This window comes from Enhydra lutris, unplaced genomic scaffold, assembly GCF_002288905.1.
Source record: "Enhydra lutris kenyoni isolate GAN:26980312 unplaced genomic scaffold, ASM228890v2 scaffoldscaffold22, whole genome shotgun sequence".
NCBI classification, from domain to species: domain Eukaryota; kingdom Metazoa; phylum Chordata; class Mammalia; order Carnivora; family Mustelidae; genus Enhydra; species Enhydra lutris.
In genome coordinates, this window is record NW_019154106.1 from 26,825,861 (window position 1) to 26,970,039 (window position 144,179).

Consider the following 144,179-nt stretch of genomic DNA (forward strand, 5'->3'; position numbering starts at 1 on the left):
AATCAAAGCCCAAACTACTGTGTCACACTGAACTTGGAAGGAAGCATAAGTAAGATATGCCCTGCATTGAACAAAAGCTGCTGGAATCTGGAAGACTCTTCTCCTAAACAAGGATTGCCTTTGAGGTTCACTCCAAAGACCGAACAACCACTGGGCACAGCCGGTCTCATAATTTTGAGTATGTAAAGCACTGCGATTCCAGTCCATGGGGACTAATGCAATTTGTGAAAACAGTACACCCGCAAGGTTTTCGCAAGGAGCTCAAAACTTAACAAGATCTCTTTTCTACTAGGTGCAGTGTTGGCTAATTGCTCTCAGCCATTACCTGGAAGAGACACACGGGAAGAAGCCTGTGGAGGCACACAGAGAACCAGGTGATTTAATTTTTTCTCACATTTCTCTTTCCTTGGTAGTTAATTAGCCAACACTCCTTTCTCTACCTCATCTCTTTGTTGAGGTCGTATCAGCAAATATCTGGTCCAATTTGTGCAAAACTACCTGATTAATTCATAATGCAGAAGAGCTTATCAGCTTGCTTCTATCTCCCTTTGCCCAAGAATGATTAGCAATGAAGTATTTCAAACATACAGAAGAATAGGTCAATAAAATCACCTAGCTTTAACAGATGTTAATATTCCACTGTACCTGCTTATTGTAATATTTTTAATAAAGCTCTTCAGTCATTGCTGCCCTATTTACAAGAATGTTTGGCCTTTTGCTATAACGTGTCGTATGAACACATCCTTATGTGAAAGTCATTCAGATTTCTCTGAAGTACTTGCCTCGCTGTCAGCCCCGTGGTCTTTGCTGTTCCAGTATGGCTCCCTCTCATCTCAGGGATGAGACCAGGTGGTGTAATGGTTGCAGCGTGGCTTTAGGGCCACACAGATCTGATTCCCAATCCCGGCAACCAGATTTCTAATCTGGTGGGCAGATGTCTGTACTTAGTTTCACATTTATAAGATGGGACTAATAGTACCTATGTTGTAGAGATGCTGTGAGGTGATGTGAGTAAAGCATGGGAAGAGTACCTAGAACAGGGTAAGTGGCTGTTACCAGCTTGTGTATCTGTTGTATGTGCCAAGCAGCCCCATTCTTCTTGGGTCCATCTCTAACTGAGGTGGTATTTACCAGGAACCAGCCAACCACCATCCAGATAATTAACAACTTCTTATTTGTGGACTAATGGACACCAGCTTTCCACATGAGCCTGGATTTAGCCAGTAAGATGGCGGTCCTTTTTTTTCCTTTTCCGTTTTTTTTTTTTTTAGCAGCTGGAGGTGACTTTGCCCCAGTGGTATGATCTCAAAAATATAATGGAATTTTTAAAAAGATTTTATTTATTTATTTGACAGACAGAGATCACAAGTAGGCAGAGAGGCAGGCAGAGAGAGAGGAGGAAGCAGGCTCCCCACAGGGCAGAGAGCTCGACATGGGGCTCGATCTCAGGACCCTGGGATCATGTCCTGAGCTGAAGGCAGAGGTTTTAATCCACTGAGCCACCCAGGTGCCCCAAAAATATAATGGAATTTTATAGAGTTTTATAGCACTTGCCTTTGTCAAAATTAGACCACGTAATAAAGGAGCAATTGGTTATAATCATGAAGCAAGTACCCTCGTGACCATGGGCATTATTTATTTCTGTGAGCATCTTCTCATCTTGTCCTTAGTGCATCTATTATTTGTCATTAAAGCAAAATGGCTTTAGAAGACCATATAGTTTGGGTGCTGGGTGGCTCAGCTGGTTAAGCGACAGCCTTCAGCTCAGGTCAAGATCTTGGAGTCCTAGGATCAAGTCCCGCAACCGGCTCTCTGCTTAGCGGGGAGTCTGCTTCTCCCTCTGACCCTCCCCCCTCTCATGTTCTCTCACTCTCTTTCTCATTCTCTCAAGTAAATAAAGTCTTTAAGAAAATAAAAGACTACATTGTTTAACATAGTGGTTCTCAACCATAGCTGAGCCTCAAAATCATCAGTTTTTTTAATCGTTCTACCTATCTATCCATCCATCTATCTATCTATCCACCCCAAGGCCCCCACCTAAAACATACTGGGAGTCTCTGAGAATGAAATCTTCATCTCCTGGATGAAGTGGAAGGGATTAATGTTCCACCCAGGTGAGGATGTTACAAACCCTGGGTTGAGAATCACACTGGGTTAACTACTTGAAGTGGTACCTACTTAAAGGGTAATTGAAAATTTTGGAATAAATCAGGAATTTTTTTTTAAAAATCTGCAAGCAAGATGCTGCTATTCCAAGTCTTCTGTTGCAAATGACATCTTCCACAGGAACGAAGCATACACATGGTCCATCCAAGAACAATGTAAATCAAAACACATGTCCACAGCTGGAGCAAAAGTCTTAGGGCCATCTAATTGGATTCCATTGGAATGAGTCTGTGTGACACCATGTCAAAGTAATTGTGCACAATTCCCCTAAAGAAAGCTACATGAAGGATAGCCAAAGCACAAAAAAAAGTTGGATTTAACTCAATTAAAAAAAAAAAAAAGATAACACACAATCTTTTGCAAACAAAAGCACATCAAATGTCAGAAAGTGATATAAGACCACATCATTTTCCAGACTTATATTGACCAGTGCTTCCAATAGTCACCTTCCCTCCCTCCTTTCCTTATTCCAAATAGCTGTCTGCTCTCTCAGGTAATTGGGCAGAGAAGTGCATCTAAAGATGGAGGCCATTAGGAAATCATGCTCCCCTTTATTTATTAGTTTCCATGGCAAAAACAAAATAAAAGACAATTGTGTTTCAAAGCAACAACAGTAAAAGAAGCAACATCTCGCTCAGGCGGACAAATGTCAGAGGGAAAGTAAAAGCTACATTACTCTCAATGCCTTTCCCCAAACCATGATTTCTAATGGCACTGGCTGCAGGTAGACACTAAGTCCAGACACTAAGAAACTACTCCTGGAAGCTACTAACTTTTGTATTTTCCTTGGGGATTCTGTTGCTAAGCTTCTCTTTCATTTGACTCCCAGAAATCTCAGGGGCTTTCCAGGCCACCTAATTCAAAGTAATCAGGAACCAGAGTAGGGTCAGGATGCTGGCTAACTTCTTTCAACAAACAGGGACCTAGAATGCGGGCTGAGGTATTTCACAGCTCTATCCCTCAAGACACAGTCAGCAGGTAAAATGGCCCCAGAAGATTGGGTTTTGTAGTACCCGAAGCAGGGAACTCCATGGCTAGATCCCTCTTCCTCTGAGCAGCCAAGGCCACCACATTCATTAGTAACACAGTGGTCTACTCCTGCACTGCAACCTCATTCTTATGGGTCCCCTGTGCCTCAAATTCAAGTGCCTGGTCCAGATCAACTGCAGCAGTTTGCTTTCCTTTTCTAATAAAGTCTCCAGTATCAAATCATTAGTTTCCTCAACCACCCAACACAATGACAGTATTTTCCTTGATTAGCCTCCATGGTCCCGTTAGAAGAGTGTGATACCAGGCACAGGTAGAATGGTGAAAGCAGTAGTTTCTAACACCCCTCCCCTCCTTTTTTTTTTTAAGGGAGGAAATTCCCTCAGTGGATAATCCACTTAGAGCAAAAAATGATTCTCACCCTTGGGCTTGCCCCTACATTCATTCATGTTGGTACTTTTTATTTAAGTTTTTATAGTAGGTAGGTTCCCCTCTGCCTAAAAACCCAAGGGAAAAAACCCAATTCTTTAATTTACTCACACCCCGCTGCTATGCTTTCTCAGGCTACTCATTTCCTTACCCAGCTTCATCTATAGCTTCAAGAAGCTGGAGTTGGAGGAAAGGGGGAGGCAGGTGAATCGGAGGTTGTCCTGACCTCAGAGGGAGAGGACCCTGGTCATCAACACCAGGGCTGCCCTAGGCTATTTCAAAATGTCAGCAGGCTCAATTCCAGAAGAAAACACCATTTGCTTCCCAACAGGCTGGGGTTAGGCTTAGTGGGGCATAAAGAATAAATTAAGTAAATTAACCAACAAAATTTGGCAATTGCCACTTCCTGAGAACTTGAGAAAGAAACGGTAAGAGGTATCCTCAATCTTCAGGGCCATGAGGAGACTGTCTTGATGTAGTAAAAATAAAGGAATGATGTACTCTACTGATTTGGAGAGGTCCTCCTCTCTGGTCCTGGGGTTGCCCATGTCCCTGGCTCTAGGAGACCATCCAACCCACAACACTGACAGCACAGAAAAGGAGTGTTGCTCTTGCCCCACTTACCACTCAGGGCTGTGGACTGCTTTTATTCTAGCGGTGACTTTAAATGCTTCTCTTCCTGCCATGGCTGTTGTACACTGTGCCCCATCTCGATCTGTATATCCAGGTTTGATTACATGGAAATGAATTCTGAGCATCGTCAAGGAGCCACAGATGGGGAAGAGGCAGTAAAGGGGGGCCAGAATGCCTACTTTGGTTGACAAGGATAGTCATGATCTTGGGGTGGGCTGGGGGGATTTTGTGTAGACAATATGTGAGACAGGACCATAAAATAAAGGCACCCATGTCACTGGCTGGCTGGAGAAGCCAACTTCACTACTGGGCCACCACACTGTATATGCTCATGAACTATACTGTATATGCACATGAACCACAGGTCTTTTTTTAAGCTCTTGCTGGCAAATCCACTTCTAGCTCCTCTTAGGCAGGCTTCCTCGGTCACTACTGAGCCATCAGTTATCTCCAAAGCAAAGTTCCCTGGCCCTCGAAGTATGGACCTCTGATCACTTGCTATTTGTAATATTGCCCCCTGAAATCTGTCTCCTTCTGAGCTCACAATGCTTGGATTTTGGCATTATATTCTTAAACTCTTAAGTCCCCCACATTATGGCCATTCAGAAAGTCTAAGCAGGCAAGACTAGTTCTTTTAGTAAATGGCCAATTTAGTCGATGGAAATCTGTTCCTTTCATTGCCTAGGACCTGTGGATAGCAAGTTCTTAGTCTCTCCCTAATAGCCATTTGACTTCGGGGAAAGACTTGCCTTTTCTCTGGATTTTAGTTTTCTCCTCTTAACAAATGAGAACCTGGCTAGATAGTATCAGTCATATTTCCATCAGCTGTATATTCTATGCTTTGTAACCCTGAGATTGAAGATTGGAGAATTCACTCATTCCCAAAGAGCGTAAAAAATAATAGTGCCTAACACACACTTTCCATGTATTAATTCATTTAATTCTCTGTAGAATCCTGTAAGTATTATGACTTCTCTATTTGTTGGGTGAGGAAAAGGCCTAAAGAGGTTGAGCAGCTTAAATTGTGTCATGAAGTAGCAAATTGTGTCATGAAGTAGCAGTACAATGGGGTACGAACTCAGTCTGGCTCTAAGGTATGTTCTAGAAACCACATCAGATACAGGGGAATAGGCAGATTTAAGGACCGTTCTTCCTTGATGTTTCTGTCATTAGGTGGGAATCATAGTTATCTGCCAGTCAGTAGCAGTTACAAGGAGCCAAGAGCAGAGCTAGTCAGCGTCCTCTCTGGCACCTGCTGGATTTTCCTGCATTATTTAGGGCACACATTACCCTAGACAAACACAAGCACTTTGTGGCAGTGGTGTAAGTTAGGATGATTCTGCCAAGCAAAAGCCTAGAATCATGAAGATAAAATGACCAGCTTGGGATCTCTGCCACCTACTGAACTGTCAGTGTACTGATGCCATTTGGGGTAGAAAATATTCAGAAGACCCTGGATGAGGAGGGAACACAAGAGACCAGGCAAAGAGAGCCACTCCAAAGACTAGTTTAGGGAAATAAGTTGTGTGTCCAGGGGTCTGGAAACACAGCCACTCTGAGGTTCTGACTGCCCTATTCTGATGTCGTAGCTGTCCTCCTCAAAAGCAAGGAGCCTTAGTACCTTTCATGGAGGTCAACCCCAGCCAAGGGAGATCTTTGCACAGGAAAGACAACAGGCTCATTCATTTTAAAAATAGGTCCATTAAGAACCCCAAACTCAACAAGACTATCTACCAGGAGAGTTCTTGCCAGTTCACTATAAAAAGGTAGTAATGAAAATTATAAGGCTATCTTGATTCTAAACTCATTGCCAGTAGGGCCCAAGGTCTTGAATTGGGCCTCTTCTCAATGCTTATTTAAACATTGCTGAGTGTTGAGTGTTGAATGTTATTTAGTTCTGTGCCCTTCAGGTCTTTTTCATCTTTAATCCTCTTGGAGCAGGGTGGGGCTGAGCTGGGAACTAGTGTTAAGTCAGCTTGCAACCATCCTTGTGCAATCTAGCACATCCACAAGGTAACAATGCCTTTTGGGGGAAACCAACACAATGGTGCTGTTTGATACAGCTTCTGGCTGCTCATGGTCACTGATAGGTCTATGGCCAACTGGGAAAGAATTCTATACATTTTTTTTTTTTTAAAGATTCTATTTATTTATTTGACAGAGAATGAGCACAAGTAGGCAGAGACACAGGAGGGGGTGGGGGGTGGGAAGCAGGCTCCCTGCTGAGCAGAGAGCTCGATGCAGGGCTCCATCCCAGGCCCCTGAGATCATGACCTGAGCCAAAGGCAGAGGCTTACCCCACTGAGCCACCCAGGCGCCCCAAGAGTTCTATACATTGATACTTTCTTTGACCTTATCTACCAAATGGCTATGTGGCATACGTGCTATCATGAGGAGTGAAATCCCTTTCTTTCCCTGGAGCTAAAATCACACTATTATAAGAAGCTATGTATTCTTGCCGCCATGTCATGATTTACCTACTGTACTTTGTAACCCAGAACTATGAATCATCCTTCCTAACTTTTCAGCTAACAAAACATGTTCCTTTAGATACAATCTCTTCTTTATCTAGATTTATTTGTTCTGAATCCTGATGCATTCTTAGGGCATTATTTCTTACTGAAGGCAGCCCTCCCTCAGTGTTTGTTTAATGATAATTTTTATTTCAAGTTCTTCATGAGTAGTAGGCTTGTCCTTTCTCAAGGCTTTATATTCCTAGGACTCTCTGAGTCAGTTGTCAGATTTCTGGCATCTGTCAAGAACAGGCAAGGGGGCCGTATTTCCTTGCCTCTCTTTCATGGGTCACTGAACAGTGCTAAAATTCTGAATTCCTTGGGAATAGAACTCAGAAGAGTTTCATTTCTTCCCCCCTTCTCTTATTCATTAGTTTTAACTTAATTTCTAAGCAATGGAACAGATCATTTATTCATTCCAACACGAGTTGAAGAATCATCACGTGTCAGGCACTTTGCTGGGGACACAGAGATGGTCCGCTCTCAGGAAGCTCACAATATGGCGAACACGATCAGGTCATGATTAGAAAAGCAGTATGTGCTCCAAGGTCTGCAAGGCATTTATAGGTGTGCAGATCCCAGAAAATCCATCCAAAAGCCAAGAGGTGCTGCTTGACCTGAACTTTGAAGGACAAGTAGCAGTCCTTTTGGAAGAGTCCAAGCGATGGGTAGATTGATATGGATGCAGCAGAGGGACAGAATTAAGGGACTGACTGGAGAGTCACAGCCAGAGCACGAAGGGCTTTGTCCTTTGGGCTAAGAAATTTGAACTTTATCTTAAAAAAGAGAAGGAACCATCAAAGGGGAGAGGCAGCAGAACTGTAACATAGAATGGTATTAGGTATGAAAGAATGAGAGCTCTAAGTTCACAAAAGTTAGTAAGAGTCTGTGTCCCCATGTACTTGATCTGACACTGCTCCTTGGCCCCCGGGATGGCATACAGAGCATGTAGAGACTAGTCCGGGCTCAGTGCCAGTTCATGGTGCCAGTCTGCCTCTCCAGAAGATTTACAACCATGACCTTCTTCCCACTCTGAGAGAGCTGTGCTTGTTCTGTCCTCGGCCCTGTACAGTGATCATCTGGGAAGCCTCACTGGAGCATGGCCTGTTTGCAGAAGGCCACGAAATAAGGAATCCAGACAGTGGACAGCAGTGCTAATGGCACTTGGGGACAGGAAGAGAATGTGTGTGCAGAGGCGGAGACAGTCAGCAAATACAGGGAGGCAGGGGAAGAGGTGGGGAACATGGGGAAAGGGCCAGAAGATCCACTGGTTCCCTTCCAGGAGAGTGCTGCTGCACAGAATATGAACCCATTTCCAAGTAGGAGAAGCTAAAGTACAAAGAGAGAGAGCCTGAACTGTCTCAGCACAAAGGTGAAGCAGGAGCAAATGAATAAAACAAATCACATGGGTTTGCTTGCTTCTTTTGCCAAGCTCTGTTCTCCGGACCCAAAGCAGTCTGCCTGTCACATCAGGTTAAACATTCTCCCTGGGAAATCATGCAGTCGCAGAGCTTAAGGAAGCCCACAAATGCAAATGTCATTACTTAAAAAAAAAAAAAAAAAAAAAAAAAGGCCCAAGTCCTGCCCTAATCACCTCCTGTTGCTGTTTCTGTCTGTAGCAGTCCGTGCGTGCTAATGCACTCCAGGCTCACGAGGGGCCTTGGGAAATGCTCAAGGGAACAACCGGATGCCTAATGATCCCCGGAAAATTCTTCTCACGTTTTTCTCTGGACACTGACTTTTTACATTTTCCTTGAGAAATTCTGGGTACGGCTAATGAACATAAATGTGATGGGTGCGCAGAACTTCGTTTAATCTGGTTTCGTGAACACTGGCTCCCTGTCCACAGCCAGCCATGGTTTTTTTCCTCTCACTTATATGCTTTATGATGGATTTATGATGGATTTAAAAGAAAAGCTTAAAACTTTCACTCAAGCTGAGGTTCCTCAATTTTCATTTGTAAGTTCATTGGCCAGGATGGGACAAGAGCGATTTCAAGATTGCTGGCCCCGTGACTCTCAGCGTAGCAAAGAAGAAAGTGTTTTGTGTTGTTACTGTCCTCAAATATACCCTTTCTGCTTGGACAGCTCCTCTCCTTTGGGCCACATTTCCTATTTCACAGCTATAAAAAGACATGTTCTGGATACTGTCCGATGAAGGTAAGCTTCCTAAGTGTAATACAATAGGCGCACGTCTACAAAACATACGTGAACAAGGGTTTTGTGAGCACATTTAAAACTATGTGAAGGGTATTTTCTAGGGAACTTTCTGTGGATCTTTCCAAAAAAACAAAAAGCCCTATGGAAAAATATCCATCTCTACTTCATGTGAATTTCAGGTTTTCATGAACTAATTTCAAAAAACTGAAGGCCACCCATCTTTCTCCTTTATCAAGCAAGCTCCACATCGACACGAGAGCCAATCATGCTTGGCTGTTAAGCTTTGCTAAACAAAGATATTTGCAATGTGGAGTACTGAAACAGAAAATTTCCCCATGAGTCAGTAGCCAACCCCAGCAAAAGACCTCATGGTTCCAACTAACCAGCCCACAACCTTTCGTATCCAGTTCTGCTTTTTCAGTGGTTTCTACAGTCGAATTTCTAGTTAGGAACTGAAAAACTGGTTTGGTTTCGACTTCCGTAGGATAGATAGTGGTGCTAGCCACGATACACTGGGAGTTCCAGGATCTCAAACACGTGCATACTTCCCCACCTGAGGCCCCTACTCTAACCTCTGCCCCACAGGGTTCCAAAGGGATACCACATATGAGCAGAGAAGAAGGCCAGGCAAGAAAGACATCTTGTTTGTGGGACTCCTGGCTCGAACCCTGGGCAGCTCACTTGGAGAACAAGCACTCTCACCAAAGGAATAGTTTCCAATTCTCCTTAAGCATCTTAATCACCTGGGGAGGTCTGGGTTTTGTGGTTTCAAGTCTCGCCCTGGACTGATCTTCAGGGGTAGGGCCCTGGATTCTGTATTTTAAAAGGCATGTTGGCGTATGTCTCCCCTGTTCCCACCACCACAGGCATGAAGGAAGGACAGGTCAGAGTTGGAAGGTGGAAAGCCAGGGGTGTGGGGAAGCTGCCTTCTACCAGCTTGGGAGAGCTGACTGTTAAAAACAGCAGACTGTTTCAAGAAAATTTGCAAGCCCTTACTAAATGTTAAATTATATAAGCTTAACTATTAAATAATTATCAAAACCAAAAATAATATCCACAGCTCATCACCTCCTATTCATTTCCTATTATCTATGTTCTTGAGGTTTTTCACATCTATTGTATCTGTACTAATGGTGGGAAATGCTACATAATGGTGCACAGCCACATGCCTCTTCCCTGCTCTACGTTAAATGACATAACATTGGTAGCTTGAGATCAGAGCATTTATATAACAGGCTAAAGCTAGATATCAGGGCTTGACTTATTGTTATGTCCAGGCTAAAATGGAAAGTGTAAATAATGCAGATTAAACTTAAAGATATGTCACAGGTAGAGGGTGTCTGGGTAGCACAGTCAAAGTGACTGACTCTTGGTTTTGGCCTAGGTTGTGATCTCAGGGTCGTGATATCGAGCTCCTGTCCCACCCCATACTCAGCAGGGCATCTGAGATTCAGATTCTCTCTTCCCCTCCCTCTGCCCCTCCCACTAGTGTGCACTTCCTCTCTCTCTCTCTAAAATAAATAAATCTTAAAAAACAAATGTCACACACAAACAAACTGAGGGTTGATGGGGGAAGGGGGGCTGGGAGAGGGGGGTGGGGTTATGGACATTGGGGAGGGTATGTGCTATGGTGAGTGCTGTGAAGTGTGTAAACCTGGCGATTCACAGACCTGTACCCCTGGGGATAAAAATATATGTTTATAAAAAATAAAATTAAAAAAAATGTCACATCTATAGCTGGTATATTGTGAATAGCACAAAATTTGAGGAAATGTTCTTCCGGTATCGAAAATGGTCCGATTTCAGTAAAGAAGTGACTCTCTTCACTGATAAACAAGTGAAATTCCAACATATGTCTGTTGTGCTTTCATCTTAGTCTTTCATGTAAAGGAAAATACCAACCAACATTCATGCTGGGAATCATACTTATTCATCAATTGCAACCACAGTTTGGCTACAGATAAAAGAGTTCCATAAAATCAACGAACTCATTCTGTGAGAATCAATGAGCTATATAAGTTTATAATAAAGCGGACTGTGTATTCTATTATTATTTTTGAACTGTGTATTTTATTGCACTGTATTATTAATGTATTTATACACTATTGTATTTAACAGTACTACATATTCTATTCAGTTTGTTAATTGTATATTTAATTATTTGTACCTTAGTAAAATTTATAATAGACTTACACTGGGTTATATGTAACTATACGTTTTCTCCCAGAGAGCCATTGTTAAACATTTCCCAGTATACCACTGCCTAAGCCAAGAACAAAAACAGGTTGAACAGCTTCCTTGGCTTCTATCCTATAGGTCCACACCCTTATCTCAGCCGTTTAGTTTACCACCCTCTCATGTCAAGAAAAACACCAAGAACTGTACAAGAACACAAATCAAAAGGTAAAGAGATTTTCCTGAAGACTCAAAGTAGCTAATTTAATCTGCCTAATCCAACGCTTCCTAGGAAGGCTGCCTTCCAAGGAGGGACAGCTTTGGGCTGGTCTGACTACACTTGCCACTGGAAAAAAACAAGCAAGGAACCTAAGAGATGGAAGTTTGGGCACTATAGCCTAATAAATATCTTCCCCCTTAAAGCCATATCAGATGGTTCCTTGGGAGCAGAAGTAAGGGGACTACAAAGTCATCCAGGTAGGGAACAAGAGGAATTTGAATCTTCCCATCAACTATGGTACACGTTTGGGGTACATAACAAAAGGATCAGTGAGGATTTCCACTTGTCACCAACTGGAGTACACAGGCACACCATAGCTTCTTCCATATTTAAATTGTCATTGCTTGTGATTTAAAAATGTCTTTCTAGGGGCCCCTGGGTGGCTCAGTTGGTTAGGCGGCTGCCTTCGGCTCAGGTCATGATCCTGGAGTCCCGGGATTAGGTACCGCATTGGGCTCCCTGCTCGGCGGGGAGTCTGCTTCTCCCGCTGACCTCTCTCCTCTCATGCTCTCTCTCTCTCTCAAATAAATAAACAAAATCTTTAAAAAAATAAAAAATAAATAAAAATGTCTTTCTAAACATGGAATAAAACCCAATTACCAAACCAAGATGTACAGAAATTTTAAAAGTTCTGTTACTAGGGGGCATCTGGGTGGCTCAGTCAGTTGAGCATCTGACTCCTGATTTCAGCTCAGGTCATGATCTTAGGGTCATGGATTGAGCCTCGTGTCTGGCTCCATGTCAGGCTCTGTGTTGGGCATGGAGTCTGCTTGAGATTCTCTCTTTTCACTCCCCCCCCCCCCCCCCCCCCCCCCCCCCCCCCCTCCCTCCTTCCCAAAAAAAAAAAAAAAAAAAAAAAAGAATTCTGTTACTTGGTAGTTTTACAACTACCAACATATAGTACATCTTCAGTCTCAGATGTAGTGTTTTAACAATTTATCAGTTGCTTCTGAACGTCATGTATATGGTACTGCAGATGTAAATAGAGACCTTTTTCGACCTTCAAACAGAAGAGGACTCTGCTACCAGATACATATCTATCCACCAGAAAGGGAGACTGGTCTCAAAACTCATCCTCTAGAGAGCATAATATTATGGGTGAGTCTTGCAGAATGTTAACATTTTTACTTCATCAGTATTTTCTTGAAACCTAGGCATAGAACTGCTCCAACCAGATTCCCCAGGCCCTTAAAAAAAGGAATGTTTGTTGAAGGTCACACCACACATTTGGGAATTGGGAGGAGGTAAGACGTGAGAAATCCAACCAGTCAAGAATGCTATAACATGTCTGCCTATGTTTTGAACTAACAGCCTTGAAGGCGATAAGTATGAGGGGTGCTGTGATAATACTTCAAACAAAAACATATCCAAGACACTTGCAAAACAATCTGGGAAAAATCAAGAGGTTTCTACTTACCTGGTATCTGGCATCTTATCTGGTATCTGCATTGAAAGAACACGTACTTTCAAGTGCAAAGACATTTATTTATTTATTTAAAAAAAAAAAGATTAAATAGTTCTTTTTCCGTAACTTGTTATCTCAGAGAAAAACTGAAGAACTCTGGTCATCACTCAAAAACTTGCCCTGTAAATAAGAAGGTGGAGGTGTCTTCCTGTTTGACCAATTACTAATCCACATCAGCTACCACCCCTTCATGAATCAGAAGATTAAGGAACACATCACTCATTAATATACAAATCTAGAGGGCACTAAACATCAGAGTACTGTGGCTTTAGCTAGACTCATTTGTATGATATTCCTGTAGGAGATGCTACTGAGTTCAATAAGCTGTCTTCACTATTATCAACACAGAGGCATTTCCGCAACTCGTGTTTTTGTCATGTGCTAAGCTCCAGAATTTCCTAATAGATGGATGTTTTTTTAAAAAAGGACTCTTTTGCAAGGCTCTGGGGCCAGACTGCCCGCCTTGACTCCTATCATCACTTCTTGCTAGCTGTCTGCTCTCAGACATGTTACCTAATGTGTCTTCTGTGAAGTACTGATAGGACCGATTCCTATCTCAGGCGGTTGTGAAGATTTAATGAGTTAATAATACTTAACAAAGCATTTGGGAGAATGTATGGAACACATTAAGTTACCTATTTGAATCATATTATTATATTTTCATGGTCAGCATATGTGTAGTTGGAAGAATGGAAAAAAGGTCTGCACCTACTTAAAGAGTATTAAGTAAATAACTAGAAAAATTATGTTAAAATATCCACCTGGAAAATAAAAGTCCTATAGAGGATTTCCCAAGTAAAAGAATACTCTGGGTTTTACTGATATGTTTATCAGTTTTTCCATTTTTAAAACATTTTACGAAGCTATTCTTCCCAATATTCCAATATTTCTCAAAGTCATGAGGATTCCTTCAGGAAATGAGGACACACACATACCAAAGCCCTATCCCCTAAAGAATACTGAGTTTCCAATTTGCCCAATTCATAGGCTCATATATTTTCTGCATAAAGGAATAATGGCTTCTGAAAAATGGCCAATATTGAAATTTTTAAAAGGAGAGTTTGAGTCTGCTTTCAGGAACAAATATATCCATAAAACTTAACATATTTTCATTCTTCTAAGTTATATCAAAGCACTAAAAGTGTTAAGAGAATACCGGGAAACTTAGTTTTGATTAGCATTTAATTAACAGGTTGAGATAAAATACTCTTATTACTTTGCCACTAATTAACAGATGATTCGCTGCCAAAACAAAAATGCCCACAGACTGCATAGTATTAAGTAATGGAATCAAGTTAACTGGGGGGGAGGGACGGAGGGGGCTTATGGTGGTAGTGGGGAAATGAAGTTGGCTTCAGAACGCACTAATTTGATACTCAGCATCAAAGATACTGAATGGTAGAAATAAAGCTTGATATTCACTTGCACCTATCGTTTTGCTCAGCTAGCTGGAGAGCCCAAAGATGATCATGATTCTCTAAAAATAAATTTAACAGATGGTCCCCTTTGAGATGTGAAACAATGAGCCTGAAGATACCTGAAGAAGTACGTGTCCTGGCTGGTGACTTACTCCGTTATCAGAAGGCATCTGCACATACATCTTCAAAAAAGCAGAGGCCGGGCAAGAGGTAAGGGAACAGAGGTGATATTAAAATATATTTCAATTAAACAGCGCATGAGTGCTTATTCCTAAACTAACCTTTCTTTAGGCATAACAACCTTGGCAAGAACATCTTGTAGATAAAGAGGTGTAAAGCTTTCTCTGCCCACGAACTGCCCCCATGGAGTAGCTTTCCTTCCAACTAACTTTCTAAGCAATGTTGGGAGGTAACATTGCTAGAACAATATGCACAGGCACCTGGGTCAGAGTCATACGAAGATGGACTGCTGACACCCATACATTAGGCATACAAAAGGGGCTAAATATTTAGCTACTGAATTAGAGAAGTCAGAGACAAAAAGGACGTGGGTTAAAACCAGTAAAATCCTGCTTCATATGTTACCTCCTCTACAAAGTCTACCTCTCAACCCAGCCCCTATGCACATACTTTGAATCCAGAAGCGACCAAGTTGCCCATCATTCATCTGGTTTAAGCTGACTGAGCGGAAGGGCCATCAGCTGTAAATCTCGAGTGCTGATGCACAGACGCTCACCGCTACTGAATGAACACTGAATTTCACACTTTATTTCTGTTTCACACTTTAGTAACTATCTTGCCTAGGAAATAGGCGAACTTATTTGAAATGAAGTTCAATATTACCTCTCTTTCAGGTAATTTTTTTCAAAATTTTCAACATTACCTCTCTTCCAGGTAATTTCTACCCACAAAGCAGGTCTTACATAGACTGCTATGCCTGCCTAAGCTGTCTTATTATTCAGTATGATTTCAAGTAATGACATCGCATTTTATTTCCCAGCCTTTCTGGTTGGGATGATTGTGCCAGTTATTAATTCATTGTCTCTCAGCTTCAAACTTACCCTTCAGTGCCTGGTCAAAAACAACAAATGCAATTCTTGTAAGCGTTTCTCCTTTTACAGCAGGAACAATGTTAGGCTTTCTCAGAAGACGCATGAAGGAACGAGTGGGTGTCTTTGCCCCTGACGCATGTCCAGAATGGCCCTCCCAACACCGTGTCCCCATGGCCGTCTCAACATTTACATACCATGTGCTCCAGGCCTCCCACCCACTGTGGTGCTCCGACCCCCTCCGTGGATCAGCCCAGTGGCTGAGGCTTATCTGTGCCCCAGAGGGCCACTTCCTATTTCCCTGGCGCATGTGGACAGATCTGGCCTCGACAACCCTATGGACTCTGCCCGACAGTGAACTGCAACCAGGGGGTCCCTGACTGATAAGGTCAATACACAAGACTGGACCCTGACGGAGATGGCTGTCAACACAGAAGTCTGGAGCCTCCAGAGGAAAAATGGGTAACTACTTTTGCTTTTGAACTTGGACTAGATTCCAAGGTATTTATTAAAAGTGAAATGCTCTATATATCATGTTTCTATCTTCAGAGGAACTAAGTTCCTAGTTTCTTAAGTTTCTATTTTTCTAAGCCTTCCATTCAGAGAGAGGATATAATACTTAAGGTCAGCATTTCAGGTTAACAGGCGTTGTCCATATTAAAACAAAAATCCCTCAGCACTTTGTGCATACAATTATCAGAAAGACACCAGGAGAACTACTATGGAAAAACTGTGAACTGATTTTAGAGCGGTCAGGTAGCAAACACATCAGTGTTAGGGCCGAGGAGCAGGACCTTCAGTTACTCCAGGTGGAAAATGCTATGTGTTAATACGGAACTGTCTCAGCAACAGTACTACACCCTACAAATTCTGTCCTGCGCTGCGGCCAGCTTGAATTTGGGTGCTGCACAGTTCAAATCCCAGTTGTGGCACCTGAGCTGTGTGCCTCTGGCCAAATGACATCCTCTCTGAGTCTGTTGCATTGCGCTGTCTGGCAAGGATGATGCTCAAGTTGGATATATTCACCTTAGAGAATTGAGAAGAGATTACACAAGATCAGCAACCACCACGGTTAATTTTCCCTCCTGTTTTCTCATTGTCTAAGTAAGAATACTGAGGCAATACTGAGGTAGGAAACGAAGTTTCTACCAAGAGCACAGTAATTTATAGATAAAGCTGAAAGCAGGCTAAAATGTTCTTGATTTAAGTGTGCAAACTTGGGCAACAAATTATGTTCTAAAGACCAGTAATTCTGTTGAGGACAGTAATGTATCAAGTGCTATCCTATACCTTCCTTTACCAGACAGACTGTGGATGAGCCACTGAAAAGAAGTATAGAATAAGTGCAATTTATGTGATTAAACATTGAACAACTTACATTTATAGAGTACTCTATGTTTTATGAAGTGCTATGACTAATATTTCACCTGATCACAACAGCCTTCTCTTCAGAAGACTGCTTTTTGGGATCGCCTGGGTGGCTCAGTCGGTTAAACATCTGCCTTTGGCTCAGGTCACGGGTCCCGGGATCGAGTCCTACATCGGGCTCTTTGCTAGCGGGGAGCCTGCTTCTCCCTCTGCCTTCTGTTCCCCCTTCTTGTGCTCACATACTCTCTCTCTCTCTGACAAATAAATAAATAAAACCTTAAAAATAAAATAAAAAAGATTGATTTTTAGTGATAAAAATTCTTTCATAATAAAGAATTTAATAAATCAAGAAATTTCGGAAAGAATAAATTTTATGTGAGTAAAGACAAATCATGACTAATTCATGATTTTATGAATAATTTCTCAACTTTTAAAAAAAGTCCAGGTTTCCTTTAGTTGTATATGTCATATGTAGTAGAGGGTAAGTTAGAGGTTTTTTTGGTTTTTTTTTTTAAGATTTTATTTATTTATTTGACAGACAGATATCACAAGCAGGCAGAGAGGCAGGCAGAGAGAGAGGGGGAAGCAAGCTCCCTGAGGAGCAGAGAGCCTGATGTGGAACTCGATCCCAGGACCCTGGGATCATGACCTGAGCTGAAGGCAGAGGCTTTAACCCACTGAGCCACCCAGGCGCCCAAGTTAAAGGTTTTAAAGTATCTGCTTTCCTGGGAAGAAAAGGCAGCTTGAACTTGTTGCAAAAAATACAGATGAGTGATAAAAAGTGAAAGTAAGTTTTACATACAATCAAAGAAATAAAAGACTGCTACTAACAGAGTCTAATCATCATTTTTCAAAACACATCTTTATGCCTTATAATTCCATTCAATATTACAAGTCTAGACAAACCACACGTTTCCTCCAACACTGTGCCTATCCCCATCTGATGAAACCAATGGAAGCACTAGAAAATACAATGTAAAAGTCCACAAAACTATTTAAAATTATTTTATTGGAAGACCGCTGTTTTTTCCATTTATAAAAAGTTTAAATGGAGATATACCAACTGCTGTAACCTTTGAGACGGGTGATGTGGGCCATGGGGGACTGTGTTCTGGCCTGGGAAATTACATCATTCTTGCTACATCAAACACACCCACCCCATATATTCATAATATACCACAGCAAACTGACATGTACAATATTCTTCATTCTCTCCCTTCTTTAAAGTCCCCTGACCTAGTGCAGAATCTAGTCAACTCACACTCTCATTAATCCAAAAGCTTCCAGATGGTTCCTGCTGCCTACATCCTCGCACTGTTTTGACCTGCCTTGCACATTGTAGCCAGACTAACCTTACAGCAATTCTGCACTTTTACTTCCTTCTTCAAAAATCAACAGAAGTTTCCCATTAATAAGGTCATATTTAAATTAATGGTTAATTCTTACCTGCAACGTACTTGGTTCTTTTACTGACTCTTCATGTCACCTGAGACAAAGTCCATCGTGAGGCAGTGTATAATGAGGACATATTTCCCTTGAGCACGAAGATTTAAATGCCATGTTAATTTTTCTCCCACACTCTAACTACAATCCATTAACTTACAGCACCACCTATCTTTCAATTAAAAGGCTGGAAAACAAAGTTTACTTTTAACACAATTCTCAAATGTCTGGCCTATATAAATTACTGGGAATTAAGTCCAAAATGCAAAAAAAGAAAAAAAAATTCCTAAAAATAAGTTTCATTTGACACCATTTGTAAGGTACCTATTCCAGTCCATATAAAAGACTTATATATGTTTCAAACAAAGAAGTTGAGCAAGCAATATACTGATGCCACAAAATAGTGAACAAACTCTATCTGTTAATGTCAACTAGGAATTTCAATTGGAGAAGCAGAACCATTTGACTTATGTCACCTTTTCCTTAGAAGTCTTCCCAATATTTTACCTTTTCCCTGTTTAAATGAGAAAAAAGATGACCAAATATAAAATTTCATTTTTATATTCTGTGTGATAACTATCAGCAGTACAAATAAATATTATCTATATATACACACTATATTTATTTATAAATAAATAAAAATAAATAAATAAAATGGGGGAGGGAGACTGCCCACGCAGTGCACAGTTTGCTCTCTGCAGCAACCCAAGCCAAGTTTACCATATCTCTTTCTCAAATCAGTGCTATGGCAATTTCCTTACATAATCAGTATAAATATTCGAGAAAATGCTTTTAGTCAGAATCAAAAACCATTTGTACCAAAAGCTGAGAGGTCAACCCATGAAAAATCAAAATGTCTTAAATGTACATGTCATTTCTCCTGTGCAGTATGCAACTTTATAAGGCAGGCTGTGGTGGGTATCAGCGCCCATTTCACTGACAGGAAAACAGAGGCACGACTGTTGATGCACAACACAACTCCAAGCCAAGGCCTGTTTATGGCTAGCCCGCGTTCTGTTCCTCAGATATAAAAATTAGGAAAAAACAATGGGGTGCCTGGGTGGCTCAGTTGGTTAAGTGTCCGACTCTTGATTTTGGCTCAGGTCATGATCTCAGGGTCATGAGATCAAGCCCCATGTCAGGTTCTGTGCTCAGCTTGGAGTCTGCTTGGGATTCTTTCTCTCCTCCCTCTGCCCCTCCTTCCTGCTCATACCCTCTAAAAAATAAACAGAATCTTTTTTAAAAATTAGGAAAACACAAATAATTTCAGTTAAAACCAAAAGCATGTAATGTATAAAAGTTATTTTGAAAATAGCACTTGGTTATAATTTTCAGTGTAACTGTTAACGTAACAAAAGTTCGGAAGACTACTTTGGAAAAACAGCTTGTTGAAACTGAACAAAGTTAAGCATATTCTTAACAGCTGATATACTGGGGCTCTAATTGTTTTAGAAGCTCTTTGTTTCAGGCCTAAGTCATACCACACACTTTATACCACATGGGTCTTTTTTTTCTGGCGATTGCCGGCAGCAGATACCAACACAAGCCTTTCTGGGACTGGTTAATTAAATTACCACCCAATTTCAGTACAGTTAACTTGCCAACTGTAGCAAAGTTGTTAAAAGAGAGAAATAAGCTCTTCTAATTTTTACAATAATTAGTGAAAATTTCATACTGTTGATGGATAAAAAGGAGAGCTCTTGCCTACTTCATAAGTTTTCCCTTCCACTCTCTTTCAAAGTTTCACATTCCTTGCCCATTGTTTTCCTAATGTCATATGAAGTTTAAATTCTTTCTCTCCTCCTGTAGAATTTCTTGTAAGTTGCTCCAAGCAAATTACTAACCTACTTGAAGGTTTCACTAAACTTCTGTGTCCTAACATTTAAAATACAATAGAAATTTTTATATTTTCTCACATTTTATTGCACAATACAAATGATTAAAACGCACTAAAAAACCCCAACATTTTGTGTTTAAAGTAACACAAATTTAAAATGTTTGGTACGAAATAGCATAATTTATTATATTGCAACTTAATATGAAGGTGAATAGTTTATTTCAGAAAATTTAGATATTTTACCTATAGTTTATTACTGAAACAAATTTTTTGGTCTCTCTCTTTCGCTCTTATTTTTGACTTTTTAATTCTCCCTCTTTAGAAGTTCACAGTGTCATAGAAGTGAAAAATAAGACTGACAGAAACCACTCTAAGACCTATGGCTTTATATACATAAAAAATTCCATAATGTTGCCATAACCCCTAATATAATGTGATCCTTACTTACTATTCTAGAATAAACTGTACATATTAAATTGTTCAAGTAACACCAGTGCTTATAAAAAGTGAGGTCCCACTAATTAAATTGATGGGCTTCTCTTTGAAGATCACGTCTAATTTCAACATTAATTAGTTCTAACAATTTTTCAATTTTACAATTTATCATACATTCTCAAACAGTCTAAAATGCTCAAATGAGCCAAACATTTAATTTAATTTACATTGAGTTTAACTCCACTTTAGTACAGCACCGGAGGTTAAAAAGGGATCTAACCAAATGTTCTCTTTCATTAGTTACAGTTTGTTATTTATTTCTACACCATTAAACCCAAACTGAAAATGAAGACAACTCGGGCCAAACTCATTCACCTTGAATAAATAAACAACTCACCCACTTCACGCTTATACAGCTATTCGTTTTCCTACAGTGTAAGTTCTGGTAACAGCTATACGATAAACTAAGCCAAAGACCAACTTCGTATCTTGGAGGACTAGGCCAGTCGGATAGGATTCTCCAGGTTTGCTTTAAAATTTTCAAGAAACCTGGTAGCCAATTCATCATCCACCACTCGGCTGTCACTTGACATGGTGACTGTTAGAAGCTGGTGCTGCTGCAGCCTGGGATTCCCCTCTTCATCCTGCTCCAGCTTGAGCACAGGTCGGAATCTCCCAACAGCCAGAATGCAGGCCTGAGGAGGGTTGATCACCGCAGTAAATTCGTCGATGCCAAACATGCCCAAGTTGGAAATACTAGGGGAAAACAAAAGCTCTGAGAGCGGCATGTCCTCTATCAAAGAACCCTTTCCCAGAAGTGTATGATTTGGCCCTACTGAAAAACTGTGACACAGAACCTTATAGCAAGTTATTCAAAGACCAAAGACAAAGATGCCAGGTACAATGGTATGAAAAAAACAACACACATATAAATAGTGTATCTAATATAAACATTCATTCAACATGGACTGGAAGTCCTTGGCAGTGGATTAGGACAAGAAAAAGAAATAATAAAATATAAGAAGAAAAGGAATAAAGAAATAAAAGTTACTATTCACAGATGAATGGACTGCATACAGGAAATTTAAGACTCTACAGATAAACTGATAGGATTTATAAGTGAATTTAGCTAAGTCACTAGATAAAAAGGTCAATATAAAAATCCATTTTTTATATATACAGGTTGCTGTAGTTAGAAAATGAAATTATAAAACAAATACCATTTATAGTAGTAGCAAAAACCAAGTATGAAGAATTACATCTAATGAAACAAATTTAAGACCTCTGTATAGAAGCCTATAAAATGGAACTCAAAGAAACCAAAGAACTAAATAAACAATGGTTTATACTATGTACACTGCCTGGAAGACTCAATGCTATAAAGACTGAATCATCGAACTCATCAAAAGATTTAATGCAATCCCAATCAAAACTCTGGCAAAGTTTCTTGATTTTGGCTCAGGTCATGATCTCGGGGTTGTGGGATCTGGAGACCTATGTCAGACTCCGGTACTCTGCGCAATGTCTGCCTGAGGTTCTCTCTCTCCCTCTGCCCTTCTCCCCACTCATGCTCCCTGCTCTCTCCATAAATAAATAAATAAAATCTTACACACACACACACACACACACACACACACACACCCAAAAAACTCCAGCAAGGTTTCTGTGTGTCTGTATATGGAAAGTGGTAAGTTGATTCTGAAATTCATTTGGAAAAACAAAGAGCCATAAAAGACAGTCTTGAGTGTGAACTAAACGAGAAGATTTTCCTTACCAGATATTAAAAGTTATAGCTTAGTGGTACTGAGCAAGGGATGGACAAATAGGTCAATTGAAAACAGAACATAAAACAGACCAAACATACATAGTTACTTTCTCAGTGCTATGGAGTAAGCTTTTCAATAAGTGATGCTAGGTCAACGTAATATCCATATGGGGGAAAAAAAGAATCTTGACCTTTATCTTCCCACCACACACAAAATCCAATTTTAGATGGATGGTGATCTACATGTGAAAAGTTATAAAGCTTCTAGAAAATAACACAGAAAAATTACTTCATGATCTGGGACAGGCAATAATTCCACACATAAAACAAATAGTACCAGCTGTTAAAAAAAAATACTAATAAATAGCATTTCATTATGATTCAGAACTTGAGTTCATTAAAAACACCATAAACAAAGTTCCAAAGGCAAGGAACAGAGTGGGAAAAGATATCCGAAGTAATATGTATGCTATAAAGGTCTGTGTGTCTGGAAATAAGAATCCCTACATATCATTTTTAAAAATGGACACAAGACATCAACAGGTACTTTATCTGATAAGTTACCAGATATTCAAAAGGTTATTAAATGAAAACAGTATTCAACATCATTAATTTGCATTTCCCTGACCACAAAGAGTACCACTACACACCCCAACAACTGTTACAATTTAAAACCCAACATTACTAAGTATTGGTGAGAATATGAAGCAATGACAATTCTGATACACTGTTGCTAGAAGTATAAATTTGTATAACCATTATGGAAAACTGACAGTATCCATTAACGCTTTTAATTCAGGTATTTCACTTGCAAGTCTATACAACAAATATATTCTCCATAAGATGCTAATAATAAGAATGTTCACAGTGCCATTATTTGTAACAGCATCAAGCTGTAAACAAAGACAAATGTCCAACAGTAATACGGCATACGTATACAATATACTATAAAATACCATATACTGCAATAATAAACAACTGTTTCATACTGCAACATGGCTAATCTCACCGACATTAATACTGAGTAAAAGAAGTCAGATACTAAGGAATATATATTATTTATATAAAGAAAAAGGTAGCAAAAGAAATCTATGGTGATGATTTTCGGGAGAGTGGTTACCTTGGCAAGGGGGATACTTAGGAAGGGGGAAAGGGAAGCTTCTGGGATGCTGGTAATGGTCTATATCCTGCTTTGGTTGGTTACACAGGTTTTTCCACTTCTTGAAACATTCATACTGTACTCAGTATATTACACCATGTATAAGTGACACTTAAAAACAGAGCTGATGATAAGTAAGGCTCTACGTGTTAATATTTTCCTTCGAGTACCTTTAAATAAGAGATCACAAGTAGAAAAAGTTGAGGTTTATAAATCTATTATATTTATAAATATATTTTTTTAAAGCTTCAGAACCTAGAAGTCATTCTGAGAATACCGGAATGGGTTAACTAGCTAATCCTAGTGGGTTCCTACGAGCCCTGACAGGTCGCTTCAATTAAAAAAAGTGTTTCAAAAATGACACAGACTCCTAGATACCTGTTTGATGCTACTGATAACTAAGAGTTTAAATATTACCTAAAAGATCCTCCTTGGTACTCTTCAGGTAACAGTTTTCCATCTCTTGCTTTCTTCGACAGGACCTGGGAAAGAAAAACACAAATACAGCATGACAACCAACACCACATTACAGGCTGATGTTGTCACTTAAAATATTTGTAGAGGGTATACACTCATCTCTCACGTGCCTTGATTTGACTTCACTTTCTCTAATACAATAAAAAAATGAACAAGTTAGAGAGCAGATAGTCTTTTTTTTTTAATTTTTTTTTTTTTAAGATTTTATTTATTCAGTTGACAGACAGAGATCACAAGTAGGCAGAGAGGCAGGCAGAGAGAGAGGGAGAAGCAGGCTCCCCGCTGAGCAGAGAGCCCGATGCGGGGCCTGATCCCAGGACCCTGAGATCATGACCTAAGCCGAAGGCAGTGGCTTAACCCACTGAGCCACCCAGGCGCCCCAGAGAGCAGATAGTCTTAAGAAGCTAAAGCTGTAAATTGATACTCTACAAAAACTGCTTTCCTTTAAAAATTCTTCCAGTATTAGAATTACTCTGTACATCATTACTATGCAGAATGCTTCAGTGTTTTCTATAGAAACAGTGAAATTTATTGTGTCTATAATGTTTTTTTCTTGTAAGACACAGTATTCACAAGAAGCCATTCTTGTCCACCTGACTGCTTTTAAATAACTGTTCAATGGCAACAATCCCACCACCAATGTATTAGTTTTCATCTTTCAGTGTTTGCTTCTTTTTCACATATAACATATACATAACTACAGACAGTTGTAAACATTCTAAAGATGCTACGTCTGCCACAATTCAGTCACGTCCCCAGTGTTTTAATTTGGTTCGCTGGTTTTTCAATTATTTCATATAAATTTTCAGAAGTGGAATTACAAAGCCCTAGAACATAAACATTTTCTTGGTTCTTAATTTTACAGCTGAGGCATTTCCTGAATGAGCTAGTCCAATTTGCACTGCCACAAGAAATAGAAGAATGTAGTAATTTTTTATCACTTTAGCAAAACTGATTTCTAAAACCGAGAGAAAGACAGACACTCTGAGAGTGACCTTAAGTAGTTAAATTTTCCTTTACTTGCATTTGCAATTAATCACACTTATGTTAACTTTTATTTTTTAATGCTTCAAAAACAAAGGAACGGAGATTGAGTCATTACATATGAAAAATTAATAATGAACTAATTCATGAGTGGAAGAGAAAAATTAAACTATTGTCATTTTGGGAGATGAAATAAATCTGATGCTTAATTTTCTGTACTATACATCTAACATAAATACAATTACAATCACCGTTGAGAACTATTCAATTTAAAACCAGAGAGGACTTAATTTTTGAAAAACGAAAACATTCTTTAAAAGTCTAAAAATGATCTCAACGTATCACTGTGACTTTCTGACAGTTGAGACAGATGTAGTTATCTGGATGCAGTTATTTATAAAACTACTTGGATCCAAAATGAAAACTGAAAAGAAGAATTTAGACTTGTGTGGTCCTTGGACTATCAGAAATAGACAGGACAATCTACAAATGTGTTTTTTCTGCCTTAAGCAATGTGACTGCTCACATGATGTAAACAGACATGTATCATATGAACTATGAAAGGCATTTCTTTAAAGGCACATGATCTCAACAATCCTGCTGAATTACCAGGCTAAAAACAAGTAACACAGACATTCTTTAAAAAATGGGATTGCAAGCCCACATTTAAAAAAAAAAAAAAAGAAAAGAAAAAAAGAAAAGAAAGGAAAAAACAAACAAACAAAACTCTGTAGACCCTAAACACATCAGCAGGATATTCCTACCAATGAATTCTAAAAGCTTGGAATAAGAATAATTCTGAGGAGGATCACTGGTTTTGAAAATTGCTAATTCTCACTGGGATTTCCCAGCAATGCAAACTTAAAATCAAAGCATATGCTATCAGAAGCCTCCAGCTGAAAGGATGTATACAAGATGACCAGCAAATACACATTCTTTATTAATTCGTTTAAAAAATTTACTGTGCAAATAGAGGAAAACTTGGCCTCTGTCTTTTAAGACTGTTATAATTAATGAAGAATTAAGAATAACGGGGGTTCTAAGGCTTGTTACTGTATTACTTTTTATTTAGGGACTAGAAACTTGAACTCAGCTGAGACATGCCTTCGGCACCACACAATGACATCCTTGAGGCTCGTGATGGTCAGGAAGTAAAAACTTAGTGCAAGTATTCTTAACCTGGGTCCACAGATGGAGTTCCAGAGACCACAAACTCCTTAAAAAATTAATCTTAGTAACATTTTTTATTGAAATTTTAAAAAATAAATTCACTGAGCATCTATGATCTTCCTTCCACGCACTCTTGCAGAATTGGTTATATGGCAAGAACAAGGCCCTCAAGGTCAGACAGAAGGGAACAGAGAAGGACCAACAAATAAACAAGGTAACTTCAAAGACTGATCAACTGCATAAAGACAGTAAAAAAACAGGGTAAGGCCAGGAAGCTACTTTAGCTATGGAAGCCACAGAAGACCTCAGAAAGTAGCACCTGAACTGAGAAATACCCAGATTTAAATAAATCCTCCCTTCTACTGTTTTTTAGATGGATTACTTGGGCAAACTTACTAAAGGCTTTACTAAAACTCCACTTTCTCAACTTCAAATGGGGAAATTAAGGTTTCAACTATAACACGGGGCTAACAGAATTAAATGAAGTGTTTAGCCTAATGGTTGGTATATCCCAGGAACAAGAAAGAGTGGAGGGTTAAACACCAGCAGTAGGGTGGGAGAGAGAAGCAGAGAGAATGGGAAGCACAGGGTAGCCAGAGCACAGGATTGCTGGGAATTAGAGGAAAGCCTCAAGGACCACCAGAGGCCCTGGAACATTCCAAAGGGTTAAGACTGCCCTTCCCATCGCTCAGAGGCTGCTCACACTGCCTCCTTACCACCTCAACCTAGGTTCTTCCAGGATATAAGGAACAGACTATGCATTATCATATTAAAATTAATAAATTGGTCAAAATCATCTTGAAATGGTTAATTTAAAAATTTTATATTATGAAATATGCAAATATTAAAAATAAGAAAAATACATAAATATTTAAGAAAATCCTAAATCTATAGTTAAATGTGATCTCATTTGAATTTCACAAAACACTAAAATACATGAATTCTCATTGTTATTGAAAACTTTTGATGAACAAAAGGCATATAACTATCTTATTAACCAATCTAATTACTTGACTTTTGAATCAGTCAAATCAATACCACCACCCAATTAAGAAAAAGTTACATTTTTATCTATAAAAACACACTGAAAATCTTTTCAAAGAGGAGTGAAGATCTAAAAAGGTCTACTCCACTAGTCACCCTTAATTATATCTAACTTGAAAATTCAACAGTATGCTTTTAAAAGTAGATTAATTTGTGTTCATGTATTTTGGGCAAGTTCATTGATATGTGTATATACTGTCAGCTCTCCAAAGAAATCTTATCTTCTACTTTTAATTCCTCCTTATAACTTTTCATCCACTATATATACAACTGGTCTTTGGTAAATGAAAAAGAAAAGAATCACTTATCTAAAGGAATCTGAAATTTTCAGTTCTAACACTGTAAGAGCTGATACTTCTGTCAAAAAAGTACCTTTGGAAATTATAGTGTTTGTCAGAGCTGACCTACTGTCTGGTTCCTGCTGATTCAATGGAATATTTTGGGGGAAATCGGACTCCTCCATATAGGGAGCTATAAAAACTGCTTTTAAAGAAACTCAGGAAAAATTCCGTACTTTTGCTTCTATAATATTAAGTACTTTAGTGGTCTCAATTCTAGAGAGGAAATGAATGAAATCAAATTTGAAGAATAAAAAGCTGTGAACAGTGAGGTCTCTCCATTACCACCTTCATAGGAATATGGTTTCAGCTTTAACTTTAAAACCATCTAAAATATCCTTGTTAGAGTTGAATTCTAGACTTTGGGAAATAAAGCATTCACCTATAACTTGAATACAGTTGATCCTCATTTATCTGTATGTTTTTTTCTGAACTCTTGAAGGTTAAATGTTCTTAAAGTGGGTCATACCTAGGTTAAAACTTAAAAAACCTTCATATATGACTGATTATCATTTGGAAATATATCACAGTGTGACTAGATGATGCCACAACTTAACCAGAAAGTAAATACTAACATTCCAAAAGCATAATATTTCTTAAGACATACCTTTACAGAGTCAGCGATCTCCTGTATACCCTTAGCAGCAGCATCTTTTATGATTGGTGTAATTAAACCTTTATCTGTTGCCACAGCCACTGAAATATCAATAAAGGGCAGTTGCTTTGGGCCCTCTCCATCCCAGCTTACATTAACATCTGGCATTTGCTAGGAAACAAACAGAAAAAACATGTCATTCTAAAGAAGCAGATTTGTTTGTTTGTTTGTTTTAAAAAGCAGCTTTAGACCAAGGTGGTTACAGAGAAATAGCATTATTACACATTTTTGAAAGTGAGCATAGGTAGACAGAAGCAAATAAATGAAGATTTGGTTTGAAACAAGGGTTCGGATCTCTGTGTTAAATGGCTTCTATGTTTGGGAAGAATAGGCATACCATGTTTTTTGAAGCAAGGCTGAGGAAACGCTGATGTACGTGTTTTGATCTCTTTACAATAAATAATGGTTAAAAAAAGGTCTCCCTTTGTTCAACCTGATTGCTAAAAAGCATTCAACATTTGTTATACTTCCTGTCTCGTATGCTGACCGAGATGGCCTTGAGGAGAAGAGGGGAGGGAACAGGGTAACAATTCAACCACATTATTCCATTGGGAAGGTAGAAAGCCCAAGTTTCTAGTATAGCCCTGGGAGATCCATCTGGCCCTTACTAAGTGACTTCCCTCTTGAAGAAAGACTTCCTAGGCTTCATGAACATATGATAAATGTATGAGCATGCTTGTATGGAACACACACAAAACTACACCGAGGATGAAAAGAGCAGAAGAAATCGGTAAATGCCTGGAGACGGTAGGTACTGATACTGTTGCCAAAGATTGTAGAAAAAATGATGGTGAAAAACAGAAAGCACAAACTAATTTCTCTTGTCAAAAATTCTTTGCTTTGATAACAGCCTACCCAACTGTACACTGACACTCCCTGGAGATGCATTCCCCACTGTACTCCGGCTTCTCATCATCCTGCTATGCTCGCTCTCATTGCAGGTTTTTGTTTTGTTTTTGTTTTTTTGGGGAGAGCACACACACGAGTCAGGGGCGGGGGTGAAGGCAGAGGGAGAGACTCTTAAGTGGGCTCCACACCCAGTACAGAGCCCGACATGGGGCTCAATCTCACAACCTGAGGTCATGATTGGAGCCAAAATCAAGTCTTGACACTCAGCCAACTGAGCCACCCAGGCCCTCCTCCACTGCACTGCTTTCTGCTGCTCTGTGCACGGAGCTCTCCAGCTCTCAAGGCTCAGCTGGTTCATTCAAAGTACTCAAAGCTCATTTACGTCAAAATAATAAACACTGAAGTCCCAAACCCCGAGAAGATTTTAAGTTCTTCACGGAGAGCACTAAAGTAAAAGAGGGAAAAAAAACCCTCCCAAGTGAGGAATATCTGGCAAATAAATGTAATTTCAGAGCTATGCAACAAAAACCTATGGAATCTGGCCTCAGCTGTGGTCAGAGGAACATTCATACTCTTAAAACCTCTTTTTCATATTCAAAATTGTAATAATTACACATTCCCATTTCCTAACAAAATATTTTCAACCAAAGTCTAAAATAATTTCAATCTAAAGCTGAAGGAAATAATGGAAGGAATACATAAGGCAACAATACAAATGGACTGAGAACACAAATACGCAATAATAAGAGCAAGACAGAGTTGAGAACAATGTGAGCACTGAGGATTATTATATTAAAATATTATAAGAAGCAAATTTAAATGACTCTGGGCTAGCAAGTTTTTGGGAATCCAGATGAAATGAGTGATTTTTCTGGGAATATATGTTTCCAAAATTGATTCAAGAAAAAGCTGAAAATTAAACGCTCAATAATTATGGGGGAAAAAATGAGACAGTTGTCAAAGATCCCTCCTCAAAACAGAACTAGGCTTCAGATATTTTTACAGGTGGATTCTATGAAGCTTCAAGAAATAAAAACCTTTATAATACTGAAATATGCACAGAGAAAGGGAAGGGAGGAAGTACCCAAATTCACTTTAAGAAGACACTGATTTTAAAAAAGAAAAGCACAAAACGTAAATTATAATTACTTACAGCTCCTGATACAAAATTATGAAATGAAATGTAATAACCACTAGAGATTTACTTAGGGAGGGCAAGAATGATTCATAATTAGAAAATCACTAATATAATTCAAAATAGTATTTGCTCAAAAGACAAAAGCCATATGAACACTTAGATATGAAAGGCTAAGAAAATGCAGGACTTTAAAATTCTCTATTACTGCACTGTCCAAGAAATAATAAATTCCTTATAAATATATATATTAAATATAGCACCTAACACGCAGTGATCCAGAAAAATAGTCTAGTCATAGAGAGAAAGGACAGAAAATGGAGAAGAGCAGGAAGGCAGGAAGCCCCGGTTTCAGATCCAAATCCAACTCTAGACTCCTGCCTAAACCTGTTCCTCTCCCACTTTCCCCACGTCAGCATGCAGGACTCCACCCCTCCCACTGCTTGGGCCAAAGTCCTGGCTGGTCCTTTCTCTCACACCCCACAGCCAACCCATCAGCATATCTTTTTGGCTCTACCTCTGAAATGTATCCTAAATCTTGCCTTCACTCCAGCTTCACCACGAGCTGCTGTCTTAGCCCAAACCACTGTCGCCATCCATGGCCTCCCAGGAGAGCGCACTGCTGCCCCCTGGCCTCCCTGCAAGCTGTGTTCCACAAACCACCAGAACAGTCCCTCCTTTTTCTTTTTCAAGTTTAAGTAGGATGTCAATCCTTTCTCTAAACCCTCCAAAGGCTCCCCTCTCCTTCATAATAAAATCCCTAGTCCTTATCACGGCCGCCAAAGCTTTACCAGCTTCTGGCAGCACAACTCCTCCCTCTTTCTTCTGTTTAATCCCATCAGCTACCTCCTCTCCTCCAGAAACAGCATCCCCTGCTGGCCGCCAGGTCTGAAAGGCAGTGGCCCCTCCCCCCAGCCTTCCGCGGGCACACTCTTCTGACAGCTCTCTCTACCAGGCCTTGACTCAGTTACCACTGTGACAGAGAGGCCTATCTTGCCTAACTGTGTGCACCATGACACCCTGACTTATTCTGCAGCGGGGTCTGCTTTCTCCTCCTCCACAACACTTTCACTATCTGACAAATACTGGTCTCTCCCAACTACAAAAAGCTCCAGGAGAGCAGAGAACATGTCCACTTTTGTTCACTACAGTTTCTCTAAATGCCTATAATGTACTCAGCACGCAACAGGGGATCAGTTAGTATTTGCTGAATAAATGGTCTTTATTCTGCTATAATTAGTTATAACCCCTTTGATTCTCAGTTTAGTGTATAAAACTGAGGGAGTAAGATTAAATGGTATAATATTTTTAGCAATGAAATTACATAATTTTCGTGACTTAAAAATGACAGTTCTATTTATCATATAAAAAGCCCAAGACATGAGACCATTGTAGAAGCCAAAATGATTTAGGGTCTGCTACTTACTTTAAGGGTAATGGCTGCTGCCTTGATGATAAAATCATTCACTGATACTTTAATGTCATCTGAAAGAAAAACAAGCATATCAAAATTAGCATTCATAATGAAACTTTAACAATGGCCACTGTGATTTCCAACTTGTTCATTAACGAATTATAGTGAAAAATATTGTAGGTTTTTGTTTGCTTAGTCCGTTAAGAGCCCCCTCATTAGGGATGCCTGTGTGGCTCAGTTGTTAAGTGTCTGCTTTCCGCTCAGGTCATGATCTCAGGGTCCTGGGATCAAGCCCCACATTGGGATCCCTGTTCAACAGAAAGCCTGCTTTTCCCACTCCCCCAGCTTGTGTTCCCTCTCCTGCTGTATCTCTGTCAAATAAATAAATAGAATCTTTAAAAAAAAGTCCCCTGATTAGAAAAACTTTTACAAGATTCTGCATAAGTAATATTAACCATAAATGTAAAAGATTACTTCTGAATTACAAGTCTTTTAAACTGCTCAGATATACATGAGAATTTGACACATTATAACCAGTTAGAAAGAAAAGAACCACTTCTATGTCTCTAAAAACACAAATGGTCTCTACGGTGATTCAATTGTCTCTCTCACCCTTTCCAAATGTCTTTATTCTGCATATGCTTTATAATACACTGATTATAGTAGAACAGTGGTAACATACAGTCATTTTAAAGATATCTGTATCTATTTATGTATCTACCTATATCTAGAGAGAGATTTTTTACTAATGAAGTGTGTACCAAAAAAATTTAAGACCACCGAGCTGTTTTTTCACTTAACAAAACAGGATCTATAGCAAAAGCCAAAGATGAAGCAATGTTGGCACAGATCCTAGTGCAATGAACGAGACGAAGTTTTCTGTCTAGTTGTATGGTGATTCCATCTGAATCAATTTCCTCCCCGTATACATAATTATTTCAAGATAAAGCTAAGGTACGCTCCCTTCCCACAGAGCTGATCATAATGAAAGCATCTGATATACACTTTTGCTTTTCCCAATGGGTAGGAAAGTGTTGAAAAATGTAAACTACACTTGATTTTCTATTGCAAAAGCTTCTAGAAAAAGAATTTTTAAGATCAAGATCTAGTCAATGGTATGTAGCAAGATACACAAATCCTGTTACTATAGTATCATGGAATTTTACATGAACAATAGCTCATTACAAAGGCATGCTGGGGATTTCAGAAAGACATTAGATGAATTACCATAAACCCAAATACTGCCAAACAGTCATGGTAACCACCACCTGCTCATCTAATTCATAGCTCTTTTAATTCAGATTTCCAGAGATATAAATATTTTTGTTTGCTTGTTTAAAACCCTTTTAGGAGTAGAAATATAAGTAGTTTCCCAGAGCTTACAGAATTTTAATGATAACATAAAAAAGACATGGCCTGCATAAATTCAAATATGTGGACATATTTTATGACCTCATTATGCCTACCTCTTGTGTCTCCCTCAACCTCCCTCATACTTTATCTATATCTATAGGTATCTACAGTGAAGACTTCCCAAACCACCCCCCAGTTAATGATTCCCTATCTACTGCTGGAATCCCCATGCTCACCTAAATTCTCTGCCCTCATCATATCCAACATTTTGTACTTTGGAGCTGATCACTTTCTTTATTGTGAAACACTTTTTCTTACTGTCTTCTATGTCACTCTACCCTCCTGGGTTTTCTTTCACTCTACCACTCACTCATTTTCTGTCCCTTCCTCTTAATGGTGGCATCTTCCCAAGCAAGAACCTTCTGTTCCAAGGTTCTGATACCATCTATATGCTGATTATTCCTCCAAATGCTACCTCTTATCCTGATGCATCAGGAGCTTGACTTATATGTCCAATTTCTCACATGACATTTCTAACAGGCATTGGAAATCAAAAGAGTACAAAGGAGATTTTTTTTCAAGATCTTTTACTTTCAACTCTTTATTATGGAAATTTCCAAATAGTAAGGAGACTGTTGGTGACATGATTGAGAAGAATAGGAAGTAGTTTTTAAGGGAATATTAAATATTTTCATTTGCAAATCATTACAAAACATTGTAAACATACTTATCGAATGTTACATAACTATATAAGAAAGAAGATTGCAGACAAATAACGTGGGCTCTTTGGAGAACCCCTAGAAACTTCCTAGCTGCAAGGACATACCAAACTTGAATCATGAAAAGATACTAAACTAATCCATCTCTCCACTGAAACAGTACTATTTCAGTACTGTTCCCTGCCTCATGAAAGGAAGAAACCAGAAAAATTATTCCCTTAACGATCTCTATATCATGACTAAGCAAGTATGCTTAAAGCCTGTAAGGGGAGCTTCTAGGATTAACATTTTGAATATTGTTAATTTTCTGTGAGGCAAGCTTTCCATTCATTTCCTTTAACTTTTAAAAGCTCTCAGGTTATCTTCATATGACTTCTTCAAAGTCTGTATTTAAATTGAAGTATCAGTCCTGTTGTCACTTAAGATGTAGAAAGCCACAAAAGAATGTTTTTCCCACCCTAATAGGGTAGGGGGAAAAAGCAGGAGAAGTTACAAAATTGTAACTTCTCTTGAGTCTGTTAGGGAGTCGAGGTTACAAGACCAACAAGTGACTGAATATCAAGGGTGATGATTCCCCTCTGAAGAAGGATAAACACATGACAGTGTACAGGAATATGGGACAAAGTATGGAACAAAGCATGGAACAATGCCCATGAACAGATGGGGATATCAGCAGAGAGATGGAAACTCTAAAAAACATTCAAATGGACAGTTAGGGGGAAAAAATACACAATCAAAGATAAATCATTTTTTGTTAGGCTTCACAGACTAAACATAGCTGAGAAAGAGTCAGTGACACTGAAATTAGGTCAACGAAAATTATTCAAACAGAAACACAAAGAAAAAAAAAGGATGAACAAAAAAAGAACAGGGGATCTAAGAGCTTTGGACAATTCAAACAGTTGAACATTTATAATCAAGAGTTCCAAAAAGAAAATACATGGAGCAGAAGATAAAGTAAAAACTAATGGCTCGGAGTTTTCCGAAATTAATGAAAGACAACAAATCACAAATCCAAGAAGCTGAGAGAAACCCAAACAGGATAAACGCTGTTTGTTTGTTTGTTTGTTTTTGAGAGAGAGAAAGAACACATGGAAGCAAGTGCACAAGCCAGTGGGGAAGGGCAGAGGGAGACAGAGAATCCCAAGCAGGCTCCATGCTCAGCATAGAGCTGGACTTGGGGCTTGATCTCAAGACACTGAGATCATGACCTGAGCTGAAATCAAGAGTCAGATGCTCAACCTACTGAGCCACCTAGGCGCCCCTCATTTTTAAAATTCTTTAAAACATAGATAATTTGCTAAAGAAAAAAAAAAATCAAACATATATGCTGGTGCTTACACCATAGGTAGAAATAAAACATGATAATAAGAACACGAAGGACAGAAGGAGGAAAATGTAATGTCCTGTTGTAAAGTTCTTACATTATACATGAAGGGATGTGATAAAAATGTGAAGGTAAATCATGATGAGTTAAAGAATTATATTGTAAACCTTAAGGAAACCACCACAAGAGAAAGAGAGAAAGTAAGATAGAAATAAAGTGGAATCAAAATTAAAAAATAATCAAACTAAAAAAGGCAAGAAAATAGGAAAAAAATGGAAGAGATAGGACAAATAAAAACAAAGGACAAATGGTACAAAGGATAATAGTACAAAGCAAAAGAAAGGATGAAATTATTAAATGTGAATGGTCTAAATATTTAATTAAAAGACAGTACAGGATTAGACAAAAAATAAAGAAAAATTATATGTTATCTGCAAGGAGTCAATTTAAATGTAAAGACACAGATAAGTTAGGAGTAAAAAGATGTAAGATATAAAAACATTAAGCAAAGAAAGTTGGAGTAATTGTAGCAATACCAGATAAGGAAGGCTTTGGGGTAAAAAAGATTACACTAGGAGTGGACAGGGATATTCCATGCCAGATCTATTCATCAGAAACACACCAAAACCCTAACGGTGTGATGTGCCCCAAAAGAGATCTCCCAAATGAGGTAAAAACTGACAACGTTCAAAGGGGAATTAGACAAATCCACTGGGGGTTTCAACACTCTTCTAAGAATTGATAGAACAGATAGGAAGTCAGTAAGGATATAAAAGACATGAACACTACTACCAGCCAACTTCACCTGACATTCAAAGAACACTCCTGGGGGCGCCTGGGTGGCTCAGTGGGTTAAGCCGCTGCCTTCGGCTCAGGTCATGATCCCAGGTCCTGGGTTCAAGCCCCACATCGGGCTTTCTACTCAGCAGGGAGCCTGCTTCCTCCTCTCTCTCTGCCTGCCTCTCTGCCTACTTGTGATTTCTCTCTGTCAAATAAATAAATAAAAAATCTAAAAAAACAAACAAAAAAACAAAACAAAACAAAAAAAAAACCAAAGAACACTCCTGAAAAGTAGAACACACATTCTTTTCAGGGGCACCTGGGTGACTCAGTTGGTTAAGCACGGACTCAATTTCAGTGCCGGTCATGATCTCAGGGTCGTGAGTTCAAACTCCATGTTGGGCTTTGCACTCAGTGCACAGTCTGCTTCAGATTCTTTCTCTTTCTCTCTCTCTCTCTCCCTTTCCCGTCTCCCTGCTTGTCGGTTCTCTCTCTCAAAATAAATAAGATCTTAAAAAAAAAAAAAAAAAGTAGCGGGGCGCCTAGGTGGCTCAGTTGGTTAAGCATCTGCTCTCGGCTCAGGTCATGATCCCAGGGTTCTGGGTTTGAGCCCCAAATAGGGCTCCCTGCTTCAGGAAGCCCGCTTCTCGCTCTCCTTCTGCCCTTCTCCCTGACTCATGTTCTCTCCTGCTTGCTCTGTTTTCTCTCTCTCAAATAAACAAATAAATAATCTTAAAAATAAAAAGTAGAGCACACATTCTTTTCGACTACACGTGAAACATTCATCAAGATAGACCATATTACGATTATAAAATCTCAAAAAATTTAAAAAGATTTCAATCATAAATACAGTGTTCTCTAAGCAAAATGGAGCCAAGCAAGAAATCACATAAAAGAAAGGCTGAAAAGTCCCCAAATATTTGGAAATTATACTTACACCTCTAAATGATTCATGGATCAAAAAAGATATCACAAGGAAAAATGGCAAACATCTTGAACTGAATGAGAAGAAAAATAAAACACATCAAATTTTGTGGCATTCATCTAAAGTACTGCCAAGAGGGACCCTGAAAGCCTTACATGCTTATGTTAGGAATAAGGTTTATTATATCATATTGATCTCTGCTTTCCCCTCAAGAAACCAGAAAACCAAAGAGCAAATTAAACCGAAAGCAAACAGAAAAAAGGAATAAAGGTTAAGAGCAGAAATCAATGAGAAGAAAATTATAAAAACAACAGAGAAAGTTAATGAAATCAAATGCAGATTATTTGAAGAGATCAATAAAACTGAGTAATTTCCAGCCAGATTGATCAAGAAAGTAAGAAGATACAAATTACTAACATTGAAAACGAGGACCTTACTTCAGATGATAGAGACATTAGAAGTATAATAAGGTACTGTTATGAACAGCTTTATGCCAATAATGCAGACCTCCTTATTCATGGTTCTGCTTTCCACAGTTTTAGTCATTCATGGTCAACAGCAGCCCAGAAGCAGATGATCCTCTTGACTTACGACCAGATGGCCAGCAGTAGCCTAATGCTATGTCACAATGCCTACGACATTTACTTCATGTGATCTCATCACATGGGCACGTAATCTCACAGAATCATGAAAACAGTGAGTACAATACAATATTTAGAGACGGAGAGACCACATTCACTTAACTTTTATTACAGCATATCATTAAAATTATTCTATTTTATTATTGTTGTTAATCTCTCACTGTGTCTAACTTTTAAGTATGTAAGCAGAGGAGGAAACAGAGTATATACAGGGTTTTGTACCATCAGGGGTTGCAGGCCTCCACTGGGGGTCCTGGACTGTACTCCTTGCGGATGAGGGGAGACTACTGTAAATTTCATTACTTAGATAACATAAACAAATTCCTTGGAAGACAAAAACTACTAAAGCTCATTCAAGAAGAAACAGATAACTTACACCTCTTTTTAAAAATTCATAGTTAAAAATCTCCCCACAAAGAAAATCACTGGCGTAGAGAGCTTCAATGGTGAAATCTACCGAACAGCTAAAAAGGAAATAAACCAATTCTACCCAAACTCTTTCAGAAAATAAAAGAGAAGGGAACATTTCCAAATTCATTCTGTGAGACCTGGTAACAAATACAGAAAAAAAAAGTCTTCAGAGGGTGCCTGGGTGGTTTAGTCATTAAGCATCTGCCTTCTGCTCAGGTCATGATCCCAGAATCCTGGGATCAAGCCCCACATCAGGCTCCCTGCTCAGCGGGAAGCCAGCTTCTCCCTTTCCCACTCTCCCTGCTTGTGTTCCCTCTCTTGCTGTGTCTCTGTCAAATAAATAAAAAAAAAATCTTAAACAAAATTCTTCAAGAAAAGAAAACTACAGGTTTTCTCATGTACACAGATATAATGATTCTCAGCAAAATTTTATTTTTTTAAAAAGATTTTTATTTATTTATTTGAGAGAGAGAAAGAAAAAGTGAGCACAGGCAGGGGGAGCGGGAGCAGGAGCAGCAGGCTCCCCATTGAGCTGGGAACCAACTGAGCCACCTGGGTGCTCCAATTCTTAGCAAACTTTTAGAAAATGAGATCAAGAAATAGGTGAGAAAAATTAATGATTATTGAGTTTTATATGGGGAATACAAGGTTAATTCAACATCTGGAAATTAACCAATATAACTGACCAAAATAACAGAGTGAAAAAGAAAGATTATTTCAAAAGATGCACAAAAGTGACAAAATTCAACATCCACTTATGCTTAAAATTCTCAGCAAATTAGAATATAAATTTCCTCAACCTAAAATAAGGAATCTACAGAAACCTACAACTGACATTAAAGAATGAATGTTTTTTCTAAGATCAAGAACAAGGCAAAAAGTCTGATTTCACCATTGACATTCATTAATGTACCAGAGGTCTTAGTCAGTACAATAAACCAAGAAAATGAAATAAAAGCCATACCGATTGGAAAGAAAGAAAGAAAACATCAGTTCGTGCTAAAAATTTGTATGTCTCCCAGCAACCTTAGTTTTAACTGACTGCTGGGAGGTACACTGCAAATTTCATAACCTGGAAGTTCACTTGGAAGAAGAAATAAAAAATTAAAACTTGTATAAAGCACAGGAATATCTAAGATCTATGTAAAATCTAAAGCATTCTTCAATCAGTTGGGATTTTATACTTTCTAAAATGTTAATAAGTACTGCTTTGTTCAGATATCATACCAAAAAGCATGATTTACTCAATACTATGGAACCAGTTTGTTTCTCATAGGAAAAGTGAGCCAATTCTTTTCTCTAGCACTAAAATACACCCAGATGATGAAACTGAAATAAAAAGTTATACAATGTACCTTTATAAAGTAAAGAACTTCATGACAGTTAGCACATGTATTGTATTAAGTAAATGTAACTTTACTAACCTCTGACCAGACTTTGTCTAGCTTTTAAAACCGCTCCAAGGTCACAGTCAGCAGTAGCGTATGAATGAGGTACAGTACTCTTAGATTCAGTTAACCTCTTGGCAATAACTCTTCGAATATTGCTAGCAGGGATTTCAGTGAATGTGCCCTGCAAAGAAATTGAAATCTGTCCATTAAACCATAAATATGGAAATGGAAAAAACAAACTCCATAACTAAAATCTAGTCTCAGTGACTTAGCTTTCGGTAATAATTAAAGATTACTATAGGAAAAGTACAAGCAGAAATTCGTAATATAAGAAAGCCAAAGAGTTTTAATTTTATAGTACACGACTGTAGAAAATAGTACAATTCATGTTTTAGTTATAAATGGATCATCTTATGTTACTATGTTTAAGATGATCAAAAAGAAATCTCCCAAGTCGTGAATAATTCTCCCGTGGGTGTCTGTGTGAAACAGAGACAGAGAGATAGACACACACACATACCACCTGTAAGCAGCTTCTGTTACAAATATCACTTCTTAATAAAACTCGAAGCATACAATAATTCAACAAACCAACAACAGACAATTCTTACTTACAAATGGCATGCAGTAGAAAAAGGGAATTCAATATACTGGATAATCTGCCAAACTATTTCTACTTTGGTTTGTTAATTTAAAAAGAAATTACATGAGTATCATATTTCCTAAAAATTCACAAAATAAAGTATAGGTGAGATAATAAAATCTTCCTATAACTCTACTGTAGCTTTTCCTCTCTGTTCCTTGAAGCTTTACCAAAAACAGGATGGACCTTAAACCACATGTGAGTCCTTCCTTGTCCTTCACGCCATTCTGGGACCAGATCAAAATCACTTCAGAATAATAACTACGCAGCTAAAAATACACCTGATTTTCAAAACTAAACATTTTAGGTTGGCAGAGAACTTGTCTAAACAGAATAAATGCTCTCTATATACCATAAAAATTTCAAAGTCAGGTTTATCTTCTTAATTTGAATAATCTACTTCTTAAAAATAGAAGATTTGATTACACATAAATGTTTTGTATGTGCTGTCATGAATCATGAATTTACACTAAAGAATTTTGTTCCCATGAAATTTATACTGTTTGCAACTATTCTGTAATTTACTGGGATATCCTTCTCCAGAAGAAAGAGGAGGATACATTTGTGTGTTTAGTTCCCAAGTGCCCATTCAGTTTTTCACAAACCTGATTATCCTGCATTTCTTCTGACTGGAAGCAAATGACATGAAAGATACTAAGAGAAGGAGGTAAAAAAAGGGTTGTTACACTGCCTGTATCTGAAAAAGGATGTCTAGCAGTGCAGTCTCTAGCAGTGTCTAGCAGTGAGACTATCCATTCTCTCAGTCAGAATCAAACAGCCACAGAAGAGGGCTAGTGGCAGCTACACATTAATAGTGCCACACCCAAGAAAAGCTACATGAAAAGTATCATATATGGCATACATTATATGGCAATGAATTTGGAAGTCAGCACCATACATACAAATCCGGTTTGCGCTAGGAGTGTGCAAAACAAAACATCTGCAGTATTTCCTCTTTATCACTTTCAGGTACTAGTAAAATGGATTGGTAGAATCGCTTGTAAAAGAGATAGTAATGGCTCTTGTTTTCTTTCTCACTGAAATCTGGAAAAAACCAAGTCTACTCAAATGGTATTACCGCTGCATTAGGTTGTCCAGGAGTTGACAGTGGTGGGATCATTGGCCGTGGATACGGTGGCGTGGCTGTGGCCTGTGTGGGTAGAGGCACTGTGGGAGTGGCTGGAGGGGCTGGGGTGGGCCTGGAGTCAGTAATCTTGCCCGTTTCTTTCAACTGGACCAGTTTGAGAGCATCCCTTAAGATAATAGATACAGAACAGGATTAGCAACAAGGAACAGAGTGTTTTGAAAGCAGACATGAGCTGTGGAGAGAAGGTACTGAACTAGAGAGATGTCAAGGCCAAAATAATGCAAAATGAATGGCTTGAGTTAAGCAAACAAATCTTATCTGGTCTACTGATTCATATAATTCACCTACTACAATATTTGGACATTTTCAAAAACCAAACAACCGTTCAAATTTATCAAAGTACTGGGAGTAGGTATCTTTAAGAAGGAAATTAATCTTTTTTTGAGGGGGGCTATCATCTGATAGATGAACAATTCATAAATTAAACCATACTCTGGTTCTTTATAGTTGTCAAATAACTTTCACATGGCATTTAGAAAATGTCAAATTTATCACAACTTTTATTAGGATATTTACTAAATTATTAGATTTCCTAGTGCAGATTACCTTGTTTATAGCCAGGATATCACACCATTTTGTATTGCTCAATATGTTGTCAGCACCATCTAATGAAATAAACCTAACCCAGAGCATCATTCAGAATGAAAGATAACTAAACTAGTAGTAGACTTAACTTGCATTAAAGGTATCTTTGGTTTTTAAAGGGATTTAATTAGATTACTATATATATATATATGTAAATGTATGTGTGTGTGTGTGTGTGTGTGTGTGTGTGTATCAAGCTTTCAATCTATGCTAAGTGGGTATGAAGTAATACATTCTCTTAAACAAAATGGCTTTTATAAAAATTATAATATTTGACAATTCAAAAGAACCCTTTCCAAAAACAAAATTTTACAGATTAAAAACGTTTTTCATCTAAGAAAAATTTTAAAAAGGTTTTACATAATCTAAAAACAACATCATGGTGACACAATTTAAAGGCAAATTACATTCCTTAAACTTCTCAAACACAGTTAACTTATTATTGTTTATCAAAAGAATTATGAGGGGGAAAACCTAGCAAGCTGGGCATATTTGAAATGACAATCAACCTCCCCTAAACAAAACCTTTTACTTAATATCTTATGGCAACATGGTAGGCAGAATTCTGAGATGGACAGCTCCAATATTCTTGTATATATAGAATTTTACCTGGTGTACACAGCCCACATAATCCCTTATGAGTATGGGTGGGCTTGAGTATGATGGATAGGCTCCCGATTAGGTTACATTACAAGACAAAGGTGATGGACTTTGTAGACATAATTAAGGTCCTTAATCAGCTGGCATTAAGTTCATCAAAAAGCAAAAAGTAAAATTACCCTGGCGGGATCAGACATATCAGATAAGCCCTTTAAAAGGAACGAGGAATTCCTGGAAGAAGAGACCTGAATGGAGAAAGATTCTCCCGCTGGCGCTGGAGGAGTGTACGGGCATTTGTGGAGATAAGCACATGGCAAGGACCTGAAGGAGGCCTCTAGGAGCTGGGACCAGTCCTTGGCTAAGACCCAACCAGGGGCCAGAGTGTAAAAGACTGGATTCTGATAGATAGACTGAGTTCTGATAGATAGAACTGAATTCTGCCAACAACCATGTGCCTAAAAGAAGACTCCAATAGATGAGACCCTAGCTCTGGCCAAAACCTTGATTTCAGCCTTGTGACCAGAAGCTGAGAACCCAGCCATCCTGGGCCCCAATTTCTGACCTACAGAATTGTTAGATAATAAACAGGTGCTGTTTTAAGCTGGTACGTGTGTAGTAATTTGTTATGCAGTAATAGAAAATTGACCCAGGCAGGCATGTTTCAACCGGGGGCACATTATTAGAGGAATCCCCCCATGTGTACTCATACCATTTTTAGGAAGGAGAGTCCATGCTTTATACCTGATCCCAAAAGGGGCACATGGAGTTAACACTAAGTACAACTAACTTGTTTCAAAATTAATAGCTGACATTTAACAAGAGAGGTCAGATTGATGAAGAACTCTTAAATGTTTTACCATCCTGGATCCCTAATAAGCATTGAAAAGGGAGTAAAAGTGAGAAAATAAACCTATTATGCTCGTATTGTGCTTATGTATCTTAAACGAGCCCTGTAAGGGAGGTATTGTTACTCCCAATCCACTGGTGACTAAGTAGGCTCAGAGAGGTTAAATTCCAAGTGTAAGTTAGTATTTCTCAAGCACCTACTCTACTCTAGGTGTTGAGGATACAGGGTTTAAACAAGACACTTTATTCTACAGGAGAGTCTATATTAATCAGGCAAACAAACGACAGATAATGACACTCTATGAAGAAAATAAAGCAGAATAACGACATGAGTGACAGGTGAGAGGAAGGGTTCTTTGAAAATAGGATGGATGGTCAGGGAAGACCTGAGGACGTGGTATTTGTGTGGAATGATTTGAAGGAGCAAGCCGCAAGAAGACCTAGGAAAGCATGTATCTAGACAGGGAAAATACAGCTGCTTCTAACAATAGAAGGCAGGCCAGTGTGGAAAGAGCAGGGCAGAAGGAGGAGAGGGTTCAAAGATGAAGCCAGGACTGGCATCAAACTCAGGTGTGGCCAACTCCAGAGCCTGTGCATTTTCTACTACTTTTCTCATACCTGTGCACACAGCATGCAAATATAAACCAAGGCAGAGTCAGAACAATTTTTTTTTCACATGAACAGACTGGGATAGAATGCAGTACATCTCAGATTAATAGTAAGTCTGAGATTGAGTGACAAAATGTGATTTACCTTATCTAAAGCCAAATGTAGGATCTCCTGACCACGGCCTCCAACCCATCACACAAAAATCAGCATAGGCATAATTGGAGGCAGTGCTGGTTCTCAGAGCATGTGCCACAACACAGTGATGGGAACGCAAAGAACGAGGGCAAAGAGGAGGTACGTGGCCTAGGAGGGAATGACCTTAGGTACTGCTAAGGCTTTTGACAACTTTGGAAGTCAATTTTTAATTTACTCATATTCACAACCGAAAGCACCATTTTCCAGTTAATTACGATAACATTCACATGTGAAATAAATGGCTGCTAATAACATTTCTGGGGATTTATGCCATAAGCTAAAACCCTAGCCAGATAAACAAAAATATGAGCACTGAGAGGCAACTGGGTGACTCAGTGAACTGGGCAACCAACTCTTGATTTCGGCTCACGTCATGATCTCAGGGTGGTGGGATGGAGCCCCATTTTGGGTTCCACGCTCAGCAGAGAGTCTGATTGACGATTCTCTCCCTCTGCCACCTCCCCACCTGCTTGCTTGAGTGCTCTTTAAAATAAAATAAATAAATAAAATCCTTAAAAAATAAGCATTGATATATAAAACATAGTATTGATATATTCTGTTGATTCAGAAAAAAAATGCCTTCAACAAAAGGTATCTAGCTTTTAAGAGCTCTTACATGTCATAGCCTAACATTACTGGTCTCTTTCCATTATATAAGGTAATTAAATACATCTAACAAAACCTATTACTAATCTGGGTTTTAAATCAAATTAAAGTTTAGCATAAGAATGACATGCCTAAGACACACCCGTTTCTTTTTTTTTTTTTTTAGATTTATTTATTTATTTGACAGACAGAGATCATAAGTAGGCAGAGGCAGGCAGCGAGAGAAGGGGAGGGAAGCAGGCTCCCGGCTGAGCAGAGAGCTCCATGTGGGGCTCGATCCCAGGACCCTGGGATCATGACCTGAGCTGAAGGCAGAGGCTTTAACCCACTGAGCCACCGAGGCACCGCCTACCCGCCCCATTTCTTTATATGGGGATCACCAGTTTACTCTCAGGCATGAGTTAAAAATAAACAAACAATAATAACAGTTGTCTGAATACGTCTATTTAAGAAAAGATTGGTCACACTAAACTGACACATTTTTATTTCACTAACAGCATAACTACTATTTACTATTTTGTCAAGAAATAGGCAATTTGGCTTCATTCTTGTAGTAATTAAGATTCCTGGGTATAAAGGCTCTTGGTAAAGAATAAAAGTAAGGAGAAGTCAATAATCATAACCAAGTAAACAGGAAATCAATTCTGGCCACTGCTTCACAGTAAACTTTCACTGCTGATTTTACACTTACATACGTCATAAAGTATAAATGTTCATTATTGTTTAGTAACAGCCAACAATTTATTTTCTATAATGCAGAGAATGCTTTTAATGATTTCTGTCCATGAAATAATGAATAAGATTCTACATTAAGAATTAGGTGGGCACTGAAAGCTCTAAAAATTAGGAGAAAAACAAATACGCCACATACTTCTGCACAAAGGCAGAAGAAACCCTGGTAATTCATTCAGGGTAGAACCTTTTCTATGAGGATCCTTTAAAGAGTAATTCATTTGGGTGGGCTATGACGTAGTTTTAAAAAGAAACACCACTGAAAACATGCTACACACTTCCCTGTCACACCTATCAGAGTTTTTCATGCTATGATATGAATACAAACATTAGTTACAGCTATGACTTAAGACACAGATATACGAAAGATAATAGGTTACAGGCAAAGAACTTAAATGTATTCTAATTGTGGACCCCGCACTAGCTTTCCTAAAATAATCACATGCAAAGGCAAAGTCAAGTCTGTATGCCTTTGTGCAACATACATTCTAAGCAATATGTTTCAGCAATATGTTTGCTCTGCTGCAACATTTAAAACAGCAACCGTAACACTGAGTTTACTTCATAAACACAATGGATCAGAGGCACTTCCACAGCAGTTGGAACTGATTTTTCTATTCTGCTTGCATTTTTAGTTGACAGTGGAAGAAGCAAAGATGTCCCTCCAAATTTCAAGAATTTGTGCTGAGGTATTTTGAGGGAAGCTTAGCCTGCGATTTTTCAGTCTTATCAGAAGATGATTTTTCTGTAGGTGACAGCAAGCCAAAGTTTTTTCCGAAGTCCACCTTAATATTAAACTTAAAACACAGGCATCTTTAGCAGTATACAAAGCAAAAATCCTAAATAATGCATGTCTTCAGGATCAATTTTTCTCATGAAATCTTTTGTAATGTGTCAGATTTTGAAGACCAAAGGCTGACTCTCTTCTGGTGCAAAGTTAAAGAATAAGGACAGGAAAGAAAACCGGAAATTAGGAGGAGGAAGATGGCAAAAATATTAAAAATATAACTCTACTTTAATAGTGCTTCCTTTGGGTATACAGCAAGACAATACCATTTTGTTTTCCTTAATAAATATTACATTACTATTATAACTTCAATTCAGGTTTTAAAAAAAAAGCGCTATTTGTTCGTCATATATATATATATATATATATATATATATAAATATATATAGGAAACACATGTGGAAAAAAAGGGCGAAAGGAAGAAAGGGCTACTGCATTCCTCTGCTGTCACACCACTGCACTGCCTTCTAAAATATCACCTAATAACCGACTTCAAGATCTTTCTCGGATTATACCTTAACTTTTTATCCAGCTCCTGGATATCCTCCAACACAAGAAAAGTTGCCTTCTAAATGTTTACCTCCTGATTATTTCAATTATAACTACTGCTCTACTACCTACCAAACCTCCCTCTCGAGTCCCGAAATATCGCCTGCAAATAACCTTCACCTCACTGATCCCTATGCCTGTGGGCTTGTCTGCTCTGATGACAGGCTTCAGAGGTAACACATCACTCACTCCACCAAGACAAACAGTTTCCCAAAGCCCTTACTTGCACTTATGGAGCCAAAATTTCATTATCCGGACCAAAATCCCAAATTCATTCCTTGATTTGCTGCTATCCTGGTCTAGGCTCCCCATCTGATCCTTTATGAAAGTTTCTGGATTTGTCCTTACAACACTGTCTAGATCAATAATCTCCCTTCTACTTCTTTTACCTACATTCAAGCATTTTTTATCTTTCACCTGAATTACTTTATAAGCCTATTCATTTATCTCCTAACCTCAAGGTTTTTTCTGTTCCAATGTATCTTCTACAAATCTGTGGAATTAATCCAAGGTACAGCTATGATTACTATGATTACTTTACCAAAGATTTCACCAAATCTTGATCAATGATTAATGAATTAAATACAGACTCTCGGTCCTATCCCTCAGAAATACAGGTAAGTCTACTTGGTTACAAAAAAAGTTGCTTTATCCCATTTTTATGGAAAGCTTACTAAAACACAGACTGGTAGATTAATAAATCAAGGGACAAATAATAGGATGGATATGGGAGAAAATCTAGGCTTAACTGGCTATGAAGATACTTAATTTTAACATTTTATGGCTAAGTGAAACTTTTTAACTCCTTTAAAACTTCACAGTCTAGGATACTACTTTTCAGTCATGGGTCAGGACAGCTCATTTACGCCGCATGCAGTATGGCAGAACTCACGGTATTTAAGAGAACCACATACACATGTCTGATGAACATATCAATACAGCTGTAATACAGGTAAATGAGGCTACCTAAGAATCAAGCCTGGATTGCTCACATAAAAGAAATACCCCCAAATAAACCAATGTTTTATTTTTCTTTTAAGATTATTTATTTATTTATTTGAAAGAGACAGAGAATGAGTATGAGTAGGGGTAACGGGCAGAGGGAGAGGAAGCAGCAGACTCCCCACTGAGCAGGAAGCACTATGCAATGCTGGATTCCATCTCAGGACCCTGAGATCATGACCTGAGCCGAAGGCAAACACTTAACCCATTGAGCCACCACTTAGGCGCCCTAAATCAATGCCTTAATGAAGAGTAAAATAATCTAGTGAAAAAAAAAAAAAGAAATGTCCCTTGGTCCAGCACTGCCACTTAATTTCATAACCTTTCTCAACTTAAGAAATGTTAGCTGATATTACTGATCACTTTTTATCAATAGTAAATGGGGAATAAGCATACTGCTTTAAAATGTTAACTCAATTTGAGTTACTACCACCAATAGAAATGTAACAGAGGGGCACCTGGGTGGTGCAGATGGTTAGGCATCCAACTCTTGGTTTCAGCTTAAGTCATGATCTCAGGGTGATGATCTCAGTGTCTCAGCGATCTCAGCGTTGCTCTGGGCTCTGTGCTCAGTGCAGAGTCTGCTTAAGACTCTCTCTTCTTCTCCCTCTGCCCCCTCCTCACACTCTCTCTCTTTCTAAAATAATACACACCACTATAGCAATTTTACATCGATCATATGTCTAAAGGATTAATCTTTGTCCTCACCGCTAGACTAAGTTTCAATAGAGCAGGGACCATCTGCTCTCATACACTTTTTTTTTTTTTTAAGATTTTATTTATTCATCTGACAGACAGAGATCACAAGTAGGCAGAGAGGCAGGCAGGGAGAGATGAAGGGAAGCAGGCTCCCCACTGAGCAGAGAGCACGATGCGGGGCTTGATCCCAGGACCCTGGGATCATGACCTGAGCCGAAGGCACCCACTGAGCCACCCAGGCTCCCCTGTTCTCATACATTCTTAAAAGAAACAAAATGTAAACAAATAGAAAAACGTATCAGTATTCTTGAATAGGAAGACTCAGGATCATCAAGACATCAATCCCTCCCCAAGTTAATTGTAAAATGTGATACAATCCCAATAAAAACACCATCATTCCCCTGTACCATCAGGGCAAATGAATTGTTTAAAATTCATTTGGAAAGATAATAAAATACGAATAAACCAAGAAAAGTAGTCTATTGAAAAAGAACAAGGAAAACTCTATCAAATTTTAAACCTTACTATAAAGTATTTATAATTAAGAGTGTGGTACTGAACAAATTAGGTGCAACTCATGGACAGTGGAATTGAAAAGAAAATCCAAAAAAGAGCCAACCACATATGGAAATCACTTTGATCATACAAGTGACTAAAATCCAAACAGGTAAGAATGAAACTGTTTTTAAAAGGGTATTTCCAGGTTTTAAAAATTTAAATGTGATTTAAGCTTATTTCAAACAAACGTAAAACAATATAAAGTTTCATCACTCTGCACTCTATAATTTTGGGCATTTATCACTATTTCTAAGGATCTGGCTTAGTTACCGAATCAGAACCATTTTTCACTAATGCTGTAATTACTCCGAAATAAGTCTTGCACAGAATACAAATCTGCACTCACAAAAGCAATTGAAAATACAAAAGAACAGTGTATGTCCTTTTAAATCCTAACACTGAATAAACTCTTCTTTAAATACTTCCAGAAAAAGATGATCATGATAACTAATGGAATTGGTTATTAGAAAAAGCACAAACATACTCTTTGGTGAATATCCCCCGCGGGCCAGTGGCTGTCCCCTGGCAGGCATCCAGGGCATGTTTTTCCAGAATATTACGGGCAGCTGGACTTAAACGGAACCTAAGAAGAAAACGTGATGATTAAGAAAACCAATAAACACTCTAATTTGAACCAAATATACCTAAACATCAACAGTTTTACTGATAATTAGAAAAATAAAAATTTATAATAAAGTTAAAATGATTCCCATAGTCACAGTCAAATAAACTAATCCATACTAATTTGGTTTATTTTACCACCCAAACATTTTCATACAAATTTAATTCGTTACTATTTCAAAATATTCTTTTAATAAGAGTATATATTCAAAAGGAGAGAGCTTCTATTTTGACTAATAACTTTTCACACATGGCTCCTCATCGAACACATCAATAAGGAACTAACTACACTGCTCCTTCATTTTTTTCTGTGGGGTAAAAATTTACAGAAAATTTACAATTTACATACAATTGAGTGGCATTAAGTACAATTACCCTGTTGTGCAACCATCACCACCATCCATTTCCAGGATTTTCATTCTCTCAAACTGAAACTCTGTACCTGGTAAACAGTAACTCCCCATTCCTGCCCCACCCCCTTGCCCCAAGCAGCTGGCATTCTACTGTCTTTACTAATTTGACTAGTCTAGGTAACTCATAAAAGTGGAATCATACAGTATTTGTTCTTTTGTAATTGGCTTATTTTACTTTAATGTCTTTAAGGTTCATCCACATCATCGTATGTTTGTCAGTATTTCCTTTCTTTTCAAAGCTGAGTAACATTAACATTCCATTGTATGTATATAGCACATTTTGGACACCTGGGTTGTTCTCACCTTTTGGCCTCTGTACAATTATCAACGTGAGTTCCTGCTTTCAATTCTTTTGAGTGTGTACCCAGAGAAGGAATTGCTGGGTCATATGGTAATTCTATTCTTAGTTTTCTGAGGAACTGCTGTACTGTTTTCCACAGTGACTGTACCATTTCACACTCCCACCAACAGTGCACAAAGGTTCATCCTCTATATCCCCATCAATACATTATTACTATTTTTAACAGGAGCCAATCCAGTAAATGTGGAGTGGTAGCTCACTGTGGCACTGACTGGCAATTCCCTCATGACTAGTGACACTGAGCATCTTTTTGCATGTTTATTGGCCATTCACGCATCTTCTTTGGATGAAATGTACATTTGAGTACTTTGCCTATTCTAATTGGGTTGGTCGTTTTGTGTTGCTGAATTTGATCACTCATGTATTTTTAAAAGTCATTATTATTTACATGAAAGCATTTTTATTTCACATATACTCCAGGAGAGTAAGTGGCAAAAACTTATGTTGATTGTTAGACATGGAAACAGATACACCAAGCAGTGACACAACTACTAAGTATCTACTTTTCAGGTAAGACGTTTAGATAAAGCAGCAAACACAAAAGACTATACAGTCAGATAAAGAAAATGAGTCAAAGGGCTAAGTCCCGAACTTTATAACCAAGAAATGGAGAAGAACAAATGTTGTGCTTGCTGTATTTCAGAGAAATAGCTCTCAGTGATATGGGCTCAGTGCTATCAATCTTCAGATTTCTTTAAAAGAAATTGAAATTTTAGATTTCTTAATGTAAGATTAACTACAACTCATTCAAAAATTTATTTAAAAAAAAAAATCACTGTGTGGGCCAACACTGAGACTCTGAGGTCTGAGGAGTTTTTTGTTTGTTTGTTTGTTTTGTTTTGTTTTTTTAAGTAGGCTCCACACTGGATGGGGCTTCAATGCAGGAGGCCTGAACTCACGACCCTGGCACCAAAACCTGAACTGAGATCAAGAGCCTGATGCTTAACGACTGAGCCACCCAGGTGCCCCAGGTCTGCTGGTTTTTCTATACCTCCGGGCTGCACATTCATTAAGTCTCTAGTGATGGATCTTCACAGAATGATGGAGGACACGCCATGATCTCTGCCTAAGGAGAAGAGCAATTAAGTCCCTCCCTGATTCTACCTTCTGATTTCCACGATAAATGAAAGAAAAAATAAAGGGGTTTAAAGCAACACAGGGAGAAATGCTGTGTGGGGGGATGGAAATTTAAAACTCAGCACTTCAAAATCACTGACAAGAACTGATACTGGCAATTTAAGGAAAAACATTTTAAGATGCTGAAGGATCTGTGTTTTAAGTTCAAAAGCGGTTCTTAAGAGGACCTTTCTTAAGAACTTTTTCTTATAAAGAAAAAGTAATCTTGTACAGAGAATATTAAATAAATGAACCTGTTAAAATTTTCCGAATCCATCAATGAAAGCTATGTAAGGCTGAAGTGAAATGGTGTTTACTAAGTCTGTGTGTTATACAGGGCCAAAACTGAGCTCCAGTCTGTGCCCGACATTCAAATGCAGTATAGTTGTAAAGGAATGCATGTTAGGATACCAATTCCATTTTATGTCAGTTATGCATTTAGAACTGTAATTCCCATTACAGTAACTAGAATTCCATGGACAGAAACACAGTATGAAGCCTGGTGTACTGAATTCCATCTTATAATCCTAAAACCTACTTCAAGTTCAACATGGACACAGACTATTTGCTTTGTTCTCCACCAGGTGAGCAGGGTTTTCATACTACCTGGAAAGTGACAGGTATTCAATAACTATTTCTTTGTTGAATGAATAATGAGAGTAAAATAATCATCCTAGGCCTCAGTCACCTAAGAGAAAAAAGGAAGATCACCTACTTCCTACGTAAGGTGCAGAAATGTTTTAAATATGACAATAATAAAAATATCCTAAAAGCTGCTGTAATTTTTTTTTTTTAAACATCAGCATCCAAATAAACATACTCACTGCAGTTTTTCCAGTGTGTGTTCCTTTTTGACAGGAGGAGAAATTTGTGGTTCGGGTGGAGGACAAGGCACTGATGGTTTTGAAGCTGGTGATGGAGGACCTATATCTTTGGGGATTTCAACATGTTTCCAGTCTTCTCCTTCTTCAACTAGCAAACCAATTAGTGAACCTAGTCGTATATTTTTAGATCCTTCTTCAACCTGTATTATAAAAAGAAAATAATTGCAGAGATGGAAAGGCTATGATCATATGAAGTAGTTTGGGTAATTCTGTACTGATTAGAAAGATCTCTTAATTTGAGCTAAAATCTGCTTCTAAGTCAGCCTGCCTCCTCCTTCCACCCAACACTGTCCTTTCTTACTGCTCCCCAGTATACCTTCCTTCACTGCTCTTCCCATCCCAGTTATTAATGCTACATCCTGGAAAAAAACAAAACAAAACACTAGAATTTCTCCTCTAAGAGCAATCATTACCATCTTCCTTTTGATGTCAAGCTGTACAAATCCAAACCAGAAGACTGTGGTTTACTTCAACTATTTGTCTTTCCCAGATAGCTTCTTGTTACAATAGCTTAGGAATCCCAAGAGCTCACAATGAATTAAGTACCCTAAATCAGTCCTATTACTAACATTAATCTAATGTAAAATGTATTCTGTAAACTTAGTCTCTGGAAAAAAGCATATCCCATCATAGAAACAGAATAGGTTAACTACTCTGGTTAATGCTGGTTTCTGTCTTTCCTTACACTTAATTTTTCCCATACATATCTATTTACAAAACCTGAGAAATAAAATAAAATCCCATGAATTTTTACAAGTACATCAGAAACACGGTGGTGTCTCAGCTAATCAATCTTTCATAGCTAATGTCAAAAGGATAAGTAAGATTGAATTCTAAAAAAACTTATGTATTTCAAACATTTCAACATATTAACTTATAAAGAAAGGGCTGATTTTTATTTACTTAGTAAGAGAAGTTCCTAGGGAAACTTCAGATGACAATGTTTTTAAAGTTCAGTACTGGAAGAAAATGTCATTCCTTTAAAATTTTTATTATTCTCTTTCAATTACATTAAATAACTCTCATTACAGATGTAATTTAATGAATAATAGAATGAGAGGCTGTAGGCTATTCGCTAATATAGTAATTTTAACTAAGAACATAACTCTAAAATGGGCTTGACATTTCTGATTAACATTAAATTTGATGCTTAATAGTATGTACGCTATTCTAAAAATAAATAAGGCATAAACCATGGGATTTAGGAAGCTTTTTAAGTTTATTAATTACTGATGGAGAACAGAAATAATGCTTCGGTGAAGCAAAAAACATATATATAAGAAAAGAGTATAGAATATAGGGGTATCTAATGAATTTCAAGCTGTGAAAAAATAATAAACAGCTCAAGAACAATTTGTTTAGCTGTCTGTCAACACACTAAAATAAAAAGCTTTAGTTCTGTGTACTACTCGGAGTTTTTGTACTATTATGTCAAAAAGATGAGTTAATATGATGTTAAATACAAATTTTGTTTTAAAACAAAAACCAAACTCAACACGGGTCAAGAATGAACTTCAGAGGAGTGCCCTTTGGTAAGTGTTGGAAAGTCTCACCTCAAGGCCCACCCCAACTCCCCAGGCTGGCAGGACTGGGGAGTGGACAGCAACATGGGACAGTAGGTGGGAAGCCTGGGGCACCTACTTCTCCAAACACCCATACATGGGCTGAACTCCATCCCGAGGGACAGAGCCTAGGATGGAGCCTCTTTCTTTACAAGAAACATTCCATTAGGCTGACATGAATCACCTGCAAATGTGCTAAAGACAGCCGGCCCAAGCTCATCAGTGTCCCCGAGGATGTGAGATGGGGAAGTCGAGAGACAAGATCTATACAGCAGAAATTCCCAACAGAGAAATTATTTGAGGGAGTTCACTCCAATAAAGGTGGTGGTAAAAACTGTGTTTTGATGTGAAGTTAAAAAATAATCAGTAAGTTAAATATTTTCTTCTGTAAAATCGAATAGTGTGAGAGCTGCTGAGCACAGAAGGAGTATGCACTGTGGTGAGGGGAGAGAAGCAGTCATATGACTGACTGATCGGGTTTGAAACCTTAGTAGGTATTTTCCATCGATTTCCATATGATATACCATCGTATAGTTTGAAACTGTCTATATCCTTTAAGATAAACATTTTAACTTACATGCACAATGAATTTCAGTCTGAAAGGAAAATACATAAGAAACACTGAAGCTGAAACAAATCAATGACAAGTTAAAAATGCAGAGGGGGAGAAAAAACACTCATTAAGTCCTTGACTAACAGTTTGGCAGTCAAGTGCCAGGCACTGTTCTAGCACTGTGTCAACTCATCTAACTCTCCTAACAACCTTAGGAGGTAAGTGATGTTAATATTCAAGTAGAGATAAGGAAACAAGCACAGAAAGGTTAAAACGACTTGTTCAAAATCGTAAGACCAGCAGGTATCCAAGCCAAAATTCAAATGTAATCTGACATTACAGGTAGCATTCAACACTCCAAGTACCAAATCCGTAAACTGCATTCACAGGACCAAAATTATCATACAGCAGTTCAAGATCATGCTCCTACTTTAAAAAACAAGCTTAACAGAGAGGAAGATATAGACCGGATTACAGTTCAGTTAGCTTTTAATTCAGAGGGAACACAGACTCATCTACCACTTTAATATGTCATTTATCCATTTCAACAGGAAAAAATTAGAACTGAGACTATCTCTCATTTAGTAGAATTTGCTTTGAACTTTGAGGGTTATTTTCTCAATTAAAAATGCTATTGTCTACAGAGAAGAATCAATTGAAGGTCTCACAATGTCCAATTTCAACCATAAACTTTCAAACAATGAAATGCAACTTTGAAGTTGACTCAGGCAATTTAATGAAAAATAAAGGGTGAAAGGGACCTAACAATAAAATCATACTGAAAAAATACATTTAAAAAAAAAAGAAAAAATAGATTCTTTAGAAAAACACCAGTGACACAGTATTAGAGTGAGATGCAGCTAAGAAACTGAAGAACATGAATAGTACCAAAAATATTCTTTGTTACTTTTTAATTTTAGGATGATCAACAAAAAGAAGCATTTTTTTTCCTTTTTAAGTAAACTCTCCCGACATGGGGCTTGAACTCATGACCCAGAGATCAAGAGTGGCATGCTCCACCAACTCAGCCAGCCAGGTGTCCCTAAAGGAAGGACTTTTTAAAATTTTGCTTTAATATTCGTGGATTTTAGTTTTCAGAAAGAATTCTGTTCTTGAAAATGATTTTGAAAAATAATGGTCTATCAATGTTATAAAAATCAATGAATGTTTTGACAGTCAATACATTAAAATGTCAAAAAATTATGTACATTTAAATAATCTTAAGGTCATACAACCTTTTCATCCCCAAAAGTATCCTGGTTTGTAATAAATCATATAATAACCTTAAAATGTTAGAAGCCAAACAAGACAATCTTTAATAAATTCTTCAAATAGGAGTTCCTGGGTGGCTCAGTCAATTATGCACCTGACTCTTGATTTCAGCTCAGGTCATGATCTCAGGGTTGTGAGATGGAGCCCCATATTAGGCTCCACACTAGGCGTGGAGCCTGCTGAAGATTCTCTCCCTCTCCATCTGCCCTCCCCCACCCACCCCTCTAAAACAAACAAACAAACAAAAAAACCCCCAAATAGGTCATCCTAATATTCTACTTTATTAACATCACTTAAAATGCCTGCTGAATTAATTTAAGACTAAGCTTATGAACTGATACATGTGTAAAAATTTAAGGTTTTCTGTACAATTTACTAGTAATTAAGTAAGAATTTAACAACTTTCTCATTAGCTGAACTAAACTGGAAATAAATCCTAAAATTATCTACACTGACAGCAATTATTCTTTATTAACATTATTAAAAGCTTCTAAGCTTTTTTCTGATTCTAACTGAAACATAATAAATATTATTTCATATAAAATGGAAATCGGATGCAAAACTTACGAATGAGAACAAAGAGATATGAAAATGGGCAGGGGGAGGGGAAGAATACAAAATCCTTTCAAACACTAGGCAAACAAATCTCCATGAAGAACATGATAGTTAAAATTTCTAATGGTTTAAAAAATGTGTGCAAGCTAAAAACTAGAGCTTTCTATCATCACTTGCCTTTTAATTAATCTCCAACTCCTTGATTCTGAAAGTAAAGATCTCGTATAAGTATTCTTATTAAAATCAGTTTATATGTACTCATATGAGAACTGTTCCACAATGAAAGACAAAAGTGCAACCTACATGGAGGTGGGAGGGCTGAGAGTAGAGAGGGGTGAAAGACTAAAAACCCCAGGGATATCACCTAGTATCACTTTGATTTTTTTTCTCCATAAAACTGTTACATTCTGACATGCATATACTCCCATTCCTATTATTCAAAACACATGTGGAATAATAATAAAGCCATAAAGCCCTAAAATACACATACAATCTTTTCTTTGGCAAGAAGTAGCCATTTGTGCATATTATTATTAATCATACCCTCCCCTCAGCCCCCTACCTTTTTAGAGCATTAGGGCCCAGATGAACAGGCACTACCGACCTCTAACACTGCTAGCAATTTGAAATGCATTACTAAGCAGCTAAGTGGGAAAAGCTATCAATTCTGGAAGCCTTTCATAGTCAAACAATCCAGAGCCAGGGCCAAGAACACAGCTTGCCAAAAGCATACACAATAAAATGTAGCTGGGTTTATTACATATGGTAATTCAAACAATCTTTCCCTTTTTTAAAATGCTGCATAAATTAGTTGAAGAAACTATTCTTGGTATGAATATTTATATTTTCCTCATTAATTTTAGCTTTTCATTCATATTTCCTCCAAGGAAGTATTTTCAACACTGTTAATAATGTAGATGACAAGTAAAGGAAGTTTGATAATTAGAATGTAAAAAGCAGCATATAAATGATGAAAAGAGGGAAAAGGATTTTCTAGTAAGAAACACGAGTGAAAAACCATGTCTAGATCTACATCTAATTAGACTATATAACATTTGGGTGAAATGTACAAAGGAAGGTGCTGTATCCATTCCCAAAACAGAGGACAGCCAGTATCTCAGAATTAAAAACATATCAACAATGGACTTCGAGCAGATGTGCAAACCAAACTACAGAGACATGAATGGATATTTATTGTTCAGTTGCAAACAACCAATACAAGTTATTAGATAAACATACAGATTGACATAGGGGCTAATGGTCACCAAGAGCTGAGTGAGTAATTATAATAATAATGAAAGTAGCAATATTTATTGATGCTTGGTGGGTGACAAGTCTTGTAATGAGTGTATATGTATTATCTCAATCTCTACTACTGCTCCATGGTGCATATATTATTATTAACTCTACTTTATTATGAAGAAAAAGGCACAGAGAGGTTAAAGAATTTGCCAATCACGGGGCACCTGGGTGCCTCAGTCAGTTGAGTGTCTGACTTTTGGTTTCAGCTCAGGTCATGATGTCAGGTTTGTGAGATCAAGCCCCAGGCTGGGTTCCACGCTCTGCATGGAGTCTGCTTGAGATTCTCTGTCTCCCTCTGCTCCTCCCCCTGCTCGTGCTTTCTCTTTCTCTCCCTCAAATAAACAAAATTTTTAAAAATAAATTTAAAAAATACAATTAAAAATGATAAAAACATACTATGTAGATACAGATAATACAACACTACAAATACAGTGGTAAAAATAAAAGGAACTTCACACTTAAGAGATCTTCATCCCGTTGAAGACAATCAAAATAAAAACTTACCACTATTTTGGCCAAGATGCCATCATCACTTGCATCTAAGGTAACCACAGCCTTGTCAGTCTCTATTTCACATAAGGCATCTCCAGCACTCACAGCTTCACCTACAAAACAAGACTGGGTTTGTTTTGTTTTTTAAAATACGAATGTTAATTATGTGGGCTGGAGTGTGTGCTAAGAGCATAAAACATTAATAATGAATACCAAAATATCTGGTAGCTAGCTCTGGGCTGTAGAACTACAAGTAATTTTCACTGTGTATGTGAGTGGGTTTGCATGTGTGTATGGTTTGTTGTATTTTCCAAAAGCTCTATAATAGACATAAACTACATTTGTTATAATAAAAATAGCAATTACAAAAGATTATTAACAGATATTAAAAATGAAATCACATTTTAGAAACAATAGCAATGAATGCATAGACTCTTCAAACAAATCCATTCCAGACCTATTCCTTTCTTTTTAATATATTTTGACTATTATTCCACGAGGAGAAAAGTTTTACAATTAATACCACTTCTGGGTTAACACTGTAGCATAAATTCAGAAACCCTGTTGGCACTGCAGAGCATAAATAAATAAAGCATATTAAACAAAAAGAGACGTCAAAGACACAACTGAGGTCAAATAAGAAACATTTCTGTACAACAGAAACAATATGGAAACTCAAAAATGTTGAGCAAGACCTGACTTGCTGTTTCTGGATCTAGAAGCAGGTGAGGGTGGAGGGGCTAGGGAGGGGGAAAAGTTAGCAGGGAGAATGCAGTGGTTTCCTTTGGAATAAAGAAAACAAAAAGTGATTTGCTGCAGACATGGTTGCAGATCAGAATGTCCTCTTAAAGCTTGGGGTGGGTCAGTTTTTCTACTCATAGCAGAAGCCAATAAAGGGGGCAATCAAGACCTGTAGTGTAGGATTATGGCTTTAATCAGAACTGTAGGTCTAGGAAGGTAGGGAATAAAACACTACCTCAATACCAGGATCTGAGCCAAGCCACTCTCTGGCTCCATTACTGCATCTACTGATACCTCCAGTATCAACAGCAAAATTCCTAGACTGGGGGTGGGGAAAGGAAGAGTGGGGGGCAGGTGGAAAGACACTGAAACACAAACGAAAAGTCTTTTTAAAGAAAAAGGAAGGAAGGAAGGAAGGAAGGAAAGATAGTTTCAAAACATTTTAAGAAATTTAATGCTAAGAAAGAAAACCACAAAACCAATAATGGAAACAGAAATTTATTTCAGATGTAATTCATTCAGTGCAACCTGCCAGAGATTTTTAAGTAAGTATTCTGAGGATGTTCAGAAATACAAATGAAGGTAAAAGATCCATCACGAGAACAAGAGATAAAAAACAATGTACAGAAACGAAACAAAATGACATCATATATGAAGGAAAAAGCTAATTAGAAATCTTGGAAATGAAAAATACAGTCATTGAAATAAAGAGAAACAATCAATGGGATGTATTCTAGACTGGACATAGTAAAGTGAATTAGTAAATTGAAGGCAGCATTAAGGAACTACCTGGAATGTACTACATGCAGAGAAGAAGATTAAAAATAGAAGAAAGCAGTAAGAGACACAGATTGAGGTTGCAATGTTTGTCTAAAGGATTTTCCAAGAGAAGACTGGAGGGAATAATGGAAAAGCAATACATGAGAAGATAATTGCTGAGAATTTTCTACAATGGAAAATACATATCCTCAACATGAAAGAGCTCTGAATGAGTTTAGAGCATTGTAAACTACACTGTATTGACTAGGAAGGGGCACTGGGAGCCTTGTAGCTTGCTGGCAATATTATGAATCTTGACTAGGTGGTGGTAACCTGGTTATACGTGCATGTAAAAATTAATTGAGCTCATATTTCCTAAAATTTATACCTCATTAAAAAAATTAAGCAGAAAAAAAGTATTAGACTGTATGACTCCACAGTACATACACTGCAGTGAAATGCCATACAATAATTCTATACAATAAAAACAACCTTAAAATCTATCAGAGGAAAATTAAGCCAGATTACGTCAATGGAAATTACAGAGAGCATACTTCTCAGAAGCTGTAATAAAGATCAGAAGACAATGGAGTAATATCTTCAAAAAGCTTAGGAAAACTAACTTTCTAGAATGTTATACGCAACCAAACCATCATTCAAGAATAAAGGAAAAGTGGGGCACCTGGGTGGCTCAGCCAGTTATGTGTCTCACTCTAGATTTCAGCAGGTCATCATCTCAGGGTTGTGGGCTGTGCTATCGAGCCCTGTGTCAGGCTCTGCTCTGAGTGTGGAGCCTGCTTAATATTCTCTCTCTCTCTTTCTCTCTCTTCCCCTCTGCCCTTACCCCATCCTCTCTTTCATTTAAAAAAAAAAAAAAAAAAAAGAGAGAGAGAGAGAGAGAGACTAAAGGAAAGGGTTCTTTAGACATAAAAGGCTAAGAAATACCACCTATTGATGAGCTATTAAAAAATGCAGTTCATCAAGAAGAAAAATGGACACAGGAGGGGACCAATGGACTACATGAAACAAGTTGCTACAGAAATTGATAGAATGGTAACTATGAGTCATTTAAAAGCTAATTTCCGAGGTTTAAAAAATGTAAAACTCAAACTCTTAAAAACAGTGAGCTGGATAAGAAAATGTTTAGTTGATGGTTAAAGCATGCAAAGAACTTTTGATATAAATAGGCAGGAAAAATGCTAAATAACTCTAGATTTTATTACCAAGACTTAAATATGCATCCAAAATACTTAATGATGTACACCCTCAAGTAGAAATATAATCTACAGCATTCCGCAAAGCAGAGGAAAAATGAAATAAAAACTATCATCCAACTGAAGACAGACATGTGGAAAAGAAAAAAATTAAAAATACACCGAAATTGTAGAAATAAGTCCAAATGTATCAGTAATTGTAATAAATATAAATAGATTAAAACAACCTACTAAAAGCAGCAGCAATTACCAAAATGAATACAAAAAAAAAAATAAAATCTGGACAAACGTGGCTTACAGAGACAGACCTAAAACAAAACCAGAATAAAAATATAGGTACAGAAAAACATGTAATATGCAAATACACTCCTTCCCACATATACCAAAAAACAGCTAATACAGCAGTATTCATAGGCACACTCAATAAAAGAACATGAAGAAAAATCTAAAACATTACAATAAATATGCTCTGGAAGGAAGTTCACTGTACAGAAACTACACTGTATACCAAGATGGTCACATAGATGGTTATATTATCTTCGGTTAAAACAGTTTGGAACTGCCAATATAAACTATTTTAATGGAATCAACATTATCTGTTAGATGATATTTATGAAACACCTAAAAGGAGATTATTGGCCTAATCCCAAAGAGATTTTTCTACTCAAAAAATATTTATTAAAAATGCTTTAGGGTGGGCGCCTGGGTGGCTCAGTGGGTTAAGCCTCTGCCTTCGGCTCAGGTCATGATCCCACAGTCCTGGGTCCAGCACCGCAACGTGCTTTCTGCTCAGCAGGGAGCCTACTTCCTCCTCTCTGCCTGCCTCTCTGCCTACTTGTGATCTCTGTCTGTCAAGTAATAAATAAATAAAATTAAAAAAAAATTCTGTAGGGCACTGAGGATACAGCAGTGGTGGGGGGAGGTTAAGATTCTAACCTCAAGCTTGCTTACTATCTAGTGAAATTAACTGGAGATTATGGTGGGATTAGGCCAAGTTAGGATGCTATAGGAACATCCAGGAGGGATATCTAATTTAGTTTTTGCAAGGTGAAAAGCTTCCTAAAAAAAGAATATTTATTTATTTACAGAATTATGTGTATCATATACATACTCTTTATACATATAGATAATCTGAGCCTGAAAAGATGAGAAGACAATCAAGTAAAGCAGTGATCCAAGCAGAAGGCACAACATACCCAAAGCCCAGGAGGCAAAAGAGAACAGGAAACTTTGGAGGAGCTGGCTAATAGTACCTGAGAGAAGCAATGAGAGGTTAGGCTGGTGAGGTAAGCACAAATCAGACCCAAACGGAATCCTGTATGTCACACAGAAAAAGCAGATTATATCATCTTAAACACTTCACAGATGTTTTCATAGTTAAAATAGATTGTATTTCAAAAAGAAAAAAAAAAAAAACATACCCTTATGATTCTGTAGTAACCATGGAAAAAAACAATTGAACTAGGCAACGCAGCAATTAAATACATCTTCTAGACACCTAGAAATTCTCCCCATAAGAAAACAGTAGAATGTTTTATCAATTATGCTCACCTACTGCAAATTCCAAACACCCTTTAAGAACCACAGATAAACACATAAACACACACACACACACACACACACACACACATACACACACACAGAAACAAACCATAGATCAGCCATCAATCAATCTAGATGACTTTGTTCCTATTCCAGAACTCCCACAACAGTTGTAATTAATTTGAAATGAATCACAAATTGCATTCTAAAATGTCATGTTGCTACTGTTACTTTCTGTTTTCAATTGAGTTTTTCTCTGTTTACCTTGCTATGAGCTTCCTCACCATATGAATAGGATACATCTTAAGTGTTTTACATTCTACCTCATTACCCTGGACTCTAGTTAGGGTTTCATACATAATGAGCTTGCGATTAAAACACCTGAAGAAAAAAAAAACTGCAGTAATTTCACAAATCCTCATGTCATCATAAAGTATACACCAAACTATCATTTATATTTCGTTTGGTTCTAACATTTGATTTGCGGCATGCTCCTAACAGTTAATAGCTCAGGTAGCCTATTTCCTTTTTAGGGTGTTTTAACTGTATATACACCTAATTCGTGTTAACACACATGTAGCTGCTATATGAGAATGGCAAGAGAGAGAAAATGGAAAGAAACATAGAGAAGGATCAATCCTTTACACAGTGAACTTTCCCCAGAAACCACAGCAAAGTCTGAAACATCGCATTACTATATAAGGGCACATTATCCCTAATTTTATGAAACTAAGGTACTAGCTATCAATAAGCGAACATAACATAAATACCAAAAGAAAATTTTGAGACTAATAAAAAGCCATGATGATTCTAAATATCCTCAGTTTTGGCCTCGATTAACAAGTTAGTGCTATAACTGAGAAAAGCTGCGGAGCAGAGTAGTTACAAGGAACTTTTCCAACTCAGACACAAGTCTGATTCCACGCTATGACATGTACAAGTAATCTTGACCAAATTACTTAATGTCTCTCTCAGGAAGGTTTTGAAAGCCTAGCTGTTAAAAAAAGATCATGGAACTGGAAATGTTAGGTTAACTCTTCATATACATCTTCAAAGACTCCACAACATCTTTAGATAAAAACATTCGGTATGTTATTGAGAACCATTAAGAACCAGGACTCATTCTCACTCCCTATCCCGTACTATCCTTTCAAACAGATCATCCAACACCCATTAGTATATAAGGCATCATACTAAGCACTGGTTATCAACACGAGAAGACGTGGTTCTGTCCAAAAAGAGTCTGTAGTCCAAAGGAGAAGGCCGAGAAGCCGACAGAACATCATGGATGGTGCGAGGTGATAGACGGCTCCTCAGCTGCCATGTTGCAGGAGATGGCAGCTTTGCAGTGTCCCCGCCCCATCTCCTCGTGGCGCATGTCAGCAGCCGAGGTGGAGCGGGCCCGGAGCGAGAGTGCGGGCCCCAGGAGGGGCCAGAGCAGAGGCCCGCCCGGGGGCCGCTCCCCAGCACCGAAGCCAGCATCATCGTTGGATCCTCTGTCCAGATGGGCAGCTGCCGGAGCTGAGGCCTGGAGTTCCAGAGGTTTCCCTTTCTTTTTTTAAATTCTGGGTATGAAGTATAGTCTTGATCAAACACAATGGTCATGCTTAAGAAGTAAATAACAGCCTGTGACTTTAACAAAATAATTTTGTCCTGTCAAAAATTAAGAATAAAAGTCTTTATTCAAAAGGTGTATAGGTGTATATGGTTGTGGTAATGGGGGAGAAGCTAGCTTTTATCTGTAAGACCAAGGAAATCACATCTCTGTAAGGAAAAAACCTCTTCTCAGTACTAAGCTGAAGCATAATGACAGCTATGATTTGAGAAAAATAATTCAATGGTTTACACAACAAATACTTACTAGTTGAGTATGTAAATGACATTGTACAAGACAGTACGGTAAAAATAATAATAAAATCAGACAGACCAGCTTCAAGAAGTTCTTAATGTGACCAAAGAGTACAAACAAGCAGGCCATGGCCATCCCACCCAATCCGGGCTTATAGCAGCGTGGGAAGACAAAGGAGGGGCCTCTAGTCAGTGTCTGTCAACCCTGTTCACCTCATCACACACACACAAAATATGATTTGCATGACCAAAGACCCCAGACAACTGTGCTCCTAGGCTATCTGAGGCCCTGCCCTGAGAGCTAAAGGCAGGAATAGCAGTTACCAGAAGGAAATGGCTGGGCCAAGTCAACCTCCCTTACAACCTCCTGACCCTTTACATGTTATTATGTTGCCTTTCAAGTGCTCAACACACAGGTAGCTAGGGGTCACCCACTATATGGGATGGGGCAGACACAAAACATTTCCATCGCCATACAAAGTTCTATTAAATAAAGCGGCAATCAGTAACTGCATCCACCAATTCTAAAATCCTGACATGATAGCAATATTAACAATAAATGTAGAAGAGCACAGAAGGAGTGCTGTTCAACACTGAAAGGAAGACATTGCTGACAAATGCTATGGCATGGATGAACCCCAACATCATGCTAAACGGAAGAAGCCAGTCACAAAAGACAACACCTTATAGGAGTCTATTACATGAAATGCCCAGGAAAGGCAAAACTGTAGAGCCAGAAAGCAGATCACACTACGGATGGGAGAAAGAAGTGACTGCAGTCAGGCACCCGAGATCTTGTAGGTGACAGAAATGTTCTGAGAAACTGGACGGTGATGTCGCACAACTCCTTCTACCTAACTAAAAACCATGGAATTGTGCACTTAAAGTTAGCAAAATCTATGGTATGTAAACTATACCTCAATAAAGCTGCTAAAATAGTAACAGACTGAAAAAAATGGTGAAGCTGTTTATGAAACACATGTTTCAACAGTTTTCCATTCTAGTACCACAAACATGGATACAAATCCCCAGAAATAACAGACATGGGAGCTCTTCTTCAGTAGAATTCAGAGACCCATGGGACTCCCCAATGGTACCTTGTGATTACACTTTCAATTGGGAAGAACTCCTTCAACGCAGTTTTACTTCAGAATTATACACTCCACATAATGAGATATTGTCTAAAGACTTATACCAAAGCTATTTGAGAGTCGCAGTTTCCAGTCACATGACAAGAGGAATGTCCACATAACATGACAGTCTCTGAGGGCAGCAGCAGCAGCCAACATCACTGAGGAAGCCCACGCTATGTTCCAGACACCGTGACTAAGGAAGTACTTTGTGGGACTACCTCCACCAACTTTTCTTCCAGTATTTCATGGTATGCCCTGAAATACCCCAAGAGAGAAAACAGTGTTTTTCATACCCTCAAATATTCTCTCACAAAAGGGCGGACACACGACTATTTTCTTCCTTTTGTTATTTTAACAGATTTGATTTCAATTGATGAAAAAATAAGCTATATCCATGCTCATTAAGCTGAAAATATCTGAAGCACATTTTTCCCTCCAAATAACAAACTTATAAAAAAAGATGTGGAATTAGACTTCAGTTTACCTTTCAAGAGATTCTGATATTGTACATGTTACCTATCACTTTTGAAGTAGCTTCTCCACCAATTTTAAAATGCATATTCTTTACTTAATCCCAGACTAAAATTAAGTGTTATAACATTCATTAGAAAACTGCTTTGTTAACATTCATTAGATCAACAAAAATGGGAAAAATTTATATATTACTGTATATTTCCAAGACTGACAAAACAAAATGAAATTGAGTTATCATAGAATTCTAAAGCTAGGAATATTACCTTAGATTTTAACTAGTTCGACTCCTGGATATTTCACGGCAAAGTGGGAACCCCAAAAGACAAACTGTGATTCCCAAGCCAAAGTTCCTTTCATTGAACCTTTATCACCTTAGCTTAAAACACACACCCTCCCAACACCCCTCAAAGCATCAGTAATAATAGTTGTGAATTAAAGGATCTCAAAGTTTCAAGAAATCATTAAAAGTTTCTAAGGCTGAACTGCTATCCATTAAAGGTTATCAGATCATTAGCCTTAAAAATAAACTAGACTTATGATTAGGTAAACACTATTCTTTTTTTTTTTTTTTTGAAAAAAAAAAATTCAATCCTCTTAACATTTGAAGGTCTAAACTCATTGTTTCAAATAACAGTGACCATGCATTAAAAAGATCTCAAGATCAAATTTTTTTAAAAACACAGCTAATAAGACAAAATGGTATACATAAAGTTTGATTCAAGAACTGAAATGTTTTTAATACAGAATGACTGAACCAAGTTATCATAAATGTATCAAGCCCCACACATACTCAAACGTATAGTCACATGTGTACTGTACATAAATGTTAATGAAAAGATGGTGAATTACTAAAAACCAAAGATTAAGATAACTCTCAATTATTTATAGTATTAGTATGCTTAAAAGATCATTAAAGAAAGAAGACGATGAATTACTAAAGACCAAAGATTAAGATTACTCTCAATTATTTATAGTATATTAGTAAAGGAACATCTCTCTTCAGTTGGCAGAACACAATTTGAAGAGCAACCTTCAGGGAAACATGTTCCAGGGGCTTATAGCATATCCTGGCTTGTCCTATGTGAAAATAGCACATTGTCATCAAAAGGAAAAAAGAACAGAATGATGAGACCATATGTCTCCTGGCTCTTCATCATACTCTCTGTATTCTAATGGATGTGAATAAGTTATCAGGTTGCCAGTGAGCTGGAAGTCTGAAAGATAAATGTGGTCAAAGAATCCTTCTTATCTACTTGCCTCAAAATGTGAAAAAATTTAATCTTTTTATAATAACTCTAAAAGGCTGTTCTGTGTCTGAATCATTATGTAATGACAGCAACACTCTGTCATACTGAATGTGGAAACAGCCAAAGCTCTGTAATTCATCAGGAAAAAGACACCTAAAAATAGATTCCAATTGATTACATTATTTATAAAGGTGAAACTTCCTTAGATACTGGTAATTATTTTAAAAGATAGCAGCCATGCAGAGCCAATTGCTCAGAGTACTTCCTAATGAAGTGCTGGCTCTTTCATTTATGTGATCTATGTCCTCCTCAAATTCTAGAAAATTCTCTGCCACTTTTGCCTTGAATATTACCTTTTCCTCATTCAATTTTTTCTCCTCCTAGAATTACTGCTATTGGATTACTGGGTGATTTTCATTTTATTCCTCATGTCTCAACTTCTAGTTCATATTTTATCTACTGCTTTATCATAATCTCTGGGTTGCATGCAAACTTATTTTCTCAGGTTGAACTTCTGAACTTCTTTGCTCAGTTACACCTTAACCCAACCTTAAGTTTTTTGTTTTCTAATTTTAGAGACAGTATTTTTCATTCTTAGAAGTTCTGTTTGTCCTCTTCAAATCTGCTTGAACTTTTTGGAGAGTGTCTCTTTTCAGATTTTTTTTTTCTTTTCAGATTTCCAATTCCTTCTCTTACATGTGTAGTCATTTCAAAGAGTTTTATGTATCTAGTAATTCTAATTAACTGAAGTTCTTGTAGGTCTGGACCTGCTGCTTGTTATGCCTCATGCCCTTTGCTCCTAAAAGACTGCTTCCATGCATATTATTAAATTAAAGACTGTGAACTCTTCATAAGTGGGACTTTATCTAGTAATCTTGTACGGCTTGGACTGGACACTGTGTCTTTCCAAAATAATGGCTTCTGCCAGGTAATCCAGAAAGATTATCAGCCCAGAACTACTTTACCTCTGCTTGTGGGTTTCGAGAAAATTCAAGTATTATAAATGTGGACCTCACAGCCTCAAGAGGCAGGATATGAAAGCAAATTTTCAAGGGAGTAAGCATTCTTTATTCCATAGAGATCTCAAGTCAAATAAATGAATTCACCTGTTATCTATGATATGGCATTAAATTCCATCCATATAATACTGATGACGTTCAAATTTCTATCTCTAAGTCAGTCTTCACTCATGAACTTCAAATCCTACAACCAATCATCTATTCAATACCTTGGCTTCAATGTCTAATAAGCATCTCAAATTTACCATATCAAAGCCTAAACCTAACTTCTTGATTTTCCCTCCTCCTGCTCTCTCCTTCTTCCCTCAAAAACACCTGTGCCCAATCTCATTTATTCTTTCCACTTCCGGCCACCACAGGGCACATGGCTCTTATTCCTACTCACCACTGTGGGTGCTGCTAGCATTTGATGATTCCCCTTTCTTGTATTTAAGCACCATCTACCATTAGGAAATTTGCTTTATAATTTTCTACTTAGTAGTGAGCAGAAGCCTTACCCTATTGCTTAGATGGTCATAGTGACTGGAAGTCCTCAGGGTTGACCTTTCCAATGTGAGTGGGAAAAGGGGGCTATTAAATGACTTAGAGTTTGCTCTTGACACTAGATTGCCGTTAGGGCCTCTCCATTCTGTGTAATGCCACAAACAAGGCTCAAGAAAGCACATAGAAACCACTTCCTATAAAATAACCATGAGTGTGGCTATATCTTGGTTTTAGGATAAAGACCCTCACAGACTGATGACTAGTATTTAATATCCTTCCTATAATCTATATGACCTCACACACGCTATGCCCTTAATGCAGCCTGAACTACTTACTATTGCCAAAACACATGTCATGATATCTCACTTCCAACACTTTGCCAAAATGTTAACATTACCCAGGATGGCCTTTCACACCTTTTTTTTTTTTTTTTTTAAAAAACAAAACCCCTACAAGGGCCAGGTCAAACAGTACCTCATCTCCAAAGCTTAGATCCCTGTCACGTTTCCTGCTTTTGGCTTATTCTTCCCCTGCCAATATATTTACTAATCAACCACTTACTGTGTTGCTGGGTGTGTTCCAATTACATGCTAGTCATAGAAGGAAAAGGAGACATATCAAGACATTCCCCACTGAGCAACAGAATTAAGTAGTGTTTCCAACCAGATGTGGTACCTAGCACAGCAAGAACCAGTCATAGCCATCTGCCTCACTGTACCACACCTCCTAACCTCCATATTGGTCTAATCTCTAGTCCCAAATTCCTGCTGTGAGGCCCATTTTCTAATCTATCTTGTTGCGTTACCTACACCCCAGTCTCCCTCAAAGAACTGAGGCCTCCTCCTAAACTCTCAAGCTTATTTGGCTACCGTTCAGAAGTAAATACTTGTAGCCTTCTTCCCAATCCCCACATCTGTCATCATTGGCAAAAGTGAAACCATGAATGGCTCTATCTCCTGGAATCACAGGATAACTGTCAGACTGAATTCTCATCTACTGCCTAAACTCTCTCAATGTTATTTTATAAGTGCTAGACTGGACCACTCAATACCAGTATTTGCCTGGATAACATCTGTGTCCACCAAGTCACATACAAGTCCTTGCCAGGGCTAGTCTCTGGAATCAGAAAAGGCATCCCAAGTTATGTCATACTAAGCTTTCCTCTTTCAGTTTTTAACACTTGTTTCATCATTTTTCAAGCTGAAGCATAATAACGGCTGTGCAAGCTCATATGGTCCATTTCTCTGCATATCTAACAACCTCTTTCCTCCACAAAAGTTAAACATGTTGCAGAATGAGTAAAGCAGAGGGAAACACAGCTACATCAATGCGGAAGGAAGCTGTCCCAGTCAATACCTGCACCGGGGAAGGTTACTCTATTGCCACACGTGGCAATGACCAGAGATGGTGGGTGGGGAGAAAGCATCAACCAGAAATACAAAGTCTCCTTCTCCAGATGCCTTCACATTAATCATTCCTTTGTCCCTCTGTATGATGGAGGCATAGCAATACATTTCAAAATTTAGTAGGGCTAGAATCCTCTACTGCTCTTGAGAGTTTTCTCTATTATTCTTATTTGTTCTTGCCAATGAAGTTTATAATCAACTTGCTTAGCTTCAGGAAATACACACACACACACACACACACACACACACACAGATAGGATCGCCATAAAATCACAAATTAACTTAAGGAGATCAACAAATTTATGATGTTGACACTAAAAAATAAGTATAAAAACCAAAATTCAGAAAAACATGTCTCAAAATATTTAACCATTCTCTGCTTATGAAAAGATAATAGGTTGAACCCAGAAAACATTCCCTACATTATACATTACCATGGGAAAAGTTTATTTAAGCAAACTTAAAATAACTAGCGGAGGATGTGATTTATTTCATGTGTTGGATAATATAGCGGATTAGAAAAGAAACCAAAACAACGAAATAACACGGGGCATTAGTAGTGTACTTGCTCACCTTCCTTTTTCAGCCATTTCACAATGTTTCCTTCTTCCATTGTAGGAGACAGCGACGGCATCAGTATCTTAATGGGATCAGCTGAAAATGAAAAAGGAAAGATTAGCCACAAAAAAATACTGCACCTCATGAGGCATCAATGAAAAGTTCAAATATGCTAAAATCAAACTCAATTTGAGAAAGAAAATACTCTAAAACCTAAAAGACTCCCAAGTGGTCAAACTAAGTGTCCAGTAAACAGTATGGAAACATAAAGCTGTCATTTTTTTTTTTAAGATTTTATTTATTTATTTGAGAGAGAGACAGTGAGAGAGAGCATGAGTGAGAAGGTCAGAGGGAGAGGCAGACTCCCCATGGAGCTGGGAGCCCGATGCGGGACTCGATCCCAGAACTCCGGGATCATGACCTGAGCTGAAGGCAGTCGTCCAACCAACTGAGCCACCCAGGCGTCCCAAAGCTGTCATTTTTTTAACAACATAAAACTCTTATTGGAATACTTCCAATTCCTTTTTCATAGTTCCCCAGTCATGTATATTTTCAAGCCAGATGCATGCAAGATTTAAAAAAAAAAAAAAAAGCTAATTTATGTTTCACCTCCTTCACATTCATCACTATAAAAAAATATTTACAAGTAAAATGACCAAAGGAAAAGACAAATAAGAAAGAAAGAAAAAAAAAATACTAGGGTTCTGACAACCTACAACAAAGTAATCAAATTAGACTTTTAAGAAATTGATTATAGGGGTGCTTGGGTGGCTCAGTGGGTTAAAGCCACTGCATTCAACTCGGGTCATGATCTCAGGGTCCTGGGATCGAGCCCTGCATCAGGCTCTCTGCTCAGCAGGGAGCCTGCTTCCCTCTCTCCCTTTGCCTGCCTCTCTGTCTACTTGTGATCTGTCAAATAAATAAATAAAATCTTTTAAAAAAAAAAGAAACTGATTATATTTTTTATTTTCCTCTACAATTACACTATTCAAGAATCAAAGGTTCTTGCTGGTAAGCATGAAAAGAAAAGATTCACTTTGTCAAAGAGGACCAGGAAAGTGAACCTGCATGGTTAAATTAATCTCAGACTGTGTTCCATACAACATCTCAATTAGGGATCCAAAAAGGTAGACTCAACCTAGGGTGACCCCTCAGGGAAACAAAGCTATTTTCTCCTTGGATATCAAAAAGGACACACTCTTCTGTATTTGTCCAGATGTGCTTCCCAATAGTCATCCAGCGTCAAGGACCATACTCGAGGAGTACCCAGCTGGTACATTAAATTCATATATATATTAATGGGTATATATGAATATATTGAATATATATTCATGTATATGAAAATTCAAATCCTATAAAGCAGTTAATAGCATATACCAACTCCCAGCAGTAGCCTTGGTAAGAAATTACATTCCCTGAAACCTTCCACAGAACCTATCCTCTCAGATCATTCACTCTCTGACCCAAAAAAGCCAAACACTATAAAAGCACATCTAATACATTTCAAATGTGAAAGAGTACAGGATAGGGTTTCTTTTTTTCCATTGACATTTTAGGGTTAAAAACAAGGGATCTGAACACTAATGTTAAGGGAGGTAAAATATTTCTTTCAGGAAAATGAACTAATTTACTGTGACTTCAAGCACAGAGTTCCTACAGCTTCATGGTAAAGGAGTTTCATATCGGAAGCATTTGGAGAGAAACTTCTATCTTCTCTCTCCACCAAGCACACACACCTGCCTCAGCCTCTTCCTCATTTTCTCAAGAATTACGCACCAGGGTGCCTCAGTCAGTAAAGTGTCAGCCTTCAACTCAGATCATGATCCCTGGATCCCGGGAATCCCTGTTCAGCGGGGAGTCTGCTTCTCCCTCTGTCCCTAACCCCCAACCTGTGCATGCTCGCTCTCTCTAGCTTGCTCACTCTCTCTTGCTCTGTCAGGTAAGTAGATTAAATCTTAAAAAAAAAAAAAAAAAAAAAAAAAAACAACGGGGTACCTGGGTGACTCAATGGGTTAAAGCCTCTGCCTTTGGCTCAGATCATGATCCCAAGGTCCTGGGATCAAGCCCCCTGTTGGGCTCTCTGCTCAGCGGGGAGCCTGCTTCCTCCTCTCTCTCTGCCTGCCTCTCTGCCCACTTGTGAACTTTGTCTGTCAAATAAATAAATAAAATCTTCAAAAAAATAAGTAATAAATAAAAAGAGAGAGAGAATTGCCTGCTGTAAGGAACGTGCATCTCCCCTTCAACTCTTTCATTTGCAAGATGTAACTGGTCCTGCCTTTCAAAGGCAGATAGCAGGCCTACCTCTCTTGGGCCATCAGGTCCCACTGGGTGTGAGGAGCAATTCAGGTATCTGTGTTTGCTTTATACACAGGAACACTCCTCAAACAAAAGCCCAAAGTCTCAATATGGGGTTACACTGGGAAGCCCAACTTGCAAAAGGCCACAGATAGAAGTCACATCCTCTAATCCAATAAAACCACCACACTGAAACTGGTACTTTGATCTCCATCTGACTTTTCTGCCTCTCTCTCAATAGGTACCAAACTCAAAGAAGGACAGAAAAGCAGAATTTTTCACTCTTCTAATACCCCAACCATGGTGGGGCCCAAACTAAACTCTAAGTCAATGCACCCATTTCATCCACGAGACACCTGCAAACCACTGCTTAAGGGATTTGAATTCCTCCTGCCTAACTCTCAAGGCTATACTTGACTACACTGCACAGATACTTCTCATCATTAATTGATGATCCTTACAAACACAGATCATCAATTAATCACTGGTTATTCATAGTCTACTCACCCAGAAATCCAAACACAGCAAATCAGACATCTCAAATCCATGTGAACGTATCTTTGGTCAAATTTCCCAACAAGTCCTTTCCCTACCTTGGGCTTAAAAAAATTCCTGTATCAAAAAACCATTTTTACTACTGACGCTGAATATTTTGAATGTAGAAGAAAGCAGGTAATCATTAAGCGCATTATATCTTGAAAATAAGGGAGGAAAAACAGCCACAACTAACTATCCTAATTCCTGATAAATCCTTATTTATTATATATTACTAATGTATTATTACTAACACATGTATTTATTATTAAAATGTGATTTATTGTTAAAACACATTTATCACAGAAAAGACTGGCAAACACGGGTCATCAACTCCTGTGTACTACATCTCTCTAAAACTTTTACCGCCACAGTTTCATTTAATTTCCCAGCTCCGTCTAGTTAAGATTCAAACCACGAATGTAATACAGCTTAAAAACATCTGCACATTTTTTCCTTTAGTAAAATAAGTCCTCGTGGACTAAAATAGACACATTAAGATACTGAATGGGTGGAAAATAATGCAAACTACTACACCCGACTTTAGCGCAGTGCCGTCTATAGAACATACCAGAGTACCAGATTTTTAAGTGAATTAGAATTCAGGGACATGCACTTAGAGAAAACACAGCACACACACGGCAAACTTAACATTAGCAAATGTTAAGGCAAACAACATTAGTGGTACATCTCCAAATCCAAACTGTAACAAGCCTATGCTTAATTCCAAGTGCTCGAAGCTGATAAACTAACCCTATTTAAAAACAATAAAATAAGCTTTCTTGTCCCTTATATTACATTGCACATGCCTCTTTCATTTTCTCATGGCTTGATGTAGAAAACAAATAAAAACAGTTGCCTTCAAAAGTTTGGCGAGTCTAAGCCTCCAGTTTTAATTTTTTTAAGTTCACAGTGACAAATGGGGTTTAAAAAAAAAAAGCAAATAAAAAATTTACCTTCTAATAGCACCATGGTAAGAGGTCAGCCTCTTCTTGAAAAACACAGCTTCCAAAAAAGGCCCAATATATTGCTTCCTTCAAAAAGTTCAAGGCTGGTATTATGAGACGGACTATTTCATAATCACATACATATGAAATTTATATCAAATAGAGTTCCATTTCAAAGCAACAAAATAAATGGACTTCAGTGATTCTACGTCCAGATTCCAATTTCTGACAAACACTAAATCAAGTTTCCAAAACAAAATCTCGCTCGGTTCCAGTTGCCAAGATAGAATTCATATTTATTTTATGATTCTATCTCTTATTATAATCTCTCACCTATGAGACATTCACATTTCCATTATTCCTGACATTAAGGACTATATTATGAAACTTTTGATTTATTAAGTATTATTTTCCAAATTACCACATCACAGACTCAAAAATTTTCATACTTTAAAAATAAGAACAAAATCATTCTTCATGCAGCCACCCTTCAAGGATGAATTGAAATTGCTTCTCTGAATAATGACTGTAAAATAGAAAAATTCTGTAATAGATCACTATCCGGACTCTGAAATGAAGGTGACAAAAGCCAAAGAAAGACATTTTGGACATCTCTCTTATTTGGTAGTACCTCCTGACTGATTACACTAGTTTACTACAGAAATAAAACGTGCAATGTATTTTCTGATTAATCCAGCCAATCTACCCTTCATACCAGCAAATCACTTCAAAACATAAACATCGATTTACTCATAATGGTACGTATTTCATTCTAGTATATTCTCTTTCGACTGGAACATTATATATGTCTTTTCCAAATGTATTTTCCAGTGGAAAATAAGTACACAAGCACATCAGCTTTGAATGACAGGCTGCACATTATTAATATCTGCCCTTTATGGCTGTTGTCAATTCTATTCAGATAGCTTGGGCTTTTTAGACTTCTTGGAATTTTGGCCTATACTTAATATTTTTAATTTCATTAGAGAAACTAAATATAGCTTCCCTTTTCATTCCAGTAAGCAGTGCATCCCACTACCTTCTTCCCATCAAGTTGAGGAGGCCTTGAAATGAGCACCAACTATATTTCCTACGAGTAACTGGGCACAACTATGAATAAGAATAAAGGAAATGTGTTTTCTTCTCCACGGGTAATACCAGTTATTTAAACTAATACTCAAAAATACACCCAAATTTTAGTTAGTGTAACTCCTTGGTAGTTATTTTAGTCTTAGCCTTTTACTCCTTTCTAGCAAACTAACAAATTATAGCTAATCGCTTATAAAGTCTGTACTTCTGCAGTTAAAAACATATGTAGAAAGTTTTAAGATGACTACAGCAATGTACATTTCCAGTTTATATTTAAAATATAATGATTTTTAAAAGTAGAGTCTCAAAAATCACTAGAACTGTCCTAATCTTTTTTTTCCTTCGACAGAATGACACAATAAATTAAAATTTTTTGCTTAGTGTATTGTTGTTTTACTTGTCCTATCAAGCACACAAGCAATCTACCAATCACTGAATTTTATAAGCTTCTCTAAGCAATTCCTGCATTTCCTCAAATCTGCTCTTCTAATCTTTCTGCAGAATAATTCTGTCTTCAACTTTAAATATGGTATACTAATCTAATTCTACTTCTTGTTCCCTAAAGAACTTCTTTTATGCTAAGAACAAAACACTCATACTTCACATAAAATTGATTATATCAAACCTTTAAACTAATGTTCTATACATCACTTCAAAGAGATCTCCAGATTAAAAGAACAACAACAACAATATATGCAAACTCTTAAAATATAAAAGCAGACCAAATTGCTTTGTGGTTAATATGAAGCAGATCTGAGTTCCATTACTGTGCCTAAGGAAATTAAGGAAAAATAGCAGTTTACATATGATAACGCTTCAGCATCAGGCTCTAGTCCATTTATAGTACCATTATGCAAATACATAAAAAATCGTGAAGATAGACCCAGTGAAGAAGTAAATTATCCAATACTTTCTTAGTGTGCCTCCCTGTTCTTCACATTAATTTGCTTCTTCTCTAATAGGGAGAGATGCTGCCCATTTAATCACCTCTCTTTCCAATGCAGGAACTCATTAAATATAATTAGCCTTTAAAATATCTGTTAAAAATAAGACAATTCTGCCATCTGTAGGCTGGATGAAATAAAGCACAATGAAGAAGTACAGGTAATTTAAAAATCAACACCAGGGCACAAAACAGTATTAACACTGAGCTTTGAATAAAGGAGGCTAAAGCAAATTTTTTAAAAAATGAGTGCTTGTCCTATATATCATCTTTATTCAAACAATGATTTTGGTGTACTACCAGTGTAAGAATAAACTGAAAAGGCCAAAGGACAACAGAAGATGCACGAATAACTTGTAAAAGTAGCATTTACAGGTCTTGCCATGGTAAAAGATGGCCCACAAACACTATGTATGGCATAATCCATTTCCTACCTGCTTAGCTTGTACACACACACACAGACTGAAAGGATATACTCCAAAATGGCAGAAGTGGTTCTCTGGTTGGTGATACTACATAAGCGCTTTTTATTTCTTTTGTTTCTTATAATCTACATTTTAGCAGTTTTCTCCCATTAAGTTTATTCAATCTTACTCCCTGCCCAATACTAATCTAACCTAAGTAAAGAAAAAAAAAAAAGGTAGTTTTGTTTTGTTATTTTTAGATACAAACCCACAAGGACAGAGAGAAAGGAAGGAATAACAGTACACAACTTTGGAAGTAGGAAAGTAAATGGATGAGTAATAACTGACTGAAGAGAGTCTAAAAAGCTGAATCCTAAGCCAGAAGTGAGGAAAGCCAGGCTAATCACCTGTTCATACAACAGAATCCCCCAAAGGCCCAGGAACTGGCAGTCCTGAGGATCTTTGGAGCTGGGGAATGGGGGTGGGCTTTTGGGTAAATGCTATTTGAGATGCGGATACGTGGATCCCCTCGATCCCCTCCTGCAGTCCAGTGTTAGGTAACAGCTCACCCTCCTTCAACAGAACACTGGGACACTGGAGACTGTTTCTCTGAAGAAGGTAAAAGACCTTTAGAATGGAGGTTCTCTAAACCTTTAGAATGGAGGTTCAACTTACACATCTGGAGGCATGCAGAAACTGCAAAAAATAAATTAACTGAGAAATTATCTGATATGACTGACAATAAAGTCGCGCTGAGAAGCTATTAGATGGCGTGGGATGAATCAGCAATAGTGACAGAGGAAACTAGAGTAAAAATTTAAAAGGCAATAATGTCAGGAAAAGAAAAAAGTCAGAAAGGTAACAATCATAATTTGGGACAATATGGAGTTGTGTATAACATTTATTGGGTGTAAATACTGAATATGGATTTAACCAAGAATTGCAAAAATAATTACATTGGTGGAACAAAAGCCTAGGGGATGGCCCTGTCCAGCACTCATCCAAAGATAATATGTAAAACAGAAATAGGGAGATGAGCAAATGCTGGAACGAAGCTAAGAGACGAAACTTGGTGCTTATAAGAAAGAAGATGGGGAAGCACTGATAATAAGCATTATCAGTGCTTATTAGAAAGAAGTAGGGAGAGATCCACTGTATTGCTATAAACCTCTTAGTACTCTTTGAGTACTAAGTACTAAACTAAGTACTAAGTACTAAACTATACGCATCTATTACTGTGTTAAGGTAAATATTTTATTATTTAATAAAATGGTTCGTTAATTTTATAAAAATCCTAGTAAGCAGCAGCATACCGCGGTGATTCAGAGAACAGGCACTGGAACCAAACTGCCTAGGTTCAATTACAGATCCACTACTTACAAGTCACTCAACCACTCTGTGCCTCAGTCACCTCTTCTGTAAAATACAGACTTTGTAAGGATTAAAGGAGATTAACACATACAAAATCTTTACAGTGGGGCGAAAAGTCAGTCAGTCTCAAAAACATTCGCTATTTATTACTAATAGGTAGCACAGAAATGGTTAACAGGGAGGACTCTGTGGACATCCAGAATTGGCTAGATGTATCACAATATCCTGCCTTACTCCTCCTTCCTCAAGTAATAGAAGATGGAATCACAGTTCCTTTCATATCCCCGGCCTAAAGGTGAAGGTTTCCTTTCTACTCTCTCCTTTACCTAATCTGGCCTTTGTTCTCACAGTTACAGTCTACTAATTCTTGACCTCTATTTTAACTGAAGTGCACATCTGAAAACCAAACTCTCATTAAAATCATCAGCAAATGTTTTATTTTCAGTGGTGCTGCCCATAACATTCTCTACCGAAAGCTAATGAGCCAATTAGGCCCTCAGTAAGTGCCTCTTGAGCCCCTGTTATCCTGGCCCTGGACCAATACAAGACCAGAATCTTGACCTCAAAAGGATTATGGTTTAATTGGGCAGTCGAGATACATATACATAAGTACTAGAGGATCTAGTACCACTTCACTTCATACGCATTATAACGGCTATTATCAAAAACCGAGAAAACAAGTGTTGGCAAGATGAGGAAACTGGAATCGTTGTGCATTGCTCGTGGGAAAGTAAAATGGTGTGGCTGCTAGGGAAAAATAAAATGATTCCTCAAAGAATTAAACACACAATTACCATTTCATCCAGGCCTCCTATGTCTGGGTATACACCCGAAAGAAGGGAAAGCAGGAGCTGGAACATATCTGTACACCCATGTTTATAGCAGCATCATTCGCATTAGCCAAAAGGTGGAAGCAACCCTAGCGTCCAACAACAGATGAATGGATAAACAAAATGTGGTAGAGACATACACTAAAACATGACTCAGCCTTAAAAAGGAATGAAATTTGAATACCTGCAAGGAAACAGACGAAACCTGAGCCATTATGCTAAGTGAAATAAGCAAAACACAAAAAGACCAATGTTGTAGGATTCTGCCCTTGGGAGATACTCAGAACAGGCAAACTCACAGTGACAGAAAGTAGAATGGTGGTCACCTGGGGCTGGGGAGAGAGGGGAAAGGGGATGTATCAAGGAACACGGGGTTTCAGTTTGGGATGAGAAAGTTCTAGACATGGATGGTGGTGATGGCTTCACAACAATGTAGATGTACTTAATGCCATGGAACTGAATGCATAAAAATAATTAAAATGGTGAATTTTATGTATTTTTACCACAATTTTTTTAACTTAAAAAAAATGTATGCCAGGCAAAGAAGAAAAGGTGAGGGAATGAGCAGATATTTCAGATGAGGGGAACATCATTTGCAAAGAAGGTGGGAATTACAGCTTAGTTTGGCTGGAGTGCAAAATATAATGAAAATGAAAAATAAGCATGTGAATTAAAAAAGTATGTTGGGACTATTACCTTATGGTTGTCTACAGTACCTTAGAGTACTATTGTAACTTAACTTTAATACCTCATTAATGGGTTTGATGTTATTTAAACAGCAATGGAAAACCCTGAAAAAATATTCTGAGCAAGAGAAATAACCACAGTTAAAAACAGCTTGGTTACAGTTCCACATAAACAGCTTATGTTCACAAATTTGTATCATTTACAGAAAAAAAATAAAACTGCATATGCTTGGAGATGGTAGCAACTACAAATGTTGCAGAAAATTTAAAATAATACAATTTTAAGTACAAAGTGAGGCTACCCGTGAATTTGTTACCTATTCTCCTTTATCCATTTAGACCATTTGACGTGAGACACTGAAAAGGCACCCAGAATCTTCCATTAGATCTTCCAAATGTTTGGCCTCGTTCTAGCAGTGGTAGAAAGAAATGAGAGGCATTTCTGACGATAGGGCCTTGTATACCAGAGTCAGGACTTTAGACCTCATTCTGAGTTTAAAGAGAAGTGCTGGAGGTTTTCAGCAGAGAACTGACATGATCTGATTTATAATTTAAAAGAACTCTGGGGGCGCCTAGGTGGCTCAGCTGGTTAAGCATCCAACTCTTGATCTCAGCTCAGATTTTGAACTTAGGGTCATGAGTTCTCAGGTCATGAGTAGGCCCAGCGTGAAGTCTACTTTGAAAAAAGGTTGGGGGCACCTGGGTGGCTCAGTCAGTTAAGCATCTGCCTTCAGCTCAGGACATGATCCCAGGGTCCCAGGATGGAGCCCCACAGTGGGTTCCCTGCTCAGTGGGGAGCCTGCTTCTCCCACTCTCTCTGCAGCTCTGCCTTCTTGTGCTCTCTTTCTGTCAAATAAATAAATAAAATCTCTAAAAAAAAAGAAAGAGAAAGAAAGAAAGAAAGAAAGAAAGAGGGAAAGGAAGCAGCCCGCAAAGCTGTATGGAGAACAGTCTGTACTGGACCAAGAGTGATGGTAGGGCTATGTCCTGGGACACTCCCGCAATAATTCAGAGTAGAGGTAGTGGTAGCCTGGACCAGGCTAGCTGGAGAGGAGTAGCCAGATTACATACAAAAGCTAGAGCCAACAGGAATTTCTGATAGACTGGATGTGCCATACGAAGTCAGGAGTCAGGGATGACTCTAATCATGAGTACAAGTGAAATAACAAAAATGAAAATTAGATGCCATAGCTCCAAAAAGAAAATCTTTCTTCATATAAAAAGTGCCCCAAGAGCCCTATAAACTACATAGATTTGGTTTCTATTCAGCTGTTCAAATGCCTATAGAAAAATAGGAACATCAGGTCAGTTATATAGACCCTGTGCTTACCCCCTTGTGCCTGGCCCTGGCCTTGGGCCACAATCCAGGGAAACTGCACTTGGCTTCTTCCAAGTCTAACAACTATACTTGTTCTTTTCCTCCCTCGTAGCATGAGAACCATCATATTTATAAACAATACAGTACCTGGTAGTCTCAGTGTTCACCTGAAGTGTAAAGTTTAGTAATGACTAACAGGGGTCAGTCAGGAGGGCACGGGAGAGATCTCCCATTCGCCCCTCTAGATCTACTGGTCAGCTTTGCCCATACCATTGTGTGTTTCATTAGGCTTCCCTGGGCGCAGGCTTCCGCCTGGGTTCAGCCAATGGGCAGCATAAGCAGGAGATGAAGGGAGAAAGGAGAGCAAGGTCAGGGTACTTATTTCCCCAGCTCCCTCCCTACGGGGTCACGTGGGCTGGTTGGATCCTTTAACTTAAGGACTGCACATCCACCACAGATCCTCCCCTCAGGGATCCTCCCCTCAGGCTCCATCTTTTCTAGTCTGGCAACTGCTCTCTCCCCAAGCCTCTCCATGCTAAGGAGTGGGGAGAGCATCTCGCTTTAAACAGCCCCTTAGTATAGCACCATCTCTAAACCCTGAATTCACAGAAATCACTTAGTAAACTCTCCTCAAATCAGCCATTTTTAGATTGCTATCTATTCCCTGCCGGGACCCTACATAAAGATTTAGGAGGCTGGCATTCAAGTAATGAGTAAAACTTCAAACCACAGGGAAGGTCACCCCATTTGAATAGTATGAATCAAGATTTCCAAATTACTCGCTTTCTATAAAGGTATTCTCTAGCCATTTGTTTATAATGGGAATCCCTATAAAAAACATATATTTCTCGTTCTCCGAGAGGGTAAATATCCTTGCAAAGTAGCACCATTCTCTACAGGAAATGACAGACTTGTTTATGGAAATAGGCTGGAGACTAGGTAGTGTTTATAGATAAATTACAGGGAGCTCCATGGGCTTCCAGGAACCACACAGAAAATTTTGAATGTACACATTTGTCTCAAAAAGTGGTAGAGCTTTATCATTTTTCAAATAGATTTGCACTCCCCTAAAAACCAAGACTAGGAGATTCCCAAGGAAGCTCTCCTGAATTATAAATACATCAACCTTAATTCTCCCCTAAAATTTTTCATGTAATACAAGAATGCCCTTGATTGCAGCAAAGTATTGAGTAGATCACTAGCTAGAGTAAATGTACTGCCTACCAAGTACAAAAATTAAATTAAATTAAATCAAATCACCATTGCCCCCATTTTGTTTAAGGGCTTTGCTGATTCTTTCATACACGTAGTATCCAATGGTGTATCTGTAAGGAAGATGGCCAGAACTGTAGGTAGTCAGTCCGTGGCTGCAGAACTACCTCCTCTGAGCAGGAAAAACCAAATGCCACACAAGCGGTTTCAGCTTGCAACACTGGTCTTGCAATTAAATTATAAAATTAAAATTCTACATGAATCTATTTATTTTGCAATCTTGGAACGGGACAAAAGAAATCACCACTCACACAAGTCTCGCAAAAAAGGAACACATGTGTAAGTTTGGGCATTTATGCATTTTACTGTAAAAGGCAAATGAAATGAAGCCAGAGACAAAAAGAAACACTTAAGAGTACAGGTGACCCCTGAACAGAGTACAGGAAACCCTTGAGTTTGAACTCTGTAGGCCCACTTATACACAGGTTTTTAAAAAGTAAGTATACTGGGAAATTTTCTGGAGATTTGCAAAAATTTGAAAAATCACACAGATGAATCATGTAGATAGAAATACCAAAACATTTTTTTTTAAATATTTTATTTATTTATTTGAGAGAGAGAGAGAGAATGAGAGAGAGAGCATGAGAGGAGAGAGGTCAGCGGGAGAAGCAGACTCCCTGCCGAGCAGGGAGCCTGATGCAGGACTCAGTCTCTGGTCTCCAGGATCACAACCTGATCCAAAAGCAGTCGCTTAACCAACTGAGCCACCCAGGTGCCCAAATACCAAAACATTTAAAGAAAAAGTTACGTATATAAGAATATAGTATATAATACATATAACACACAAAATATGTGTTCATCCACTGTTTATGTTATTGGTAAGGCTTTTGTCAACAGTGGGCTATTAGTACCTAAATTGGGGCAGTCAAAAATTATACATGGATTTTCAACTGTATGGGGGGGGGGGTCAATGCCTCTAATCCCCATGTTGTTCAAGGATCAACTGTACATCAATTATCAATTAGAAACTTAGAAATGGGAGGACATTAACATACACTCTTAACTCTCTTAAATGGTTCTGCCACCCTCTATATACAATCTAGACTTGTAACTGTTAAACTGTATGATTATCAGGACTACTGCTGAAATACTATTTCACAATGTAGCTATTACTAAAATATGTCTCACTTTATTTAAAAAAAAAAAAAAAAGGACAGGTGTTCACACAGAATACATACCTGGTAAACACAGCTTCAGCGCGCAGGCACTGCTCTGCTGATGGCTAAGGCCAAGCCACCGCAGACACTGAGGTAGGCTGTGGTTACGGAAACAGGCTTTGGTGTCAGGCAGAGCTGGGCTGAAATCATTCTATCCCCAGCACAGCATTAACTGCTGTGAGGACTAAATGAGTTAAGTCATGTCAAGTGCTGAGAAGGGTACATGGTACATAGTAAGCCATCGGTGCTACTTGTTATACTCAAACCCACTCCCCCAACTTCTTTCCTGCTGGAAGAGACCAAATTTTGTTCACTTGTATGCCTTTCTTGTGAACATATGCTCTGAGGAAAGGACCCCACTGCTCGGTGTCTCAGTCCCTTCAGACTGCTATAACAAAGTACCTGGGACTGGTGGCTTACAAGCAACATTTATTTTTTCACAGCCCTGGAGGCTGGGAAGTGCAAGATCATGATGCTGACAGATGTGTGACGGCTGACGAGGGTCCTCTTCCCAATTCACAGATAGTGCTAAGCACGGGGCATAGGTCATTACTCTTAAAAATGCTGCCAACAAACACCACTTAAGGAAACCAAAACTCCCAAGTGTGACTTCCATGGACAGACTTTAAGATCCTGGTTGATGTATGAGTGTGGAAATTATTCAGGAAGTGTACTTAATTCATATAGTTTATATATTACCAAATAGTCGCTTCGTTTTATGAAACTACAATTTCTACCAAGCTCAGTGAAAAATGAGGCAATACTATGTAATTCATGCTTTGTAAAACAAATAGTTCAAGGACTGCCACGTGCATTCACCATGGCAAAACAAAAAAATCTGTATGTGAAAAGTCAGGAGACAAATTTGGGCTCAGTATTAGGGAAAAAAAATACACCCCAAGATTTCAAATAACTTATAGCTACCCAATTAACAGTTAGCTACTGGAGTAGCAGAATAATACCCTTGCCTCTCTCCCACCTTCCTTCCCCCCTCGATGTCCCACATCCCAACATCCAGAACCTATGAATATGTTATGTTACATGGCAAGGAGAAATTAAGGTTGAAGGAGGAAAGAAGGTTGCTGAAGAGTTGGCCTTGAGATGGAGAAAAATTCCTGGTGGGACCAATGTAATCATCAGGATCCTTATACATGAGAGGAGGAGGAACTAGGAAACAAAGATGGCTTTCTTGGGATATAGTGTTCTCTCTCTTACGGATGACATTCAGGCTGAGTTAGACATGTTGCTCATGGTACACAGTGGAGTGGGTAAAATGTCATGATGCTTCAGATGAGGATTGTCTAAGTGAGTTTCCAGAGGCAGGAGTCCTTAAACAGGGTCTAAAGAAAACCCCTAAGAGAAGATATTTGCAAATGATATATCAGATAAAGGGCTAGTATCCAAAATCTATAAAGAACTTACCAAACTCAGCAATCAAAGAACAAATAATCCAATCAAGAAATGGACAGAAAACATGAGCAGATATTTCTCCAAAGGAGACATTCAAGTGGCCAACAGACACATGAAAAACTGCTCCACAACACTTGGCATCAGGGAAACAACAAATCAAAACCATAATGAGATACCACCTCACCCCAGTCAGAATGTGTAAAATTAACAAGTCAGGAAATGACAGATGTTGGTAAGGATGCGAAGAAAGGGGAACCCTCCTATACTGTTGGTGGGAATGCAAGCTGGTGTAGCCACTCTGGAAAACAGTATGGAGGTTCCTCAAAAAGCTGAAAATAGAGCTACCCTACAAGCCAGCAATTGCCCTATTGGGTATTTACCCCAAAGATACAAATGTAGTGATCTGAAGAGGCACCTGCATTCCAATGATTATAGCAGCAATGTCCACAAGAGCCAAACTATGGAAAGAGCCCAGATGTCCATCAATAGATGAATGATAAAGAAGATACAGTGTATACACACACACACACACACACACACACACACACACACACACACACAGGAATATTATGCAGCCATCAAAAAAAACCTGAAATCTTGCCATTTGCAATGGCAATGACATGGATGGATCTAGAGGGTATTATGCTAAGCAAAATAAGTCAATCAGAGAAAAACAATTATCATCTGATTTCACTGATATGTGGCATTTAAAAAACAAAACAGAGGATCACAGGGGAAGAGAGGAAAAAATAAAACAAAACGAGACTAGAGAGGGACACAAATCATAAGAGACCCTTAATGGTAGAAAACAAACTGAGGGCTGCTGGAGGGGAGAGGAATGGACAAATGGGGTAACTGGGCGATGGACATTAAGGAGGGCATGTGATATAATGAGCACTGGGTATTATATTAAGACTGATGAATCACAGGTCTGTACCTCTGAAATACATTGGTTAGTTTCCAATGTTTCAGTAATACATTGTATGCTAATTAATTGAATTTAAATTTAAAAATGTTTAAAAAATAAATATAGGAGAACTATAAGAGGCAGAAAAGAAAAAAGAAAACCCCTGAAACTGCATGCACTTTTTTGTCCCTTTTTCTGTAGAGTAGGTCTAAAGCTTTCAAAGATTCTCTAAAGAATCTGTTTTACAAACAAGGTTAAGAACATTCTTCCTAATGCAAGCTGGTGCAGCCACTCTGGAAAACAATATGGAGGTTCCTCAAAAAGTTAAAAATAGAACTACCCTATTACCCAGCAATTGCACTTCTATGTACTTACCCAAGGGATACAAAAATACAGATTCTAAGGGGTACATGCATACTGATGTTTATAGCAGCAATATCTACAATAGCCAAAATATGGAAAGAGCCCAAATGTCCAATGACTGATGAATAAAGAAGATGTGGTATATATACACTATGGAATATTACTCAGCCATCAAAAAGAAAGAAATCTTGCCATTTCCAACAATGTGGATGGAGCTAGAGTATATTATGATAAATGAAATAAATCAGTAAGAGAAAGATAAGTTCCATATTATTTCACTCATATGTGGAATTTAAGAATTAAAACAGATGAATGCACAGGAAGGAAAAAAAAAAGAGAGAGAGAGAGGGAAACTAACCATAATTGACTCTAACCTATAGAAAACAAACTCAGGGTTAATGGAAGGAGATGGGTGGGGGATAGGCTCAGAGGGTGACAGGTATTAAGGGCAATTGTGACGATGAGCACTGAGTGTTATATGTAAGTGATGAATCACTAAATTCTACTCCTGAAACCAATATTACACTGTATGTTAACTAGCTAAAATTTAAATAAGAATTTGAAAAAAAAAAAAAAAAACCAACACTCTTCTTAAATTATTTCCAACACTGAGCTTTTACTGTTTCATGATTTTTGAAGGTAGTGAGTGGCAAAGTGCAGCCCATCAAACACTAACATAAAACATCACAATTCACCAAATGTAGTTTGTAAAATGAAGATGGCTGAGCTCCACCCCAGATGGAATATCTGGGGGCTATAGGAAAGTTTAATATTTAACAAAATGAGGAAAGGGAAAACAGGGAATTCTATACACAGTTAAAGTACTACTACTCCAAGAGGTATTTTATTAAATATTAAGCCAAAGAAACTGAAATAAATTGTTCTCATTACCAAATCTTAAAATCTCAGTGCACTCATCTTGTGACTCTTCGTAACTTACTTTTTTTCTGAGTCTCAGGTAGCTCAGAGTATTTAAGCACTGCCTACTGCACCTAGTTTCATACTGTGGAGTGCCAGGATGACTGGCAGGTAATACATCACACACACAAAATGTTAGCCATATCCCCCCCACCCCCGTAAAGAAAAAACAATGCCTGGCATACTATATTGCATCCTGTATACTCAGAGAATTGTGTGAACAGTGTTAATGTCATTACTTAACGCCAATTTTTTTTCTAATAACTTCTTGGTATGATTCCCCTCCTAAATTGCCACTCTTCTAAGCGCATATTTTGCTTAAAATATTCTTGTGCACCAAGTGTGTGATGCCGTAGGTATTTACAAATTAAGTCTTCTGCGAATCGTCGCGCGGGGCAATCTTCCGAGGGGCCTGGAAGAAAAGACCTCCCCATAGCGATGGGCCCAGAGAATGAATACGAACTGCTACCAGAGGCTTTTGAATTTCAGCAACCTTGGGCAGCTTGACAGCTCTAGGGGAACCTGAGATATAACTGAGAAGTGGCCTGAAGAAAAGCGTTTAGGACCTGTCTCTGCGCGTCACAAATAACCCAAATTCCAAGGCAAGGTCACAGAGAAGCCATACCAACCAGGGGCCCAGGAACGGAGTCAGGTTCTTCCAGCTCCCAAGAAAACCCTCCGCGGCATGCACTAGGCCAAGTCGGCGGACCCCTCCCCAAGAAAAGGTCTCAGGAACAGAGAGCCCCGGGCACCTTCAGACCCAGATGGGCCCTGAATCAAAAAGCCCCTGGCCCAGGCCCATTACTCAGCTACACAGAGAAGCTGAGCGACCCCGACCACTCACCCCGCAGCCGCTGCGTACTGTGAAGCCATCTCCAACTAGCTCCGCGCCCGAAAGACCACCCGGAAGCGCCCTTCACCAGCTCTAGTCTTCGGCACCCCCCGAAGGCCAAGAGATAGCGCAGCACCCGAGGGTCACAGCCTAGCCTCCAGGAGGCCGCCATCTTCCCAGCCTTGTCACGGGCTGCCCGCAGCACAGCCTGATGGCCCCGTCAGCAAGACCCTCCCGGGCCCCACCTCCTATCATGTTGGCCACGCCTCCGAACTCGGGCGGCGTCTGTGCATCTCCGAGGCAAGAAGCCCTCCTTAGTCCCGCCTCCAACCTCGTTCGCCCCACCTCCCGGCCAGGAGGCCGCGCCTCCGGATCTCGCGTCTGCGAGGCCCTCCGAGACCTGCTTTCCGCCTGGTCCGCCCAGCCCTTGGGCTGCCCTCAGCGCCGCCCGTTTGCAGCTGGGGCCTCACCACAGACGGGTCTTCCTTAACCCAGACTGAGCGCGGGTTCCGAAGCCCGCGAGGATAGGAGGTCGTGGTTCTCCTCATCGGGGCCATGTCGGGCTGTCACGCTCCTGAGGGAGACTGCGGCTCGCGGCGCTGCGGCGCGCAGGTAGGGGCGGGGCCACGCTGCGGTATTAGCCCGGAGGTGAGGCGCTGGTGGCACGCGGCGGCGGAAGCGCGGACTTGCGGGCCCTGGGACCAGTGCGGACGCGACCCCCGCTCTCAGCCACTTCGGCTCCCCGGGCCGACCCGAGGCCACGGTCCCGCCGCGGTCCCTGCTCCCGGAGCTGGGCTCCGACGGCGGGCACCGGGCGCCAGACACCTTAAAGGGAAAATAACGGAGGAGAGCGCCGGGTGTCTTGAGTGTGTTTTGAAACAACTTTGGGGGCTTACAGGCCAAACAAGGCAACGGGAAACACTGGAGTGCAGATGGAGTAAGACTGTTTGCTCGCGAGCTTATTTTCTGCGCCCTTGGCGACCAGCCCGACGTTTGGCAGGCAGTGGGCGCACTGGAAACGGTGGCCAAATCGGGGCTGTGCTCCAGGAGCCAGCGCTTTCCCTCTCTGCCTGCCTCAGTTTAGAGTGATTAGGGATGATCGGAGAAGCTTGCTTCCTTGAGCAGGAGTCATAGGAAAATCCACCCTCGGGCTGCTTTTCGTTCACTGGGTTTACTCCCAACAGTTTTATGGAACACCTACGTGCTCAGGGATACGGCAGTGATTAAGACAAATGGCCTGGGGTCTGGAGGAAAACTAGACGGATAAATAATTGCAGTACACCCTGCTTCAGAGGCCGGGAAAGAGCCTCCCTAAAATTAGCCTCCTTTTTCCCCATGTTATTCTTTTTTAGGACTGAAGGTTCCAATTAAAAAGTAATAACACGTGGGAGATTTTATTGCGAAATACTTGTCAATCTCGTATGAATAAGTAACTCCCCAGATGAGCAGAAACGACTGTGAGGATGGAATGCTGGACAGGGAAAATTGGGTGAGAAGGGGGTAAGACGTTGGATACAGGTCAGATGGCCAGGCAGGTGTGTGTGGAAAGTGAGGAAAGCAACCTGTTAGAATCGTTGCTAAGATGTTTCAATAACACATATATTAATGCCAGTAGATAAATCTTGGTGAAATATAATCTAAATGAGCATCAGGGAGAACCTTTATTAAGGGGGATGAGAATAAACGAGAATTCTCAAACCAAACCTGGCAAGTTTAGTTCACTTCATTGCTCATAAAAAATTTGAGCCGACCTTTCAAAATGGAGAACTCTTCAGGCTTCTCTTAAAACTTTAGAACATCTGACGGCTCGGGGTCTAGAGCGAGCTGATCAGTGAGTACCACCTAAATGTGCTCCCCAGATTACCACAGCTCCATACTCAACAGATTTGGATATGCACTTCAGTAAACCACTTCCTGTAAGTCTGGTTCAGGCCATGGGCCACCAGTTTGTAACCTGTGACATAGGACTTTTCTTAATGTAGATGTGATCTTAACCCAGTGTTCATTGAGCAAAGCACTGTGGTAGGTATATTGATATATCAAGAGCATGTTCCCTGGGTGCCTGGGTGGCTCAGTGGGTTAAAGCCTCTGCCTTCAGCTCAGGTCATGATCCTAGGGTCCTGAGCTTGAGCCCTGCGTCAGGCTCTCTGGTCAGCGGGGAGCCTGCTTCCCTTCCTCTCTCTCTGCCTGCCTCTCTGCCTACTTGTGATCTCTGTCTGTCAAATAAAAAAAAAATCTTTTAAAAAAAAAAAAAAAAAAAAGAGCATGTTCCCTGCCCTTCAGGGAGCTATGCTTAGCTCGGAAGTAAACCAGGAACTACTTGTATTTTTTAACTATACCTTACCTATCACAGTGTCCTGTATGTGTTCACCCTGAATAATTCTTGTTCTTTGATATTACAATAACACAAGGTTTTTCAGTACCCTTCCCCATTTTCCTTGACCTCATCAGATCTCCACCCTCCCCTCTCCTTCCCTGCCCAACCACTGCCCCTTTAGTCCATACTTTTTTGGGTAAAGGATTTTCTTTCTTTACTCATACAGCTCTCTCTGTGTAGCCTCTATCATAGGATCCTCCATCCCATATTATAAATGATTGCCTTTACTTAAATGCCTTCCACTCAGAACTCCCAAGGGATGGGGGGGGTCACTCAACAATACACATTTGTGTCTCTACAAATATTATTGTGTCCTACTACAGCTAGCTCCTGTGCACCTCATGATAGTCCCCTGAGGGGCTTCCCTTCACATTACCTTAAGTGACTGTCCCAAAACCTCACCATCTCACCTCATCCTCTCCTCTAAGCCTGTTTTGAGGAGGACTTTGCCTCCAAAATCACAAAGAAAATGAAGGTATTAGGTGTGAACTTCTTCAGTTTCTTCCTGTTCCCACCTACGTTATAATGTAAAGGTTAAGAACAAGACATCCACGTTATAATGTAAGGGTTAAGAATAAGACATCCAGAATCTGACTGCCTGTGCAAATCTTGGTTCTGCCAGTTGCCATCCGAGTGCTCTTGGACATTAATCTTTTTAGCACAATACAGTTATTAGGAGTAAGTTAAATTGTGCATATAAAGCCTTTGGTATGTGGTATAAAATAAATATTCAGTGAATGTTAACTACTTTTGTTATTAATTATATTATTACATATTTTCCTGCATCTTTCTTCCTCCTCCTGTCTAAGGTAAATACCTCCCTGGTCTAATTCCAGCTGCTCTGTCTCGACAAAAATTGACCTATTTTAGGCTTTGCTTTCCTATGTCATTAATCTCTCCCTTTTTCCTAATTTTACCTTTTAGCCTGTAAAGAAAACTCTGTATTAACCAGTTTCCCTATCCAGCCTTTCACAGCCACACTATCGAGAGAGTCCTTAGAATTCTCAGCCTCTAAGTTTTATTCACTACTTCATCCGCTGAGATCTGGCTTCTACACCCAGTCTATTGAAACAATTCTTACTTAAGGTCATGATTGACCTAATTTACAAATACAGTTGGCCTACCAAAACCCCCAGCCCAAGATGAACCCTACTGACTATCGTTTTTGTGATTGCACTGAGCCACATTCCTGGAGAAAACTACACAACTGCGCGGGCCGGCCTCACTTCATCTTCAACCTTTCTGCCTCAGATTGGCACTTACCAATGCCCAATGACCATCCTGGGTTTCCCTAATACTTTACTGTCCCACTCCCTGAAATTACTAGTTTATACCTTTTCAAGGTATTTATCTTTTATATTTTTTTTATCTTTTCAAGTCTCCCATACATACCCTGTCCTCACATTGTTACTCAGCTGATGACTATGTTCATACTTGAGAAAATAGAAGACATTGGATGTGAACTTACCTTCCTCCCACAAAACCTACTGATCTGCCTAAACATGAACCCATCTTCTCATTTCTCAAGGTGGAAGAAGCCCAATCCCTCCACTCAGGATTTCCCTGCACTCTCACATCCAGAAGTTGTTTCTCCCCCTCTCCCTGTCTCTCTGACCATGAATGCCTTCCCTCTCAGTGAGACTGTTCTCATCAGCATGGCTTCCCTTTGTGATGTGGCCCCTGCAAACTCATCTGCACTTTCCTCGTCAGTACTCTGCTCTGGCCACCTGGACTTTTTCCTATTCCTTCAACATGTCAAACACTGTCTCATTCCACAGCCTTCACATTCGCTGTATTCTTGGCCTGGAGTGCTTGCTATTCCCCAACATAAAACCTTGCGTGAGAGGGGCGCCTGGGTGGCTCAGTCCGATAAACATCTGCCTGCTCAGGTCATGATCTCTGGGTCCTGAGATTGAGCCACCCTCAATGGAGGTCTGCTTCTCCCTCTGCCCCTCTCCCCTGCTTCTGTTGGTGTGTGCTCTCTATCTCACAAATAAAACATTTAAGAAAAAACCTTGCATGTACAAACACATTCATTACACTGGTTTTTTTCACACTTTGTAGGCTTTAGATCCTCATGTGCTCAGAGAGGCTATTCTTAACCACCTCAATCAAAGTTGATCTTTGCTATGTTTCTCTAAGTTCCTAGTTTGTCTCCTTCTTCCTATGTAAATTTCTTTAGGGCAGGGACTTTGTGAAGTGTTCATGGCTGAATTGCCAGGAAATGCTTGGCATACTCGGACTGTGCCTCATTAAGACTTAGTTCAACCATCCCCTTCCCTGTGAAGCTTTCCCAGCTCCTGCTCCCTCCCACCACTAGCTCTCCCCGCCCCCACCACCACCAGTAGCTGCCTTGGACTATCTTGTATTATGTATTGCTTTGTCTTTTCATAACTTCTTTACTAGATTGTGAGCTTCTCAAGAGTAAGGATTTTTATCTTACTCATATTCATTTCTTCAGGGCTTACAGTAAAAATTTGCTGAAAGAATGAATGAGAAGAAGGCTCTATAATACCAAAGGAGAGATACATAGAGCAAATGTTGTGGCACAGGATTAAAAGAGGGAGTGATCACTTCCTGCTGGGATGAAGAGAGAAGGAATCCCAGTGAAGTGGATAGGGAGTCTGGTATAAAGGCCAACAAGCAGGAGTCTGACAGCTAGAGTTGGGATAATTGAAAATCCAGCATGAGCAATAACAGTGCGAAGAAAAAAAGATGCACTTGGAAACTAAGAAAATATGTCTTAGTTAACTAGTGCTCCATAACAAATACTCCAGAACTTAGGCTTAAAACACAAGCATGTACCGTCTCATAGAGCTGCTGAGCATTAGGAATCCAGGAGCGTTTGGCTCAAGGTTCTGGCTCAGGGTTTCTCCTATGGTGACCATGAAACCATCTGTTGGAACTGCTGTCCTCTCAAGGCCTGACTGCAGCTGGAGGTCTGCTTCCAAGCTTGCCCGTGTAGTTGTTGGCAGGCCTCCATTCCTCACTGACTTTTGCCCATACATCTCTTCACCATATGGCCTTCTGCATAGGCCGAGTACCCTTACTACTTACCAGCTGGCTCGCTCCCCTGGACCAAGTGAGCCAAGGGAGAGCAACCAAGCTCAGTGTTTTATAGACTAATGTCAGAAGTGACCTACCATCTCTTCTGCCCTGCTACTGCAGTCCCTGGTCATGCAGCCCCGCCCCGGTACGCGGTGAAAAGGACTGTGCACCAGGGTGTGAATACCAGAAGGCAGGGACCACTGAGAGTCATCCTGGAGGCTGACTACCACAACTAGTTTGAACACCCAACTAAGAGATTTATATAAACATAAACTGAAAGAAAATATTTGAAAAGGTAAACTGGGGTAAGAAAGCAGAAGGACTTAAGTAACAGACCAAAGATGTTGCATTTGAGCTTTCTGTGGTTGGAGAAATAGGGGTTCAGTGATCAAAGTAGTGTATCCTTTTAGTACCAAAAGGAGAGTGGAGGGTAAGCCAGAGAAGAAGGAGTGGAAGGAGAAATTGTAGACAAGGAGACCAAATAGGAAAAAATTACCCTATTCCTCCCCCAAATAGGAGTTCCTGAAAGAGTTTTCACTCAATTATTGCAAAATAGAAAAATCAGGATAATGAAAAAGTGAATTTCACAAAATTAATGCATTCAATTTAAAGGACTACCTTTTATTCTGAGATGATCCTACTTTTTTTATGTTAAAAATGCCCTTTCTTTTTGGAGGAAGGTGATAATAGATGATTAAATGACATAAATGCTCTAACTTGGCAACCTTATGTCAGTCCCTGAAATTTAAACAACAAATTGCTGGCCTATCTAGGGAAGTCTGGGAATCAAGGATTCAAGTATTAACATAAGGAAACTGATACCCAGAAAGTGTCACTGACTTGCCTGAGGGCACTCAGCTAGTGGGAGGTCAAAGCTGAAGCCGGCTTCAGGTCTTCTCATTTCTTCTATTCAGTGTTCAGCTGACCTGAAGAAGTACGGTAAAGGTAGAAGGGAGAAATAGGGCTCTGAGGGGAGGTGAAGTTGCAAAGAAAACTCATACGCATAGAGAGGAGAATGAGACCAAGACTCTGCAAGCCCAGAGACAGAGAAAATGCTGACAACTTGGCTCTGCCTGCATCCAGTCCCTGTCTTAGGCCAGTGTCAAGAATTATAAAAGACTGAAATGAGGAAAAAAAAAAAAATCAGTAGGTGTCTTAGGGCTATTGTGCAGCTCTGTAAACTGTAGAATGCCGATAACAGTGCAGATGATTATTGATCAGAGAAATGTGACCTGTATTCTGGACATTGGATTTGTTGCTGCCTGGAGGATATTGTCCAGTTTTTCCTTGTTTGCAAATCAAGGATACCTGATTATTTTATAAGGATGTGTGTTTTGCATTGTCTTTGGACATAGTTGTATCATCTTTCTGGTTCTGTCATTAGTTGATGGGTTAAATAATATCTTTGACATGTTTATTTTATAGTTGTGGGAGAGTCCTCCAGGAAAACCTCTGTCCCAGCAGTACATGTCTCTCTTATGCTTAAATTGAAAGAGGTGGAGAGGGGCAGGTTTAGAGTCATTGTTGGCTGGGACCAGGTATCTCAGTGACAGTAGAGCTAATTTCCTTAAAACAACTGGATTGGAAAATTTTTAAAAGTATTGATTCAACAACTTTTTAGGCTTTAATGTTTTTAATATACACAAAGTACTGTTAAATCTTTCTCCTTCATGGTATAGGACCTCTACTATAAGAAGCTGATTGTAATCCAACTTTAGAAATGACTTTCAACATTCTTACTCTAATTGAAAACCAGACATAACAGTAACAGACAAGTAATATTACTGACATTCCAGGGAGAAGTAAATGTTAACCTTTTTCCTTCTTGTCTGTTCTTACTGAAATATATGTTCTAATATTTATTTCCTTACCATTCTGAACAATTTAGATGACTGCATTTTACCCAATATATTTGTTAGTTCCCACTGCTCCATGATTATTTTCCCTGAAATTGTAATTTTGTGGGTTTGAACGGTTGAATGAAACTTTATTAACAACAGCTGCCTTATCATTGTTATTCCTGTAGCACGAAGCGGGCTAATTGCTTTAATAACTCAATACTGGAAAAGACAAAAGGAAAAGGGGAGAGACCCATAATAACAGACCATTTTCTATAATGTTTGCAACTTGCTATGCAAATTGATGGTTTTAAGGATTGGAAGACTGCAGGAGTCTTCTCATTAGCTGTACTTTAATATATAATTAAAATATCATTTGTATCACCAAAAAAGGAAATAGTAAATTATACAGGGCATGGATAATTCTGGCTAGATTTTGTAAGGACAGATACAAGGAAAGGCAACACAGCGTTCTTATTATTTTTAATTCAAGAATTTTTAACACGTTAGAATAGGAAAGAAAGTAAAACTTCCAGTTACAAAATAAGTCACAGGGATGAAAAGTACAACATATGGAATACAGTCAATAATACTGTGATAACATTATATGGTAACAATGGCAACTATATTTATTGTGGTAAGCATTGGGTAATATATAGAACTGTCAAATACAGTATATTGTACACCTGAACTAATATAACACTGAAAAAAAAATGGGAGGGAAGCTAACCCTGTGTCACATATTGTCCTGGTGGATACTCTATCTTCATTATTTTTTCTCTTTAAAAAAAAACTTTTTCATCCCATACCTATAATCCTGTAGCACTATATCTCCTTTTAATCCTCAGAATGTTTTCATTTTATGGATTAAAGTGAAATCCAAAGTCGTATAAGCAGTAAATGCTATAATGTCAGTTTCACTTTATGTCCATTAACTCCTAAGCCTATGCTAACTCAGAACTTCAAAAACTTTTAACATTCCCATGTCCTTAATTTTATATTTTGAAGTCTACTCCATCAAATTATCATTTATACCAAAATAAAGTGTATGTGTAAAATATTAACAGTGAATTTTGGAAAACACCATAATTTCCAAAAGCCAGTTTAATAGCTGAAAATTTGGTCTGTTCAGTAATTCTCTTTGGACTCAAAGATGTTTTTCCCCTTTACTCGGTGCCAATATTTAGCTAGGCAAGCTTCCTTGCTGTGCTTTTATGCACAAGCACTATGTCTTGTTCACCCTTACCTGGAGGGTGTAGCTCCATGTCTGGTCACAAGCCTATGGAGGGATTTTCTATCAGGTACCCCATTCTGAGGCCATCCTAGGTTTTGTCTCATGTTTCTAGTGGATTATAGAGCTATCAAAATTGAAGCTTAAGCTCACCAGAGTTCTGCAGATACCTTCAGGGAAATTATGACTTCAGAGCTTCCTTCCCAGGTAGACTCACCCTGGTTTCTTTTATGGCTACTGTGAAACCTTACTTTCTTGCTAGCCTAGCAATTTGAAACGCTTTAAAAAGGGGCGCCTGGGTGGCTCAGTGGGTTAAGCAAGCCTCTGCTTTTGGCTTACGTCATAATCTCAGGGTCCTGAGATCAAGCGCTGTATCAGGCTCTCTGCTCAGGGGGGAGCCTACTCCCCCTTCTCTCTCTGCCTGCCTCTCTGCCTACTTGTGATCTCTCTCTCTGCCAAATAAATAAATAAAATCTTAAAAAAAAAAAAAGAAATGCTTTTAAAAAAACTTACTTAGCATTTTTAGTTGTTTTCAAGTTAAGGGTTGTATTTCATAGTGCCAAAAGTAGAATTCATTGTATTTCTTTATTATTTTCATTTTCTTTAATTTTATTTTTTAAAAATGGGGGAAACATTGATTTTTTTTCCTAAAAAAGTAATCATTAGACTTAATAAAAATAAGCTCTTATTTTAACTAGACTTATTGTGCTCATCATTTCACAATATATACAAATATCTACTCTTTATGTTATCCACTATTATAATGCCAAATGTCAATTCTACTTCAATAAAAATACATAAAGCTTGAAATTTATCCCAACCTGCGTACATTTGTTCCCAGACACACATACCTTCATCAGAATGGGCCCAGAAAGTGTTTATGGTGATTGCTTTTTAGTGAGTCCTTTCCATGTTATTTTCTTGACTTTATACTCCATAGTGAGTAGATATTGCTTTTGTAATAAGAGAAAACAGTGTAATCACTGGAAAAAAGATTTTAGAAAAAAAAAATAAAATTGAACCAACACAATATGAACACATAACTGTCATATGTATGTCATGACTTAATTGAGTAAGATGTTTTGTGTAAAAAAAATTCGCTGGACAGACAGAAGCATGTTCCTCTCAGCACTAGATTCTGTTTTATTTCAGCCATTGTAGTAGACACTTATATATATACTGGGCATCTCCCCACCTTGTTATTGCAGCCTGTCCCATGGTGTTGTACTAAATGCTCCTATTCTGAATAATTCCACATTGCCAAATAACAGTAGGAGATCCACCTTCTGAGCATTAAAAACAAAGCATGTCTTCTAATAGTTTTCCTCCCTCGTGGTACCTTCTCTATGGTAGATTTTCTTGAACTTCCTTCAGTCTTTTTTTTTTAAGATTTTATTTATCTATTTGAGAGAGAGAGCACAAGTGGGGATGGGGGAGGGGCAGAGGGAGAGGGAGAAGCAGACTCCCTGCTGAGCAGTTGGGGGGAACCCACCCACCCCTGCCAACCACAGGGGACTCCAGCAATCCCAGGACCCTGGGATCATGACCTGAGCTGAAGGCAGACACTAAACTGACTGAGCCCCCCAGGCGCCCCCTTACATAGGCTTTTTAACAGAGTTGTCAGCTAGAAAAGTCACTTGATAATATAATGTCTCTTGGAAAAATCATTATCTTCTTTTTAAGGACAAGGAACATCCAAGATACCTGATTCCAGAGCTTTGCAAACAGTTTTACCATTTGGGTTGGGTCACTGGGACTGGAGGAGGAATTAGCTTGAAACATGGGTAAGTTTGGGGCTGATTTCACTTCTGGGAATTATCCGTATAAGTCGTCCAGTGAAAAGCCTAATATGTGTTATGTCAAAAGAACACCTGTTGCCAGTTTTTTGTGATACTAGAAATATTTAGTTTCTAAATGGAGAAATGAATATTTGCATAACTGAATAGTAAGTGTGCAGAAGTTGTAGACACAAAAAATACCTAAGGATTTAAGAACCACAATTTCTAATCAGAATAATTTGGTCCTCAGTCTTTGGAGTACCAAAGTTAAATAGCATGCTGCAAATATGTTTATATGGCTAGAATTAGAAAAGGTCCCGGACCTCTAAGTGAACAGGATTTGTTTTAAAGGTTCAGATACATATTTTAAAAGTCACTTAAATACAAATGACAAGCCATCAAAAATACTAAAAAATACATTTTATTAAGTCAAAAGACAGGCAATATGCCTTTCTAAATGCATCATATATCATCATCAATGGACAGCACCTGCTGGTCTTTGTTGCTCAGAGGACAAAACACGAGGCACTGGCTGAAACAGAAGGAATGAATAGTATTTCATTGTTCATGAGATTTATTCAGTGTCTTTCCTCCAAGAGGATGAAGTGGTACATAACCTACTAACGATGAAAATGCAGGTTGTGGAATCTCGTTCTTTCCAGTGTTTTAGAAGAGGATGAATTTTTTTCTCCCGAAATGTTTTAGGAATAGTATTACCTGGAGGCTGAATGTTAAACTAAGTAACTTGATTTATTTCTTTATCCTAATTCACTTTCTTTAACAAAATTAAGTTACTATAACACTTGTATAATCTCGAATATATATAGTAACACCGCCTAGGAGGCTGCATTTCCTAGAAAGGAATGGAACGTAAAACTTAATCAGAACATCTAGAACAAAAGGGGTTTTTTGGCATACTACAAGATGATGCCGGTGAAATTTCACCTGTTTCAAATTGTCAAGTTACTCATAGAATATTAATTGAACTATGGGGCCTTAACTGTCACAGTTACGTGTGTGGGGATATGCTCTGTCTGGAAGGGTCATGTTCCTCATGGGACATTGCACGTCCTCTGTGCCTACCCTCTTAACATCACCCCGTGCTCCTGTCAGTTCAGCACTTTGCAGGTTTTCAGGTGATTTTGCCAGAACCTCCCAAGTTGACCTGTTCAGAGCAAAGCCCTATGATAACAACGTTTGTCATTGTTGTTTTCATTTATCCACTCACTTCATGGAGTTCCCAGTAATTTGGTTTCTCAGCTGTATTTATGATAAATTATACTCTAAACATTGCCTTTAATTAACTGCTTTTTATTCACATTTGCAGAAAGTTTATGCGTGTACAAAATAGAGCTTTCTACCCAGCTCAGTTACAATAACTGTTTTCTAAGTGGCTTTTTAAAGAAACAGCCACATTTTTAAATCATAAAGACATAAAGACTGTGTTCTTTCTAGAAGAATTTTGTTAACCCATGCACTGAAATTGTGGGTGGTCACTCTAAAACACTCACTGGCACCTTTTAAAATTAAATGGTTTTTATAGCTCTACAATCAATTAATGGGGACATTGCATCATAAGCATAAAATGCTTTGCCCTTAGTTAGATTCTTAATACGTGAGGAGCTCCTCCTGGAGGTCACAGGTGGAAGCAGCCACAATTATATGGCATTGTTTGGAATCTCACTAAATTTGTGCTTTACAAAGTAAGATGGGTAATTTGTATTGAACGTCCAGTTTTTTCCCTACTATTTAAATGACTTCGTAAGTCCCCATCATTAACTTTATCCACTATGTTATACCCATGCTGTTAGTAAAACTTCACTTTTCTTTGCCTGAAGCTTAAAGCAAATAAATTTGGAATGAAGGATAAACCCAATACATAGATTGTGTTTGGGAACATAAAATTATTTACTGATTCCAAGGTTTGGCCAATGTGATCCTAGATTATGCTACTTGTGTGTAGTCTGTGTAATCCCAAAAGATGTATATAAAAGACAGCTTAAGATCCGTACGAGTGTCAAATCCGAAGGAGGAAATGGAAGACCAAGAAAATGGCAGTAATCATAAGCAATTCCAGGATACTCAGCAGCTGCTGTGTTTAGGTTGGGTCACTGTCAATCGCATTTAACATTTCCTGTTTTCATGTTATGATGCCGTCATGTGTCAGAGACACTAATCCTGTGGCATGTTATTAGAATTAAAATTAATCAACTCATACTGTAGACAAGATAACTGAGGTTTAAGATTTAATTTTTTTTAAAATAACTAGACAGTAAATAAAAATAGAAGCAACTGAAAACAGATGTATTGGGAACTCTTGAATTTTGTCCCCTTCCTTACCGAACAGTGAAAGAGCAAGGAGTATGAAGAAATAAATCCCAAAATTTAATGCCTTCAAATTCCAAAATGCTTTTTGTTTGCAGCTTACAGCACCAAGTAAAGACTTCACTTTTAGTCCTTGGCATATTTCCCTCCTAAAATAAAGGCTCTATCATCTTCCTATTTTGATCCAGATAGCTCCTTCTTTATAGGTGTAAGTATGTTTTTTCCACAACCTATTTAGCTAATCTTTTAATTACCCGAAGTTGATCAGTCTAAACTGATTTGTTTTCAGAAAGGCAGCAGTAAAAACAGATTCAGATTGCCAAATCATTTGAATAACAGAATACCCTGGGTTCCCCCACTTTGTAGGTGGATTTTATTTACCAGCAGGCTGTTTTGAACTTTGAGTCTCTAACCAGGATTGCTAAATTTCTCCCCACACAAGAAGACTTACCCTACAAATCCACTGACTTCGTACCACACATGATTCTAGAATTGCTTCCATGTTACCCAAGGACAAAAGATTTGGATCCCTGTTATTTGCAAAGGGCCCTTTTTCAACAGTATGACCCCTACCAATTCCACTGATTCCGGAGGAATGCCACTCCATGTTTTCTTATGGAACAAAGCCTTAAATTGAGCTGTGTCGTGAAAACAAATGATTGAGATAGTTTGCTGTGCTTTGGATTTCTCTCCCATTTTCAGGCATTTATTTTGTAGACCTTAGATTATTTAAGTGGACCCTTAAAGGAACTTTCATTTCTGTCAGTTACAAGTCTGTAGGTTTATTAAAAACCCCAACTGGATTGATAGCTTGATTGATAGCTTGATTCAATGGAGACCATCATCCTCATTTTCACTAGGACGGTTAATATTCAGTGTCCCTCTATCCATGGCTCAGTGGCAGAAGCTGGAGTGGGCAGGTGCTGGGATTTCCTTCATTTGCATGTACATAGCAGCTCTTTAATACCCTCTGGCAGGAGCTGAAACTGACAAAGGAGCCAAAGGACCTTGTTGAGAGCAGAGAGAATTTAGCGAAGGTTTTGAAATTGATTTCCAAATCAAATTTGAGAGTACTTTCTGTTAAGTGGAATATATAGCATCTCCCTTGGGACCACAACATTCTGTAACAGGAAGATCTCAAGATGTAAGCATGCCTTTTATATTTTTAACTTTCTGCTGTTGTTTTAGCTTTATTACCAAATATTTTCACAAGAAAGATGTGCTTTTCAAATAGCAAGTGTGTGTTCCACCCAGAAAGTAGACCTGTTAATGCTGTAGTTTAACAAGCTGTCCAGCAGGGGTCCCCGAACTTCGTATTTTATAAGAAGAGCTTTTGAAGCAATAAAATTAAACTTGATCCCTTGTAAGACGGAGATCTACTCCTCATGAGTATATTTTCTTCTGAATGGACTTTATAATAAGTACTCCGTGTGTAATAAGATAAACTGCTTACTCACGCTTAAAGATGCTAAAGACTTGTGTTTTTAGAATTGTATTTCCCCTAACCAGATAGTTCTGATGACCATTGATTTTGCACTGTAAAAAAAAATATGTGAAAAACTATATCTATTATAATAATATATATTATATATATATTATATATGAAAACTATCAACATTTTGCTGTATCACCGGCATTATAAAGACATTACAGTAATTTGATATTCTTTCTGTACAGCATATGCCATTAATTAAATCAAGCAGCTTTCTGTGTGACTTGATGTATAAAGAATATTGATGATTGGACTGCAAGAATACACTTGTCTTTGGTCAAAAGCAGAACAGTAGAGTTAAATAAATGCCAATTTCTATATTTTGTGTTACCAGCAATGAAATCTACATTGCTCCTTCAGGAGTGCAAAAGGAACGGATTCAGGTATGTTAAAGGGATCCTTCTTAACACCAAATGACATGTCTTGTCTACTCGACTATTGTTTTGTGAAATGGAATTAATTTCAAAAGAAGTTTTGAAGGGGGTAATATTGTTATAGTTTAAATAATCAATAAACATTTGTTAAGTGACTATTAACAATTTTTTAAGGTGCTTCATCTCCGTGCAACTAATATGTTTTGAATTCTCATTCAACCTCTAGAGGGCACCAGTGAATAGCGCAATCTTTACAAAGCGATTCTAATTTTGCAGCATTATACCACCATCTTTATCAGGCTAGTAGGGGAATCACACTGATAGTCTCAAATGGACCAAACTGGCTCATATTTAGCAATAGCCAGGCTATTCCAATCTAAAGTTATAAAACTTTATTTCAGATCTTTGAGAAGTCTCATTCCATATTCATGCTTAGAAGACTCAATCTAGTTAGAACAAACATATAGCACTTAACGTCTAGCTAAGGCATAATGCTTCATTAATAAAACATTTAGACTGTAGTTTGTAATAAACCCTGGCAAGTGAAAGCCATAAGTCGGAAGTATGCCTGCCCTACTAGGAAAAATCCACGCATCTGCTTAGCTGCTTGAACTTTAAAATAATATGCTTTATTGAGGTGAACATGGTTCTGATTACCAGGGAAGTTTCTCAAGAGATTAGAAATTCTACTCTAGATTTTTCCTCATGTCATGAAATATAAAAAAAGAACTGTAGCACCCATCTCGGAATGATGACTTCTTTGTATAGCTTCCCTGAAATATAGTTGTGAAATTGCAGGGAAAAATCTAAGAAGCTACATTAATGAAAACAGCAATATCATTACAAACATACGAAATTTTCCACATCAATTGTTTCTTCAAATTCTAAAGGAAGAATTTTAGCTCTTGAGAATAGTTCATCAGTGGAAACATTTTTTTATTTCTCAAAATGGCTAAAACATTTTCAAAGAGAAACTGTATATGGTTATTTAAAATATGAGTTAAGTATGCTCACATATATATTAGCACGCACAAGAAAAGGGACACTTCTAACGGATACCATATAAGCCTTTTTTTTTTCCCCTACTCTATAAACAGCCTGAAGATATGTTTGTTTGTGACATCAATGAACAGGACATAAGTGGACCTCCGCCATGTAAGAATCTTAAAAAAAGCCAGTGTACTCCTCTTTTCATGAATGCTTACACAATGAGAGGTAGGCAGAAAATGGTACTATTTTGACTATGATCTCCATGATTATTACAGCTGTACTTCAGACCATCTAAAGCTATTTCTTGAGCCACGTGTAAAGTATTGAGCATTGTCCCAAGGTAGATAAAAGTTAAATGCCTTTTGCTTTCCAGCTTCTCTGTTACTATTTCTCTCTTCCTCCTTCCCTTCCTACCTTCCTGTCTACTGCCAACTTATGATTCCATGCCAAGAAAAACAAGTTCAAAATCACATACAAATAAATATATGTGTTGTATATATACATATATAGATATTTCTCTAAAAGGTAACATTTCGTTTTCACTGGGCATGTGACTTTTTTCTTCCTCCTCCAGGAGCAAGTGCAGTGATTCATACCCACTCAAAAGCTGCTGTCATGGCCACCCTTCTCTTTCCAGGACGAGAGTTTAAAATTACCCATCAAGAGATGATCAAAGGAATAAAGAAATGTACTTCGGGAGGGTATTATAGGTATTTTTTTTTCTATTTTTGCTTAAGTAATTTGAAAAGTATTTTTCTGTCTTCTGATAAAGAGGCTGCTGATATTTTTATGCTTTAAATGAGATATTGTGGGTTCTATGTTAAATAATAGCCCACTTACTATTATACTATTATACAGATCTGTTCTCAGTGACACAAATCAGACACTTCTCCTCCTCCTTCCCTACTCCTGCCCCAACCTTGGTAAATTATTAGCAACATGAATCATGAAACATTTGTCAGAATAAAGTGAAAAACCCTTGGCTGAGCTTTCTGTAGAGATGGAAAGATTATGTTGCATATGAAGTCACCCAGAGAGCAAGATCCCCTTACTTTCACTTGGTCCCCAGGAAGCTTCAGCCCTCACTGAAGTTTCTACTTCATCCTGATTTAATTAGGAATTTCCAGAACATTTTAGTATTTATAAACATTGTGCAATTATTTCAATTAAGTAGATCTCTGTATTTTTATAATTTTTCAGAATGGAAAGAGGCATAGATGGTTTACTAGAACCTTCTAGATAAAATCAAATCCACCAGCCCACAAAAATGTAGTAATTATTTGCCAATCTAGAATACAGGGACAGGAAGAAACGTGTTCTCAGTGCTCAGGTACAAGCTAAGCATTTCTTTTGAATGTATTGACATTCTATTTCTGAGCTTAATTTGCTAAAGGGCCTGATTCTACCTTATCTTGCTTAGAGCAAATGGGTGCCAGTTTTTCTAAAGTGTTCTGATGGCAATATCTTATTGTTACTCCACGTCGTAGAATGTACAAGTTTAAACTAGTGTGCCGAGAACTTACTATGATTTGATTTTAGTTAATATTTATTGTATGCCTATAGCATTCCTTGGCACTGTGAAAAACCTATTTACAAAAGTTAAATGTTTAAATTATGGAAGTGTACATACTAAAGAAAGTATAGCTCCACATTGCCTTTTCCATTCTGGGTCTTGAAAGAGAAGCAATATGTGTGCTTTTAATTTCCTCAGCATTTGATTGCTTTGGTGAAGAATTAAAAGTAGGTCAGAAGGGGGTATAACAGGGTGCCTAGAGGAACACCACAGTAGAATTCCACAGCCTTTGGAATTCTTTGGGGAAAAGAATGTCATGAATGAAAAGATACCATTTCTTATACACCATAACATACACATTTCATATATTATTTTAAATGTTTTGGAACTTAAAGAATACAAACTTTTTTGAAATGTCCTTTGCAATTCTCTTTGAGCCTGGAAATCAGAAACAGTCTCATTATCACCACTCAGGGGGCAGAGATACGTCTTTTTTTTTTTTTTTTTTTTTTTTTAAAGTCCATCTTGAAAAACAAAAACTTTCAAATACATACCTAATTCTCCTCAGGGAGGTTCCCACATGTAAGTGTAATTGTCCTCTCTCCTGGCAGCAACACGCCTGTGGTAGAGTGAAAAGAACACTGTTTAATGATCAAAGGACCATCCTGGCTCTGTTCCTCATTTACCTCAGAAGAATTAGTTTTCTCTCTGTAAAGTGGGTGATTCGGATTGAATTTCAGGTCTTATTGCGCTGTAATACTATTTTACCCCCGAAAAGATGTCTGACTATTCAGTATAGGTTCAAGGAAGATAGATGTTTGTGATTCTCTTGGCCAAAATTAGGAAATGTTTGGGATTAGCAATTCATTCCTTCTATATTTAAGAATATTCTTTAATTGGGGCGCCTTAGCGTCTCAGTCAGTTGGGCAACTCAGGTCATGATCCGGGAGTCCCAGGATCGAGTCTGGCAGAGAGCCCGCTTCTCCCTCTCTCTCTTTCTGCCTGCCTCCCTGCCTGCTTATGATCTCTGTCTGTCAAATAAATAAATAAAATCTTAAAAAAATATATTCTTTAATTACTTCTATTTTACTTAAATGAAATAGTAAACATCTCCTTACATGACAGCTACTTAACCTATTCCTGTCCTAAAGTTTCAGGTTGTGGTAAAACTATACCTAGAACTTCTTTGTTGTTTAGTTTGGCCATTACAGAGGTAGTGAAAAAACAGATGTTATATTAACAAGGCAAGAGAAATTCATGTAAAAGGGAAAACATGTCCAAATTTGACTGGGTATAAACAACCTCAGAGATAGACTTAATTTTACCAGTAACTAAGTTATTCCCTGAAAATATTATCTTACACAAACAGAAAGGAAACACATGTGCCAATTTTATCACATGTATTTCCTGAAAACAAGGTGGAAGCTAAAAAAGTTCTAATGCCACAGACTCGAGACTGTTCTGAAAATATTATCACATCATATACAGAGTTATTTCCAGAAGATTCTAGCTATCCCAGTGCCACAAACCACACCTGTATTTATTTGCCTGAAATGCTTTGGGGTCTTGCAGAGATAAAAGGAATGGATTTTGTATCTTTGGAAAATTCATACTTAATAAGTAGTTAAATTGTTAATCCTTTCTATGCTTCTGGTTATCCGATCTATCATGTCTCATCACCTGTTGAAAATATTATGGTTGTCTCTGCTTCAAGGAAATACATGTATGATCTTGATCATTTCTTTGTTAGGTTTTGGTATCCTGTACAAATTTCTGCCACTTATACTTAGAATAATACCTGCCAAACTCCCAAGGCGTCTTTTGATACAGCTGTTTATGCAAGATATACAGAATAACGTGCAACATCTTGTCTGTAATTTGGAGTGGCTTTCAGATATAAAGAGAATGTCTAACTGCTTACTTGAAAAAAAAATTATAAACTTAACATATGAATACCTTTATTTGTTTTAATGGGGAAAAAATGGCTTGTTTTGTCCTGTAGGTATGATGATATGTTAGTGGTACCCATTATTGAGAATACACCTGAGGAGAAAGACCTCAAAGAACGAATGGCTCGTGCAATAAATGAATACCCCGACTCCTGCGCAGTCCTAGTCAGGCGTCATGGCGTGTATGTCTGGGGAGAAACCTGGGAGAAGGCCAAAACCATGTAAGTATCAATCATAGGACATTTGGGACAAGTCACCACACTTGAAATGTGAAAGGGAATGAAGTATGTTTTGTGATCTGAAAGGAAGTATGATTTTGTGTGTGTGTATTATTGGTCAGATTGGTTTAAATTTAAGTAGCTTAGTATTTCTAGATATTTGATTTATATTATGTATTCACTTATTAAGAAATATTTATTGGACACGTTATTATTTGGCAAGGCGCCATCATGCACTTGACAAAGAAGGAAACAGAGATCTCATTCTCCAAGTTTAAGCCTAGAAGGAAGAATAAAGCTAACCCAAGTTATATAATGATTTGCTACACCTTTTTTCAAAAAGTGACACATGGTAAAAACAACAACAACTTAAATTTATTTAAGTAGTATATTTTAAACTCCCTTTATGTCCTGGGAAGCATGTAATATGATTGCATGATTCAGTAGGATTCCTTTCCATGTTTTAATAATGCTGGGGGCAAAATGAGAAAAATTTGACCTGGAATTGAGGGGGAAAAAAATGCACAAGAGACAAGGTTGGCTTTACGGAGAGGAGAAACGTGACTGGTAGGATTGGAGAACTCTGTTTCACTGAGACCTTCAGTTCTTTGCTTTTTCTTTTATAGGTGTGAGTGTTACGACTATTTGTTTGATATTGCCGTATCGATGAAGAGAGTCGGCCTGGATCCTACACAGCTTCCAGCTGGAGAAAATGGAATTGTATAAGCCAAATGAAAGTTTGACGACATACACAAAGTTAATCTTAATTATGACTCAAATGAAACTTGACTATTCTTTTTAATGAATTAAACATTTCTGTGATACTGTTAATTTGTCACTAAATACAAGATGGCCACCCTGAATCTCTTCTGACATTGGATGATATTTGCTTATATTTTTGTAATTTTAAATGACACTGCAGTGGAATAAAAATTATTTCATAATAAATTTTTTTATGTTTACTTTAAAATCCTTAACAGCAAAATATTCCCCTCTCAATTAATTCCTTTCTTACATATACTCCCAGAGAATTCCTCTTGTTCTTTAAAGTTACTGATAACATAGACATCATGAGAAAATTCCCATTCATTATGAAATGAGCATTTTTCTTATTTTAGTATTGGCATCGTAACATTGATGTGAAGAGTTAAAATCAAAAGCATCTCTCAATATGGATTGTCAAAGCAATTTATAGATTTCCCCTCTATGCTGTATTGCTTACCTGTGATAAAACAAAAGGCACTCATTTTATATTGGAACCGATTGTGAGGTTCCCATTAACTCCCACTCTCCTAGCCAAACAAAGCCCGACCAAACCAGTGATATAATCAGAAAGTGCTTTCTTTAGGGCAGCCAAAAGCAACATCAGCTTGATCATAAAGGTTTCACTTGGTTAAGGCTCTTTTCAGTTGGGGTAGAAAAGTCAGTAATGCACCATCTCCACAGTCTGAACCTCATGTACCCCCTCTCAGTTTCCTGTCCTCTACCCTTTGAGTTCATTTACCCCAGTTCTTTCACTCCAGCCCTTGGATCTGTCCAGCCCCCATTCCTATCCTTGCTTCCTCCCTTACGAAGCCTAGGTGGCAGCCCCATATTTGCACCACTTCATGGCAAACATCCTAACTGTGCTCCATCACGCTCACCTGGACAGCCTTCAGTCCTTGTGAAGCCACTTACTTGGCACCTGCACCCACACAGCAAGGTCTGATGGGGGAAAATTACACAACTCTGTTGACTGATCTCATTTCAGAGTTAGGACCACAAATCTCAGGTGGGCACTCGATCCTGCCAAACAAACTTCCTATAATTCCTTAGTAAATTCATTTTCCCAACCTCGTGACTGTTTCTCCTCACCCTTGTCTTTCCTCAGATCTCCACCATTGCCCCCCACCCCGCTGCACCAGATGACAACCTCTCATACTTGAAGAGAGAAAATAGATTCATTGCAAAGAGAACTAACCTTACAGCTCATGTTTCTACCAGTCTTCCTACCTACAGCCTTCTTTGCCACCTTCCTTGTACAGAGTTGGTTCTAAGGCCAATTCTCCCACTTCTCCCTTGAATCCAATGCCCTCTGACCTCAAGGGCTTTGCTTCTACAAAGATGCCCACATGCCATTTTTCTCTTGTATTGGCATTTTTTCACCCTGTTAACTGGATCTCTTCTATTGGTATAAAAACCTACTAAAATATCATCTATCTTACACACACACACACACACACACACACAAACTTTGCCTTCAACCTTCAGCTCTTTCAGCACCTTCAGAGCAAACATTTCTTAAAGAGTTGTCCACTTTTCTGTCAGCTGTTCGCTCACTTCTTCCTTGACCCACTCCTTCCAATCGGGCCACACCACTCCACTGAAACAGATATACCAAGAGTAACAACCCCCCCAGCCTCCTTGAATGCTTCTTTTACTTCTTTGCTTAAAATGAAACTTGTCTCTCCCAAAGACACAGTTTCCCCTGAGGCTAGCCTCTCAACTGATGGTAGTTTTCACTTCCTGTACCCTCAGGCATGGGGTGAGTGAATTCCTTGAACATTAAAAGTCTTTCCCCTTCTCATTCCATTGTACTCAGCAAACCTTTGGTCACAGCTAATTCCAGCTCTTCTGACTCCACACCCACACCTGTGTGCCTTAAGGTGGCTGAAGGAAACTCATAACCACGTTAAGGTCAAAAGGTTGAGTGGGATTTTAATGCTGCCTGCGAATTTTACTTCACTACCTCATCCATTCATTCCCTCACTCTCTTGACCAGTGTCTCTGCAAACTTCAAACTCCTCCTCCCTGCATATTCACTCTTGGCTGACGACCCTGAGTGCTATTTCACTGAAAAAATAGAAGCCATCAGGAAAGAGCGTAGCATAATGTATAAAGTTATTGAATGGCTGTGTTGTACACCTGAAACTAATGCAACATTTTGTGTCAATTATACTTCAATTAGAAAAATAATAATTAAACAAAAGAGCTTGCATGGGCTTGTACGTCTCTGCTGGGATTCTGATGATGAGCTGTCCATGCTTCCCACTAAGGCTAGCCTCTTCATGTAAAGAAATCTCCACCCCCTTCTCATGTAAGGACAATATCCATGGCAGAATTTCCAATTTCCTTTAGTTCTCCCCAACGCAGTTAATGGTAACGCCATCTTCCCAGTTGCTCAAGTTCATAATCTTGCTATCATGTTTGGTGGTTTCTTTAACAGGCTATACATCCAGCTAATCAGCAAATCCTATCTGCTTCGGATTCCAAGCCTATCCAGAATCTCTCAACTTCTCACCAGGTTCACTGTTAACCCCCTGGCCCAAGGGCCACCATCTTTCACCTAAACTCTTGCAGTTGCCTCTTAAACAACTTCTCCACTTCAGTCTTTGCTCAGCTCCCCACTCCTGTGCCCATTCATCTATCTATTCTTAACACAGCAGGCTGCACAATCCTGTCAACACGGAAGTCAGCCAGTGTCACTCCTCTGCTCAAAACCCTGGCTTCTGGTCTCACAGTAAAGGCTTCACAGAGCCTCCCCTCCGCCCCATCCCCATTGCCTTATTCAATTTCCCTCCTCCCCACTTACTCTGCTCCAGTCACAGTAGTATCCTAGTGAGTCTTTAAACTTTTCAGGCAATTTCTTTGGCAGGTGTTCTTCCCCCACTTAAATGTTCTTCCTCCAGAACACCTGCATAGATCATTCATGCCCTCTGCTCAGGGAGGTCTTCAAATTCACCTGTGTGGTTTTCCCTGCCCACCCTATTGTAATCACAACACTTCTCTATTCCCCTCATCCAGAACTCTCTTCTACCTTGTTTTAGTTTTAGTTGTAAAGCCCTTATAACCAACTAGCATGCTATTGTGAAAATTAGTAAGGGGGATAAAAAAAAGTCAGGCGCTTTCCACAGGGCGAGCGATCACACCTACCACTCAGTAGTCAACTGCAGACCCAACAGGAAGAGATGGACTTGACCTTGCACGTAGGTGGTGCTCTAATGCTCAAGCTGGAGGAGGACAAGCTTTCCTTGTGCCCTAGCAACAGCTCAGCCAATGTGAAGCCACCATGCTTTGAACTCCCAGTTTACTCCAGTGGACTTTTAGTTCCTAACAGCCTTTTCAAATTACCCTTTTTCTCCTTAAACTCATGCGCCTATGGTTTGCTGCAGCTTGTTTGTCCCAGATTGCGATTCTTTTTTACTCCCTAACAAACTTATGTTTTGCAGGTAAAATCACTGGCAGTTTTTACTTTTATGGTTAACACTATGATTTAACTGTTCACCTTTCCCCCCTCACCAGAAAATGATCCCCATGAGGACAAGGACTTTTGTCTGTTTTGTTCACCGGTCCCTCGAGCATATCTAGTACAGAGTTGGTACTAAATAAATATTTGTTGAATAAAAGAGCAACTTTTTGCCAAAACTCGTGATTAGTTCTCTGTATTTGCGAGACTTTACAGTAGCATGAGTAGTGATTATTTCCCCTTGAAACGTTTTTCTCTAGGCTTCCACGACCCCAGACTCAGGTCATTTTCCACTCACCTCATTGGCCATGTCTGCAGTTCTTTTCCTGAGTATATGTCCTCTTTCAGACCACAATGTTGGGGGACCCCAGGGCTGTCCACCTTTAACCATGTTCTCCATCTTTACTTTTTTCCTGGGAAATCTCATTCAGTGCCACAGCTTTAAATATTATCTACATGCTGATGACTCAGTGTTCTATCTCCAGCCCAGACCTCTCCCTTACATTCCAGACTTGTCTCTACCTCCTACTCCTCACCACTTGGATGTCTAACAGGCATCTAAAACCCATTGTGGCCCAAAACAGTGCTATTGATTTTTCTTCCCTATAAACCACCCTCCCCTACCCACTTCCAAACATTTTCTGGAGGCTTATGCTAAAATCTCTTTGAGACTGACCTGTCTTGTTCTTTACAACGAGAAAAATGCCTGACACATTTTAAGCACCCAATAACTATTTGTTTTTCTAGGTTCTATAGTTTTGGTTACTTCAGCTTCATTTCATTCTCTTCATTTTTAAATGAGTTAATGAATGAGATAAAGTACATAGAAGAACAGACCACAGTGCTCGACCTTTGGCAGGTATTCAATATTTCAATAAATATTAATTAACCTTCTTTCTATAAGTCCCATCGAATTCTCATAAGAGTGTTTGGAGGTAGGTATTGTCCTTTTTTTTTTTTTGGATGAGGAAATTGAAGCTCAGATAAGAATAATAACACGTAGAATATAAGAAGTATATACATGTCTTACTGCGGTGCCTCAAACTAGAAATGCACCCAAGGCATTCAACTCAACCTCTTCAATTTCTCTCCTAAACAGCCCTCACTTAGCTATCCTGGAGATAGTTGTAATGCAAGAAGTCATTGATGTCTGGCTGCACTGTAGCACCTCTCCTTTTGTGTGTTTCTTACCCCTGGAAATGCAGAAAAGATTTGCAAAACCTGAGGTGGAGAAATGGTTGCTGAAAATCTGTATCACCCAGCAAATTTTTTTTTTTTAAAGATCCTTACAATGTGGATTCTAGGAGCTGAGGTCCAAAAGTGAATGCAAATACAGCTGTGGGAGGGTTTATTCTCAGTGGGTGTTGAGTGAAGATTTGGGGGGTGGGGGTGAACGGGCATTCTTCAGTTGCCCTTGTGACTATCATCTCAATTATTCCTACTTCTTTAAATAAGGTTTGTTACCAATGAAGGATTAAACTGGTAAGAAATCTAGATCAAACACTTTATTTCATTAAGTGCAGGACATTCCATTCATGTTCAGATTGAATAAGGGATTAACATAGTTTAGTCCTATAATACTCTAAATATACAGAGTATGTCATCTGTTTCTCAACTGATTTTAGAGCTGTTTTGTCCCACCCCCTCTCTTTTGTGAGAAGTACCTCAAAAAATATAGTTCCCCAGAGAACGTCCCAAACAAGGAGAAAGATAAAGTTTCATCTTGTGTTTCAATTTGCTCAAATACTTCCCCTTGCATGAAGAAAACGGGTATCTCATCAGGAATTCTAGTCAAGGTGGTCAGATGTGGGAGTCACGATTGGTCGCACTTTTCAAGAAGCAATTAGAATTCTCCCTCCAAGTTTAAGACAGAAAGAGAATTTGGCTTTATTTCACTGATCTATAATCTATAAGCATTGAATCATCACATTTTGGATGATAATCACTGAAATAAGTAACTTCTTATGTGGTTATAAGTTACAAGCAGTGTTCCTCTCTTACTCTGTCACAATTCTTTTTTTAAAAAAATATTTTATTTATTTGTTAGGGCACCTGGGTGGCTCAGTGGGTTAAGCCTCTGCCTTCGGCTCAGGTCATGATCTCAGGGTCCTGGAATCGAGCCTCTCTGCCTACTCGTGATCTCTCTCTCCGTCAAAGAAATAAATAAAATATTTTTAAAAATAAAATAAAATATTTTTAAAAATATTTTTAAAAATAAAATATTTTATTTATTTGTTTGATGGAGAGAGAGAGAGCACAACCCGGGGTTGGGGGGATGGCAGAGAGAGAGAGAAGCAAGCTCCCTGCTGAGCAAGGACCCCCCCCCCCCCCCCCCAATGTGGAACTCGATCCCAGGACCCTGGGATCACAACCTGAGCTGAAGGCAGATGTTTAGCCAACTGAGCCACCCAGGCGCCCTGTCACAGTTCTAATTGTGTAATTTTTCTCTTTCCATAGTTTGGCTATTGTTCATAATGCTGTTATAAATATTGGGGTGCATGTGCCCCTTTGAATCACTATTTTTGTATACTTTACATAAATACTTAGTATTGCAGTTGCTGGGTCATAAGGTAGCTCTATTTTTAACTTTTTGAGGAAACTCCATACTGTCTTCCAGAGTAGCTAAACCTGTTTGCATTCCCACCAACAGTGTAAGAGGGTTCCCCTTTCTCTACAACCTCACCAACATCTGTGCTTTCTGTGTTGTTAATTTTAGCCATTCTGATAGGTATGAAATAGTTTTGATTTGCATTCCCTTGATTGTTAGTAATGCTGAGCATCTTTCCATGTGCCTGTTAGTCATCTGAATGTCTTCTTTAGAAAATTTTTATTCATGTCTTCTGCCCATTTCTTAACTGGATTACTTGTTTTTCAAGTGTTGAGTTTGATAAGTTCTTTATAGATTTTGGCTCCTATCCTGTTATCACATGTGTCATTTTCAAATATCTTCTCCCATTATAAAGGCTGCCTTTTAGTTCTGTTGATTGATTCTTTCTCTGTGCAGAAGCTTTTTATCTTGATGAAGTCCTAATAGTTCATTTTTGCCTTTGTTTCCCTTTCCTTCAGTGATATGTCTAGTGAGAAGTTGCTGTAGCTGAAGTCAAACAGATCTGCCTGTGTTCTCCTCTAGGATTTTGATGGACTCCTGTCTCACATTTAAGTCTTTCATCCATTTTGAATTTGTTTTTGTGTATGGAAGGAAGTGGTCCAGTTTCTTTTTTTTTGCATGTTGCTGTTCAGTTTTCCCAACACCATTTGTTGAAGAAAATGTCTTTTCCTTTGGATATTCTTTCCTGCTTTGTCAAAGAAGATTAGTTGACAATATGATTATGGGTCCATTTCTGGGTTCTCTATTCTGTTCCACTGATCTATGTGTCTGTTTTGGTGCCAGCACCATATTGGGTTGATGATTACAGCTTTGTAATAGAGCTTGAAATTTGGAATCACGATGCCGCCAATATTGCTTTCCTTTTTCAGGATTGCTTTGTCTATTCAGGGTCTTTTGTGTTTCCATACAAATTTTAGGATTGTTTGTTCTAGCACTGTGAAAAATGCTGATGGTATTTTGACAGTGACTGCATTAAATGTGTAGATTGCTTTGGGTAGTATAGACATTTTGACAATGTCCTTCCAGTCCATGAGCATGGAATGTCTTTCCATCTCTTTGTGCCCTCTTCAATTTCTTTGATAAATGTTCTATAGTCTTCAGAGTACAGATCCTTTCCCCCTTTGGATAAAGGTTTATTCCCAGGTATCATACTGTTTTTGGTGCAATTATAAATGGGATCGATACCTTGATTTCTCTTTCTGCTACTTCATTATGATATTTAGAAATGCAACAGATTTCTGTACTTTGATTTTATATCCTGCAACTTTGCTAAATTCATATATGAGTTCTAGCAATTTTTTGGTGGAATCTTTTGGGTTTTCTACATAGAGTATCGTGTCATCTACAAATAGTGAAAGTTTGATTTCTTTCTTGCTGATTTGGATGCCTTTTATTTCTGTTTTCTGATTGCAGAAGCTAAGACTTCCAAAACTATGTTAAATAGTAAGGGTGAGAGTCAACATCCTTGTCATGTTCCTGACTGTAGAGGAAAATCTCTCATTTTTTCCCCACTAAGGATGATAGTAGCTAGGGGCCTTTTATATATGGCCTTTATGATGTTGAGGTATGTTCAATTTATCCCTACTTTGTTGAGGGATTTTTTTTTTTAATTAAGACTGGATGCAGTGTTTTGTCAAATGATTTTTTTTGCATCTATTGAGAGGATCATATGGTTCTTATCCTTTCTTTTATTAATGTGGTATATCACGTTGATTGATTTACAAATACTGAACCACCCCTGCAGCTAAGGAATAAATTCCACTTGATCGTGGTGAATAATTCTTAATGTACTGTTGGATTTGATTTCGTAGGATCTTGTTGAGAATTTTTGTATCCATGTTCATCAGAGATACTGGCCCATAATTCTCCTTTCTTAGTGGGGTCTTAGGTTTGGGAATCAAGGTAATGCTGGACTTGTAGAAGGAGTTTGGACATCTTCCTTCCATTTTTATTTTTTGAAACAATTTGAGGAGAATAAGTATTGACTCTTCTTTAAATGTCTGGGAGATGGGTGCTTCGGTGGCTCAGTCAAGTAAGTGTCTGACTCTTGATTTTGGCTCGGGTCATGATCTCAGGGTTATGGAATCAAACCCCACATCAGGCTTTGAGCCCCAGGTTGGACTCCATACCCCAGAGAGAATCTGCTCAAGATTCTATCTTTCCCTCTACCTCTGCCCCTCCCCCTCCTCTCTTTCTCTCTCTCTTTTTCTCAAATAAATTAAAAAATATATAAATGTCTGGTAAAAGTCCCCTGGGAAGCCATCTGGCCCTGGACTTTTGTTTGTTGGGGATTTGTTGTTGTTGTTGGGGGTTTTTGATTACTGATTCAATTTCTCTCCTGGTTATGGGTCTGTTCAAGTGTCCCATTTCTTCCTATTTCAGTTTTGGTAGTTTGTATGTTTCTAGGAATCTGTCCGTTTTCTTCCAGATTGCCCAGTTTGTTGGCATATATGGTAAGAACCTTTAAATACATTATATTCAATTTTTATAGTAACTCTTGAAGATATTATTACCCCTCATTTAACAGATGAAGAAAATAAAATCCAGAGGTTAAATTACCAAAATAAAAAATCTACCAAGCTCATTCAGTAAGCTCTCTGCTCTTTCCACATTAACTAACTTTATCTTGTCAGTGCAATATAATTTTACTCTTATGGCTGTAAAAAGAGCTTGCCTCTTAAAGTATATGTGGCTTCTGAGATAGGCCTTAGAGACTTAGGACATTAAGAACTTTTAATATGTTCACAAAGAAGCATCTTTGGTGTTACTGACTTAATACTTTCCAAAATTTCTTTGGGGACCATTTATTGATGGTACATTGAGTTTACATTTATTATTCAGCTGTATGATTAATTTTTATTCCTTTAAATATAAATATAGCATTCTATTCCTTCTATTAGTTTACTTATACTTTTATTAAGTACCTTTTACTTTCCTACTTGATATTATTTTTATCTCAAGAGGGGCCACATCTTTGACAACAAAACTAAGGAATCAATTTCTTAATGTACAGTAGAGTTACATCTTAGGTTTGAAAGTTAATGATTAAGTGAAAACTTCCAATAGTCAAAATTACCTTAAAAATTCTTTCAATCACTTGTAAAGTATAACATTATATATGTGATTTGTGAATTTAGCCTAGTTTTTTTCATTCTTTCAATAGTAAGTTTTTTTCATTCTTTCAATTTCATATGGCCCTCAGTCATAACTATTTCCCATCTTGAGGATATGGACTAAATCATTACCAACAATTTTTCTTCTATTTGAGTAATGTGTTTTAAAATCACTCAAAAATGTTTTCCATTGGTTTCACAAATGTTCATTGTTGATTTCAAGTTTCCATCCATCACTTTTAATATAAGAAAAAAAGGGATCTTGTCCTGGTATACAACCTCTTTAATTACCTTGAACATGATAAAATACTACTGTAACAGGAACTCACTAGCTAGTTAAGGTTCCTTCTCTTTCTGGTATGAATGAACTATTCAGTTGATAAACTTTTCTTTCCTATGTTCTAAATATAAAAAGATGTGTGTGTGTGTGTGTGTGTGTGTGTGTGTGTGTGTGTAATCTTATGCTCATTTTGGCTTCCATTATTTTATGAAAACTGGGTAAAAAGCAAAATATCCTATCCCAAGGAAATACAATATATTAGTGTAATAAGTTCTCTCTGGAAGCAGGCAGTTCTTTTGGTGTCTAATATAAGGCTCTCCCAGTTGAAGTACTTATGGCCATCTGTCAACTTACCGGTTTGATATAAATGAACTAAAAGAAACCACAAGAAGGATATAGCAAAGGAATGAAATAGATCAACATCCCCCGGGCACTGAATGTTCCTGTCCAATACTGGGTGGGAAATCTTGATCCTTCAAATGATATGGCTGCAAACCTAAGATAGTAAGTGGATGTCAATAGATGTTGAGTGAATGACTCTTGGACCCCCGCCCCATAAATATTAAAGCAGCTAGGAATTAGGAATGAAATGAAATATCAGCCTCACTTCCTCCTCCCAATTCCATTGGGAGAGAAATGAGCCTAAGAAGAATGAATGCTGTATTAGCTTTTATATTATGGACAAAATTGGCCATGGTAGTTAATGGAGTAGGACTGGGAAAGTCTTAAATCCCTGCTTGGGACAGCACTGGAAGGAGGAGTTATAGGTAAACAAATCAGTCATATATTACATCACAAAAGAAGAGATTAGAAAGAATAGGATTCTAAAATCTTGAAGCAATAAAGTTTATCTAATATCTCTTTATTGAAATGTCTTTAAATTTTATGAGTCTTCCCATTTGCAAACTATGAGTCACTTTAGTCGTTAACTATGTTTAATAACAATAATTGCATAAAATCTTGTAGTTTAGCAAACTCTTCCACTCTCCTAGTCATCTTCTTGACAGCCCTGTGATTGCACTGTTATCACCATCTGCCCACACACAGAAGCTTCTGGGGAACTGGCACCCTGTCCCACTGATTCCCATAGCCCTGTTCCTACACATAGCAGACAATCAAAAAGTTTCTTTTTTTTTTTTTTTAAGATTTTAGGTATTTATTTATTAAAGATTTTATTTATTTATTTGACAGATAGAGATCACAAGTAGGCAGAGAGGCAGGCAGAGAGTGGGGGGGGACAGGCTCCCTGCCGAGCCAGAGAGCCCAATGCGGGGCTGGATCCCAGGTCCCTGGAATCATGACCCGAGCTGAAGGTAAAGGCTTTAACCCACTGAGCCACCCAGGCGCTCTAGGTATTTATTTTAGAGATTGGGAGAGAGAGCGAGTAGGGGGAGGGGCAGAGGAAGAGGGAGAGAAAATCCTCAAGTAAGCCCAATGCTGGGCTCCATCCTAAGACCCCGAGATCATGACCTGAGCTGAAACCAAAAGTTGGCCGCTCAACCAACTGAGCCACCCAGATGCCCCCCAAAAGCTTTTTTTTTTTTAATTAATTAATTTATTTATTCGACAGATAGAGATCACAAGTAGGCAGAGAGGCAGGCAGAGAGAAGGGGAAGCAGGCTCCCTGCTGAGCAGAGAGCCTGATGCAGGGCTCGATCCCAGGACCCTGGGATCATGACCTGAGCCAAAGGCAGAGGCTTTAACCCACTGAGCCACCCATGCACCCCCAAAAGCTTGTTTTTTTAATGTAAACCTCAATATTACAAATAAAAACATAGGTTTCAAAAGGTTAACTTGCTCAATACCTGTGAGTGGCAGGGGTGAGAATTTGTCCCAAGCCTTTGCCTCTAAAGTCTGTGACATTTGTCCAAACTGGATGAACAGTTATCTCTCAGCAAATACAGCAATATGCATTTGATTTGTAACATTTTTAAATTGTTCAAGACTTAAAATGCAATAGGGACATTTTTTGGTTGCCATCTGGTTTTGTTCCTTACATAAATTTCAGGTATATTCTCTCCGATATTTTAGTAAAACTGCATGCATATTTCATAGAAGTGATAAACATCACAATTTAGAATATTAGGATGTTATTACAGAAACAATTATATTCCTTTCTCTACAATTCCTAATAATGAACTTACACTAACTGATAAGTCTGCACATTTCTGTTCTTCCTGCTTTGTTCCAGTATTTTTTTCAGGGATATGAGGATCTTGATAAGCCTCTGTCTCGTGTAAGTTAGAAATAAATGTGTTGATTCTGTTTTAAATTCAGACTTCTAAGGGCGCTGCACATAAGAGGTACTTTCAAAGCCATTCGTTTTACAGGATGCCAAATCGAATTCTGCCCTTTAAGTTCTCTTCACAGCCATTACTGCAGTGATTTTAATCACGTGGGATCTCTAACTGATGATCTTATCACACAGTGGAATGAATGAACTCATTTCAGTCTACTGCTCCTCAATGTCACAGCAGCAATCACTGGGTGCTTTTTATAGAAATTCTCTGAAAAAGACATCTTTCCTCCATTCTCCTAAATTTCAGAACCTCCTATCATCTTCTCCTTGACGCCTTTTTATCCAGAAAGCAAAATTGAGCTCTTACTTCGTGTTGCTGATTTCCCTTCCCAGCCAAGAATGATTGCTAAAAACCCCACTCTGTTGTGAAAACTGGCTGCCGTGAAGGAGACTCCTTTGGCCTCCGGTGACTTCCTAAGAATTACCTTTTCGCATTTACAATGATTCTGACTCACCACGCTTACAAGTAAGTGTGATTTTTAACCCAGGCCTTAACTACTTCTAGCTGTTAATCTTCAATCATTCAATGCCATTCACATACTCTTCAGGCATTTTTCCTATTTACTTACAAAACACACCACCACCTGAAGTCCCAATATGAAATAAAAACTTGACCCTTACCCCAAATCCACAAAACACAAAAGTATGTATTATCACTTCGAATCTTTCACAATGCTTTCACACCCCGAGAATGAGGCTTTCCTGCACATTCTCCTTTTTTTTAGTTTCTTCTGCCCATCCATTAACAGGACGGGAGGCTTTATTTGTTGCTTTTTTCCCCCACACACACTTTTTTGGGAGGCCTTTTTCTTGTTTCTCTTCTTTTTTGTTCATTGAACATATATCTTTTATTCTATTCCTTTCATCTTCTGTCTTGACTTATACTGTCTCTCCTGACACTTATATTCTCAGCCTATATGCTAGCTAGCATATGGGTATCTCAACGATACCATGTGTGACTAATAGCAGAAGCTACGCAGTCATGTGAGAGAAATGGCTAACTCACATGAAGACTGAGGAGACACAGGCTTCTGTGTGCATGATTTTGTAGAGAATTAGCAAACAGAGAAAGGTTGTTGGTGTCCCAGTGCGGCTTGGAAGCTGTGTTGGTTCAGACACAGTTTTTCTCTGCACATTGTTTTAAAGCAACCAGGGCAAGCTTTCACAACTAATGAGAATGTTTTAGAAATACATGGAAACCTTGGGGAAAAACTGAAAATCCTGCAGAAGTTCATTCTTGAAGTCAAAGGATAAAAGTGGTGCAGTGGGGTGGGGACTTAGAGTGGGGCTGATCTAATGATCTCGCGAGCTGTCACCGTTTTCACTTCGTTGCACTGACTGGGGCAGGTGTGCATGAAGACCCAAGAAATTTCCCCCAACATAAAACAGTGGATTCATGAGGAAGGCCTCAGAGAGGATCAGATTCTAAATTTGATGAAAATAGAGTCTTCTAGAAGCAAATGCCTCATAAGAACCACATCTTAAAGGAATTCTGAGGAAATAAATGATTAGCTAATGGTGATGCTCATTTGAACACTGAAGAGAGTTAACCATGCTGGTGTTTTTATTAGTGATATTATTATTTTTATTTGTGTTCTGGTGTCATAGTCCCATAAACATGGTAACAGGTTTGGTGGTCTGCCTCAGCCCTGTAGATTCCATATGCCCTTTATATATCACCTACCTATACTCATTCTGAGAAAGATTGAGGACCATATACAAATTTACATCATAAGAAGATTTGTGGGAAAAGGGGTGGGAAAGGAAGAAATATAGATATAAATATTAACATTGAAGGCTAACGTTAAGGCTAAAAAAAAAAAAGAATGTTTAAAGCCTAGTGTTGGTGGATATACTGTTCAGATTTTGTGAAAAATCAGGTGGCAGTTCCCTAACACCTCAGTTTAATATCACTATTCATCTTGTGCTGCCCATGTAGCTATCATGGTTTAGCTTGAAAAACAGGAACATTCACATTCAACTACGTTGGTTTAGATTGAAAAATAAGAACTGAAATATTTTTACCCATTTGGTTATCAAGAGGTATGGTAGACTTTTAGATCTGTAAATATGGAGGTTTTATCTAGCTTTACCTTTACTCAATAGATATTTGATAAATGAGTGCATTTTTTAAAAAGACATGAGGTGCCTGGGTGGCTCAGTAGGTTAAGTGTCTGCCTTTGGCTCAGGTCATGATCCCAGGGTTCTGCGATTGAGCCCCATGTTGGACCTTTAAATTTCCCCCTGTGTCAAGCCCCAGAATCTAGTTTATCTCCCATCTGCCCAAGCAGAAGCTAGTTTCTTTTTGCCCCTTCAGCTCATTCGGCATAATGTCATCAAAGCAGTGGATCAATATAATGCTCTGTAAGATACGTAGGAAGTCAAACTCTCTCTGGACTCTATGATGGGAGTGAGAGCTAACACAGTCCTGGAGGAGAGCTCTAACTATTGCCCATTGCGCATGAAGGCAAAGTCTTTGTGACCCTCTTTTCTGATAGAGAAATCAATATCTCCATAGTATCTAGGCCATGTCAATCCTTTCTAGCAAAGATGTTGTATCTGATATGGCAACTGAATTTGTGTTTGTGACAATCTATTATCATCCTCTAAGAGATCTGTCTAATTTTTGTAAGGGCCCAAACTGGTGAGTTAAGTGGAGATAAAATGGAGATCTCCACCTCTGCCTTAAGGGTAGCATTAATTTCTGTTATCTGTCCAAGGATATGAATTTGTTTTTTATTTAGTATCCTGGCTGGGGGCAGGGCAGGAGTAGGAATCAGTTTCAAAGACTTCTACTTGGCCTTCTGTACTGTGATGGATAGATTTTACCTTACAGGCCAAGGATCCTATGTGGGGGTTATACCACAACCAACTCTATCTATTCCAATTATACATTTGCAAATGACCAGTAGGTGGGTCCATGGACCCTGTGGGCCCTCAGTGAACCAGAACTTGGTCAATGGTCCATTTATAACTTTGGTCCCTCTGACCTCACTCTAACGGAGGTTCATGATGACACTTTGGGTCACCAGCTATCAATGTCACCTCAGACCCTGTGTCTAACAGTTTTTGAACACTTGGATATATCTTCCTTTGCCAAGGAAAGTAAATTAACTCTCCTATAACCAGCTTTATGTCTCAGCCTTACATCCTTAGAATTCATTCCCACATCATTTCCCTGGCTCCTGTAGATGGGTGTTGCGGCTCCCTAAGGGTCTCTTTCCTCTCTTCTGGGGCCCAGTACAACCTTGGCTGGATTATTTAAAAGTCCAATAGTTAGGGCATGTTAGTATATCTCATCCAAAGTGAAAGACAACTTATTACTTCTTGTACTTCCCACTAAAAAGAAGGAGGCACAATGCCTAGTAGATTCCTTTGGGTTCTGGAGGCAACATATTCCTCACATGGAAATACTATTCCAGTCTATATGCTGAATATCTTGGAAGGTGCCAGGTTTGAGTGGGACCCAGAGCAGGAAAGAATTCTGCCACAGCTCTAGGTTGTGGTGCAGGCAGCCCTGGTGCTTGGGCCACATGACCCAGAAGACCCTCTGGTATTGAGAATCCTTGGTGAAAAAGAAGTCATGAATAGTTTATGGCAAGTCTCATTGCGAGAGTCACAGTGCAAGTCCTGGACTTCTGCAATGGAAAATTATTTGCCTTTTGAAAAACTTTAGTGTACTTCTGGGCCTTTGTAGACATGTAGAACTTGGGACACTGATAGTGATGGTTAATTTTATGTGTCAACTTGGCCAGGCTCTGGTGCCAAGACGCCTGGTCAAACATCAGCCTAGATGTCTCTCTGAAGGTATTTCTTTTAGATATAACTAACATCTAAATCAGTATACTTTGAGTAAAGCAGATTACCTTCCATAATATGAGTGGGCCTCATCCAATCAGTCAAAGGCTTTAAAGGAAAAAATTGTGGTGCTCTGATGAGGAAAGAATACTGCCTGTGGATTGCTTTCAGTCTCAAGATTGCAATATTAATATTTCCTTGCATCTCTGGGCTGTTGGCCCATTCTGCAGATTTTGGACTTGCCAGACCCATCATCATAGGAACCAGGTTCCTTATAATAAATCTCTCCACGTGTGTGTGTGTGTAAAATATACAATATATAACCAATGTTTCTGTCCTATTGGTTCTGTTTTTCTGGAGAACCCTGACTAGTACGTCACATGATCATGCATCCAGAACAACCATTATCCATCATCATGCTGGGTTTTTCAGACCCACCCACAATTCACAAGATAGTGGTGGAACACCTGGGGTCAAACATGGGCTGGGCCAGAGGTCACAAGAAATCTGCCATAGCAGATAGCTCCGCCTTTCATGCCATGTATTATTGTCACATGAACACTTCTGGCTTAGCTCACACCTATGGTCTCATGGTGGTTTCCTTACAACCAACTGACAGAGAAAGAATAAGCCTGGGTTTGCGTCATACATAGGTCATCTCAGCATATGAATATAATCCAAAAAGGACAAGAAGCTGCACTCTATTCCCACCCAAGGGTGGCCTTGAAAGATAGTGGTGAGGTAAAAATTCTTCCAGTTAGCAGAGTATCCAGTGATGAATTTGTTACCCACTTTGCAAGGACAGAAGAAGTGGCCCAGCATTAAAATATATACAGACTCACTGGCAGTGGCAAATGGCCTGACTGGCTGATCAGATGTTTGGAAGAAGGAACATGGGAAAATTGGGATCAAATTGGTCTGGGATGGAAGCATGAGAACAAATACATAATAGCAGGCATGAAATGTGCAGATTTTTGGATCACATGGTAATGCCCACCAGAAGCACGTAACATAGAAAAGTCATGAAACAAGTGGACAGCATGACTCAGCCAGTAGATGTCATCCAGCCTCTAAGTCTCTCTCTCTCTGATTATACCTCCCACAAATTGTTTGATTAATTATTTAAGAATGAACAAATCCTCAGTGGACCACACCCTTAGTAACTAAGGCTAGCCATCAATTTTGGCATTCACAGCCAAATTTTATGGGAATATTTGAAGACTCACAACAGGAAGAGGTAACAAAGGGACACATCTGGAGGTTCTGATAGGATCATGACTCTTCACGGCTATGAGCTCATTATTCTTCCATGCCTAGACTAGATCTGGACATAAGTCTCCCTGGGCATTCAATACTAGGATGAATTTACCCAATGAATGTGATGATACTGTCACCTTCAAATGAGCTACTGGTTGCTTTGGATCCAGTGATCCTTCTTCATCCTTGCCTACTTAGCAAAGGACTCCACCCAGTAGCTGCACTGACATCGTCCCAAAAGAGCTCAAATCATTGGAAGGAACCAACAACCTTCTATTCTCCCCCGCAGAAAGTCTATATAGTTTCCTTCAATGGGAAAACATGAGATAACCCAACTGGTGTGGCTGCCCTAGCAAACTGTCAATTATTCTACTAAACTCTTACTGCCATTTCATTAGCAATAGCAGGGCACTATGGTAAATATCCAAAAGGTAGCTGGAAATATGGGTCTAGACTTTGGAAAAAGAGTATCTAAAAGATGTCAGCAGATCAGTGACTCACCCATTCACTCATTCACTCATTTAACAATATTTATTGAACACTTACTCTACGTCAAGCACTCTGCAAGATGCTTGAGATTTTCAGTAAATAGGACAAATCTGGTCTCCGTTGTTCTGGAACTTAGAATCTGGTGAGAGCATAGAAGAATTAATTGAAGTCATGGTAGAGATGATCTTTCTAAAGGTGAAGAGAAAGACTGAGCTTTGAGGGCACATTCTAGAGTCTAAAAGAGAAAATAAACCAACGAGGGAAACAGAGAAAGAGGAAGTGGGTGGAAACCAGAAGAGCATAGCATTCAGTTTAAAATGTGAGAGTTTCCAAAGGAAAAGAGAAAAATCAAGAGTAAGACTGAGGGGGAAAAAAAATAGAGCCTGATATTGTTAAGAACACGGACTTAACTTCAGAAAAATAAACGTTTAGTCCATTTACTATAGATGTGACTTTGGTGGGGATTAAAATGCCTCTTTTAAGGGCTATGTAAATGAGATCATGTATGCAAAAGAGTCCATACTGCTTAATACATAGAAGTTTGTTTTTTTATTTTGCTTTTTTCCGGACACCTTTGAATTTGGCAAAAAGGAGAATCAATGAATTCTTAAAAATTTGCCTGAATTCCTTAAACTTTAAAATCCAAAAGACTCTTCATAAAACCCTCCAGTGTCTATGTATCTCAGACCAACAGTCTTCCACTACACACCCCTCTAATAAGATGTAGGAGGAAGGGCAATACCGGGGACATTTGTGATAATAATTTAGGGCCACCATTTGGTACTCAGATGTCTCAATTTAGCTTAGAGGAGGATGTGATCAGTTACACAGCTAGAAATTGAAGCAAAGTCTATATCCAGCCTCTTACAACTCAGAACTTTGGGGCTGAATTAGGTTCTGTCTCACACAGCCAGAGTAGCATATGAATAAATCCAGCATGAGACTCACCCCAAATTGGAAGGCTACAAATTATTTTTCTCTTGCCCTTACTTAGACCTTGGAGGCAGGGACAATAGCAGAGAACCATTAAAAGAAATAGCAGGGCAACTATGGAAACCACTGACAAACACAAATCCAAAAGGGGAGACGAATCGGCTTGGGGAAGACTGAAAAGTGAAAGCTTGGTAGAGGAGGGTTAAGGAGAAGACCTTGAGAAGCATGCATAGAACACTCAGAGAAACTTGTTAATGCAAAAACAGATACAGGGAGTTATGGCTGTGCTGCTGTCAACTTCAGCCCAAGCTTAAGACCAATTAGTTAAGTCCTCTTTGATGAGCTGGTTTCTCAAACAAGCAGTTTGTCTCAGCTATTTCCCAGGACCTGACTTTCTTGTCTGTTTCTTGTGTTCCATAAGCAGAGAAGATCATAATCCTTACTGAGATGTCAGTGGAGGAGACTCTACCTTTTGGTATGCCCACTCTGCAGATAATGATCTTGCCCAGAAAACTGCCAGTAAGAGCATCAAGGGTGCCAGAACACACTGTCTTTATTCCAGCTGGGGGAGGACCATTCTTTCTATGTCTTCGCTTAGGCAAATAAAACAATCACTGAAAGTCCCATTTCCTACAGTGACACCAGGTTTCAGGTCAGCTCCCACTCTGGAATGTAGGTAGAACAGCATCTAGGTCATCTCCATATTTGGCCTTCCAAATCACTGATGGGTTATGGATCAACTCTATGGTCAGATCATTTTCTCAAAGAAGTTCTGGTCAGTGAAGGAGGGTGAAGACTATAGTTTGACACAAAATTCCCAAGACCTCCCTCCCATCCCAAATCTACTCCAGAGCATCTTCCACTACGTTCCGGTTGGTCCTAACTCTGACCCTAATGAACAGGGAGAGACTGAAACTTCCATTTCTGTCCTCATTTATGGAAGTGGCACTACCAGCCCAGGTTCACATGGCTAGATTAGCCACCGGGGCTACCTTTGACCTGCTGTGTGTACATCTATGCCAGCCAGGGCAGCGAAGGAGGAACTACCAGAATGTTCCCCCCAATAGTTAGAAAGTACAAGGAATAAGAGTTTATAGGGATGTCTGGCTAGGAGATTTGAAAGCCCATTATGGCTTACAGTCCAAATTGTATGTAAATCTGCATATTAGCCTCATGGCCATACAAAGAAATTTCAAATCCTTGCCAGGGTTCCCTTCTGAGTACATTGATACCTGGTATAGGTCATGGACTGACATAGGACAGTCTGGCCTATCACGGTGATAAAATGGGATGTTTCTACAGATTTCCATTGTTGGAATTAAATTTAAATAAAAAATTTTGACATTAGGTTGCTGGATGGTGAGGACAGGAATAAAACAAAGCATTGCATTTTAATTTTTGTCCATTCATTCATTCAGCATGTATTTCTTGACCCTTTGCTATGTGCTGGATATGGAGCTAAGTGCTGGAGATGCAGAGCGAGCAAAACCAGTCAGGTTCCCAGCCTCAAAGAGCTGGAAGGATTTAGGTAAATCATTTAATAAGTAAATAGAAAAGCTCAATGCTACAAAAGAGAGCTATAGGGTATATGGGAATGTATGAGAAGGAAGTTTGACCTGGTTTTGGTGGGAATGATGGTGGAATTAAGGCATATCTTAAAGTTTAATTGCTAAGAACACAGAGGCCATGAATAGCTCATCCCACTTGGTAATCTTGGGAAAGTCTTAGATATGGCCTCCTTCCTCTATTCTTCTCAGGTTGTTCCATGTTTCTTTCTGAGTGGAAAGTGAAGATGATAAAATATCCACACAGGTTTAGGGGGGTACATTTGGATAAAGAAGTAATCTGGTTAAAGAACATGATTTCTTGATTTACTAAATTCAAGACCTACTATGCTAGTTGCTACTTTCTAAATGAAAACCTATCAGGTAGAATCCCAAGACAATGACCATACTCAATCTTTTTTGAAACACAATCACAGCAAAATCATACGGTTTGGACTAAATGTATAAAGACTTCAGATAAAGAACTTTAAAGTGTTGACATTAGAGAGGAGGGCTGAGCTTAAAGCTCACAATGACGAACAGTGCCCCCGTGGTATTTTGCAATACAGTGTTCAGGGAAACTCTGCAGTAACAAAATGGTGTAAAAGACTACTAGACTGGGTCAGGAGACTTTGGTTCTAACTCCAGCAAGACCACAATATTTCCTCTGCGACTTTGCCTAAGTTGCTTTCTGTCTTGGAAATGATAGCTCGCTATCTGTGAAATTAGGGGTTTGAGCTATAATGGTTAAGGTTCCATCCTTCAAGACTCTTTTTTACTCCTTGCTACTGTAAGACAGTAAGACTCACAGTAACAAGTTTTTAGAATCCCCAGCTCAGAGTACAACCATCTCTTATTTCCTATGCCTCCCTCTATGGACAGGTGTAGACAAACGGCAGTACAGCCCATATCTCTCTGCCCATCACATGTGTTCCATGTGGAACAACCAAGACGGGAATGGATTCACTTTTCTTGGTCAGATGATTTGTGAGTTAAGAACTCAGATTTGGATCCAAGTGAGCTAGGCAGAGCCATTTACTACCTGTGTGACCTGGGTAGCTGGTTTCAGCTCTCAAAGACTCTATTTGCCTATCTGTAAAATGGGGATGACAATCATCATGCCTCAGAGTTTTCTTGTGTCTGGAATACAATAAAACGAAAGATAACTTTCTGGTTATGCGCTAAGATGCTGGACTCATCCACCCGGGTTTGAATCGCACATGTATTACTTATCATCCCTGTGTCCTTGGTCCGCTTACTTAACTTGTCCTGAATTTCACTTCCTAATCTGTAAAATGGACATGATAATCACAGTGGTGTGCATCAGATGCAATAACCCATGTAAGCACATAGAACAGTCCCTGGCGCTTGTTGGAACTCGGGAAAAGTTAACCATTATTATTGATAGGTGGTAGGTAATACCTTTTAGATCAGAATCCACACTGTACATCAAAGTGCAAACACTGAGCAGGAAACCATTATTGAGAACACTATCCAAGGAATCAGAAAAATAACTAACGACTAGCTAAAGCAAACACAAAATAATTATCAAGCATTTTACTTTTCCACCCTTGATGAAAACAGAGACACTATTGCTCAGCCCTTCGGAGTTAAATCTGAAGGAATCAGACAAGAAATGCTTTCTGAAGGCCAGGCAGCCCCCCCCCCCCCCCCCCCCCCGGCGGCTCGCATCACCTCCACTCTGCTAACTGGCATGACCATGTGCTGGTGCGCAAACCCTCACATCTGCAGGCGGAAGTCCCACACGGGACTTAGGCCTGCCGCGAGTGAGGTCATGATTCAGGGTTTTGACTCTGTCAACCAGTGCTGACAAAGACACAGTGTTTTCTCTGCCAGGACAGAATCGTATTACTGCACACACAAGTGCCTCACACCTGGGAAAGATGAAATTACACTGTGCTTAATCCTCCAAAACCAGCTCAACAAGAAGTCACTTAAACATTTAGGTTAGGAGTTGTCTCCTGGCAAAGAAAATATTGCCAGGCCACTGGGAAGTTTTCACTAATTAGAAGGGCCTGGTTTTGTCAGTTGAAATAATCTTTGATCCTTTATTCTCTTTATTAATTATACCTTGAGAGGTCTAAACACAGTCTCTCTTAAATGGACACTTGGGTCTTCTGTACTCGTCCTTATTAAGGGAAGAAATCTGTCCTTCAGTGGTTACATAAGCGCATTGATATATTTCACTAAAAATAGATGCACAGATTCATCTCTTTCAGCAAAACTGAGCTTTGCTTCGAGTAGGGCCAGTGACGACTGTTTACATGCTAGAAAGCATTCATGAATACAAACCCAGGGTTGTAACCAAAACAGTGGTGAGACAGAAGTTTCATAATCTTTATCTCTGGGTTCAAGTCAGAGAAAGCCAACATTTGGAAGGGTGTTCAAACAAATCTTCCAACGAGCTCCGCTGCACACCTTCGCCCAGACACATGATCTCTCCCACCTGCCCATCCTGTAGGAAGGCTGATTGTCCTGGCATTGCCCGAAGAGGGGGACTGATGCGGTCTCCTCCCCAGGCCACCTTCAGCCTGTAGCTCCAGCTCATGGTGGTCAAGCTCCTCCTTCTTCACTCTCCCAGAAGAAGATAATTTAGTTTGGAATTTTATGGAACATTAAATCCACGGAACACCTATTGGTTGATCTTCCTACCAAATGCAAAAAAGGCAATGGGGTGCATGTGTGTGTGTGTATGGGGGGTGGCCAACCAACATTTTAAAACTTAACAACTAAGAATCAGATAATACAAGGTAAAACATAATAATAAAAAATGGGAAATACAGGGCAAAAACTCAGAAGGCACCAGACTTGTACAAGTCTGCTCCATCTCCTTCCCAAGAAGCACCCAGAGTTACCAGCTTCTTTTGATTCTTCCAGAAGTGTTTAATGCATATTCAAGCCTATATGTATTCACTTCCTGAAAAAACATGCACATAAAATGGCAAAAACCTAAACCATTATTCTGTACGATGCCTTTGCCACTATATCTGGGAGATTCAACCACATCAGTAAGTACAGGACAGATTTGCTCTTTTTAATGACAGCAAAGAATTCTATGGTATGATTGCGCCATGATGGACTCAACCAATTTCTTAACAAAAAAGATTTAGATTTTTTCCCTCAGTCGTCCGCTATCACAAATAATGTTGTAACATACATGTCCTTGTATGTACAACACCATATCCATGCTTGAATATGCTTGCAGAATAAATTCACAGGAGTGGAAATGTCAGGTGAAAAAAACTGCACATGTGTAGTTTTGAGAGATGCTGCCCAATTACCCTCATAAAGTTTGTGCCAAATTATCCTCCTACCAACAGTGTATGGAAGCAGCTGTTTCCCAAACCCTGGCCGGGCCAATGTGTTACCAAACCTTTCGATCCTTGCTAGATCAACAGTGACAATTATATCTTACTCTGATTTGCCTTTGCATTTCTCTTTTAAGAAGGCAGAGTGCCTCCACAAATGTTTAGATACCTTTGCTTTAAACTCTCTGTTCATGTCCTTTGTCCTTGATGTGTTGGTCTTTTTTCCCCTTATCTTTAATTTTTTTTTTTAGTTTTTTTAATTTTTAAGATTTATTTTTTATTTTATTTTTTATTTTTCATTAATGTCCACACCCAACGTGGGGCTTGAACTTACATTCCCGAGATCAAGAGTCACAGGCTCCACTGACTGAGCCAACCAGGTGCCCCTTCCCTTATTTTTTTTAAATTGACATTGTAACATTGCATTAGTTTCAGGTGTACAACATAATGCCCTGATATGTGTCTAGGTTGCGAAATGGTCACCACAATAAGTCTAGGTAACATCCGTCGCCACACGGAGTTCCCTTATTGATTTGTAAACACACTTAGTATATTAAGCAAAAGGACTGTGCTGTGCAACGCAAATATTTCATCCTCGTGTGTTGTTTGACTTTTGACTTGGTGTCATTTCCTTCCATGCACATTGAAAATTTTTGTTCTGCATGACTGAGTTATCAAGCTCTTCTTTTGTGGTTTGGGAGGGATGGAAGTTGGGGGGGTAGCCCACCAACATTCAATGGGACCAAAGTCCAAAATGACCAAAAGCCAAACTCCTCAAAACGACCCACACATTTATGTCTTCCCTGCTTCCCTTTCAGGTCCCATCTCTATACCTCCTCCCCGGCACATTGAATCCCAACCCTATAAACCATCTGCATCACCCAAAACAAATCATTTTATGGGCTTGTTTGTTTTATATGTACAGATGATGACCTAGGCTATTTCTTCTACTTGGAACATATTTCTTAATCCTGTACTCCAAATTTATCTGTTGGGTGAATTCCTGTTTGATACAAAGCAATTCAAATATCATCTCCTTTGTGAGATGCCTTTTCATCTGACCTGTGCATAATTAGTGATGTAGCTTTTTCTATGAACCCTTCTGGTTCTGGTCATATGGGTTGGTTCAGACCTTAAAAATGCCAGAGTGTGGGCTCTCAAGCTAGGCTGTCTGGGTTCATATTGTGCCTCTACTACTTATTTGCTGTGTGACTGACCTTGAGCAAATTCCTTATCTGTCAAGTGCGACTGATAATAATACACCCTAGGATTACTTTGGGAATTAAGTTAATATTTGTAAAACTGTTAAAAAGCACCTGTGATGAGAACAGTCCCTGATGCACAGAAAATGCTCATTAAGTAAAAACATATTGAGCCCATTGCTTCTCAAACAATAGACAGGAAGCCTCCAGAAGGCAGCTGTGCTCGAATTTATCTCTTTTCCTGTCCATCTTCCTTTCTCGACTGTGAACATCTTGAAGGAAAGGGCCGAATACTATGCTTTACTTGGGAAGTCCTTCCATGCACGATTGCTATGGGAACGGTCGAGGAGAGAAGTAGAGTAGAACAAAACAAGGTCCTTGGGAACATTTCCTGTAAAGGTTTAAGTCCATGGAAGAATAGGGATTGTAGATACAATTCGAAAGGATCCCAGAAAAGTGATATGACCCCCACAAGGGTGGGGGACACTTGAGCTTCATAAGTCCGAGGCAGCTCTCATCCAACATATTAATATATACCCACGTCCATCACAATTTGGGGGCAAAAACATTTGAAAGGCATTTTCTAATTTGGCTTTCAAAAAATTCTTTTCTGGGGTAACTTCTTTGATTCACACTCATTATGATTTCTTAGCAATTGCTGGGAACCCAGGAGACATTTTAATTCAGAAAACCCAATGTGCACACCGTTTTTCATTGTAATGAGATCCTTATGAATATCAAATTCAGTAGTCAATGAAATTGACATATGCTGTAATTTGTAGCAACGTCAGTAAACATTCTAAGATTCTGATTTCACAATTTCCAGAGTTTGGAAGCATAACCTTTTTTTCTTTTTTTCCCCAGGTCTCAGATATTTTGATTGGCTCTTGAAATGTCCTTGCCGCTAGCCTGGGCTTTCTGTGCACAGAGCAGCCTGGCTCGCTCAGAGTCCTAGAAGCAAGTGCAATCAAGCTTTATGCTGAATATGGCAAACGTATTTTTTCTGTTGAAGCTAAGTATTTATGTGGAGGATTAGTTGGGTACATCCTTCCTAAGGGCAGCAGCTGTTCTTGTAAGTAAATGCCTGTTGCAGAAAGAATAAAAAAAATCTATCTTGATCGGGAGGTGGGCCTGCAGAGGAGACTTCGCTCTTGTCCTCATCTCTCAGGGACGCCATATGCCCTCATTTCAACTCAAAGTCTATTAACACTCAACACCAGATACAAGATTCAGGATCAAAACTACTATTTTCTGTCGCAAGCAAGTTCTCACACCTTTTCCAGAGCAATGTCCCAGCCTTTTCACATGTACCTTGGACTCTTTTCTTTTTCACCCCCAGGTCTCCCTCGTGTCAGATGGCACATACCACCACTCTTTGGACTGCCTGAAAGGTCTTATCTTTGAAGGATGAATAGGAAAAGGTAAAAATACACCGAGCTGGAAAACATCGCTTAACCTGAACCAGGTGGTGGGAAAAGAATGCTAGAAGGTAATATCCAGCTGGATAGGAACTTCATTTTTGGCAGCCAGTGATACAAACGGCCCCATTAGAAAGGAAGAAGGATTGGTGTTTTGCACAACTGGGGGGGCCAACTTTCGCATGTGGGGTTGTGCAAACTTGTGGGCCTGAGAGCAATGATTACATGCCACTCATTCCCAGGGAAATGAGATGCAAAATGGTCCAGGGGGAGAGAGAATATCCCACCAACTTGCCTGTACGTTACAAGCATTCCAAAACTGCCAACTGATTTCATGCCCAACTCTTGCTACGCCTAAGATTTGCATAAGCCAGTCCAGGGGAGGTTTGGGGGGAAAACCAAAATTCTACCCTTGAACCCACGCCAAGCCTTCAATGACTGGAGACTGGGAAAACGGCCTTTTTCCCCCCCCTCAATTTTAATCTAGTTTCTCTTTCCCAACAGCATTTAAAGGACAAACATGTTCTGTTCTGCAGCCCTAGAACTCACTATTCATGGGTAAGTCATTACCTGCGAGGACTTTAAAAGGGTTATTGGAAGCTGAGCTTTACCGTAAATGGAGTGTAATTTACACAATAAAATGCAGTCCCTTGCTTAATTACTTACCTCACCTATTGGGAGTTTTAACTTGTTTCTCAGGTCAAGGTTTTTACTTTGGGCCATAACTATGGAGTTGACATGGCCATGAAACGCTTTTGAACCCCTCCGAATAAGACTTCTTGACTACACCTAAAGAGTAACTCGCCAAAAACAATGAATGGTGTTTCACAATCTGAGTGGGTGTACTTCATCTAACTAACGTGTAAACAAAGGAGTGGTGAGTTAACAGCTCAATCCTGGGGGCGCCTTGCAAGCAAGCTCAGCTGCTGGAAATTAAGGGCAACTTTCTTCCAGTCCTGTGACACTGCAGGATGTAGGCACAGCCGGGTGGCTGGGTCTGGACCAAGGGGAGGACAAAAGCCTCCTTTCTCTCTCTGGAGCTCATCCATGTCCATATGGATGTGATGCCAAGAGGTGGGACTCCAGAGCTCGTTCTGAGTCCTCCCATGTAGTTTTTATTCCAGCCTTTTTTTGTTTTCTGTTTAAAACTATTGGAGAATGACAGGTGGACCCAGGGAGGAAAGGATCAATGTTGCACTTGCAGCTTGTCCTCTGGTTAACATCAGGGGGAGAGCCAGGAGGCCAGCATGACTTAAGGGAGCAGAACCACCCAGGACCAATCAGACAAAGGAAAACAGAAATCTTGGAAGAAGAAAAATAATATTTGAAGGTACTAATGGAGTCACTGTAACAATAACGATTCCCGTGTCTGTAGCTCGCCCTTGCCCACACTTGCTTAAACGGGGACCTCAGACCCTAGCAAATGCTGCCCACCTTCCAACATGTTCCAGGAGTCCCCTGCTGACATTCTGTAGGCATTTGTTTTCCATTCCAGCCTCTGGGTCGATGATATCCAGTTCCCAAGATTCCCTCTATGGTTTCTGTGACAATTCTGGTGTCTGGGCTGAGGCTGTCCCATGCTGCTACCAGAGCCGCTAACCTGAAAGGGGCCAGACTGGGCGCCATCTTTTCACCTTGGCCTCAAAGTATCACAGGTCTTCCAGAGCCCCCTGTGAAAACGGCTCCTTCCATTTCTCCTGCATCCCTTCTCTCTTAAAGAATTCAGACAGGACCCCCAGGATGTCACACTGGTCCTTGTGGGAACTGATATCTCAGACAGACATGATTCTTTTCTCTGCCTTTCCTTACCTGTTCTTTTCCCCCAGCCCTCCCTCCACTCATTTCAATATATCGGAGTGAACGCCAGTCATCTGCATTTTAATAAGTTCCCACAGAGGCCAGAGATGACCTTCTGAGAAGCAACACTTGGGTTCATTAAAAGACAGGAGAGCCTGGTAGCTAAAGATGAGTCAGTCATACATAGATATGAATACAGGCTCTACTACTTACTACATCCTTCAGCAAGTGACTTAATCTCTTTGTGACCCAGTCTCCTCAGTTATCAAATGGAGCTAATAATAGGACTTAGCTCATAGGGTTGTGGTTAGAATTCCACGAGATCATTCATTGGTGTATTCCTTGTATAAATACTTTATTGAGGGCTTGCACTGTTCTGAGCCCTGTTTCAGATACTAAGAATACCACGCAGAAAAAACAAAACAAAACAAAACAAAACCTCTGTCCTCATGGAGCTTAAATTCTAGTTGGGGACACAACAAACGTTAAGCAGAAAAATAAGTTCTATAAAGCATAGAGCCTGATTAGGGTATGAAGAGTGATGGGGGCTATCTGAGATAGAATAGTCAGGAAAGGCCTCTCTGAGGAGGTAGCATGTGAACAAGGATCAGAATGTGAAATATTTAGCATAGATTGAGCATAGAGTACTCAATAAATGGGACCATTCACAATATTACTTTCCAGTTTCTTATCCTCAAGAAGCTTATGGACTATGTGCCTGAAGTGTGACAGGTAATTTCTTTTATTTTTAAAACTACATCTCTAAACAACATTAAAAACGTGTCAGCTCATTTCATGAACACAACCACTTGTATTTTAATTATTTTAGGTCATCTTCCTATTGGGTGCCACAGCAAGGTCCAGAACTGGATGTCTTGACCACTGGTCCACACTCTCCAACAAAAATCTGTCAGTGCCTGAGAGGGGTAGCAATACACTTTTCAGAATGGAGCCACTGTTGGCTTTTGTGGAATCTGGACTAAAGATGAGGAAAGAAGGAATGGTGAAGGAAGTGAGGGACATTTAGGACCCAGCTCTATCACTTAGGAGTATAATTCTGTTGGTGGCGAATAAGCCAGCATGGATGGTGTCACTGTGGTATTATCTCAAATTACTTGGGAAACTTTGAAACCTTGTATTGAGGACTTTTCCAAAGTATGTTCCTAGAAACATTTGTTCTACGGGGTTCCATGTTCAAAGTCTTTGGCAAACACTGCAGACTAAATTTCTCTCCTGGAGATTCACAAGGTATATAAACAGAGTAAACTAAAGGACTGGAGAAGGGCTATGGTAAAGAAATACATTTTCTAAAGATTTTATTTATGTATTTGACACACACACAGAGAGAGAGAGAGAGAGTGCACAAGCCAGGGAGCAGCAGAGGGAGAGAGAGAGAAGCAGGCTCTCTGTTGAGCAGGGATCCCGAAGAAGGACTTGATCCCAGGACCCTGGGATTATGACCTGAGCTAAAGGCAGAAGCTCAACTGACTGAGCCACCCAGGCACCCCTATAGTAAAGAAAGTTCTCTGGCCACAGAACCCCTTTCTTTCTCATTAAGCTGCACTTTTTGAAAGGCTAAAATAAAACAAGGGCAGTGAATTTTAAACAACTTCTCCCAACTTACCCTTCTAAAATCTTAGATATAGCACAAGAGCAGGCATCAGTAAATATCAGTAAATATAGGGGCCATGATAGCTGAGGCTGAATGAAATACACATGCAACCTACGTTCAAACTTATGTTTACAAAGCAGTGCTCTTGCCTCAAGTATCACAGGGACATTTGATATTATACAAAGGTTTTGGAAGCCCTTTTGGGGGGACCCATTCTCAGAATTTAAAAATTTGGAGGTGAAGAGTAACCTTAAAGAGCATTCAAAGCCACCAGTTCTGAACCATGTTGTCAAGACATTGTGAAATTTCTTAAAATTTTAAAACACACAGTAGTAGTATAGATCGTGAATGATGTTTCAAAAAACAAACTAGAATGGTGCCAAGGTTATTTCTACCATATTACCCCCCTTTTATTGCACTGCATTCCAATATTCTCTTTCGAGTGGGAAGAAGGGGTGGAGTTAACAGCCAGACTGCTGGGAATTGCCCTTAACCTGTAGCCTCTCTTACTGGTGGGAGGGACACACCTGTGGGAGTGTGTCATGCACATAAATCTTATCTGTTATCTGATGGCAAGAGCTGAAAAATGCTGAACTAACACAAACCCTACACTTTACCTATAAGAACATGGAAGCCTAGAGAGGCAGAAAACATGCCTAGACCATTTAGTCAGGAGAAAAGTCTATAGCACCAGGAGCTAGGTGTTCTATCTACTGGCCCTGGACAACTTGGTCTCTTTGGAAGAAGCTGTCTCATGTCAGTTTCCTTAGAAGGAAAGCCTGAAATGGGAAATAGAGTATTAGAGATTTATTGATTTATGTTATATATTCCATAATATAAATATCTTGTTCACTCAATCTCCATGGGATCCTTCTGTGTTACCCAGTAAATGGCCCAGTATTCCCATGTGGAATATACTACTTCCTAAATCCAGAGAGGCCTATCAAGCACTATGCCCCTTTCTTTGTTATATAAGGTACAAAGCACAAAAACTTGACCTTTACCTTAGATAGGATAATCCAACATGGGTTTGATATTATATCCAAATCATTGGATCCCTAAAAACTTCACCAGTGTGGCAAGTCCCTGAATTCTTGAAGCACTTGTATCTTGCCAAGTTATCCAAAGAATTTGTCATCCCTCCTCAGGTTTAGTTAATATGATGTCAATATAGTGGACAAAGGTGATGTTCTGTGTAATCATCAGATGGTCTGCAACCCTTTGGACTACACTGGGACAGAGAGGAGGAAAATGAATGTGGTCTTAAGGTAAAATTGTGAATGGATATTGTTGTTCAGCACATATTCATGTCATCTGCTTCAGTTCCTCATTTCTGATGGGTATTGAAAACCACATATTTGCCAGAAAGAGTTGAATATCATGCACATGAAGATCTGTTAATCTGCTCTAGTGAAAAATGGCTAAAGTTGGGGGTATTCTCAGTTTTCCGCAGTACACAGTTATACCCCATGATTCAATTTTTCAGGGGCCAGACTGGAAAATTAAATGATAATATAATGGGGACTACCACCCCTACATCCTTTATGTCTTCAAGGGTGGCAGCAATCTGCCATTCTCCCTATGGGGCAGATTGTCTGGATATACTAAATTCACCAAAGGGTGTCATTTTAGGAGACTGACACACAGCCTTTCCTACTACAGTTGCCTTTACTCTACAGGTCTAAGGATAAGTATAAATATTCTGCAAATTGCTAAGAATGTCCATTCCATTTATATATTTGGGAGCTGGAAAAATGATCACTGGGTGGATTCACGGATTCAGTTTACCAGCTGTGAGACAAACCTGGGTCGGGGCTCCACTTATTGCCTGGCTCGCCTATGTCTCTACTCTAGAAGGGGTCCTGATGACACTTTGGGTTCTCTAGTATCAGGATCACCTCTGACCTTAAATTCAACACACTTGAAAGAACTGGATATTTCCCTTTTCCCCAGTGTATAATTACCTGTGTAAAGACCTACAGGTTTTTTTTTTGGAGAAGGACCTGGTGAATCGCTACAGGACATACTTGTTATGTACTTGTCACATGGGGACCCAACTCCCTACCTTCTCACATGGGGACCCAACTTCTTTTGTAATCAGTGGGTTCTGGATTTTAGAATTGACTGAATTCTGGAGCCTGGGCAAGAAATCCTGGTTTCTTTTGGAAGGTTTGACCTTAGGCTTCTGTTCATCCATTCTTTTTTTTTTTTTTTCATTTTTTAAAAAGATTTTATCTATTTATTTGACAGACAGAGATCACAAGTAGGCAGAGCAGCAGGCAGAGAGAGAGAGAGAGAGAGGGAAGCAGGCTCCCCGCCAAACAGAGAGCCCGACGCAGCGCTCAATCACAGGACCCTGAGACCATGACCTAAGCCAAAGGCACTGAGCCACCCAGGCACCCCTCTTCATCCACTCTTGATCTCTTTTGACTTCATGTGTTAAGTAAATGTTCTTATTGTCTATCTATCTTGGCTCTAGGGACAACATGAGCTCTTAGCCTCCTTCACAGATAACTTCAGGTCAACCTTCCTGGGCACCATTCCGATGTTGCTGCCCATCACAGGAATTACATTCACCCTGGCTTCTGAAAGTTAAGAGTTACCATTTAACCTCTGCTTTTCTAGGACACCATTATTATTGTCAATGCTAGGGCACCTGCTTCTGGAACAGCTTCTTCTACTATCATCCCCAGCCTAAAGAGAGCAGCCTCTACACAGCTTCTCCGTAGTACTGTACTGGTAACTTCCCTCAGCCCCTCCCAATGGAATGAATCAATGCATTCCTTTTCATGTTGGTAAAAAAAGGAGCAAAGTCAGCTTTGGGATTTTCTGTCCCATGTAGTTGACCTAGTCTAGCAAGCTTAGTTCTCGGAGACTTTTCATCTCTTCCCCAAAGTCTACCAGGCAGTCTGGTCTCTCTATGTCATTTAATATGACCTATCACTTATTCTAAGATACTAACAACTCCCACAGCCATATATTAGACATACCTCCTGAGGCTGTTAACCCATATTAGCAAACATTCCCTTATGCTCCTACCTCCCAGCATCCTCTGAGAGAAGACTTGATATTAGCAGACAACCAAAAAATTGTTTGGCTCCACCTTGGTGAATAAGCTTAGTAAGCAATATATGGTGTTGTGGGTTCAAAAGAAACAACAATAACTTTTTTTAAGTGATAATAACAGAATTTCCTCTTTCCTCTGTGCCTTATAATGACTTGCATGCACTGGGACATAAGGGAGTTCCAGATATTTTTTTATCCAGTGTTATTATTATCAGATCAAGTCTCTAAGTGATAGCTCTGATATTGGCAACACTCACTGTAAGACATAAGTTCAGGAATGTGTGAATAAAAAATCAGGTTCATCTCATTAAATAAAACTAGATCATCAAAAAAGAACAGTTGATACTAGAATAAATTCAAATGGCCAAAATAGATTTTAAATAATGTTCAGCTTCCCTCGAGATTAAAGCAAGGGGCTCTCTTTCCTCTGCCTATCATGTTTGCAAAAATATTAGTGAGGATGAAGTGAGGAAGGTAGTCTTCAAGTTTGGGGGGTGGACTTGTGAATGGGTATAGACTCTTTGAACATAATTTGGCAATATGTTTCAAAACTGAAAAGTTGTTATCTCCCCGCAACCCAATAAGTTCACTTCCAAGAATGGATTACAAGAAAATAATCAAGGATCCCAATGAACCTATGTGTTCAGCAGTACTCATCTAGTATTCTTTCATGTCAGTGAAAAATTGAAATCTTAAATGTCAAAAAAATTATAAAATGAGTACATAAAGGCTGGAACATTTGGACGATGAAATATTGTGTTGTAGGATTACCTAGGTGTAGATTCCAATTCCAGTTCTGTCTTTCCCTAACTATATAACCCCAGGTGAGTTCATTAACATTAATTAATTTTCTTAAAAAGGAAATTATCATAGTTCCTATCTCAAAGGGTTGCTATGTGCAGCACTTAGAATGGGGCCTGGCTCACAGCACTGCTTATTATTGTTTAGGAGAGAAAACATGAAGATATATTAATGTCTTACATAAATATTAATATGTAATATATTAATTAATTGAAAACGAAGGATACAAAATAATCCTACAATGTGATGCCAATTTTTTTTATGATTAGCCATATTCATAGGACTAAGACTGGGAAGAAGTAACCATTAAACCAAAAACATTTTGCACTCAGGATTCCTTTATGCTCTTAGAAATTATTAAGGATTACAGACAGCTTTTGTTCATGTGAGTTCTACTTATAGGTGGTTATTATATTCAAAATTAACATGAGAAAATGGAAAGACGTAGTTCTGTGCCAGCACAGGAGCTGTTAGAGTAAGGATATCGTCATACATTACGGACCTTCTGGAAAACCCTGCTGTACACTCATGAGAAAGTAAGAGTAAAGCAAACAAATAATGGTTTGGAATGATTATGAAAAGAATTCAGACTCTGTAGACCCCTTAAGAGAGTCTCAGAGACCCCCTCCAGGAGGTCACACTTTGAGAATGTTACACTAACCCATTAACTATGAGTATAAATCATTTATATATATATATATATTTTTTTTTAATTTATTTAATTATTTGACAGAGGGAGAGAGAGATCACAAGTAGGCAGAGAGGCAGACAGAGAGAGAGGGGAAAGCAGGCTCCCTTCTGAGCAGAGAGCCCGATGTGGGGCTCGATCCCAGGACCCTGAGATCATGACCTGAGCTGAAAGCAGAGGCTTAACCCACTGAGCCACGCAGGTGCCCCATTTATGTATTTTTTAATTGTCTTCTGTATTTTTCAACCTCTCTATCATAAACATATATGAATTTGTAATTACAAAATGTAAGAACAATTCAAAAATATATTTCTTACAGTCATGCTGCAGGAACACACATTCAGTTGGATCCCAGGTTCTTCTACCTGAATGGGAGTCCTGGATTTTCCAGAGCTCTGAGATGATTCTTTGAGATGTTCCAAGAATGCAGGAACTGGTAGTTCTATGAAGTTGACATTATTTTGGGTGCTTTTCATAGATAGACCATCACCTAAAGAAAATGCTTTAGAAACTCTCAGGAGGAAGCTAGATCAGAGACGGAGGACCGGTGAATGGCTTCTTTCGCTCTGACATGCTTATGGACAGAGTAGGGGTCTTGCTCCTCACAAACAGTCTAGTCACAGAGCCAAGAAGCCTGTTCTGGATGTCTTCACACATAGTGATCATGTGGTCTCAATGATGGCGTCTGGCCCTGGGTGCTCAACACCGAGCACAGCATGTGACACAAGTAGGCGTTCAGTCTTTGCTAAATGAATCGTTGTGTGAGCAAGAGCAGCCTATAGGCAACCTACAAACTGTCAAGGGCTGTTGTAATAATCGTTTCCATGTCAAGTGCTGTTCATGTATGGTCCCAGTCTCAACCTCCAGCAACTCTCTGAGGTGGGACTTTTATCATCTCTGCCTTCCAGACAAGAATATAGAAGCTCAGAGAGTATTGGTCACCCGCTCAGGGACACCCAGCCAGGAAAGAGCTTGGTCTGAGTGCCGAGACATATTCCTAATTCTATACAGCACCATCTTCATAAAAGGCTGGTATGGTTTCAGGTGTGCTATTTTGCACTACAGGAAATGCTGAGGGGAAGATCACCTGAAATCCTGATATTAAAACCCCACCCTTATGGGGGATCCTGGTGGCTCAGTCAGTTTAACATCTGACTCTTGATTTTGGCTCATGTCACCATCTCAGGGTTGTGGGACTAAGCCTATGTCAGATTCTATACTCAGCAGGGAATCTGCTTCCCCCCACTTCCCCTCCCCCTTGCTCATGGTCTCTCTCTCAAATAAATAAATAAAATCTAAATAAATATAAAGAATAAAACCCCACTCTTAGAAAACCTTGTCTCCGACTGAAACCTGTGAGCTGTGGCTTTCTGAGTATAGGTTACGTGTGTGGGGACCAGGGATTGGCAGAAGGGTAGAATAAGGAGCCTGAAGTAAGTTGAAAAGGGGAGCTGGAGAGGTTGGGACCCAACCATAGATGTGGAGAAGCCACAGAAACTTGAAGCTGGAGGAATTGAAGACCCACACAACCACCCCCTTCCCAGGTTTTCTGGCAACTGAAATCTGGGCCAACAGGAGGAGAATCTCTCTTAACAGGCTGAGCTGACTCCAGAGCTGCCTAGAAACCATGTTTGAGGAGGATGGAGGATGCAAATGGGCTCGGCCTTCCTTTAGTAGGTCAAAGTCCCTGCAAAGATCTCACTCACTCAAGATGGCAGCTTTCGTCCACCCAACATCTCAGCAGAACCTCAAGCAGAACAACACCCATTTGGCTTTCAATGAACTCAAGCAAGATGGAGTCTGAGGAACATGGCAAAAGGGTCTCCTGGGAAGGACCATTCTCCATAAAGAACTAGGGATGGTGTGGAAGAGGTAGAAGTGGGAGCCAGGCCAAGGCAGGTGAAAAAGTTAAGAAGGAAAGAAGAATGTGATTGGCAAATTAGCTGAGTGACTGGAAAGGTTTTTTTCAGGCTCTACAGATGGAGAACACCTTAATTTGGTGAAAAATATTTGCTGAGCGTGTATTAGAATGCTACACTAAAGCCAGTACCTATGGAGTATATGCTTGGTTATTTTGGCCCTACTTCCTGTCCTTTTGTATATGCCATGTCCTCTGTCTGGAATGCTTTTCCACTCTTGCCACTTATATCAAATTCACTCTTTAAGACCAAGTTCAGAAATTGTCCCCTCCAGGCAGCCTCCTATGATTCATTCCACCCTCCCATCCTTAAATGCCCAGCCAGGGATGGATTATGCTACCGGGTATCCATAATATCCTATGCTGGGTAGCCATAATATTTGCTCTTGATGAACTAAGTCAAAATAATTTGCATCTGTGACTATTTCTCCCTGGCTAATCTGATGTTTCTTGAAGGGCTGTGTCTCATTCATTTTTTGTTCCCCCATGCCTGGCACTTAGTAGAGGCTCAATAATTCTTGTTCAGTTAATTTTGTTGATTCTCCACTCTCCCCACCCCACACCATTGGCTAATCTTACACAGGTGAGAGGCAACTCTTATAGCACAAAGAACAAAGTCTGGGAATCAGAACAAAATTCTAGTCCTGGCCCCACCACTTTCAAGATCTCTACCCTTCTGGGAGTTACTCAACCTCTCTGAGTGTCAAAGGTCACATAAGAGTTGGCGGGGCTAGGCTGTTGTCTGGGCCTTGATAAGGAACAAAGTCTATCGATCCTGGAGAATCCACAGTGCTATGTTCAACTCTGAGCTGCAATCCTTAGTGGTCCCTGAAGGGGGCAGTGGAGAGCCTGTCCTGGAACATAGCTGAGAACCCACCCTGTCCTTCTGGGCCAGGCACATACCAGGGCAGGCTCATGAAAGGGGGCTTCTGTCAGAAGGACCTCGAGGTGATGACCCTGTGATGGCTTTGCAGGACAACAGGAGTTGTTCCTTGCAGCTGGCATATCCACGTCTGAGGAATTCTGTCAGAGGCTGGCCTCTGGAGTCTGGTTTCCCTCACCCCTCCTCTTGGAGCATGGCCATCCTAAGGTTTTCTACCTCCAGCCAGGAAAAATGACCACAACACTAAAAACCTAATGATAAAGACTGGCTGGACAATCAGACTTAAAGGCGAGACTTAAAGGAAGGGGAAAGGTGGAATGAGGAAGAGAATAGACAGGTTTAAGGCGTCTAGGACCCCCGAGGGCAGTATGATTAAGAGACAGCCCAGAAGACAGTGGTTCCCTAAAGCACCAGGAGAGAAGCCCTTCAACAGGTGGCTCAGTCAGAATCCATTCCAGATTTCAATCCAAATGTGGACTCTGAGGGACCACAGTGGGCAACTT

General features: G+C 39.1%; 2 protein-coding genes across 7 annotated transcripts; one reads left to right on the forward strand and one right to left on the reverse strand.

Moving 5' to 3' along the window:
- Positions 1-19,984: 19,984 nt before the first annotated feature.
- On the reverse strand, positions 19,985-87,455 carry LOC111150192 (pyruvate dehydrogenase complex component X). Of its 2 annotated transcripts, XM_022507595.1 has the most exons (11): positions 87,296-87,455; positions 70,023-70,103; positions 57,596-57,696; positions 51,788-51,987; positions 48,937-49,035; positions 40,616-40,790; positions 38,928-39,075; positions 31,360-31,418; positions 27,902-28,060; positions 23,699-23,763; positions 19,985-21,113 (listed from the first exon to the last, which is right to left on the reverse strand). In XM_022507595.1, exons 1-11 carry the CDS (start codon positions 87,453-87,455, stop codon positions 20,855-20,857), a joined length of 1,506 nt encoding a protein of 501 aa, XP_022363303.1. In that variant the 3' UTR covers positions 19,985-20,854. The 2 variants fall into 2 exon arrangements, with proteins under 2 accessions (XP_022363303.1, XP_022363304.1); XM_022507596.1 differs by lacking the exons at positions 31,360-31,418; positions 38,928-39,075; positions 40,616-40,790; positions 48,937-49,035; positions 51,788-51,987.
- A 233-nt stretch (positions 87,456-87,688) lies between these two features.
- LOC111149819 (APAF1 interacting protein) lies at positions 87,689-107,361 on the forward strand. Of its 5 annotated transcripts, none has more exons than XM_022507109.1 (8): positions 87,838-87,895; positions 88,636-88,772; positions 97,461-97,561; positions 101,707-101,755; positions 102,844-102,961; positions 103,311-103,446; positions 106,252-106,419; positions 107,043-107,361. In XM_022507109.1, exons 2-8 carry the CDS (start codon positions 88,725-88,727, stop codon positions 107,140-107,142), a joined length of 720 nt encoding a protein of 239 aa, XP_022362817.1. In that variant the 5' UTR covers positions 87,838-87,895; positions 88,636-88,724; the 3' UTR covers positions 107,143-107,361. The 5 variants fall into 5 exon arrangements, with proteins under 5 accessions (XP_022362816.1, XP_022362817.1, XP_022362820.1 ...); XM_022507110.1 differs by lacking the exon at positions 87,838-87,895 and adding an exon at positions 100,858-101,024 and having other exon boundaries at positions 88,764-88,783; positions 101,558-101,755; XM_022507108.1 differs by lacking the exon at positions 88,636-88,772 and having other exon boundaries at positions 87,689-87,895.
- Positions 107,362-144,179: the final 36,818 nt, after the last annotated feature.

Excerpts from the sequence above, each read along its gene's own strand:
- LOC111150192 (XM_022507595.1), bottom strand. The coding sequence starts at position 87,455 with ATGGCGGCCTCCTGGAGGCTAGGCTGTGACCCTCGGGTGCTGCGCTAT. Across the intron at positions 51,988-57,595 it reads GCATCTTGGCCAAAATAGTG|GTTGAAGAAGGATCTAAAAA; the intron begins GTAAGTTTTTAT and ends TTTATAATACAG. Across the intron at positions 21,114-23,698 it reads TACCAAGGAGGATCTTTTAG|TATTTCCAACTTGGGCATGT; the intron begins GTAATATTTAAA and ends GTTTTCCCCTAG.
- LOC111149819 (XM_022507108.1), top strand. The coding sequence starts at position 87,839 with ATGTCGGGCTGTCACGCTCCTGAGGGAGACTGCGGCTCGCGGCGCTGC. Across the intron at positions 102,962-103,310 it reads GAATGCTTACACAATGAGAG|GAGCAAGTGCAGTGATTCAT; the intron begins GTAGGCAGAAAA and ends TTCCTCCTCCAG. Across the intron at positions 103,447-106,251 it reads ACTTCGGGAGGGTATTATAG|GTATGATGATATGTTAGTGG; the intron begins GTATTTTTTTTT and ends TTTGTCCTGTAG.